The sequence below is a fragment of the Mirounga leonina genome, unplaced genomic scaffold (genome assembly GCF_011800145.1).
Source record: "Mirounga leonina isolate KUSES-001 unplaced genomic scaffold, KU_Mleo_1.0 Mir_165, whole genome shotgun sequence".
Classification (NCBI taxonomy): Eukaryota; Metazoa; Chordata; class Mammalia; order Carnivora; family Phocidae; genus Mirounga; species Mirounga leonina.
Window position 1 is genome coordinate 24,276,009 of NW_023270415.1, and position 144,179 is coordinate 24,420,187.

General features: G+C 39.0%; 3 protein-coding genes and 2 non-coding genes across 12 annotated transcripts; 2 read left to right on the plus strand and 3 right to left on the minus strand.

The window, feature by feature from the left end:
- Window positions 1-6,172: 6,172 nt before the first annotated feature.
- Window positions 6,173-32,528, minus strand: ELOC (elongin C). Of its 5 annotated transcripts, XM_035011360.1 has the most exons (5): window positions 31,634-31,849; window positions 30,909-30,956; window positions 19,910-19,963; window positions 15,174-15,317; window positions 6,173-8,046 (listed from the first exon to the last, which is right to left on the minus strand). In XM_035011360.1, the coding sequence occupies exons 3-5, from the start codon at window positions 19,911-19,913 to the stop codon at window positions 7,856-7,858; spliced, it is 339 nt and encodes a 112-aa protein (XP_034867251.1). In that variant the 5' UTR covers window positions 19,914-19,963; window positions 30,909-30,956; window positions 31,634-31,849; the 3' UTR covers window positions 6,173-7,855. The 5 variants fall into 5 exon arrangements, with proteins under 5 accessions (XP_034867251.1, XP_034867252.1, XP_034867250.1 ...); XM_035011361.1 differs by lacking the exons at window positions 30,909-30,956; window positions 31,634-31,849 and adding an exon at window positions 32,334-32,528; XM_035011359.1 differs by lacking the exons at window positions 30,909-30,956; window positions 31,634-31,849 and adding an exon at window positions 32,158-32,270.
- Window positions 8,188-8,290, minus strand: LOC118015527. The gene has a single exon (XR_004680671.1). It is a non-coding gene; the product is annotated as a U6 spliceosomal RNA (small nuclear RNA).
- A 3,479-nt stretch (window positions 32,529-36,007) lies between the features above and the next one.
- On the plus strand, window positions 36,008-43,256 carry TMEM70 (transmembrane protein 70). The gene is made up of 3 exons (XM_035011364.1): window positions 36,008-36,341; window positions 37,727-37,832; window positions 42,614-43,256. Exons 1-3 carry the CDS (start codon window positions 36,132-36,134, stop codon window positions 43,069-43,071), a joined length of 774 nt encoding a protein of 257 aa, XP_034867255.1. The 5' UTR covers window positions 36,008-36,131; the 3' UTR covers window positions 43,072-43,256.
- Window positions 43,257-48,995: 5,739 nt separating this feature from the next.
- On the plus strand, window positions 48,996-77,451 carry LY96 (lymphocyte antigen 96). Of its 4 annotated transcripts, none has more exons than XM_035011367.1 (5): window positions 48,996-49,490; window positions 60,650-60,739; window positions 68,394-68,450; window positions 76,302-76,354; window positions 77,325-77,451. In XM_035011367.1, exons 1-5 carry the CDS (start codon window positions 49,379-49,381, stop codon window positions 77,421-77,423), a joined length of 411 nt encoding a protein of 136 aa, XP_034867258.1. In that variant the 5' UTR covers window positions 48,996-49,378; the 3' UTR covers window positions 77,424-77,451. The 4 variants fall into 4 exon arrangements, with proteins under 4 accessions (XP_034867258.1, XP_034867259.1, XP_034867260.1 ...); XM_035011368.1 differs by having other exon boundaries at window positions 68,397-68,450; XM_035011366.1 differs by having other exon boundaries at window positions 49,003-49,490; window positions 68,322-68,450.
- LOC118015524 lies at window positions 57,368-57,474 on the minus strand. Its single transcript, XR_004680668.1, has one exon. It is a non-coding gene; the product is annotated as a U6 spliceosomal RNA (small nuclear RNA).
- Window positions 77,452-144,179: the final 66,728 nt, after the last annotated feature.

Below are 144,179 nucleotides of genomic sequence, written 5' to 3' on the forward strand. Positions count from 1 at the left end.
GCTTTTTTTCATTTCTATTTGCATGGTGAATGTATTTCCATCCCTTTACCTTTAGTCTGTGTGCATCTTTAGGTCTGAGGGGAGTCTCTTGTAGGCACCCTGTAGATGGGTCTTGTTTTTTAGCCGTCTTTTAGTCTGTCTTTTGATTGGAGCATTTAGGTCATTTACATTTAGGTATGTACTTCTTGCCATTTTAAAAATTTGTTTTCTCATTATTTTTATAGTTCTTTGTTCTCTTTTGTTCTCTTTGTGATTGATGAGTATTATCTGTGTTTTGTTTGGCTTTCTATTTTTTGTTTATCTATTATAGGTTTTGGGTTTGTGGTTACCATGAGGTTCATACACAATATCCTAAGTAAATAACAGTCCATATTAATTCAATGGTATTTAAGTTCAAACACATTTTAATAAAAAAAGGAAAAAAACTTTTCCCCTTTATCTTCCCCTTTTACCTCCTTCCCCACATTTTATGTATACTTTGTCGTATTTTACCTCTTTTAATTCATATTTTTCTCTTGTCTAATTATGGCCATTTCTTTTCTACTTAAATAAGTCCCTTTAACATTTCTTGTAAGGTTAGTTTGATGGTGATAAACTCCTTTATCTTGTTTGTCTGGGAAACTCTTTATCTCTCCTTCAAATCTGAATGACAACCTTATTGGGTATTCTTGGTTGTTGATTTTTTCCTTCTAGCACTTTGAATATATCAAGCCACTCCCTTATGGCTTGCAGTTTCTGCTGAAAAATCAACTGATAGTCTTTTTTTTTTATTAAGATTTTATTTATTTATTTGACAGAGAGAGACATAGCGAGAGCAGGAACACAAGCAGGGGGAGTGGGAGAAGGAGAAGCAGACTTCCCGCTGAGCAGGGAGCCCGATGTGGGGCTCGAACCCAGGACCCTGGGATCATGACCTGAGCCAAAGGCAGACGCTTAACAACTGAGCCACCCAGGCAGCCCTCAACTGATAGTCTTATAAGTTTTCCCTTATAGGTAATTTTTTTTCTTTCTTGCTGCTTTTAAGATTCTCTTTTTGTAAGATTCTCTGTATCTTGTTTGGAACTTTTCTGTGCTTCTTGGACTTGGATGTCTATTTCCTACCCTAGGTTAGGGAAGTTTACAGTTATTTGTTCAAATAAGTTTTCTACATCTTTCTCTTCTTCTTCTTTTGGCACCCCTATAATGGAAATGTTTGTTTGCTTGATGTTGTCCAAGAGATCTCTTAATATAGTCTCAATTTTTTTTTGCTGTTGTGTGCTATTATCCTATCTTTTAGATCCTGATATGTTCTTCTGCATCTTCTAATCTATTGTTGATTCCCTCTAGTGTTTTTTACTTCATTTATTGTATTCAACTATGATTGATCCTTTTTATATTTTATCTTTTTTTTTTTTTAAGATTTTATTTATTCATTTGAGAATGAGAGAGAGAGCATGACAGGGGGGAGGGTCAGAGGGAGAAGCAGACTCGCCGCTGAGCAGGGAGCCCGATGAGGGACTCGATCCTGGGACTCCAGGATCATGACCTGAGCCGAAGGCAGTTGCCTAACCAACTGAGCCACCCAGGCGCCCCTATTTTCTGTCTCTTTATTGAAGGTCTCACTGAGTTCTCCAATTCTTTTCTCCAACTAAGTATCTTTGTGATCATTAAATTCCTTATCAGGCATTTTGCTTGTCTGTTTCATTTTTTCTTAATTTTTGTTTTTGTTCTTTCTTTTGGAACATATTCCTATCTCCCCATTTTGCTTGATTTTGTTTGTTTCTATGAATTAGGTGAAATGGCTACTTCTCCTACTAAAGTTGAAGTGGTGGTTTTGTGTATGGTGTCCCCTATGCAGATTATGTGTGTTTAGTGACTTTTGCTGGCTAGCCAGATATACTAGTCTTTTGAACTGTGGCATCTCCATTTCTCTTGCTGTTCTTTCTTTGTTGTTGAGTAGCTGTTCAGTTGTCAGTTCTTCTTCGGAAACAATTTTCTGTTAATAGATGTAATTTGGTGTGTTCCCTGAAGGAGGTGTGTTCAGTCTTCTACATCACCATCTTGAACTGGAACCTCTCCGTTTAATTATTTGAAGTGCCAAACTGTTTTCTACAGCAGCTGCTCCATTTTACATTCACACCTGGAATTTATAAGTTGCAATTTTTACACATCTGGGCCAATATTCTTGTCCTTTAAAAAAATATTATAGCTATCATAGTGGATGTAAAGTATCTTACTGTGATTTAGTATTTCCCTAAAGACTTATGACTTGAGCAGGTTTGCACGTATTGCTGGTCATTTGTGTATCTTCTTTGGAGTAATTTATTCAGACTACTATTATTTTTCATGGGAGAACATCAAGCTGGATCATTAATGGTCTTGAACCGAGCTTTCCTGCCTTCCCATTCAGTACTCTTCCCTGCAAGTGGCAGACCAGATGACATGCAGTTATCTCCAGTTAGTCTCAGACTAATATTTTATTTCAACATTTACATATCTGTGGTTAAGATATAAAACTTAAGGTTGCAATGGAATATGATTGAGACACTGACCTTTACACACCAGTGAGTTTGCTTCAACTCAACATTTACTGAATGCTTGCAATGTAAAGGTGCTGTGCTGGGCACTAGGAAAGGTAACAGATCACCACCACCTAAAAAAATAAAATAGTTCTCCCCCTTCATTCCTGCTGTCTTACAATCTAGTTTTTGGAAGATGTACATAAGGCAAAAATTGCCACTAGGAAAAGAATAACAATTGCATTCAAAAACAAATCTCATAAATTGTAGTTTCATTAGTTTCACAAGCTTTTGGCCTTTTATAACTTCAGTATAGCCATTTCACTAGTCAGTGTAACTTCCTGGGCTCAGTTCTTTAGGAATAGGTTTTCATCAGAGTAACTTCAGTGTTTACCAGATAGAGCCTATTCTTGCCCAGAACAGGAAAAATGTCTTTCAATGTGATGTTGGAAAACAACAAAATGTTGGAAGCACAATGCTTAAACCCTGTCTACTTTAAGCAAAGTAACGGAGATGTGCTGCATTGTAAGAGAGCAATTTTATAAAATCCATTTGAATTACAACTTTGATGCTGCTACATTCTTATAGTTTTTGTGACATGCCATGATACCTGAACCAGATTATTGGCTAATGAGAAAGCTCCTCTAATTCTTCTAGTTACATACCTTCTTCCTGAACCAGCCTGGCCACTTACCTTTATTCAGTAGGTTTAGATAAAAAACGATTTATTTTTTTAATCATTTTTTTTTAAGATTTTATTTATTTATTTGAGAGAGAGAGAATGAGAGACAGAGAGCATGAGAGGGAGGAGGGTCAGAGGGAGAAGCAGACTCCCTGCCGAGCAGGGAGCCCAATGCGGGACTCGATCCTGGGACTCCAGGATCATGACCTGAGCCGAAGGCAGTCTCTTAACCAACTGAGCCACCCAGGCGCCCCGATAAAAAACATTTATTGGCTATTGCAAAACATTTAAAGAAAAGCATCTCCCATTAATGAGGCTATTCAAAAGAACATTTATTATAAACTCTGAAATCTGGAAACATTTTGAGGAACAATGGCCCTACTAAGTGAAGGATAATGTTCATTTAGATAGAAACGTTATATATTTCTTAAGCATTTACTATTTCATAGGCACACCTCATCCATTACCTCCCTATCTCAATTCTACCATTTCAATATTCTGTATATTGTTTATTTCAATACTAAACAAATATCACTTCCTTTTCTGGATGTAGGATTCATAGATCATCTTTAGAATCTAAGCACCATGTTTGTTCTAATTGGAACTATAATCTGAATCTAGAATCTCACCATAAATTAGCTTGTGATCTTTCCTGAACTATACATTTTGTCTTGGATCTTCATCAAAATAAAAACCAAATAGCAAAAGGCAACATACTTATTGATCCACATGATGGCTGTAAGAAACTAAAGACACAGGCATTTTCAAAAGTGGCTGAATGAAATTATGGAAAGACAAAAATTGTCTTTAATAGTCTGAAGAAAATGTGCTTTCCAATTCAAAATTATACTTGAGATGGGATTCACAGAAATGACACTACACTGACTCAAAAGTAAAATATATTTGATAAATTTGCATCAAAACTTAACATGCCTTACAGTTAATATCCTAGTGATGTGTTACAAAAAAATCCAACAGTGGAACTAGATCAGTTGATATGCAGAGACAGAATTAATCACAAGCCTTACTTCATGATGTAAAAGGCTGATTAAAAAATTTTAGACAATTCTGGTTGAATAAAAAGTCATGAAATTTGAATTTTTCTTATCCTAAGCTATCATCATATACATGCTTCTCTTAATAATGAAGCAATAGATCTTATCACAAATAAAGGCCTTAACATATAAACTTGTATCTAGGTAAACCTTACAAGATATTTTTATATTAAAAATGACTAAGCATCTAGTACTACAGAGGGGAAAAAAATCTAATTCTGATGCCCCTGGGTCCTATATAAGAGTAATAACAAACACAAAACTTACAGAACAATTTGACGATTAAGATGTAAGTTCTATCTCAAAGCAACTTTAAAATTTTCAACAAGGGTGCCAAGACCATTAAATGGGGGGGAAGAATAGTCTTTCTAACAAATGGTACTGGGATGCCCACATAAGAGAGAATGAGGTTGAATCATTACCTCACATCATATACAAAATTTAACTTAAAATCAAAGACCTAAATGTAAAAGCTAAAATCATGTAACTCTTATAAGTAACTTACACATGTATCTATTTCAGCATAAGTTACTAATTTAGGATATGAATGAAAAATGAGTTCTGGGTTGAACTTGCATTACATAATACTGGCATGAAAACAGCCAATGTTCCCTTTACATTAACAATTATTGGTAACCAAAACTAAAATTGAATTTTCTTTATGTAGCAGGCAATAGAAAACAACTACAAGGATTCTAAACTAATTCTAAACTAATTTTTAATATATGTAGTACTGATGTATGGTATTTAATGCTTAATCAAAAGCAGTGAAACAAATTTAGAGTATTATTTAAGAGATGCAGCAACAAAACCATTTTCTCTCATTTATAATCCTAATCTTATCATCTGTAATGTTTGCGATCTTGGATTTAAGCAACATCCACAAACACAATCTTGTTTGTTCATTAAAAAAGTTAAGTGGTAAACATTATCACCCTATTAATGTGCAATCTCCTAATTTTCTAAATGTAAAATTAAGGTCCAGTAACTTGTTCAAGATCACATGGATAGTTAACACAAGATTTCAGACTTTAACTCCCAGTTTTGTGCTCTAACATACCAAAAATACTTCTAGGTTAATAAATATTTGCTTAAACCAAGAGATCATCAGGTACAATACTTAAGAGTTTAACCTAATAGAAATGTAAAATCTTGGCACAAATATGACTGGCCTGGAATTAAAACATATTTATATATTGCAAATAAAACACCATACATATAAAAAAAATCAATGGCATTTACTGATTTCCAGATCTTAAATGTCTTATCAAACTTAGAGATAACCAATCAAAAGCTCAACTTAGCACTGCTAAGTCTGGATATATCCAAACTTTAAGTTGTATGAAATTTCTTTATAGAAAATTATATAAATAGGAATTACTAGGGTTAAACACTCCTTAATCTTTAATAGTTTTATATTATTTCTCAGAATATTTGAAATATTTTGAAAAGAATTGATAAATTTAGCAATACGGCTCACACTACGATGACCATTCCATGCATAGCAAGATGTCTCTAAATCTATTTCTCTTTTAACATGAGCTGAATTTACTGCTTACGGTAAATTTTATTTCTTAGTTATCAACAAGACTTCAAAAGTAAGGAGACTGTCATTTGTCAATAATTGCATGAAAGATAAGCAATCTAAAAAGCATAAGATAATCTTAGTACAGAAATGAAATATTAACTGAATAAAACAAGATTTTGTGCTAACAGTTTGTGTGCAGAAAAAAGAAAGTTGGGCAGATCTGCCCATAATCTGGAAAGTAAACTAATTACCAAGTGTCAGAAAACTGTTTTCAATGCTATATAAAATTATCTGATTTAACCAAATAAAAATTCTTGCTACTAAATCATATGGCAAGATGTTCTGAAGCAAGTAGTTTCATGAATTCTCAGGAGAAAGAGAAAAAGTTAAAAAGATCAAACACCAAGTGTTCATCAAACCTTTCAGTCAAGAGCCTTTATTAACATGCAAGTATCATTTGCCGCAAGATACACAGTTTTTCCTAATCTTTGTTCTATTTCAGTATTTTAAACTTAAGGTTACTTCTGGATCTAACACATAGAGTAACCTACTAAAACTGGTCAAAGTTGAACTTTATTCTAGTTCTCACTTTGACCTTTAAGATCATCATTTAGGTTTTTGATATTATTTGTCAGCAAGTAGCAGAATATAATTCTTGTACTTGATAATCTTCTATACTAAAATATGTACCAGTATGTCTTGAGAAGTTACTAAAATATATGCAATTAACATATTTAATTGCTTTCAGTAAGCTGGAAAGTACAATGTTAGGTCTTCTATGAGGAAAAATTATTTTTATAGATCTTGGTTGTTTATGTTCTTGGCAGGTTCCAGAAAAACTGGCCCATATTAAACCAGTCTTAAAGAACTAAGCTGAAGGCTTAACTATGTATCTCCTATAATGACAGCTTTATTTTATTACTAAGATAGAGATAATAATAAACCCTACTCCAGTGCTCCTTTTCCCATGCCTAAGCAGAGGTGCTCTGTCATAGTTTTTCAAATTTTTTGTCTGTTTAGTATAAAAGCTGAATGACCTCTTTATTAAGTCTGATTTCAGTAAAAGACCCACAGATTATGGGTATCATACTTATTGGGACATATTTTAATTAATAGAAGATAATTCATAAACTACATCAAAGTGCCTTGTAAGATTTGCACTGTATCACTCCACGTTTTTAAATTTTTTAACATTTCAGTTGGTTGGAGGAAGACTGGAATAGTTCAGAAAAGTCTAGCTTTTAAGAGCTGAATAAAGTCCATAATGAATCCTTTAAGACATATTTAAATAATCAGAAGTGCAGTCACAACAAGGGACTATTTAAGAAGAATGAATATTGTGAAGGAAGCTTTATAGTCAATGAAATACAGTACTTTGGATTGGCCAAAATGCAGAATGCACATGAAATCAGTCATGTAGTTTACTTGTTGACCATGTGGCTATAGTTCAAAAAGTGATTGCTCCAAAAGCTATTCCTAGTAATCTTCCAAAATTGCTTTTAAATAAAGTTCTTAAATTGTAGCAATAAACAAAAAGACAAGATACACTTAAACAATACTGCAGTTTATCAAAAGACACATAAGAAATGTCACCTCTTATGTCTTTGACAGTTATAAAAATCAATGTTTTGGCTAAGTTATAAACATGTTTATAATGCAATTATTTGCATAACTCTAGTAATGCTAACAACGGCTATAAGATCAGAATAGGTTTAAAAAAAACACTGAAAACACAAAAATACGTAGCCCCATTATTTACCTGTAGAATGTGTTCATTTATGCTTAAATTTCAGTATTTACTATATCACCACTGCTCTAATTTTAAAAATCCCATCCAAAGGATAAGGCAAAACCACCTACGAATTGGCATATTTGTTTATTTCTCAATTTGTGAAAATGTCCTTAATTTGTTGATGTAGCAAACAAATTTCAACTCTGATTGCTATGCAAAAGAACAGAAGATAATCTGCTTTGCAGTGAACTTTAAAGTTCAACTGCACACAGGCAACATGCTATATATGAAAAAATTACTAACTCAACTACAGGTATTAAATACTGAAAAAAGTTAACAGTTTATTATAATTTATTTTATTTAACAATCTAGGAAGTTCGCAGCCATCAGCAGTTCCAGTGCAATTTCAGGTGCAATTGGGAATTCAGGAATCTCTGTGGAGCTGTTAGTGTAGCGAACCTTGTAGGTAAAATACATGCATACTTTTGATAGCACATGTGAAGGAATCTCTCTAAAATTGACTTCATTAGTTTCGTTCTCTGCAAACTGACCTGTAAAAGAAAAGGAGTAGGTTTGTTATAGGCTGAATGAATTCCTATGTTGGGAAGTCCTAACTCTCAGTACTTCCAAAAGTGACCATATTTGGAGATAGGATCCCCCCCCCCTTTTTTTTCTGTTAAGGAAACATTTTAAAAACCATGGAATGCTTCTCAAATTTGTGTATCATCCTTGCACAGGGGCCATGCTAATCTTCTCTGTATCATTCCAGTTTTAGTATAGGTGCTGCTTAATGACCCATGGGATGGGGTCTTTGAAGAGGTAATTAAGACAAAACAGGATTATTAGAGTGGACCCTAATCTAATATGACTGGTATCCTTATAAGAACAGGAGGTTAAGGGCGCCTGGGTGGCTCAGTTGTTAAGTGTCTGCCTTCGGCTCGGGTCATAATCCCAGGGTCCTGGGATCAAGCCCTGCATCGGGCTCCCTGCTCCACGGGAAGCCTGCTTCTCCCTCTCCCACTCCCCCTGCTTGTGTTCCCTCTCTCGCTGTATCTCTCTCTGTCAAATAAATCAATAAAAAAAAAATCTTAAAAAAAAAAAAGAACAGGAGGTTAAGTTATAGCCACACAGAGGGAACACAAGGTGAAGAACACAGGGAGAAGACAGCCATCAAGGCAAGGAGAGAGGCCTCAGAAGAAACCCTAACAATACCTTGATCTCAAATTCCTACCCTTCAGAATTATGAGAAAGTCAATTTTTATTGTTTAAATCATTCAGTCCATGGTACTTTGTTACAGCAGCCCTAGCAAACTAATACAATGTGAAAAGAATGAACCCAACTAGCATCAAACGAAATAATGTAACTCCGATCTCGAGTATAAATATAAAAAAATCTTTATTAAGATCGCAACTGAGATTAATCAAGACTGTATTTTAAAATTCTAATTTTCTTCCAGGACTCTGGACACTTTAACTTTTCCTAAGAATCATGGTGGCATGATTAAGTAAGGGTGAATAGGATACAAAAAAAGACAAATCTTTTAGAAGATTCAGTTTATGGATCAATTCTTTGTGGATCATCAGGAGCCCTGTGCTATAATGAGTTGACATGTAAAAATAAGTAATAAATGTAATGCTATTTAAAAACATTTTCTCAAGAAAGCAAACCCATTGTTTCCCCCTTTAGTTTTCAAAATTGTGACTATGTTAAGGAGAGCTCCTCATAAGCTATTTCCCTTTGTTTTAGTAACACTTTTTTTTTTTTTAAGATTTTATTTATTTGACAGAGACAGACACAGCGAGAGAGGGAACACAAGCAGAGGGAGTGGGAGAGGGAGAAGCAGGCTTCCCGTGGAGCAGGGAGCCCGATGTGGGGCTCGATCCCAGGACCCTGGGATCATGACCTGAGCCGAAGGCAGACGCTTAACGACTGAGCCACCCAGGCGCCCCTGTTTTAGTAACACTTTATAAACTTTTTAATGATCTCTCAAAATTTCTTTAGCTATAGAGAGTTTACAGCATTTAGCATTTACTAGAGGGATAAAATAGTTTCTTAGCAGTCTAGCACTAGCACTGTGTACTGAATATAAAAGGTAGAAAAATGTGCTTTCTGAGAATGTAGTTTTTTAGAAGTTTTCTAATAACTGTCTATTGGTTGGGGGTGGGGTGAGAAGAAAGGAGAGCAGGATTGAATGAAGAATTCATAGCAATGAGGTAAATTTTGGATTGTCAATGACTAAAACTCTCTTTCTTGAACATATGCATGAAATATTACCAAGACACTTAGTAAGCTTTTTTTTAAAAAAAGGATTTTATTTATTTATTTATAAGAGAGTGAGAGAGATCTCAGAGGGAGAGGGAGAAGCAGACTTGCTGCTGAGCAGAGAACCTGATGTGGGGCTCGATACCAGAATCTTGAGATCATGACCTGAACCGAAGGCAGATGCTTAACCAGTAAGCCACCCAGGTGCCCAGTAAGCTTTTGATATTAGACAAACATTGGGGTTTTTTGAGGTGAAATTCATATAACATAAAATTAACCATTTCAGAGTATACGATTCAGTGTACATTTAATGTGTTGTGCAACCACCAATGCTATCTAGTTCCAAAACATTCTCATCATCCCAAAATAAAATCCCATACCCTTTAAACAGTTTTCCCACCCCCCAGCCTCTGCCAAACACCAATCTTTCTGTCTCTGTGGATTTATCTATTCTGGATATTTTATACAAATGGAATCCTACCACATGAGACCTTTTGTGTCTGGCTCCTTTCACTTAGCATCATATTTTGAAGGTTGCATGTATCAGTACTTCATTCCTTTTCATGCAAACATTAGTTTTGGGTTGCAGATAAACTAAAGGAGATCAACCTTACAAAAACCAAACATCTTTAATTTTATTATTAATTAAAATTTGTTGACACCCATGACCTTGTTTTTCTAAAGTACATCCTAGCTCTACCCAGTAGAAAAGTCCAAAAGTAATTCAACCCATGAGCAATGAGTACTGCTAACAACCAGACTGGGGTTCCTAAGTACCATTTTCCACTACAAGAAAACAGCCCTTTGGAAAAATGTGTTTTCAAAATTAGAGAATAATGTATCAAATAAGCCTGAGCAATCTTATTATAGAGGGGCGCCTGGGTGGCTCAGTTGTTAAGCGTCTGCCTTCGGCTCAGGTCGTGACCCCAGGGTCCTGGGTTCGAGCCCCGTATCAGGCTCCCTGCTCGGCGGGAAGCCTGCTTCTCCCTCTCCCACTCCCCTGCTTGTGTTCCCTCTCTCGCTGTGTCCTTCTCTGTCAAATAAATAAATAAATAAAATCTTTAAAAAAAAAAAAGAGAAAAGAAATCTTATTATAGAAAGTAGTATAGCTATCCAAGACTACCAGAGCCATGTCAAAAGGACACAGGAGTCAACCCGATGTGGCTCCTTCTGGCATAAAAATTGAGCAAATGGGGGCAATTTGAGCACCAGTGAGGAGGACTGCACCAGATTTAAAAAAAAAATTAAAATAATAAAAAGTCACAAGTTGAAAATGATACCCAAAAAAACCGAAACAAAAAACAAAATACTCTTTGCTACTGGAGGATGCTGAAGAATCATTTCATTACACTGAAAAATTATATGTAAAGGGAAAAAAAAAATCAAGCATTTATCTTTTCTTTGCTATAAAGAGTATATTTCAGGATAACCAAATAGTTCCTTATAGGAGAATTCTAACTAATAAATGCAGAAGATATTATAAGAGTTAGAAAATCACTGTTTTGTAATTCCAAATGAAGTAAATCTCAGCAATAATTACAATGAATGCTACAAGCATTATATGAAAATCTGACTGCAGAACTGTTCATAGATGAATGAATCAGCTTGCTAATCCTGGAACCCACTAATCAGTCTCAACATTGCTAAAAGATTGAGACAATAGGAATACAGTAGTACCACCTATAAAGTATTCTTATCTAGAAAAATGAACTGGATTCTAATCAAACCTCTAGAGTTCTAATTATAAGCTTACAAGATGAAACATTAAGTCTAATCTAGATGTGGACATTTTACAAATAACGGTGTTTCTCCGAAAAATTCATGACCTGAAAAAAAGGGAGCATGCAGGGGAACTATCATAGATTTTGCAAGTCAAATGACACTAGCAGGGACTTATTTCCTTGAAATACTCGTAAAAAAAACTGCTAATAGATGAAATAAGATTGGCAAAACGTTGATAAAACTGGAGCTGGTTGACGGGTACATGGAAGTGTATCATACTATTCTCTTTTTATGTGTGTTTTAAAATCTCCATAGTAAAAAATATAGAAAAGGAATTACAAGTGACCTCAAATAGAAACAATCAACAAAACTAAAAGGCAACCTATGGAATAGGAGAAGATATTTGTAAATGACATACCCGATAAAGGGCGAGTATCCAAAATATATAAAGAACTTATAAAACTCAACACCCGAAAAACTGAATAATCTAATTAAAAAATGGGCAGAAGACATGAATAGACATTTTTCCAAAGAAGACATACAGATGGCCAAAAGACACATGAAAAGATACTCAACATCCCTCATCATAAGGGAAATGCAAATCAAAACTACAATGAGGTATCATCTCACATCTGTCAGAATGGCTAAAGTCGGGGGTGCCTGGGTGGCTCAGTTAAGCATCTGCCTTCAGCTCAGGTCATGATCCCAGGTCCTGGGATCAAGCCCCATATCGGGCTCTCTGCTCAGCGGGGATCGTGCTTCTCCCTCTCCCTCTGCCTGCCGCTCTGCCTACTTGTGCTCTCTCTCTTTCTAATAAATAAATGAAATCTTAAAAAAAAAAGAAAGAATGGCTAAAGTCAACAACACAAGAAACAACAGGTGTTCGCAAGGATGTGGAGAAAGGGGAATCCTCTTGCACTGTTGGTGGGAATGCAAACTGGTGCAGCCACTCTGGAAAACAGTATGGAGTTTCCTCAAAAAGTTAAAAATAGAACTACCTTATGATCCAGCAATTGCACTACTATGTTTTTACCTAAAGAATACAAAAATACTAATTCAAAGGGATACATGCACCCTGATATTTATAGCAGCATTATCTACCATAGCCAAATTATGGAAATAGCTCAAGTATCCATCAACTGATGAATGGATAAAGATGTGGTATGTGGTGTGTAGACACACACACACACACGCGCGCGCGCGCACACACACACGCGCGTGCACACACACACACAGAGGACTATTACTCAGCCATAAAAAAGAATTAAATCCTGCCATTTGCAACAACATGGATGAAGCCAGATACTATGCTAAGCAAAATAAGTCAGTCAGAGAAAGACAAATACCATACAGTTTCAATCATGTGCGGAATTTAAGAAAGAAAACAAATGAGCAAAGGGGGAAAAAAGTAGAGAGGCAAAGCAAGAAACAGATTCTTACCTACACAGAACAAACTGATGGTTACTGGAAGGGAGGTAGGTGTGGGGATGGATTAAATAGGTGATGGGAACTAAGGACCGCACTTGTAACGAACACTGGGTGTTGCATGGAAGTGCTGAACCACTATATTGTACACCTGAAACTAATATGCTGTATATTAACTAACTGGAATTTAAATCAAAACTAAAAAAACCCCAAAACAAACAAGGGACCTCAAATAGCCAAAACAATCCTTGAAAAAGTAAAACAAAGTTAGAGGCTTCATAATTCCCCATTTCATAGCTTACTACAAAGCAATAGTAATTAAAATATTGTGGTATTATAAGAATAGATCAATGGAATGGGGCACCTGGTTGGCTCAGTGGGTAGAGCATACAACTCCTGATGTCAGGGTTTTGAGTTCAAGCCTCACATTGGGTGTAGAGATTACTTAAAAGAAAAAAAATTTAAAAAAAAAAGGACTCTCAATGGAAGAGAGTTGAGAACCCATAAATAAACCCACATAGCTATGGTTAACTTATTTTCAACAAGGTGTCAAGACCATTAAATGGGGGAAAGAACAGTCTCTTTAACAAATGGTACTAGAAAGCCCACATTAGAAAGAATGAGGCTGAATCATTACCTCACACCATATACAAAAATTCACTTAAAATCAAAGACCTAAATGTAAAAGCTAAAAGCTAAAACCATAAAACTGGGGATGCGTGGGTGGCTGAGTCAGTTAAGCGTCTGCCTTCAGCTCAGGTCATAGTCCCAAGGTCCTGGGATCGAGCCCCGCATTGGGTTCCCTGCTCAGCAGGGAGCCTGCTTCTCCCTCTCCCTCTTCTGTTCCCCCTGCTTGTGCTCGCTCTGTCAAATAGGTAAAGTCTTTTTTTTTTTTTTTAAAGATTTTATTTATTTATTCATGAGACAGAGAGAGAGAGAGAGGCAGAGGGAGAAGCAGGCTCCCAAGGAGCAGGGAGCCCGATGTGGGACTCGATCCCAGGACCCTGAGATCATGACCTGAGCCGAAGGCAGACGCTCAACCATCTGAGCCACCCAGGCGCCCCTAAATAGGTAAAGTCTTTAAAAATTAATAAATAAAATCATAGAACTGTTATAAGAAAATATTTGCAAATGGTATGTCTGATAAGGGGTTAGCGTCCAGAATTTATAAAGAACTCTTACAACTCAGTAACAAAAAGACACACAACTGAATTGAAAAATATGCAACAGATTTGAATAGACATTTCTCCAAAGATGATATATAAATGTATAGCAAACACCAGAAGTGATGTTTAGCATCAGTCCTTAGAGAAATGCTAATCCAAAATACAATGGAAAGTGCCTGAGTAGTTCAGTCAGTTAGGCGTCTGACTCTTGGTTTCCACTCAGATCCTGATCTCAGGGTCTTGAGACTGAGTCCTGCATTGGGCTCCGTGCTCAGCGGGGAGTCTGCTTGAGATTCTCTTCCTCTCCCTCTGTACCTTTCCCTGCTTGTTACTCTCTCTCTTAAATAAATAAATCTTGAAACAAAATACAATGAGAAACCACTTCACACCCATTAGGATGGCTAGAATCAAAAAAAACGGGAACAGAAATGTATGAAAATGTGGAGAAACTAGAATACTCATACAGTGGTGGTAGGATTGTAAGATTGTGCAGTTTGGTGTTTCCTCCAAAAGTTAAAATTGGTATTATTGTATGCTCTCGAAAATTCCAATCCTCAAAAAAAAATTTCCTTGAGGTAAAAAAACAAAAATTATCTCAAAGGAACAAAAAAGAGAAAGAAAGAGTTAAGAATAGATGTCTGGGAGGGGTGCCTGGGTGGCTCAGGTATTAAGCGTCTGCCTTCGGCTCGGGTCATGATCCCAGGGTCCTGCTTCTCCCTCTCCCATTTCCCCTGCTTGTGTTCCCTCTCTTGCTGTGTCTCTGTCAAATAAATAAAATCTTAAAAAAAAAAAAAAAATAGATGTTTGGGAAGTGGTAACTTCTAAAAATCAACTTTATATATAATTAGGAGCACAAATCACCATCAGAGTCCTTTTGTGGTGAAGAAATTAACCATGGTAACTAATGTAGGGAAAAGACTCTTCCTATTAGGGTAAATAACTGAAAACAGGAACTGGCAAAAATCAATTTTTCCAATGCAACATAACCATGCAATAATGTTAGAACAGTTACTGTCTCATTTAATGTTATGAGTCACTTAATTCAAGTAAAAACACATTAAAAGTGAAGATTTATTAACAGAAAATAAAGACATGTACCTACCTGGGCCACTCAACATGGCTTTTATTGTTCCAGATGTTAGTGCATGTTCTCTTTTTACAATAAATTCATGACCATCCGAAGATATCAATTTGACATACATGGCATCAGGGCCTTCACAGCCACCATAGGTTTTCTCTTCTCCATCTAAAGTACAGTAAGTAGTAAAATGATTTTTGAATCACAAAATTAAAAATAAGCCAATTTACCAAGGTTAATATTTGAGTAACTCAGAACAGAAATATTTCTGTATGGTAACATCTACAAGATTTTTTTTTTTTTAAAGATTTTATTTATTTATTTGAGAGAGAGAGAATGAGAGACAGAGAGCATGAGAGGGAGGAGGGCCAGAGGGAGAAGCAGACTCCCTGCCGAGCAGGGAGCCCGATGCGGGACTCGATCCCGGGACTCCAGGATCATGACCCGAGCTGAAGGCAGCCGCCCAACCAACTGAGCCACCCAGGCACCCACATCTACAAGATTTTAAGGTTTTTTAACTCCTTGTTTTATTATTCTCTGAACATTTTCCAATGTCAGAATAAACTACGTTCAAGGCTGTTACTTTAGATGTAAATTTACCAGTATTTTTCATGGAAGTATTAACAATTTTTTTTGTGAACACAGCAACACATTCAACTTTGAAAGCTCAAACAAAATGATCAAATAGTAAAACTTTAAATTAAATCATTGGAAATACTCAATGTTAACATAAGATGCACTGTGTGCATTTACGAAAGAATGTATGTCATATGATTTCACCTTCTCTGACAAGCTCCTACTTCTAAAAGTTAGGGCTCCTTTTTACTTAGTATCTTTACTCTTGATCCATAAAAATAATGATCAAAACATTTTATTTCTGAGTTTAAATTATTACATGACTGAAGTGATGAATACAGACAAACAGCAGCCTCTGAAATCCAAAGCAGAGGTAAGGAGACAGGGCAGCTGTGCCCCTACGGCCAGCCCCCTCACTGCCACCGCGCCGGCTTCAGCGACAGTAGCTAGCTCCATGTAACCTTCTTGGGAGTATACATTTTTTGTATAGCCCTTTAAGAGCTTTCTAACACCTATAACTTTCACAGTGTTGTACTGACAAAACTTTAATTTTTATGGTTACCAATATCTGAAAGAAAGTGTCTTAAGGCTTATTCTAAAAACTTAGGAAGCCCTACAAAAAGAAGTACAGAGGATAAAGCTGAAGTATTCAAGCTACAAATATCCATTGGTTTATTCATTTAATAATTTAAAAATCCCTCAAATAAGATTAATAAATATAAAAATCACTTATGTACTATTGCTGCCCAAAATGTCTAATCTGAATCTAATCAGGAGTAAACACTCAGATAAATCTAAATTTTAAAGTGTCATGAAAGACTTCACTCCTCATGCCCCCAAAAGAAGGGAACTATTTAAAGGAGACTAAAGAGACAGATTAATGCAGTAAGTGATCCTTGATTGGATCCTGGATATAAAACACAGGGATACCTTGGAGATACTGTGGGTTCAGTTCTAGACCACCACAATAAAGCAAATAATGCAAAAGTGAGTCAAATCCACTTTCTGGTTTCCCAGTGAATATAAAAGTTTTGTTTACAGCATATTATAGTTTATTTAGTGTGCAGTATCATTATGTCTAAAAGAAAAATGTTTATACCTTAATTAAAAATACTTTATTGCTAAAAAATGCTAACCACTGTCTGAGTTTTCAGTGAGTAGTAATCTTTTTGCTGGTGGAGGGTCTTGCCTTGATGCTGATGGGTCACTGACTGATCAGGGCTGTGGTTGCTGAAGGCTGAGGTGGCTGTGGCATTTTCTTAAAATAAGACAACAGTGAAGTTTGCTGCATTGACTGACTCTTCCTTTTAGGAATGATTTCTCTGTAGCACGTGATTCTGTTTGACAGCATCTGATCCGCAGCAGAACTTCCTTCAAAACTGGAGTCAATCTTCTCAATCCCTGCCACCGCTTTATCAACTAAATTTACATAATATTCTAATTCCTTTGTTGTCATTTCAACAATTATCACAGCATCTTTATCAGGAGTGGATTCCATCTCAAGAAACCACTTTCGTTGTTCATCCATAAGATTCAACTCATCTATTCAAGTTTTATCATGAAATTGTAGCAATTCGGTCACATCTTGAGGCTCCACTCCCAATTCTAATTGTTGCTATTTCTACCACATCTACATTTACTTCCTCCACTGAAGTCCTGAACCTCTTAAAGTCATCCATGAGGGCTGGAATCAACTTCTTCCACACTGCTATTAATGTTGATATTTTGACCTCCTCCCATGAACCACATGTATTCTTAATGGCGTCTAGAATGGTGAATTACAGGTTTTCAGTTTACTTTAACCAGATGCATCCGAAGAATCACTATCTGTGGCAGCTGTACCTTACGGGATGTACTTCTAAAGTAACAAGAGTAGGCTTAAAATATTCAGTAAACCATGTTGTAAATAGATGTGCTGTCATCCAGGCTTTGTTCCATTTATAAAGCACAAGCAGAGTAGTTTTAGCATAATTCTGAAAGGCTCTAGGATTTTTGCAATGTTCAGTGAGCACTGGCTTCTACTGAAAATAACCAGCTGCGTTAGTTCCTGACAAGAGTTAGCCTGTCCTTTGAAGCTTTGAAGCCAGGTGCCGATTTCTCCTCTCTAGCTATCAAAGATGGCATCTTTTTCCAATATGAGGTGTTCCATCTCCACTGAAGATCTGTTTAGTATAGCCACCCTCATTAATTACCTTAGCTGGGTCTGGGTAACTTGCTGTAGATTCTACATCAGCACTTGCTGCTTTACCTTTAACCTCATAAGCCAGCTTCTGCTAGCTTCAGACTTTTCTTTTACAGCTTCCTCACCTCTCTCAGCCTTCACAGAATTGAAGAGTCAGGGCATCGCTCTGGATTAGGCTTTGGTTTAAGGGACTGGTATGGCTGGTTTGATCTTCTATCCAGACCACTCAGACTTTCTCCATCAGCAGTAAGTCTGTTTCACTTTTTTATTATTCGTGTTCACCGGAGTAGCGCTTTTAATTTCCTTGAAGAACTTTTCTTTTGCATTCACATCTTGGCTAACTGTTTGGCACGAGAGGCATAGCTTTCGGCCTGTCTCAGCTTTTGACATGCTTTCCTCACTAAGCTTAATCATCTCTTGCTGTTGATTGAAAGTGAGAGAGGTACAATTCTTCCTTTCACTTGAATACTTGGAGGTCATTGTAGGGTTATTAATTAGCCTAATTTCAATTTTTGTGTCTCAGGGAATAGGGAGGTCTGAGGAGAGAGAGAGAGATGAGGGAAGAGCTGGTCGGTGCGGCAGTCAGAACACACACAACATGTATCGATTAAGTTCCCTGTCTTATGTGGGCATGGTTCATGGCATCTCACAACAATTACAATAGTAACATCAAAGATCACTGACACCATAACAAATATAATAATAATAATGGAAAAGTGAAATATTGTGAGAATTACCAAAATGTGAGAGACATGAAATGAGCAACTGCAGTTGGAAAAATGGCACCAATAGACTTGGTCCACACAGGGTGGCCACAAACCTTCAATTTGTTAAAAAAAAAAAAAAAAAAAACCAACAAAAAAAACCCACGCAATATCTGTGAAGTGCAATATGAAGCACAATAAAACAAGGTATGTCTATAACATACCTGCAATAAAGAACACTACTGAAACAACTGGGAAATTCTGAATATGGACCAAGTTAGGAGATGCCTACTCCAGTATTTAGATGTGAGGTGATACTATACAACTAAATAAATGTACAGAAAAATACCCATGTGTGTGTATATGGGTATATACACAATACCCATACACCAATAAACACAAGGAAAGCAAATGTGGCAAAACATTAACAATCACTGAAGGCTACATAGTGTATCATTCTTGCAATTTTTCATAATAAAAAGCTGGGGGACTTATAAGGATGTAAGTAACTTGTAAATTATAGACTACTCAAGCATATAAATATTTAGCAGGTTTTGCCAATCTCTTAGAAAATAAAAACAATTGTCAATTAAATTTATAATTCTTGCATTTTTTTTTGCGAATTAAAGCACTTTATATGTTTTTTGGGAAAGTTTCTAATTTCTTCAGTTGCTATTACTTACTAGCAATCACAAATTATACTTGGCACAAAAACATTACTTATCTACCTTTCAAAAATACATACAGGCATACCTTGTTTTATTGTGCTTTGCAGTTTTTACAAATTGAAGGTATGTGGCAACCCTGCACTGAGCAAGTCTGTTGGTGCCATTTTTCAACAGCATTTGCTCACTTTGTGTATCTGTGTCACATTTTTGTAATTCTCATAATATTTCAAACTTTTTCATTATTACTGTTTTTGTTATGGTGAGCTGTGATCAGTGATGACTCACCAAAAGCTCAGATTATTAGCATTTTTTTTTAAGCAATAAATGATTTTTAAGTTAAGGTATTATATATACTTAATAGACTACAGTACAGTATAAACACAACTTTTATAAGCATGAGGAAACCAAAAAATTCATTTGACTTGCTCTATTGCTGTGGTCTGGAACCAAACCCACAATATCTCTGAGGTGTGCCGTAGTAATAAACAGATGCTGTGGATTTAGACAACTAATTTTAGTCTACTCTGATCATTTTTTTTTATGTGCATTCACCAATGTCAAAGGCCTATCTTTGAGAAGAAAAACCAGCTTCTACTAGTTGAAATATAAAATTACTTTTATATAACTTACCCATTATGTTCTTATGAAATTCTACTTTACTTCCACAGGAACTTTAGTAGTTTCCTGAAAATATAACAATGCTATTTTAAGATTAATGCTGGAATAATATGTTTTCACCCATTACTATTTAATGTCCTTTGTATTACAAATTTAAGGACTCTCTGCTATGCAAGAGTTTCCCAGCCACCATAATATGGAACAGTATCAAGTTTCTGAACATCTGAGAAAAGATGATCACCTTCAGAATAGTAGTCTAAATACAGATTGGGTTTCTTCCCCTCTTTAAGGTAACTATTCTGAGAATAGTTTAAAAATACAGATGTTGTTCCTTACGAGTTGAATTAAACTTGAAGGAGATTGTTGGCCTTAATCATTTCTTTGTATACCTGTATCTACTAGATACTAGTGGATACTAAAGCACGTATTTGCTGAATGAATGACAATATGATAAATCCAAGGACATGAAGTAGCCTTCATAAAAGGGCTTGCCCTCGTCTTATGTAAGTGTGCCATTTATAATGCATTTTACTGTGCCATCCTTGCTGCAAAAGGCTACCAAAGTTCTGAAATTTAACAGTGACATCGTAGAAAATCTTCAATATTGTGAGAAATCTTAATTTTTTTTTTTAAGATTTTATTATTTGAGACAGAGAGAGAGCACAAGCAGGGAGGAGGATCAGAGGGAGAGGAAGTAGGAGACTCTCCACCAAGCAGAGAGCCTGATGTGGGGCTTGATACCAGGACCCTGAGATCATGACCTGAGCCGAAGGCAGATGCTTAACCTAATGAACCACCCAGATACCCCGAGAAATCTTAAATTTTACAAAATAAGATGAATGCTAAAGGAAAAGGGCTCATGTTGAGTAATTTTAATTTTCATATCATTTCTTCAAGGAGGATTTATACCAATATATTTATGTTATTAACAGGAAAACATCCGGGGCGCCTGGGTGGCTCAGTTGTTAAAGCGGCTGCCTTCAGCTCAGGTCATGATCCCAGGGTCCTGGGGTCAAGCCCCACATCGGGCTCCCTGCTCAGCAGGAAGCCTGCCTCCCCTCTCACACTCCCCTTGCTTGTGTTCCCTCTCTCGCTGTCTCTCTGTCAAATGAATAAATAAAATCTTAAAAAACAACAACAACAACAACAAAAAACCCCAGGAAAACATCCTGTTCTCTAAGAAATTCCTAGCCAGTATTTTATTCTAGCCTTAAGGGAAGGGCGAAGAAAATGAAACATAACATTTTAGAGCAGGGAAGAAACTTAATCCCTCGTCTTAAAAAAAGGTAGCATCACTGATATATAGAGGGGTTGAATTTGTTCCAGGTAATGCCAGAGTGAGAGCAGGAATCAAATCTATCTATTTGCCTAGAATACAAAGCATGGAGGGAAATATTTAAAGTACCATATCTAATATGAGGTAAGGGCAACAGGGGCAATGTCACATCATTACCAACAATTTGAGGGGCTAATAGGTGGTAAACATTGCACTACATGACTTACATACATTATTTTAAAACAACACTTTCACAAGGGAATTACTATTCCCATTTTAGAGGTGAAGAAATGCTAAGAGGTTGCTACTTGCTTAAAGCTTCTACAGCTTAAGTGGCAGCATGAGGATTTAAAGCTAGGTAGGTTTGCTTTAGAGCAAACACCCCTTTCCATTATTCCATACTACCATGGTAAACAATTCTGGCTCCCATGAAAACTTTTCTACTACTGCTAAGAGCTGCTGATATAAATCCTTAGATACTTATCTAAAATTTAAACAGTACTGTGTCACTTTATGATAATAATAGTAGATAAAAATTCATTGGTCATTACTATTTTATTCTGTTCACTGCTTTGTAATCATTCTTCTAAAAAAAACGAAAAAGGAAAAAAATGCTAGAAAAGCTAGAAAAAGAACTTCGATTGCCAACCTTCTATCTGGAAAATCTTCAGAGCAAAACATCTAGGATGTTTATTTATTTTTTAATTTTTTAAAAGATTTTATTTATTTATTTGACAGAGAGAGACACAGTGAGAGAGGGAACACAAACAGGGGGAGAGGGAGAGGGAGAAGCAGGCTTCCCACTGAGCAGAGAGCCTGATGTGGGGCTCGATCCCAGGACCCTGGGACCATGACCTGAGCTGAAGGCAGACGCTTAATGACTGAGACACCCAGGCGCCCCTAAGATGTTTATTTAACTAGCAGTAGCTAAGCAACCATGCAAAGTCACTTCTTAGAAGCCCTTTGGGTAGCAACAGCTTCTCTGTAGACTTCCTAATAAAGTAAATCAATCTCACCATTTATACAACAAAGGTGGGGGGGGGACTCCGCATCACTAACAAGAAAACAGTAAATTAACATTAACAGTTAAAAGTAATCCTAATTCTTATGTAGAAGTTCAAAGTATTTAAAATATGATTAAATTTGGATGTAACCCACAACTTACCTATAGAAGTCTAAGTTTGGGGTTAGAAAAATCTGAGTGTAAACATTTGAATATCTATTCCATAACTGAGCTGAGGTCTGAAATTATGAATTAGGTAGGTAAAAGCAGTGGTTGAGCAGTAGGTTGAAAATAGTTCTAGGCAAAAGATAAGGCATGGGGGGCGCCTGGGTGGCTCAGTTGGTTAAGCGACTGCCTTCGGCTCAGGTCATGATCCTGGAGTCCCAGGATCGAGTCCCGCATCGGGCTCCCTGCTCAGCAGGGAGTCTGCTTCTCCCTCTGACCCTTCTGTCTCTCATTCTCTCTGTCTCAAATAAATAAATAAAATCTTAAAAAAAAAAAAAAAAAAAAAGATAAGGCATGAACAAAAAGTCCTCGGATGTTATTATGCTTTTATGGTGTTATATATCAATGTTACTCTTTTATAGTTTTTTATTTTTTAGTAACAAATAGAAATTCTAGGTGAGCCTAGCACCTACACTGAAATCAGTTTTGAATCTAGTATCACTGAACACTAAAAAGATCTTTGAACAGCCCATTCTTTGGATTTGAAATGCTACCATTATCGTTTACTATATTATTATAGGAATTTCTAGACTATATTCTGTCTCACTAATCTGTTTATACCTGACCAATATATCCACTATTTTCATTATAATAGTGTGATAAACATGTTTGCTAAATAGTCAGGCAAGTCCCATTTTATCACTACACATTTCCTGTTAGGTGGACTTTTAGGTACTTTATAGTTTTTATTATGAATACCGTCTGTTTTCCTATTATACTTTCTGAAAGATTATTGCTGGTGTTTTAAAGAAAAGCTTTTAAATCCATTAAAAGTTGACTTTGATTCCCATCATCTCTGCAGAACTCTCTTAATAGTACTAATAGTTTTCAATTGATTTGCTTGGGTTATTAAGTAGATGATGGCAAGAGCTACAAATCTATTCTTTTATCTTTCTTTTTACGTTGGCTATTTACTTCAAAAAAGTAATAAGGTTAGATGTCTAGCTGACATCACTCACAAAAGTATGCTACGATTAAAGAACCAAATATAAAACATCCACTGAGCTCTGGAAAAAATAGAAAAAAAAAAAAAAAAAAAAAAGGCAAATAACTCATAGACCTGTACAAAAATGCTTGATCCCAACAGTAATCACAGAACATGCAAACTAAAAACATTAAAATGTGCTAAGAATCAAGTGTTGCAGTAGAGGGGAAAAGGGTAATACTAAATAAATAGCACGACAGTTTTTGGAAGGTAGCAGCAGAATCATCAGAAGGCTAGCAATTCTTGATATCTACTTTAGAGACACACTAGCCTTGTGTGCAAAGGCAAGTAGAAGGATATGGATTATAAGAGTATACAAATGAAAAACTGAAAATACCCTAAAAAAAGTTCATCGATTAGGGAATGAGCTAAATAGAAATAGTGTATCTACAATTATTAATATTTATTATGGACAGTGAAAAGGAAAAAGTTAAATCTTTGTGTGTAACAACTTGGGAATACCATCCAAGATTAGAATGATAGGTATAGTTTGGTGCCATTTATGTAAAATAGGTGGTTTCTTGCCTATTAATCATGTTTCCGGCAGAATAAATAAAATGCACCAAAATACAGGTTCAAAAGTGTAAATAACTAGAAAACTATTTTTTTAAGAAAACTGTGATTTAGATTTTTATTTATTTATTTTTTAAAGTTTTTTTTTTTTAATTGATTTATTTGAGAAAGAGAGAGACAGCGAGAGAGGGAACTCAAGCAGGGGGAGTGGGAGAGGGAGAAGCAGGCTTCCCGCTGAACAGGGAGCCCGATGAGGGGCTCGATCCCAGGACCCTGGGATCATGACCTGAGCTGAAGGCAGCCGCTTAACCGACAGAGCCACCCAGGCGCCCCATTTATTTATTTTTAAAGATTGTATTTGAGAGAGAGAGCAAGTGAGCAAGCACAAGTGAGGGGGAGGGGCAGAGAAAGAGGGAGAAGCAGACTCCCTGCTGAGCAGGGAGCCCCACAGCTGGGCTCAATCCCAGGACCCCAAGTTCATGACCTGAGCCAAAGGCAGATGCTTAACTGCCTGAGCTGCCCAGGTATCCCTAAATTTGATTTTTTAAAAAAGATTTTATTTGTCAGAGAGAGAGAGAGAGAGAGAGCGCGCGCGCACAGGCAGGGGAGTGGCAGGGAGAGGGAGAAGCAGGCTCCCACTGAGCAGGGAGCCCGATGTGGGAATCAGTCCAGGACCTGGGAATCAGTCCCAGGACCTGAGCCGAAGGCAGACACTTAAGGACCTAGCCACCAGGCACCCCCCTAAGTTTGATTTTTAAAAAGAAACAAATAGGGGCGCCTGGCTGGCTCAGCTGGAAAAGCACGTGACTCTTGATCTTTGGGTTTTGAGTTTGAGCCCCACGTTTGGTGTAGAGATTACTTATATAAATAAATATTAAAAGGGGCGGCACCTAGGTGGCTCAGTCAGTTGGGTATGATCTTGGTATCGAGCCCTGCATTGGGCTCTATGCTTGGGATTCTCTCCCCCATGCCCCCTACCCCCACTCGCACTTGTGAGCGACCCCTCTCTCTAAATAAATAAAATCTTTTTTTTTTTAAAAAGACCATTATGAATTCCTTTTTTCTCTTTAAAGATTGATTTATTTGACAAAGAGAGAGGGAGACACAGCATAAGCAGGCCTACCGGCAGGGAGACGGAGAGGGAGAAGCAGGCTCCCTGCTTTGCAGAGGGCCCAATGACGTTGGGCTTTATCCCAGGACCCTGGGATCATGGCCTAAGAAGAAGGCAGATGCTTAACCGAGCCACCCAGGCACTCCATAAATAAAATCTTAAAAAAACAAAACGGGGAGCCTGAGTGGCTCAGTCGGTTGGGTGTCTGCCTTCGGCTCGGGTCATGGTCCCGGGGTCCTGGGATTGAGTCCCACGCTGGACTCCCTGCTTGGCGGGGAGCCTGCTTCTCCTTCTCCCTCTGCCCCTGCTTGTGTTGCCGCTCTCACTATCTCTCTCTGTCAAGTAAATAAAATCTTAAAACAAAACGAAACGAAACAAAACAAGTAGAACCAAGCAGCTCATAAGGGAACGATGGTCAGCCTGATGATTAGTGCTTAACTATATGTAAAAAATATGATTAATTTGGAAAACAAAGTAATACAAATTGACAGAAGTGAGGTAATTCCAATTTATAATAAGACCTCAAACTATCCTGCCCAGAATTGTGCTTATAGTGTCACTGGATTTATGGCTCCCAAGAGGTGTTAAAATTCTCATTCTGGCCTATTCAACATAACAATGATCCTATATTTAATTATGGTGTAGGCAGTCTTAATACTTTTAGCAAATGGTACCCCTCCCCCATTTTTCCTCCACTGTGGAATTTACAGTTTTCTTCACTATTAGATGCAAATGCTTACAAGTCTTTTTAGATATATTTTGTCTTGCTTACTAGCTTTAAGTTTCCACAAGGCAAGGAGGTTCTCTCTCTGTGACCCAGGTATTCAATACAATGGTAACTACTGGTAATGTTAACAATGTGAAGCTTCATACAATAGTGTTATCTGCCACAGACACAGATAGTACTATTCTGAGCTTTCTAAGAGAATAAAGTTATTCAGTGATACCATGCTTTTGACCAAGACATGTTTTCCCATGATGTTGGCATCGAATAAACTTAGAGCTTTCAGACAACCACAATGAAAACTGTTCTTTCTAGGAAAGAACATTTAAGTTTATGGAAATATTCTGGGCTATACTGAAGGGAGGGAGTGACTAAAGAAGGAGATAGTATTCCATCTTTCACATTAACGTTTAGTCAATATGAATTCTAATCCTTAAAACAATTTTTATTTTAAAGACTTCGAGGACATAGCCACATTTTATGAAATTATGATAATTAAAACATCAGTCTCACAACTTTGCACCAACTACCATAAACTGCTAATTATAAATGCAAGTGTATGAAGCATGTATTCCTATACATGATTTCTGGAATTTTATGTTTCCTAGAACTAACTCAGTTATCTGAAAATGTTTGTTTGATAATGTCCTCAAATCTCCTAGGGTTGAAACTTGTTCCCAAACATCCCTGAGTTGAAGAACAAGTTTTGTTCTCAGTGGCAGTATACAGTAGGTCAAAGAGGACAGTTCTTTGCTTTTACTAAGGGAGTCTATTAGGTCACTTAAAGTAAAAGCATTGACCTCAATTTCTCATCTATTTCTGATGGTTAACAATTAGCCATGGCCTAATTGTCCTAAATGACCAAGTTTTTACTACTAGAATAATGACTCAACTAATAATACTCAGTAATCAACTATATTAGTATGTTTCATCAGCAGGGCTTGGTTTCTAGAAACAAGCCCTCTGCCTGTCATCAATTGTGAGGCTTTAGGAATCTTTTTTTTAAAAAAGATTTTATTTATTTATTTGAGAGAGAGAGAGAGAGAGAATGAGAGAGAGAGAGCACATGAGAGGGGGGAGGGTCAGAGGGAGAAGCAGACTCCCTGCTGAGCAGGGAGCCCGATGCGGGACTCGATCCTGGGACTCCAGGATCATGACCTGAGCCGAAGGCAGTCACTTAACCAACTGAGCCACCCAGGCACCCGGGGCTTTAGGAATCTTGATTAGAAGAGATCTCTCTGGTATTTTAAGAACTCTATTTTAGACTGGCCATAAATGATCAATCAGAAATATTACAGAGGGTGGTGCAGACCACAACAATCATTACAGTGATGTTAAGTGGTCTCCAGATCACGGTGAATGATGTTCTCGGTTATTTACGTTTTGGTAAGTTATAGCTGGTTTCATACCAATTTACAAGTGGCAAAACAATAAACAAGACTTTCCTAAATCCTTACACTGGATTCCTAAGTATTTATCCAAGAAATAATTTGCCCACAAAAAACCTTTTACAAAAATGTTCACGGGGCGTCTGGGTGGCTCAGTTGGTTAAGCGACTGCCTTCAGCTCAGGTCATGATCCTGGAGTTACAGGATCAAGTCCCGTGGCAGGCTTCCCTGCTCAACGGGGAGTCTGCTTCTCCCTTTGACCCTCCCCTCTCTCATGCTCTCTCTCTCAAATAAATAAAATCTTAAAAAAAAAAAGATTAAAAAAAAATGTTCACAGAAGTTCACTCAAAATAAATGCGAAGTTACCCTGATGACACACAAGCTGTGATATATGTGTACAGAGGAATACCATTTACAACAAAAAGGAATGATCTACTAATACACAAGACATAGGTGAATACCAAAAATATTATACTGAATGGGAAAACAAAAAAGTACATACTGTATTATTCAATTTATATGAAATTCTAGAACAGGCAAAATGAACTTATGGTGATAGATCAGCGGCTGCTTCTGGAGGAATGATTACGAAGAAGCATGAGGCAACTTTCTGGAAAATTAAATGGTACACTGAGCATTCCATGATATGTTAATTATATCTCAATTAAAAAATAAAGTTAGGGAAAGTTTTTTTAAAAAATTTACTATTTTTCTTAAATTTAAGTATCTTTCATTGTACAGACGTTACCAATCCAAAATGGTTTTCTGTCTCATTAACCTTTCAAAAGATACTTATGCTGATAATAAAACTAATCCAAATTCTCTAGGTTTGCAGATGCTAATAGATGGGGAGTAGGATTTTGGGAGTCCTAAAGAAGTAAATCTGGAACTATGAATCTGTTAAGTGAACAGCCACAAAAGGAAAGTAGCTTTTGATCTGGGTCTACGGATGGAGGTGTTTTTACCAAGCAGAACTGGAAGGAGAGGGAGATCCAGGCAAAAGAAACAGTATGAGCCAAATCAGGAGAGGGGTGGGGAAGGAGTGTACACAAGGTAACAGTGTCATTGCAAGCGACATCTGAATTTCTACTCTCCAAATTTCTATCTTGAGATCCTGATAGGTTAAAGACTCCTGTTTATCTCTCAAATACAATGGACTAAATTGTGTCTAAAAGTCCCTTCCAGGGCCACCATTTCATGATCGTACCCATCTGAAATTCTCCCTCCCTCTACAAATGCCTATAATTCCCAATTTCCCATCTTTATTAAACAGAGTTGATGCTCTCATACAACACAGGGCTCCAGAGTGCTACGTGCTTCCACGGAGTCTGTCTGCCTCACCCCTGTAAACTACCTAACCTCTCTTTTAGACAGTGATCTCCAAATGCCTTTGTTTTGGTTTAAAAAAGTTTGAACAAATACTCCCATTATATAGTATCTAATTATAGATTCTACATATTACAAAATAACTTAAAAGAATGCTTAGAATGATAGGCTACAAATAAACATAAAAAACAAATATAAAACAAGTTCTGACCTTCCTTCATTCCACTGTTAAGAGTTCATCAGGATTAGCACCATGCACATCTCACAGTCCTTATACCCTAACTCCTTGCTCTCTCCTCTGATTGATCTACCCACCCACATCCCAATCCTGGGCAAACCCAATTCTCTGGTGAGCTCAAGCCTCAACCAGAGAGATGAATGTGGCTGGAGAAAAGACATACCATTTTGACTGATCTCAACTTTAAATTTGTGACCACACACTTTAAATAGGCACTTGGCATTGTAGAAATCCTCCTAGTAAACTAGCTTTTCTACTCTGAAAAAAATCCTACCTTCTCCTAAGCCTCCAACACCTTCTCCTCCTCTTGCCCTGACAACTTTACTTATTTTATCAAGAAAATAGAAAGACATCACATCAATTGCCTTGTTTTCCATCTTCATCCTACCTGTATCTACATACCATATACTCTGTCCACCCTCCTGTTTCAAAAGTTGAATAAAAACCATCCTTCCTATCCAAGGCCAACCTTTCCACTTAAACTAAGCACACCTCTCCAAGGACTTTGTCCTGCTATTATTCCCATCAGCACATCAAAATGCTGTAACATCATCACTACCATTCACTTCTTCTTAACCCACTCTGATCAGACTTCTGGCCCACTAGTCCCTTCAAGGGGCTCACCATATTTCCATTACTTTACTTGCTTACATGGCGAATTTTTAATCCTCATCTAACTCTTAGCAGGGTCTTACAGTTGACTACTCCTGCCTTCCCAAAACAGTTTCTTCCCTTAGTATTACAGATGCCACACGCTCCTGGCTTTTCTGCTTCCATCACTGTTTGCTGCTCCTCTTTCGACCAGAGTGCTCCCGGTCATCTGTCCTCTTCTCCATTAATACTCTCCACTTGATGTCCTCCAGTCCACAGGTTTACATAATACCTATTAAAAATGACCCCCAGGGGCACCTGGGTGTCTCAGATGGTTAAGCATCTGCCTTGAGCTCAGGTCATGATCTCCATGTCTTGGGATTGAGTCCCATGTCGGGCTCCCTGCTCAGTGGGGAGTCTACTTCTCCCTCTCCCTCTGCCTCTCCCCCTGCTTGTGCTCTCTCTCTCTCTCAAATGAATAAATAAAATCTTAAAAAAATAAAATAATAATAAAAAAAATATATGACCCCTAGATAATCTTCCTAGCTTGACTCTGCCCCTGGCAATAGTTGTGGATATCCAACTTGCCTACTTGCACACATTCTGAGCTGTATAATAATTATCAAACTCCTGATTTCTCAGAAACCAGTGTACCCTCCTGTCTTCATTATTTCAGTAAGTGGTACTACTGTTCACCCAGATGCTCAAAACAGGCAAAACAGTTGATTCCTCAAATTTTTTTCTGTCCTAGGGGTGAAGGCAAGGCCTACCTGACTCCATCTTCAAATTATATTCCAAATCATACTATTCCTCACAAACTTCCACCCTACATCTCTAGTTCAAGCTACCATTTCTCAATTAGACTACTACAGCCTCCTTAGGAACTAGTTTCCTCACTTTCCTCCAACTGCTCTATTTGCCACCCAGCAACCAGTCATCAAAAACAGAAATCAGGTATCATTCCCCTGCACAAAATCCTTTAATGGCCTCTCATTACAAACAGAAAAAGTACTATAAAGTTGTATCTCATGTAGACTTTGCTAACTACTCTGATTTTATTTCCCATCATTCTTCCTTCACTGTGCCCCAGCTATACTGTACGTTGGCCATTTTAGTATCATAATAGGTTCAGTTCATTCCTCTCTTAAGGTCTTTACATTTGCATTACTGATACCTTAAAAGCTTTTCCCTATTATTTAGGTCTCCAGGCAAAACATCAACTCCTCAGAGACATAGGTCTTCCTTGCTCACTTCCCTATCAAAATTAAGACACCCCTACCCTAGTCACCTAATTGGACTCTTGACATAACTCTATAATCTTGACATAATTTCTTCACATTTATCACCACTTGAAACTATAATTGCTTATATACATATACGTATATACGTATATACTTATATATACTTATTGCATCTCCTCTCTTTCCCCAAGGTCCATGAGGGCAGGCCTGGTATAGTAGCTGGCATACAGCAGATGCTCAATAAATATTTCTTGAGTGAATGGTACTATTGTTTTCTTAGTCACGAAGGCTTGAAATTTCAGGCATCACTCGATGGGCTTTTCCTGATCTTATTTAATAATGGAACAGTAAACATTTATAACAAGTTAGCTAAAATGCATGTACACTTACCAGTATAAATGCAAAGAGTTTCCAGATTATTTTATAGTACTGAAAAATCTATATTAAAAAAAAAAAAAAACACACACCAAAAAAGCACTTTATAAGGTACACACAAATGTTACTTTAGAACTTGATATATAGGGCTGACCATAACTTCTGACTACTATTGCCTTACTACATTACAGAATTACTATAAAAGTAATGAAACTGGCATCTACAAGTTGAAATAAACATATATATATAAGGTATATATATATTTTTTGAAATGGTAGTTACTAGTTAAATCTCATACTTAGGGAAAAAATAACAGTCATTTAAAAATTAAACATAAACCCCAAATCACCACTGGCAATAAATAAATATCCAAGATGACAGGGACCATAGCTGTTTCCTTACCATAGTATCTCTAGAATGAACGAATCCATGTGTGTGAACTGTGATGTTTCAACATCATGAATTACAAATATAATGTAAGCGAGATCAGAGATTTATCATCTTAGTCTACTAAACGGAAAAGGAAACAACCATTTGGGGATCAAAAAGCAAGTTTAGCAGTTTGAAAAAAAGGATTTTAAAAACTCAAACGAAAGGATTTCGATTGTTTTCTACACAAACATGAAAAAGTAAAATGCTAAGTAGAAATGCCCGTACTAACGACATGAACTTTACAACTACATGTTACGAAAGAGATTTTAGTTCCATAAGATAAACTCAACGGCCACTGTACTAGATACCTTTCAGACAAAACTGGAAGGCAGATGCACGACAGTCCCAAACTATCAAGTCGGGCAGAGATCGTCCGACAAGTTGCCCAGAAGGTAAACTTCTCGGGGTCCTGCAGCTGGAAAAAGAGGAGGACTGTGACTGTGAGAGTCACTCCTCTGACTGGGGACCGACTCCAAGAAAAGGACGTATCTGAGTGCACACGGGGTAAGCAGAAAGGAAACGCGACAGGGCTGCCATGCTCCTAACTCCACCCTCCCCGCACTCAGCCCGGCGAAGGCCCAGACTCGCTAGCCGCCGCCCCTCCTTTCACCCTCTTCCGAGGCCACCAAGCGGCGCCTAGAAAGGTCCTGCCGCCCTCTTCTCCCCTCCCCCAAACCAGGAGCTCAGGAGGCCCGGCGAGGTTAAGAGCTTCCGTTCCTTCCCCGCCCAAATGGGAAGGGGTGGGAAGTGGGATTGCGTGCGCGCCCAGCACGAGCCTTCCTCGTCCTCCACGCGGATCCGCAGCTCCGTTCCCACCCAGCCCGAGACTCACTCGTCAGCCCTGCAGCCACAGCAGCCACCGCACCGGGTCCCCGCGCACCGCCACAGCCCCTACTCCAGGGCCGCCCCCCCACCCCCAGCTGCCTGCCGCGGTGGGTTCCGGGGCAGTTAGAGGAATCACTTCCGCCGGGTCACGGACGCTTTCTACAACGCGCGGGAGATTAGTACCTGGTGAGGCGGGGACGCAGTCAATCGTCCGCTTCCGTCTACAGGAAGTGCGCAGCGCCCCCCTCCCTTCTCCTACAGTACCACTGGCCAACCTCGGGGGGCCGCGGTCAGTTCCAAATCCCAACCAATCCAATTCTGGGTCTTCTGATTCCCAGCATGCAGCGCCGACCCTGATCCGATTTCCGCAGGGACGTCATTCTCAAAGAGGTGCTCGGGGTTCCGAGGCAGCACTGCATCCTGGGATTTGTAGTTTCTCTGGCGGCTACTGTTTCTCCACGGCAGCACTACACCCTGGGACTTGTAGTTTCTCACGTTGAATGTTAAGATTTTTGGTAATTTTGGAGATTGTCCAGGGGTACTCTTGGGGGTCGGAGATTATCTGCATAGGAAAGACTGAAAAGTGGGAGTGCGGTTTCTATGCTAACAAGATCGTGCTCTTTAAGAAACACCATCTGTCTTTTCGTGAAAAGTTGCAAGAGCATCATAACCGCTAGCGCAATCGGCTGGCCTCATTTCCTCCCTTCTCGACACCGATTACTGAAAACTAACCACGCCCCCCCCCCCCCCGCCCCAGGGTTGGGGCCTTTCTCCCGCCCTACCAACCCTTCCCAGCCCCGGGTTGCTCAGCTCTCCTTGATTCTGAGATCATTCACTGAACTTCCAGTCGTTTGCCGCGGATACTGAATTCTGAGACCATCTTTGACATTCCACGCCCTCTGCCCCAGCACTCTCTCTCGCTCTCTTTGCCCCTCTCTCGCTCGTCGATCGGCCTATCCTTTTTGCTTGCTTTGCTGTGGTTAAACTCAGGCACCCTTCCAGAAAAGCTGAAACAGCTAAATAAAGTTTGCACTCTGTTTACCGGACCGTGGCAAGAAGGGAATGTAGGGCCAAGACACCATTTCAAGTTGCTCAACTAGGCGCTGTTGTGTTAACAATGTCCAGCAAAGGGAAAATAGATACAGGCGAAACAAAATTTGTTGACCTAATTAATGACTTTTGCTTGAAAGACATGTTTTGTTGATTTGGCAGCTAAAAGTCATTGCTTTTAACGGACAGATTTTTCTGGGTTAACTTTTCAAAGCCTTTGCAAAAAAAAATTTTTTTTTAAGTTTTTGGTTTTAACGGTAGCTCAGAATAGAGTTTGGCAGGGAGAGAATGGGGTGAGGAGAGGAGGCGTGGGCCCATTTTCAATCATATTTTTCCCCCTATACTTCAAAAGTGTTGTTTTCTTCCCTTCTCTTCCTCTTTTCCTCATTCCATCATCAGCCTCTAAAGGATCGCTATATTAGTTGCCTAGAGAATGATAGAATTTTCCACGTGAGAATACTGAGGCTAGCTAATGCCAGATTTAGGGCTAGGATGTAGTCTAGGACTGTCTTTTTTCTTTTGTGCAAAATTTTACTGTATTTTAAAATTTTATTTAGGTAGTCAATATAATATATGCCTATTACAAAAAATACAGATTGCAGATGTTTGTTTTCTCCATGCACTTTTACATCATCATATTGTGTGCATATGGTTTTGTATACTATTAACTTTCCAATTTAACTTACCTGTAACCAAAATCTCAACAAGCATCATTTTTAATGTCTGTATAGAATTACATCATATAAATGTACTGTGATTCACTTAAGTATTTCCTTAAGGTTAGACATTTACCCATTTACCTTGCTTTCATTTTTTAATTTTTTTTAAAGAGAGATAGAGGGTGGGGGATGGGCGGAAAAAGAGAAAGACTCTTAAGCAGGCTCCACACCCAACACACAGAACTGGATGTGGGGCTCAATCTTATGACCCTGAGATCATGACCAGAGCCAAAATCAAGAATCGGATAGTTAGACTAAGCCATCCAGGTGCCCCAGTCAGTATCATTCTAAAATCCCACTCAAGTAGTTTATTTTCAACAAATGTCTGTATTACTAGAATTGGGAAATCTATTTAAGCATAAATAACAATTCTGTGTAATTCTATAGCACAAAATTTTCAGAATATGATCTCATTTTAGCTGTTTAGAAACACTGAGAAGTAAACCAAATATTATTTTCATTTGTTTACAGAATCTGTTGGAAAAAACTAAGCTTAACAGAAGTTAAAATTCACATTCTCTCAGTATATTATTGAAGAAATCAATCAAGGAAGCCATTAGACTGAGATGGCTCTAATACCTTGGTAGCCTATGGAAGCAAACCAAAACCTAAGCCAGAGTCAATTCCTGTAAATGTCTAAGAACAACCAATCACAAACGGCCAAGTAGATTTTCCCAAATAATGCAACTGCTTAAACTATAGCCAAATAATTTCCTTGCTTTGCTTCTTCATCGTCTCCGTAGAAACCTTGCCCTTGGCTCCTCTCAGTGGAGGACTCTTAATCACTTTCGGTTTGGTGCTGTCCAATTCCAATAATTTTTTGCTCAAATAAACCAAAAAATTTTAATGTCTCAATTTATCTTTGTAACAATATGAAAATACTGTATTAACAGAATATTTTAAACATATCAGTAAGATGGATAATTGATGTTTGTAGTATCACACTAAACAGAAGAGTTTTTAAAATGTAAGTGAAGGGGTGCCTGGATGGTCCCTGGTGTTTGCTCATTAAGCGTCTGCCTTCAGCTCAGGTCATGATCCCAGAGTCCTGGGATTGAGCCCCACATCAGGCTCTCTGCTCAGCAGAGAGCTTTCTTCTCCCTCTCCCTCTCCCTTGTGTTCCCTCTCTCGCTGTGTCTGTCTCTGTCAAATAAATAAATAAAATCTTTAAAAAAAATGTAAGTGGAAGATAAGTTTAAGAAAATGAAATCATTCATAAAGAAGCAGTATAATTTTATCCCTTTGGATACCCAGAAAAAAAGTAGACAGGATTTGGAGTTGTCAAGGTGATACTATTTTAGACTTTTAGTTTGATCCTCTCCTGTGCCAAAAGTGTCTGGAGTCAAAAACATTCTTCTGAAATAGTAAACAGAGGAGTGTCAACTAATTGGATGCTCATCCTTTAAGACTCAGGTAACCTGAAGCTTTTAGACGTTTTGAGGCCAACATAATCATGCCGTTTTCTGGGCTTCTGAAAAATTTTGTAAATTGGTATATTCTAATGATATTGCAGCATTATATTTTATTTTTAGGTGTTTCCTCCACTGTGTTAGTACAGTGGAGTCCCAATTTTATGCAGTATCTTTATATCCTCTGCTCCTTAGTCTTGGCAATAGGCACTCAGTACCTCTTTAACAAGTAATGAACAAACGTATATGGTTGAGAAGGATTCCAGAAGACAAATCTGTCAAGTATCAGCATCACATGAGCAAGCTCCATTTATTTTCTACCAATCCAATGGTTGGATTAAATTACCACTCATTTTTGTCCAAGTCGCATAAAATATTACTCTGTGCTAACAGGCTAGAATCATTTTCCGGAAAGAAAATATATTTGGGGGCCTAGAAAATGACGCCCACGAGAATCAAAGATTTAACCCTGGCTTCCAGGCTTTGTCTTTCGCGCATGGCTCTCTTCTCTGTCCTTCCACAGTCTCACAAAGAGCGCTCAAGTCTGGGAAAGGGAAGCCGCGCGCAGGCTGGGCGTCTGCGTGTCCCTGCAACTAGAGGCGGGCGTGCGGTGTTCAGAGCTCTGTCCGCAGGGAACGCGCGTGGCACGGAAAGTTGCAAGCAGGCTACGTATTCTGCGCACGCGCGTGCGGCTAGGGGCGGGGCATGAACGGCAGGTTCCAGCTGCGGCCGGGTGGGGAGCTGGGCCTCAGGCTTCCCCGCTGTCGCCGTAGCGCCGTCTGCCGCCGCTTCTCACGCGCGGGATGCTGCTGCTGGCGCTGGGCAGCTCGTGGGCGGCCGAACTTCGGCTCGGCGGGAAGAGGACGGTGCCGTGGGCGGCCGCCGCGCTTCGAGGCCTTAGGGCGGCCGCCTCGCGAGTGGCCTCCGGTAGCGGCTCCTCGGGGCTGGTTGGCTGCGGAAGCGTGGGGCTGCGGGGAGCCTCGCCGCTTCGCGGGCGTCGGGTGCGAACGCAGGTCGGCATTCTGAAGGCCTGCGGACCGAGTGAGGGTGGGCGGTGGAGGGAGCGTCGGGCCTGGGGACTCTGGTGCGGAAGGAGCCCCCTGCGGAGCGCGCAGAGGCAGCCTGCTTTGGCCTCGGGAGCAGGCCCGGCGTCCCGGGGTTTACAGCACCCACGAGTCTAGGAATTTCCGTTCGAAAGTGGTCATTTTCTGGGCGGTTCCAAGTACTTCACAGCTGGCTGCAAACCCAGCGGGTTTGTGACGACTCTCACTATTTTCTCTTCTACCTCTGAGTGGAAGCTCGGAAGGGTTGATTTGCAACGAAATTAGATACACCACCTGGTGACCGAACTGAAAGAACTCAACCTGACTTTAAGTTTGTTCTATTTTCTATTAGATGAGGCTATTTTAAGGAATTCTTTTGCTCCCTGGAAAAGGGGATGGAGACGTTAATCCTCTCCTTTTAATCTGAATAAATTGTCTCCTAATCCTGCTCTGTAAAACATCAGAATTAGCAAACATGGTTGTAAATTGGAAGAAATGCCTAACATGGGAATTGGAATCTAATTAAATTGCAGTATGAAGGGATTAGGCATACCTTTTGCATTTTGAAGGGTTTAGACGTTCGGGGACCCCTTGTTCCTGTGAAATTTGATGAAGATTTCAAGTGAAATACTTTCTTAAGAGGAACTAAGGGATGCAACGAGATGAATAGAGAAAGAGTTTCTCTCTCTCTCTCCCTTTTTTTTTTAAGATTTATTTATTTGACAGAGACACAACGAGAGAGGGAACACAAGCAGGGGGCGTGGGAGAGGGAGAAGCGGGCTCCCTGGAGCTCGATGCGGGGCTCGATCCCAGGACCCCGAGATCATGACCCTAGCCGAAGGCAGACGCTTAACGACTGAGCCCCCCCATGCGCCCCTCTCTCTTTTTAATACTAGCTATAGTATAAACATTTTAGAAATCTTAAAAACGGTCTGGACTTGAAACAGTTTACATTTGCAGTGTTTTACTTACATTATATTAACATCAATTTTTTGAAAAGCTAATGCATTTAAAATTTTGACAATGGAACAAGAGTGATGTTTTCATTAACCACAGAATGAATTATTCCACTAATTTTTTTTTATTTGTTCAAGGCCACACTTTATCCAAAAAGCTTTGAGCTGGGATGCAAACCTAGGTTTTCAAAAAAACACTTTGTGACTGGAGTTAAGGACAGCTATCTTGTTAGTTTGATTTCTTCAGCTCTGTGGATTATTTGGGAGAATTCCTTAAATCACCTCATGTGACAAGTTTTCTTTTACTCTATTATAATTTAAAAAAGTTAAAAAAATTAAAAGTTGGTCTAAAATGCACTTTATTATGTACTCACATTATAATGGTCTCTGTTTCAATAGATACCTCTTTGTTGGGAAAGATGCGTTCAATGCTTACATACACAGCTTGAAAAATCAGAAGATGGAAGGCTGATTTATACTGGGAATCTGGCGAGAACAGTATTCGGTGGGTAACCAGAAGTGAGGGTAATTTCCTTTTTAACCCCCCCTTTTAGTTGTAAAAAATGTACTCAGGATATGTTATCTCTTATTTTAACATCTCTTAATTGCAAGATATGAGGAGAAATTAGGTTATATATTTTTTTCTTGTGGCCTGTTGAATCAAGATTTAGAGGTTGAGGGGTGCGTGGGTGGCTCAGTCGTTAAGGGTCTGCCTTCAGCTCAGGTCATGATCCCAGGGTCCTGGGATCGAGCCCCGCATCGGGCTCCCTGCTCAGCGGGAAGCCTGCTTCTCCCTCTCCCACTCCCCCTGCTTGTGTTCCTGCTCTTGTTATCTCTCTTTCTGTCAAATAAATAAATAAAATCTTAAAAAAAAAAGATTTAGAGGTTGGGACCTTTGCATTTTTAGGAGATTTTCAAAAGATTTTTTTTTTTTTTTTTAAAGACTTTACTTATTTATTTGACAGAGAGATAGCGAGAGCAGGAACACAAGCAGGGGGAGTGGGAGAGGGAGAAGCAGGCTTCCTGCGGAACAGGGAGCCTGATGCGGGGCTTGATCCCAGGACCCTGGGATCATGACCTGGACTGAAGGCAGATACTTAACAACTGTGCCACCCAGGCACCCCCTCAAAAGATTTGTTAAGACTGTTAGGACTTTGTGATCTTATTGCTGGGTGCTAAAGCTTCCATCCTTTGGTCACTTCTCAAGATGTTTAACAGCAAAATAGAACAAGCAGTGTATATTTGTGTAATATTTGAATATGGAGAGAAAAAATATGGAAGTATACCTTTTAAGAGTAGTTTTTTTGGGAGGGTACACATTTACTTTGCATATTTTTAAATTTGGCAGTTAAAATAAGCATATAATACTTTTATGATTAAAAAATATATTTCTTTTACATTTTTTGAGGTCACCTTAGCATTTTCAAGAAACATCTTTATTTAGTGGCTTTTCAAGGTGGTGTAGAGTACTAGAGAAGACAAGGACTGTTTATTATTATTATTAAAGATTTCACTTATTTGCTTGAGAGAGAGAGAGTACAGAGGGAGGGAGAGAAGTAGACCCCCTGCTGAGCAGCGAACCCAATGATGCCGATACTGGGCCTGATCCCAGGGCCCCGGAATCATGAGCTGAGTGGAAGGCTTAACTGATTGAGCCACCCAGGCGCCCAAGACAGTATATTAAATAGCTACAAATCTGAAGCTCTTTCCTTAGTTCTTAATTTGGTATTTAGTATGGAATGATTTATTATGGAGGTCAGAAGAACTTCGATATGTGTTTTGTTCAAGTTCCTGAGATTGTATTTCATTTCAGTAATCTTAAAGTATAACCTCAAATATCTGAAGGATTACTTTATAGTCAAATCGGCCACAAGATTTCAGCACCTGCATTTGCATTCCTGTTTTTGGTTATGCTGGTGTCACTGATCATCTAAAATTTACTCTGGAAATCCGTATGTTCTCAAATGTGTGGCATCAAAATAGAATATAATTTTAGGTATTTAAAACTTTGGCAGTAAGGAGTTATTATAGTCACTATTGAGAGGAGTTCTGAAGTTACTGGAAAAGTCCATCTTGGGTGATTAGAAATTTCTTCAGAAGTCAGTACGTGAGTAGGCCATTGAGCTTATGTCCCATCTCTGGCCTCGGATACCTGGATTTATAGTACTGGGAGGTGTTAACAGTGACACCCATGATACCTTTCCTTCTGAACAGACACGGTTCCTTCAGATGCAGGGAAGGCTTATTACTTTATTTCTTATTTGCATTTGATTCCATTCTGTAAAGAAGAGAATATAAATAGGAATTAATTTTGGTGTGGGTAGGATGTTATGTTTGTAGAAGAGCATAGCTGTTCATGGTATTCAAAGTTCTAGAAATATAACTTGTATAGGAGTTTAATGTTTGAATTCTTTCAATACTCTGTATCTTATTCAGGGATTACTATTTTTTCTATGTAGAAACTGAGGGAGAAACATTTTTTCTATGTAAAACTGAGTGAGAGGCATTAGGATAGAGGTACCATTCTTGGAGATTCTTTAAACTACCGAATGGGGCTTCGTTTAAAGACATTTGAAGGGTCGTTTAGTTGATAGTTCTTGTTAATTCATCAATAAATAATTACTGATGTCATAGTAGTCTTATTGTAGGATGAGTAGAATTTGAACATGAAGAGGTGTGAAAGAAGGGCATCTCAGGCATGGAAGCAGTATGAGCAAAGACATGAAGATGGGAAAGCCCAGAATATGTTTAAAAAATAGTAATTATTTCAATCCAGGGAAAATAAAGTATATGTATGTATTAGTTTCCTCAGGCTTTTGTAATACATTTCCACAAAGTTGGTGACTTAAAGCAACAGAAATTTGTTCTCACAGTTCTGAAAGCTAGAATTCTGAAATCAGGATGTTGATAAAGGCCATGTTCTCTCTGAAGGCTCTAGGGAAGAATTCCTTGCCTCTTCGAGCTTCTGGAGGCTTTCAGCAATCCTTTGTGCTCCTTGGCTTATGGATGCATAACTGCATAACTCCAATTTTTGCTTCCTAATTCAGATGGCCCTCTCTGTGTCTCTGTCCTGTTATGTCCTTATAAGGATATTGTCATTGGATTTATGGCCCAACCTATTCCAGGATGATCTCATCTCAATTTTTTATTATCTGCAAGGACCCTACTTCCAAATGACATCATATTTGGAGGTTCTGGGTGGACATGAATTTTGGGGTACACTTTCCAACCCACCATAGTGTAACAGAGTCATGGGGAAAAAAGAGGTAGTTGGAAGGACTGAGGAGGCTTATATATAGGAGGCATCTTGGTCCCCATTGTATCTATGTTGTATTGTATGTGTACCAGTGTCATAGCAACTACCTGTGGGAGGAAGGAAGGAATTATTTTTAAATTACTGATGCAAGATAATTAAGCCTTCAACCAATTGCAATGCATGAGAGTGTGTTACAGTCTTACCAACAGAGTATGTTGTCAAACTTTTAGTTTTTGGCATCTCACTGTGCTTTTAATTTCATGTTCTTATGATTGAGGTTTATTAACATTTCATCTGTTTAAGGACCATGTGCATTTTTGGTTCAGTGAGCTGTCTGCTTATATTTCTTGCATGTGTGTGGATAGGGTTGTTGATCTTTTTCTTCTCACATACTAGAAACCTTTTATATGTTGGGGATATTAATGCTCTGTGATAGAGGTTGCAGATATTTTTCTCATTTGTCTCTACTTTGTTTATGTCCATGTACATTTATAATGTAATCAGATTTACCTGTCTTTCCCCTTGATTGCTTCTGTGTTTTCAGTCATAATTAGAAAAGTTTTCCCATTCTCAGATTATAAAGGACTTCATGCATGTTTTCTTATAGCTCTATGATTTTATTTTTTACATTTAAATCTCGGGATTTGGAATTTTCCTGGTAGATGATATGAGGGATGGATTGAATTTTATTTTTTTCTATATGGCTATTCAGTTGTCCCAACACCACTTTTGCCCACATATTTGAGATTTTTTTTTTTTTAAGATTTTATTTATTTAATAGTGAGAGTGTGTGCGGAGGAGCAGAAGGAGAGGGATAGGTGGACTCCGCGCTGAGCACGGAGCCCTGTGTGGGGTACAATTTCACAACCCTGAGATCGTGACCTGAGCCAAAATCGAGAGTCGGACACTGAACCCACTGAGCCACCCAGATGCCCTGAGATTATATCTTTATACTAAATTTTCATATGCAGTTAAGTTTATTTCTAGATTTCCCATTTTGTTCCATTGATCTGTTTATTTGTGCACCAGCACCACACCATTTTAATTATAGTCTTATGTTTTAGTATCTAATTCCTCTCCCCACCTTTTTTTTCTTCTTTTGTTTTTCCAAATTAACTTTGTAATCAACTTGTCTAGGATCTCAACTTGTCTGTTTTCTGAACAGATGGTGTTTTTGTTGGGATCATGTTAAAATTATACAATCAAACTAAGGAAATTTACATTTTAAGTCATTTATTGTGGTAAAATATGCATAACATAAAATTTACCATTTGAACCATTTTTAAATATGCATTTGAGAAGTCATTGATTTTTAATCTTTTTAATATGACAGGTAAAAAAAACTCACTGTTTTAACTTGAATGTCTTTTCTTGGTAAAAGAAGTTGAATATATTTCCCACATATTTCTTAACCACTGGTGTGTTTTTTGGTAACTTGCTGTTTTAATCCTGGGCACTTAGTCTGTTAATGTTAGTCTCATATTTAAACATTTAATGTTAAGCCTGTGGAAGTGCTTGTTAATAGAGTTTTATTTAATAATCTGCTAACTGAATTAACATTTATAATATGCATAAGGATCTTTGAGTAATGTTAAGTCTTTTATTGGGGAACTGAGGTGGAGGCCAGTTAACCCTAAAGCAGATTTCCTACATGGAGAGGCAGAGCAGTGTATTGGCCAGTGGCTGGGACAGTGGAGTCAAATTGCCTGGCTTTGAACCGCAGTACTGCCTGCCTGTAGGTAGCTTTGTGACATTGAGCAAGTGCTTTGTTTTTCTCATGTCTTACATGGGAATGAGGATGATAGTCATGCATCTGTTGCATAGTGCTTTTTTGAAGATGTCATGAATAAAATATATAAGTATGTAAAGTACTTAAAACAGATCTTGGAAAATAATCACTATATATGTGTTTTGATTTTATTGTTTTGATGATGGTAGAAGAAGAAAGGTGGAAGAATTAATTGGATAGATTGATGCTTTTATAAAATCTATAAATATTAATACTGTCCCTTTTTTTTTTTCTTGTTTAGGTGTGAAATGTTTCTCTTATTCTACAAGTGTCATCAGCCTTGCATTACTACCATACATTTTTGCACAAAACAGTATTATATTTGGAAGTGTGCCTTTGCAAATATTATTTTATGGCATCATAGGAAGCTTTACAGTGATCACTCCAGCACTGCTTCACTTTGTTACAAAAGGCTACGTCGTTCGGTTGTACCATGAAGCTACAACAGACACTTACAAAGCCATTACTTACAATGTTGTGCTTCTAGAAACGAGTACAGTGTTTCACCAGAATGACGTGAAGATTCCAGACAGCGCACATGTGTTTACCACATTTTATGCTAAAACGAAATCACTGTTAGTTAATCCAGGGCTCTTTCCAAACCCTGACGATTATAACCATCTAATGGGTTATGACAAACCATTCACTTTTGATATGGGAGAAGACAGTGAGAAGAAACAGGTTAAAGATGAGAAATGAGTCTATTGTTTTTTAGGTTTGTGCTTAAATGTGATTTATGTTCCAATGTATAATAATGAAATTGCCTTTATTTTTGTTTTCTGTTAGTGACTGATTAAAAATAATTTGAAACTGTATCAACTTTTAATTTTCAGAGAATTATGTTCCTATATAATAAATATGCTATGTTTGGAAAGCAAATCATGTAATATTCTACCATTTGTGTTTTTAAAAAAAGTGTGAAAATACATGTTCATGCTGGCATAAGCATGGATAATTTTATATAATAATGTGGTTGTCTCTAGGCTGGGTATCAGGTGTCAGAAGCAGATGGGAGAGTTGTTTTTCCTTTACGTTTGGATTTTTCTAGGTGTATAGATATTAACTTTGCCCACATTAAAAACTATTTTTAAAAATTCTAAAATAATGGGAAACAGTGTTAATCTTCCTTTGGTTCACAGGTTTTTGCTTATCTTTTCAGGCATAGTTGCGCATAATAAGGATCTCCATGTCCAGTTGAGTGTGGTAGCTACAGGAGAAATGGTGACCTAAATAGTGATGTCTTTGGTGGCAGTCTTCTCCCTTGTGTATCCTATCAGAGTTGGAAAATCATAGTTACTAAATAGATGGACAGGAGTTTTTATAAAATCGCAATCTCTTTGTTAATTTTATGAAGTATTGGAATTTTAAGATTTTTAACCTCTAATTGTAAAATGAAAATTGGTTCTTGTGAAGGATATTCAGCAAGGAGCAGAAGGCCTCAAGTCATGCTATTTAGATCAGTAGATAACTTTTTAAGTGCCCAGTGTGTGCCTGATACTGTGCTAGTAGTCAGAGTCATAGTTAAGAACAGAATACCCAGGGGTGCCTGGGTGGCTCAGTCATTAAGCGTCTGCCTTCCGCTCAGGTCATGATCCCAGGATCCTGGGATCCAGCCCCGCATCAGGCTCCCTGCTCAGAGGGGAGCCTGCTTCTACCCCTCCCTCTGTCCTACCCCCTGCTTGTGCTCTCTTTCTCGTTCTCACTCTATCTCAAATAAATAAAATCTTAAAAAAAAAAGAACAAAGCACCTAGTCTCTATGGAGCTGTCTGATGTCTCCTATTGTCTGCCATGATGGTAAATCTTACCTTTATGGCTTACCTGTGTATGAGGAAGGTTGATGGAAAAGCACCAGAAACATCATGAGTTCATAGACAAAGATCAGGTCTGAAGCTGCTGGAGGCTTATAGGAGAGTCCATGAGGTAGAAAAGTGCTCCCCTTTCTGAGACCTAGAGCCTGCCCTCTGCTAGGATCAGCCAACTTGTGATCCTAGCAAAAGGTGGGCTCTACGTCTCAGAAAGATGAACAAGCTGGTGTCATCCTCATCTTCAGTTTGGGCCTCTGCCTGCCTGTTCCTCTGTCCTACGTCATCTAGATATATACCTGTTGCTATCTTTCTATAAAAAAATTCTTCCATGGTCAAATGTTGATCAGATATTAGTAGAAGCAAGAAAAAAAATCACTCTTAGTTCCATTCCTAGAAGAAAAACAGCTTTGTTAATATTTTAACATTTTCTTCCAAGGATCAGTTTCTTCATAACTTGTTCTGACTGTATCATATCTCTTTCTTTAAATGTCCTGTATCCATATAACCATTATGTCACCTGTGTAGTGGAATGAAAAACCTGTTTTTATTAGTATCAGAATAATTCAGAAGACAACTTGGTTGTTTAGGGAAAAGAAAAAAAGCTTAAAATACTAAGTGAGAAAGATGACTTCAAGTGCATGGTCTGGAGCAACACCAAGAAGTAGAAAAGGAACAGTATGTGTAGAATATGATTCATCACTGAAATAAGTCAGCAGAAAATTCAGGCCAAGGTGAGGAGGAAAAATTTACACACATCTCTCTATGCCACTTTACTACCTTCACCACAGGTGGAGTAAAATCTTGGAAAGGTTAGGGAGGTGAGGAGTCTCCCACTATCTATAGGAAGGGCGTTGAGTCAATTTTGAGTCGAAAAGGCAGGGTGATCCTGGCTAACATCCTGGTTATATCAGATAATATACCCATTGATAATAAAATGTTTTATAATCCCTTTCTAAACCTCGATTTCATTATCCTGAAAGATTTCAGCTTTTAGAAGCAAAAGTAACAAAGTGGACATTAGGTCTAAATGATAGCCTTAGCTTGCACACAATTTTAAAAAATTGTATTCTGATTTTTTCAGGTACTTTTGTTGTTGGCTTCCTTTTTGTAGAGAATTTCAATCATTCAAAAGTAGAAGAGTACGATGAATCAACATGACTGTCATTCGGATTCAACAATTACCAATTTGTTGTCAATATTGTTTGATTTAGACCTCAACCACTTGCCCTCTACTTTTATTTGGAAGCAAATCCCAGACATCATAACATCTCTTTCTTAAATGTTTTGTAACTCTACCAGATAATGACTTCAAAAAAAAAAAAAAAGCTATAATAACATTATAATACCCAAACCACTCCCCTCTCCCCAAAGTTATCAAGGATCCAGTCTGTTCAAATTCCAATTCCTCCCCACATGTTGTTTGGATTAAGATCTAAGTAAAGTTCATGCCTTATTCACACCAATTTATGAAATTTCTTTTAAGACTCTTCTATGGGCCCCTCCATTTCTTTCACTTCGTTTTTTTCTCCCTTGTAAATTATCTGTTGAAGAAATGGAGTTCTTTGTCCTTTACATCTTTTCGTGGTCTAGACTTTCTGATTGTATCCCTGAGGTGTAGATTAACATGTTTCTCTGTCTTCTGTATCTCCTATAAATTGGTAGTAGGACTTGAGGCTTCATCAGATTGATATTTGATTACTTTGGATAAGACTAATTCATAGATGATGTTGCTTATATTAACTATTGTTGCATTAACAAATTGCCCCCAAAAGTTAGAGGGTTTTTTTTTTTTTTTTTTTTTAAGACTTATTATTTGAGAGAGAGAGTGTATGTGAGCGAGCAGAGGGAGGGGCAGAGGGAGAGGCAGAGAAGCAGACTTCCCACTGAGCGGGGAGCCTGACAAGGGGCTGGATCCTAGACCCTGAGATCATCACCTGAGTTGAAATCTAGAGTCGGATGCTTAACTGTCTGAGCCACCCAGGTGTCTCAAAAATTAGAGGTTTAAAACCAGTTTAATACTGCAAGGTGCCTGTTGGTCCAGTATCCAGGAATGGCTTAGGGAATGCTTCTGGCTCAGGTTCTCTCATGAGATTGCAGTCAAGCTATCACCTGGTGCTGCTGTCATCTGAAGGTTGAACTGGGCCAGGAGGGACTGTTTCCAAGGTGGCTCACTCACATGACTGACAAACTGGTGCTGGCTTTTTGATGAGAGGCCTCAGTTTCTCACTACATGGTTCTCTCTTTAGGGCTGCTTGCTTCCCCTAGAGCAACTGATCCAGAAGAGCAGAGTGGAAGCCACAAGGATGTATTTTATCTACCTTGGAAGTTGCACACTGTCATTATGCAATATTTTATTAGTTACAGAATCAGCCTTATTCATTGGTGGAGGAGATTACACAAGGATTTGAATACTAGGAAGTAAGGATCATTGGGAGCCATCTTGGAGGCTGGCTACCACAGGGTTCATCCATCAAGAAGTTCACAAAGTCTTTCTCTCTGTGAAGTTAGCAACCACTGATGGCTTGGTGCTTAAGCTCAGTAATTCATTAGGTGTTGCAAAATGGTTATGTTCTATTTTTCCTTTTTTCATATATTAGCTGAATACTTCTAAAAATAGATAAAAGAGTATAAGGAGGCAAGGGAAAATTGTCCCATCTACTATCTGGTTACCAGTAGTTCAGTTTCTATAGAAAAGTCAGGATAAATGCTTCATTCTTTCCCTTTATTAGTTTTCAAAAGAGTTGACTTCCTAGCATCATCTTAATTAGACTTTTAAAATATTATGAGCTCAGGGCGCCTGGGTGGCTCAGTTGGTTGAGTATCTGACTTGGTTTTCAGCTCAAGTTCTGATTTCAGCGTTGTGAGATTGAGCCCCGCGTTGGGCTCTGCACTCAGTGCAGAGTCTGCTGGAGATTCTCTCTCTTCTCTTCCTCTGTCCCCCCTTCCCCCCCACACTTGTGCTTGCTCTCTCCCTCTCTCTCAAATAAATAAAATCTTTTTTTAAGATTTTATTTATTTATTTGAAGAGAAAGACACAGCGAGAGAGGGAACACAAGCAGGGGGAGTGGCAGAGGGAGAAGCAGGCCTCCCGCCGAGCGGGGAGCCCGATGTGGGGCTTAATCCCAGGACCCTGGGATCATGACCTGAGCCGAAGGCAGACGCTTAACGACTGAGCCACCCAGGCGCCCACAAATAAATAAAATCTTTAAAAAAATGATGAGCTCATAGTTTTAAAGATATTTGGTGTATTTCAGTTCATTGTAGTCACTATCTTAATGTTTGTATAGTCTACAAGTAGGTTGAATAATGGTCCCTCAAGAAATTCATGTCTGGAAACTGTGAATGTTAAATTATATGGCAAAAGGGATTTTATAGATAGATCTTGGGGAGATTATCCTGGATTATCCAAATGGTTCTAGTGTAATCACAGGGTTCTTATAAGAAGGAGGCAGGAGGTCAGAAGAGGTGATGTGATGATGGAAGCAGAGATGGGAGTGCTGAACTTTGAAGGTGTAGGAATACATGGGTTGCAGCTCTCTAAGATGAAAAAGTAAGGAAACAGGTTCTTCCCCCAGAGTCTCCAGAAGGAACCAGCTCTGCTGACACCTTGACTTTGGCCCAGCGAAACTGATTTCAGACTTCTGACCCCCAGAACTATAAGAGAACACATTTGTATTGTTTTAAGCCACTAAGTTAGTGGTTAGTCATGACAGCAGCAATAAGAAACCCACCTTTGGTCACTGGGAACTGTCTTCATATTGGTTATTTAATATGCTAAGTTGTTCCAGGCTCCATCTTAGACATTTTCTGCCCCAGACCTGGAATCAGCAATTTCTCCAGAGTCTTTGTTCCTTTTAGTGGGAAATGGTATTTTTGAGACCACTAGGGGCATTCATAGGTTTTTCTTCTTCTTTTTGTTTTTTTCATTTTTTAAATGTGGTAAAAAATATATAATATAAAATTTACCATCTTAACCAATTTTAAGCACAAGTTCAGTAGTGTTGGCTATATTTACATTGCTGTGCAACAGATCTCTAGAACTTCTCATCTTCCAATCCTGAAACTCAGTACCCATTAACAACTTCCATTTCCACATCCTCCCACAGATTTTTGCCTTTCTAAAAATGGGAAAGTAGCATAGTTCTTTAGTGGAATCTTTTACCAACATATGATTATTTCCCTCTAAACTTGTAGATTTTTAGGCCCTGACTCCATGCTATTTTTATTTCTGGCTCCTAATCCCAAACTATGTCCTACAAAGGATTTTAAGTAGCAAAGTATCTAAAAGATGAGCTATTTTTCTAGAACAGAGTGAGAAGTTTGAAATACATGCCACATGCAAAATAATGACCATTTCATTATCAGGGCTCAAAATATTCCCTGGAGCTGTACTTTGCTTAAGTAAGTGCATTCTCAAGCTTGGTGTGGTCCCTGCCAACAATGCAAAAGTATAGCTAATATCCCATGTCTGCAGTCTCATCTAGTCTGGCTCTGCCTTGTGGCTGCACCTGTTGCAGAGCAGAAATAATTTGCATCAGACTATTCAGTTCAGACCTATAGGTCCAGCTCCCTGGGCCATGAGAAATTGTTTATACAACAATAAAAAATTGTATAGGGGCACCTGGGTGGCTCAGTCGTTGGGCGTCGGCCTTCAGCTCAGGTCATGGTCCCAGGGTCCTGGGATCGAGCCCCATGTTGGGCTCCCTGCTCAGCGGGAAGCCTGCTTCTCCCTCTCCCACTCCCCCTGCTTGTGTTCCCTCTCTCGCTCGCTTGCTCTGTCAAATAAATAAAAAAATATTTAAAAAAAATTCTTTAAAAAAAATTGTATAAAAAAAATTGTAAAAAAAAAAAAGAATAGCAATGCAGATGGAAAAGGAGTGGCAGTCTGTTGGGATTCTAAAGGCGACCTACAGACTGGTTTTGTTACTATTGACCAGGAAGTACCTTGTTTTGTTTTTAAAGTTCTGTGTTCTTATTTGCATTACGTGTTCTAGAAGAGTATATTCTAAATCATTTTGCTGTCTCCCCTTGCCGGAAGTGCTTGAATACTAAACACATACACTCAAAAGAGGAAATTCAGGAACTCAGAAATCATGTGACCAATGACTAAGTTAAATCTTTTCTGCTTACTGAAAGGGAAGAGTCTGATGATTAGTTGCCGAATCTCCTTGTGTTTTTAAAGTTTTGGTGATACTGAATCATGTTCCCATTTATGCTTTTTTCCACTCTGTTTTCTTCCATATTCACTGAACCTGGGGAGCAACATTGGATCTGCAATTCCTCTGATTCCAGTGTTTGGTATACCTATTGTGGTAAGTAAAACAGCAACAAGTGGTTCAGGGTAAGTTTTCATAAGAACTTCGCGCTGCTGTGGACGGGACACAGGAAATGACAGTGTGTTCCCACTGCGGCTAGTAATGGCTGGTTGCTGTCCTGTGTGGATTTTCTGGATCCTTCACAGACCTCACAAGTCACAAGTACAACACACTTGTGTTGTACTTGACCTCCAAGGGCTTTTGTTGTTCCCTGTGGTCAACTCTGTCCTCCCTGAGCCCAGTTTCAGATTCTTTCCAGTTTTGGCAGATCTCTTTTCTTCTGAGCTTTTGCCTTAGCCCCAAGACTTACTGGTTCTTCTTGAGAAGGTAGAATAGTCCTAGCTGCCTTTTGGAATTGATTATTGCTCTGGTATGTGATTTTTTTTTTCCTTCAGCACAGCAGTGGGCATATAACAGGTGCTTTATAAGTGTTTGAGGCAGTGAGTTTTGGGGAGTCTGGGAATCACCTCCCTAATTGGATGTTAGCCTGGTTCTGTCAGTTACTAGCTGTGTGACCTCGAGCAAAAAGTACTAGCCTCTCTGTCCCAGCTTTTTTGTCTGTAAAATGAAAGTGATTTTATAAGCTTTATCTATGTATTTAAAGAAAGAGTGGGAGTGGGGGGGAGGGGCAGGGGGAGAGAGTGAGAGAGAATCTCAAGTAGGCTCCACGTCCAGTGTGGAGCTGAGGCAGGCCTTGATCTCATGACCCTCAAGAGTCAGACGCTTAAACTGACTGAGCCACCCAGGTGCCCCTGAAAGTGATTTTAAAGCTATTTTATAAGGATTGTTCTAGGTTAAGTTTTTAGCATGTAGCCACACAGAAACAACACTATTGATGACTTAAAAAATCAGCCATACCCTTATGCTATTAACCAGCTATATCACTGTTTTTTGTTTTTCCTCCCTATTTCTCTACAGACGTCTGCAGTCTGAAAGCACAGCATCAGGGCTAGACTGCAGTTTTGGTTTGGTATTTGCCACTGGTTTGCTCATCATGGGTTGACTGGTCTTTTCTACCCACTAGTGGTATCAGGAAGGGTTTGATGCTTCCGAAAATGCTAGCTCCTTAAAATTCTATTGGGAAAAAGGACTGATGGTCTAATCCTTGGGGGAGATTTACAAATGTACTTTGAGTTCTCAGAAGTTCTGTAAGAAAGAAACCTATTTAATCCCCAGATTTTCAATTTTATTTTATTTTATTTTTTGAGTGTGTGTTGACTTTTTGAAAAACACACTCTGGCAAATGCTAATATAAAGTTACTTCCAGGGAATTAACGTAATTGCCAGGTATGAGAACAAGATTTAGCCATGTGACCAATCTTATACTCGTGGCTTTTTTCCTTTATGTGGATTGTAACTGAATTCCCTTGCAACTTATCTCTGAAATTTTTCCATCCTATAAGGTCAGTATACCTCTCCCCCTCCAGGAAGATTCCCTAGCCCACTCTGCCGCCGAGTGTCTCCTTTCTTTTGGCTTATATGTACCACACATTGATTACGTCACCTTCTATTTAAAAAAAAAAAGATTTTATTTTTAAGTAATCTTTACATCCAACATGGGGCTTGAATTTACAATCTCAAGATCAAGAGTCACATGCGGGGCACCTGGGTGGCTCAGTCGGTTGAGTGTCTGACTCTGGATTTCAGCTCAGGTCATGATCTCATGGGTGGTGGGGTCGAGCCCCACATCTGGGTTCTGTGCTCAGCAGGGAGTCTGCTTGAAGATTCTCTCCCCTGCCTTTCCCACACACACCTTCTCTCTTTCTCTCAAATAAATAAAGCTTTTTTTAAAAAAAGAGAGAGTCACATGCTCTACTGACTGAGCCAGCCAGGTGCCGCAATATGTCACCTTCTCTGCGCCATGTTTCACATGGCCTTTATTTTTGAGGGAGGATCTTACGCCTTTCTGTCTAATGCTGAGAAATCCTGTGGTCCTTTCCTGCTGCCCCACTGCTGTAGGGACTGAGGGGAGCAAGCAGAGTACACAGCTCCAGCACAACCCTGCTTGGGCCCCTGGCCACTGCCATGTCCTTATCTTCCCTGCCTTAGAGAATCTATCCTGGCTGAGCTCAAAGTGCGTGGGTCGGAAGCACTGATTCCTGTAGGTATTCCTGTGAAGCTGGTGGTACAACAACAACACCTGATTTAGTTTTTCTGTGAGGATGAATTGCATTTGGTGAACCTATGGGGTATCTACAGTATATCGGTTTGCTAGGACTGCCATAACAAAACACCAAAGACGGGGTGACTTGACAGAAATTTATTTCTCACAGTTCTGGGAGCTGGAAGTCCAAGATCAAGGGTCAGCAGATTCGTTTCCTTCTTGCTCGCAGATGGCCACCTTCTTGCCATGTCTTTATATGGTCTTTTCTCTGTGTGCACTCATGCCTGGCACTCCCTGTGTGTCTAAATCTCCTTGTCTTGTAGGGACACCAATCATTTTGGAGTAGGACCTCACCCTAACAGGTTCTTTTTAACTTAATCTCTTGTTTAAAGACCAAATCTCCAAATATAGTCACATTGTAAGGTACTGGGAGGTTAGAATTTCAACATATGAATTTGGTGGGGGTGGGAGGGGACACACAATTCAGCTTATAATCTACAGAAATGGCATGAAGTAGCTGTGTGTTCCTCAACTTTGGAAAAGGCAGAAAATGTGGGTGTGCGTGTCAGTCCGTAAGACCCTGGACACATGCCCTCTTGTAAATTAGAATCATCAGACTCAGATTCGGTTCTAGCCTTTTTTTTTTTTCTTCTTTGCTATAGGTAGTCCAGAAACCCAAGAATTAATGGGTCATTTAATTAAACCAATATTTACTGAGCATCTAGCATGTCTATTCTAAGCACTGAGGATATTATATAGCAGCGAACAACAAAGAAAAAAGTCCCTGCCCTTGTGAAGTTTCTTTTTTTTTTTTAAAGACTTATTTATTTATTTGAGAGAGAGAGAAAGAGAATGGGTGGGGGCGGAGTAGAGGGAGAGGAACAAGCAGATTCTGCCCTGAACGTGGAGCAGGACAGGGGGCTTGATCCTGTGACCACCAAAGATCACCACCGGGGCCTAATCAAGAGTCTGACACTTAACTGAGCCACCTAGGTGCCTCCTCGTGGAGTTTTTATCAGTAAAATATTCAGCATGTCAGATGGTGATAATTTCTTTTTTTTTTTTTTAAGATTTTATTTATTTGACAGAGAGAGACACAGTGAGAGAGGGAACACAAGCAGGGGGAGTAGGAGAGGGAGAAGCAGGCTTCCCGCTGAGCAGGGAGCCCGATGGGGGGCTCGATCCCAGGACCCTGGGATCCTGACCTGAGCCGAAGGCAGACACTTAACGACTGAGCCACCCAGGTGCCCTTTTGGTGGTAATTTCTGTGAGAAAGAAGTAGAGCAGGGGAGTGGACAGAGAGCAGAGATGGGGAAGGGGGTTGCATTATAAAGTCGGATGACCAAGGAAAACATCCCTGGGAAGGTGACATTTAGTAAAGACCTGGAATAGTTGAGGGAGTGAGCCATGCAAGATATCTAAGGGAAGAGGTAGAGCAAAGAGCGAACACAAAGGCCCTGATGTGGGACATGTCTGGTGTGTTGGAAGGATAGTAAGGAGTCCAGTGTGGCTGCAATGGAGTGAGGGAGGGGAAAGCAGTAGAAGATGAGGTCATAGAAGGAAATGGGGGAAGGGGGGCCTTGTAGGTCAGGGGATGGCTTATCTTCCACTGCGAGCAAAGCTTGGTCTGGCTCTTGTGTTGACGATAATCCATAACGGGGCACAGGTGGGAGCAGGAGATGTGTTGTGAGGCTGAGGCTGTTGCACAATACTCCAGGTGAGAGAGATAATGGTGGCTTGGACCAAAGGAGCTATGGTGGAGGTAATGAGAAGCGGTCAAATTCTGGAAGGAATCTGAAGATGGAGCTGACAGGACTAGTTGACAGATCGGGTGTGAGCTTGCAGCATGGCTCTCCTAGCTAAGCAGGTATATCCCCGTGTCTTGGTGTTCCCCCCTCTGAGCGGGCCAGCCTCTTCACTGTTGTACTTCTTCTGTTCACTAACTTAAAATATCCTGTTTCATGCCAACCTTTTGTGGTCCATCAAAGTCCTACAGAACATGTCAAGTCAAGTCAGCTGAATTTTATTCAGTTTAACAAGCTTTATTTAATAGGCATTGAGTTTAGTTATTATGCTAAGGAACACTTAGAATGCAAAGGGTATGTGAGATATAGCCGGAACCTCAAGGAACTTCTGGCTTTTGTCTCACTGGGAAGCCCAGTAGCCATTTGGAGCTAGAATTCTTGACCTATGCCAAGCTGAGCCCACTTCTTCCTGTCTTTCCCATTGCATCATATGATCTTTTGATTCTTACATCTAATTATTTTTTGTATGTTGGTCTTGTCTTCCCAGAAAAATCATAGACTTCCTCATGTGAAGACTAAGCCTCATATCTCTGTTCTCCACTCTCTAACACCCCTGCCCCCTGCCCAACCAGGGGCATCCTTTAATTATTTCTTTTCCTTATCCCCCACATTCAGTGTGTTGGTGATTCCCATTTTAACTATCTCCAGAATATGTTTTTTTTTTTTTAAATGTTTTATTTATTTATTCATGAGGGTCAGAGAGAGAGAGGCAGAGGCAGAGGGAGAAGCAGGCTCCCTGCCAAGCAGGGAGCCCGATGCGGGGCTCGATCCCGGAACCCTGGGATCATGACCTGAGCCGAAGGCAGACGCTTAACGACTGAGCCACCCAGGCGCCCTCTCCAGAATATGTTCTTAAGCCAACTACTTCTCACTGTCCTCTGCTCACCACTTATACCCCCCATCTCTCCTCTGGCTTCTGCAGGAGCCTCTCAGATTGTCCTCTCTCCACTTCGATTCTTGTCCCCATACAACCTGTTCTTGGCCCAGAGACCAGGGAGGTCTTTTGAAAATGCAAATAAGTCAGACAATGTCACGCTCCTTGCTTAAAGCTTTCCAGTGGCTTTTTATTACAATTAGAGTGAAGTCCCAATTTTATACTAAGACGTCCAAGACCCCTCCAGATGGCCCCTGCCTACTTGTCGGATCCTAGTGATTCCCACCCACCCTCTCTCATTATTTGCCATCCACACTGGCCTTCATTATTATCATTGTTTATATTACCAACATAACACACATCAAAGTTTCCCTTTTAACCATCTTTAAGTGTATAGTTTAACAGCATTGAGGACATTCACAGTGTTGTGTGATCATTACCACTATCCCTTTCCAGAATTTTCATAATCCCGAACAGAAACTCTGTACCCATTAAACACTAATTCCCCATTTCTCCCTCCCTCTGGTTCCTGGTAACTTCCACTCTACTTTCTGTCTCTGTGAATTTGCTTATTCTAGTTACCTCATATAATGGTCTTTGTGTGTGCATGTTTGTGTGTGTCTGTATGTGCATGTTTTTGTTGTTGTTGCTTGAACATATCAAAGTCATCTCACCTCTGAGTCTGCACTTACTAGGAATCCTTCTGATTAAAACTCTCTATGTCCAGTTTCCACAGGCCTGGTTCCTTCCTGTCACTCCCTGAGTAATGTAGTTGAAGTATCCCCCCCACCCCGGCCCCCCACCCCTCCATCTCCACCACACACTCACTCTGTGTCCCATGACCCTGTTTGATTTTCTTAGTAGCATGTACATTTCTCACGAGCAGGGCCCATGACTTCTTCATTGTTCTTCTTAGTGCCTAGAGAGATGTTCGTTACATAATAGATGCCAAGCAAAAGTGAATAAGCACACATTTGTTATCTGCCATGTGTCTAGCACTGTGCTATGTGCCAGAGATATGAAAAACAGAGATATTCTTTCTGCCCTGAAGGTTTGTGCTATCTTTATGAAGAAGATGGATATGTAGGGGCGCCTGGGTGGCTCAGTCGTTAGGTGCCTGCCTTTGGCTCGGGTCATGATCCCCAGGTCCTGGGATTGAGCCCCGCATTGGGCTCCCCGCTTGGCAGGAAGTGCTTCTCCCTCTCCCACTCCCCCTGCTTGTGTTCCCTCTCTCGCTATGTCTCTCTCTGTCAAATAAATAAATAAAATCTTAAAAAAAAAGAAGACAGATATGTAAATGAATAAGTGCAATAAAGATTTACAAATGAGCACTGAAGGATGGTCCAGTGCTATGAATGATGGTGTGTCTGTGACTGTGGGAGTGGGGAGGTGTGGAGGAGTCAAGGAAGGCTTAACAATGTTGATGATATTTGAATACATTTTGAGGGAGAAGAAGGAATTTCTAGACTGATGATGACAAGGGCATTCCTGTCCAAAGGGACCGCATATTTAGTTATCAGAAATTCCATTAAGGAGGTAAAATGATAGGGCACCTGGGTGGCTCAGTCGGTTAAGCGACTGCCTTCGGCTCAGGTCATGATCCTGGAGTCCCGGGATTGAGTCCTGCGACGGGCTCCCTGCTCAGCGGGGGGTCTGCTTCTCCCTCTGACCCTCCTCCCTCTTGTGCTCTGTCTCTCATTCTCTCTCGCAAATAAATAAATAAAATCTTTAAAAAAAAAAGAGAGATAAAATGATGTGTTATGAAGGTTCAACTCCAGGTAACATTTCCTCCCTAGACCTCCGAGAATTCTTAATGCCAACACTCAGAGGGGCACTGGTTTCATTTCCAGTGCCAACTGCAGTTGCCTGGAATGTTGGGCTAAGAAAGATTCTGAGGCTGAGCTCAGTGGGAAAAAGTGCTATGATGGATTAGCAATGCTGACTTTTATGGTTGCAGTGGAAATTGGAGCCTCTTGTGCTGGGCATTTGTTAAAACTGGTCACCACTTTCTGTAACAAACCAAATAGAAGATTTTATCATATACATGGTGACTTTAAAGTAATGAAGCTATCCTCCAGTAGTTCCTTGTAAATAATAAAATCACATTCCATACAGTGCTATATGATCTTTTGATTCTTACATCTAATTATTTTTTGTATATTGGTCTTGTCCTCCCCGAAAAATCATAGACTTCTGATGTGAAGACTAAGCCTCATATCTCTGTTCTCCACTCTCTAACACCCCTGGCCCCTGCCCACCCTGCTGTGATGCCTGGCCCAACACTGAGTACCCACAGGGGCTCTCTATAAACATTTGTCTGATTGAATTGAGTTGTTGACATTGTCCTCATAATCAGACAATTTCAGACATGTGGGAACCTTAATTGGAAATAGAGAATTGCCCTTAGTAACACGACTCTGGTGATTCACTGCTTTTAACTTGTTCTCAGCTTCTGCTCCAGGGTCTTTGGTCTGCTTGCTCTGAGGATTTTCTACAAGGCTATGGCTGGGAAAGAAGATACACATTACACTATGCTTGGTAATGCATATGAAAGTGCCCACATTTCAATACCCTAACAACCTTTTTCTTCCTAAGAAAGGTAATAATGGGTATTAATTATGCAAATCTTTGAAAATATAGGTGAAAATGAAGACATAAGGTAACCTAAGCCTATCACAATTCAGTTGACCACTGTCAATAGTCTAATTTTGGTGAATATTCTTTTAGATATATAAAGGTATATATTAAAAACCACAAAACACCAGAATCATACTATATGTACTATTGGGTAAACATGTTTTTAAAACTTGATACTATATGATAAACATCTATGTCATTAAATATTCTAAAAATCCATTTTAATGACTGCATATTAATTTAATATATAGGTATACAAATTTACTTATTCAACCACTTCTGTACATTTTTAATTGAGATATAATTGACATATAAGATTATATTAGATATATGTATATATTGCAAAATGATCACAATAAGTGTGGTTAACATCCATCACCACACAGTTATAAATTTTCTTTTATGATGAGAACTTTGAAGATATATTCTATTAGCAACTTTCTTTTTTTTTTTTTTAAATATGGAACGCTTCACGAATTTGCATGTTATCTTTGCGCAGGGGCCATGCTAATCTTCTCTGTATTGTTCCAATTTTAGTATATGTGCTGCTGAAACAAGCACTCTATTAGCAACTTTCAAATGTACAATACAGTTTTATTAACTATAGTCACCATGCTGTATACATCCCAGGACTTATTTATTTTATAACTGGAAGTTTATACCTTTGGACCACCTTCACCCATTTTTGTCCAAACCCATCGTCCACCTCTGGCAACCACCAATCTATTCTTTGTATCTATAAATTTAGTGTTTTGTTTTGCTTTGTAGATTCAGCATATCAGAGAGATCATATGATATTTGGTTTTCTCTGACTTAGTATAATGCCCTCAGAGGCCATCCATGTTGCAAATTGTGCATTTTTTCTTTGGTCATAAACCATTTAGGGATGAACATCTTTTGGTCAAATATTTGTGAGCATCCATGAGTAGGTGAAATGACTGTTAATATAATTAATTCTATGAGAATTTTGTTGCAGGTAAACTCAATTGAGTGAGAGATGTTAACATTAATTTTTTAAAAGATTATTTATTTATTTATTTATTTGAGTGTGAGCAGGGGTAGAGGCAGAGGGAGAGGGAGAGAGAAACTCTCAAGCAGATTCTGCGCTGAGCACAGAGCCCCTTGTGGGCTGGATCCTATGGCCCTGAGATCATGACCTGAACCAAAACCATTAGAGTCTGACACTTAACCGACTGAGCCACCCAGGCACCACTAACATTAATTTTAAGGGTTGCATTCAGGGGCAAATCCACACAAACCTGGTATCTTCCCTCCCCCCTCCTCCTCAGTGCTTTTATGAACTCTTCTTCTACACCTTTCTTGAAACTCCCTCTTCAGGAAGACTGTTCATTAATTTATTCATTCATTTATTTATTCACTCACTTAACATTTACCAGATCTTTAAGTACTTGACGTATATTTTCTATTTTGAACCAATGGAACATACGCAATGTGAAGACAGTGGATAAAAGGAGAGCAATGTTGATGGGAAAAGGTTAAAAAGTTCCAAGTTAGGGGCGCCTGGGTGGCTCAGTTGGTTAAGCGACTGCCTTCGGCTCAGGTCATGATCCTGGAGTCCCAGGATTGAGTCCCACATCAGGCTCCCTGCTCAGCGGGGAGCCTGCTTCTCCCTCTGACCCTCCCCCCTCTCATGCTCTCTCTCTCTCATTCTCTCTCTCAAATAAATAAATAAAATCTTTTAAAAAATAAAGTTCCAAGTTAGAACAAGTAATTTTATGAAAATATTTTTTGGGGAGTTTTTTTCCTCCGCACAGTTTAAAGTAATTCAGTACCTTCAACTTCCACCTTAACAGTATTAGGGCATTGAAACACTATTTATGTTATGGGGAGGTTTCTTTTCTGTATTTATACAATATTTTAAAATTCATTTTACTGTGGTAGGAACATTTTACATGAGATCTACCCTCTTCAGTATTTAAGTGTACAACACAATATTGTTGACTATAGGCACAGTGTCATACAGCAGAGCTCTAGAACTTATTCATCTTGCTTGGTTGAAACTTTATGCCTGGGATGCCTGGGTGGCTCAGTCAATTAAGGGTCTGCCTTTGGCTCAGGTTATGATCCTAGGGTCATGGGATCAAGTCCCACATCTGGCTCCTTGCTCAGCAAGGAGCCTGCTTCTCCCTCTGCCTGGCTCTTTCTCTCTCTGACAAATTAATAAAATCTTAAAAAAAAAAAAGAAACTTTATGCCTGTTGGTTAGGATTTCCCCATCTCCTCCTCCCCCTCAGCCCCTAGCAACCACTCTATGAATTTGACTATTTTAGATACCTCATGTAAGTGGAATCATGCAGTATTTGTCCTTATATAACCAGCTTATTTCCTTTAGCATCCATCAATGTTGTAGCATATTGCAAAATTTCCTTCTTTTTCTAAAGCCTGAATAGTATTCCACTGCATGTATAGGCCACTTTATTTATTTATTTATTTGTTTGTTTAAAGATTTTATTTGACAGAGCGCATGTGCACAAGCAGGGGGAGCGGCAGGCAGAGGGAGAGGGATAAGCAGCCTCCCCGCGGAGCCAGGGACCCCAGCTCGGGGCTCGATCCCAGGACCCTGGTGGCTTAACCCACTGAACCACCCAGGTGCCCCAAAAATAAAATCTTTAAAAAAAAAGAAATCATGTCTGCATGCGAGGAAAATTTTATTTTCCAATTTGGATGCTTTTTATTCATTTTTCTTGCCTAATTGATCTGACTAGGTCTTCTGGTGCTATGTAAGGAGTGGGTATCCTTGCTTTCTTTCTAATCTTAGAGGAAAAACTTTCAGTTTTTTACCATTGAGTGTAATGTTAGCTATGGACTTTTCATATATGGTTTTTATTATGTTGAGGCCATTTCCTCTAATTCTAGTTTGTTGAGAGTTTTTATCACAAAAAGGGTGTTAAATTTTGTCAAATGCATTTTCTGTATCTATTGAGATAACCATGTGCTTTTTATCCTTCATTCTACAGAATTTTGCATCTACATTCATTGGAGATATTGGCCTGTAGTTTTCTTTTCTTGTGGCGTCTTTGTCTGGTTTTAGTATCAGGGTAATGCTGGGCTCATAAAATAAGTTTGGAAATGGTCCCTTTCAAATTTTTGAAAGAGTTTGAGGATTGGTATTAATTCTTATTTAAATGTTTGGTGGTAGAATTTACCTGTGAGGCCATTTGGTCCTAGGCTTTTCTTTGTTGGGAATTTTTTTTATTACTTATTCAATCTCTTTATTAGTTATAGGTCGGTTCAGACTTTCTAATTTATCATTCCTTTGGGTATTCCCCTTGGAAAACTTGGGGCTCTGGATACATGAACTAACCTCTTGCTTCTTGAATGAAGCTGGGGGCTAGGGGATCTTTTCCTGATTGTGCTGTGCCAGATGCAGGGTTTCTAGTAAAAGGACGTCCTCTACTGACTTTGGTGAGTCTGATTTCACATTCTCCTGGGATACAGGAAACTTTCAATTAGTTTCTGATTTCTCGCAAAGGGAATTTGTCCATGAGTTGTTGCAGAATTGGTATGTTTGTGAGGGGAAGGGGTGGGTCTTGGACTTCTTACTCTGCCATTTTATTGACGTCACTCCTCCAGGGAGGGAGATGTTTTTAACCACCCCCAAGTTTTCTCATTACATGATTTTAATGGCATCTTTTGGGGAATGATATTTAGAATACTCTACTTACTAGAAATGATTAATAATAATTTATTGACATTATCTTTATTCTTCCATTTAGATGACATGAAAGTTCCTATTTCAATAGATCTTAATCCCTGTATAACATTGAAGGGAAGCAAGGGATATTTGCATATTTCCTACATTCCAAGTAAGTTCAATGTTTTGTTTTTGTAATTCAATGAAAAGGGTTCAAGAATTATTAATGATAAATGATTGTGTTCCAAATGTACATGTATTGGTTTTCTATTTCTATGTAACAAAGTACCACAATTTTAGTGGCTTAAAACAGTACACATCTATTATCTTGCAGTCTTTGTGTGTCAGTAGTCTAGGCATGGCTTAGTTTGTCTGCTTCAGGATCTCCCACAAGGTTTCAGTTAAGGTGTCAGCCAGGACTGGAGTCTCTTCTAATGTTCAATTAGGGAAGAATCCACTTCTAAGCTCATGTGGTTGTTGACAGTATTCCGTTCCTGTCTGGCTGTTGGACAGTAATCAGTTAGTTCCTTGCCATATGGGCCTTTTCAACATAGCTTCTTGCTTCATCAAAACCAGCAGGAGGGATAAGCTAACAAGACAGAAGTCACAATCTTATGTAGGCTCATCATGGAAGTGTCACTCTATTACCTTTGCTGTATGCTATTTGTTAGAAGTAAGCCACCAGGCTAGCTCACACTCATGGGGGAGGGGATTCCATATGATATAGGGGTAAAAATGGAAATAACTCGAGACTTCCAATAATCTAATAGGTATATCCTTTGTCAGCCATTAACTATTCAGCTCATAAGTAAAGCTGGGTTTCCACTAATCAGAGATCTGTATATGAGCAAACCACAACTTTTTTTTAAAAAAAAGATGACCTTTCTAGAGAAAACTATGATGATGATGGGATGAAGGAAGGCAATTTTTTGGTTTTGTTTTATGCTGTGTCTTGTTTTTCCTCCTTATCATTTTACTTGTAATCATCAGTTTAGTAAAAATGAAGTTGGGTAATGGTGGAGGCATCAGGATGGATGAGTGTCTGTGAAAACATACAAAATGTTCTTCCTCTCCTCCTAGTCAGCTCTGTTGCCTGTGAGTCCTAGGAAAATTCAGTTCTAATCATCATCATTATCATTATTGTTTTCATCATCACCAGCATCACTTACATCCTAACTTATATTTGGAGCTTATACTTTACAAAGTGCTTTCACATAAATAAACTTAAACATTTCCCCCTGATTTTAGTTCTCCAGTTTACAAGACAAAAGACAGCTGAGAACCCAGAAATACAGACAATAAACTTGTGTTTTAATTTTCCTGAATCTAATTGTTTAAACTTATTTTGAAACTTTCTGTATTCATTAAAAAATACTTAGAAATGCATAGTGTATTTCAAGTATAATGATAGGGCTTGTGAATTCATTGATAAATAAGATGTTCTCTTGACCTTCAAAAATCAGTGCAATAGGAGAGAGAGAGAGAAATCTGTAGATAATATGGTATGATAAGTGAAATGATAGCATTTAGGCTTAGTGGTAGCCCAGAGGAAAGAATAATCAACTCTGTTCACTCCACTTTCTTGGCCAAAGGTGAAAGAAATAATCTAAGTTTTTGCCTGGCTAAAGTTCTACAATTTTTTCCTCTTTTCTCAGGTTTTGTTTTCTGCTTTATGTGGTGTGCTTTACCTGCCCTCCCCCACCCCCCATGTTTGGCAGGAGTGATTATTTACATAACAAATGACCTCATTTTCAAGTGAACCTCTTGCCCTTACACACAAGAAGCAGAATGTATCCTTCTAGGCTAAGTAGTATTGTATTATTACTTTATTAAGTAATAATACAGTACAGTGTACTTGGGGTTCTCTGAAAAGCAGATACTAAAAAAGGAATTAGACATACAAGAGATTTATTGGGGGAAGTTCTGGGAAAAATAAAAGTGAAGAGAAAGCTGGAGTAGGCAAGGAGGGAATTCAGATTAATGTGCAGGTCTGATACCTTTGAAATGAGAGAGGAAAGGAAAGAGTATTTGGTAAGATGGTCATCAGACCAAAACGAATCCCTGAGATACTCTGAGCCCGGTCAGTGGGGAGCCTTAGAGCAAAGATTGCCTGTCTCATGACAGGCAGGGATAGTTTGGCTATGGTGTCCTTGTGGAGTTTGGTTATTATAGGAGCAGCCTTCGTCATAATAGGAGCATTATAGGAGTTTGGCTTCTGGGTGATTCTGGAGATAGATCTAAAGGTGCAGCAGCTAAAGGCTGTCTGCCAACTACCCTTCCTTCTCCCAGCAGTTCTTTAAAAGGGAGGTTTGAGTACCTCACCACTGTGGCCACCACAAATACCTTAATCATTCACTAAATACGACGTTTATATAACATTTTATTAATTCAGTAACAAAATAATTATTTAGTCATATTTTAAAAATCGGATTATTTGTGTTTTTTTGGTGTTGTTGTATAAGTTCTTTATATATTTTGGATATTAATCCCTTACTGAATCCATCATTTGTAAATATCTTCTCCTATTCAGCAGGTTGTCTTTTTGTTTTATTGATGGGTTCCTTTGCTGTGCAAAAGCTTTTTATTTTGGTATAGTCCCAATAGTTTAATTTTGCTTTTGTTTCCCTTGTCAAAGTAAACAAATCTAGAAAAATGTTTCTATGGCTGGTGTCAAAGAAATTACTGCCTGTTTTCTTCCAGGAATCGTACGGTTTCAGGTCTTACATTTAGGTATTTTAATCCACTTTGAGTTTATTTTTGTGTGTGGTATAAGAAAGTGTTACAGTTTCATTCTTTTGCATGTGGCTATCCAGTTTTCTCAATATTATTTGTTAAAGAGACTGTCTTTTTCCCATTGTATATTCTTGCCTCCTTTGTCATAGATTAATGGACCATACAACTGTGGCTTTATTTCTGGGCTCTCTGTTTTGTTCCATTGATCTGTGTCTATTTTTGTGCCAGTACTATGCTCTTTTAATTACTACCACTTTGTGGTGTATCTTGAAATCTGCAATTATGATATGTCCAGCTTTGTTCTTTTTCAAGATTGCTTTGGCTATTTGGGGTCTTTTGTGGTTCCATACAAATTTTAGGATTATTTGTTCTATTTCTGTGAAAATGGTTTTAGTATTTTGATAGGGATTGCATTAAATCTGTAGACTGCTTTGGATAGTATAGATATTTTAGCAATATTTGTTCTCCCGATCCATGAGCATGGAATATTTTTCCATTTGTTTGTGTCACCTTCAATTTCTTTCATCACTGTTTTATAGTTTTCAGAGTATACGTCTTTCACCTCCTTAATAAAGTTTATTCCTAGGTATTTTATTCGTTTTTGTACAGTTGTGAATGGGATTATTTTCTTAATTTTTCTTTTTGCTACTTTATTATTAGCGTATAGAAATGCAATAGATTTCTGTAGATTAATTTTTTATCCTGTGACTCTACTGAACTCATTTATCAATTCCAGTAGTTTTTTGGTGGAGTTTTTAGGGTTTTCTTTATATAGTATCATATCATCTGCAAATAGTGAAAGTTTTACTTCTTCCTTACCAATTTGGATGCTTTTTATTTCTTTTTGCTGTCTGATTGCTGTGGCTAGGACTTCTAGTACTATGTTGAATAAAACTGGTCAGAGTAAACATCCTTGTCTTGTTCCTGATCTTAGAGGAAAAGCTGTCAGTTTTTCCCCCTGGAGTATGATGTTAGCTGTGGGTTTTTCACATATGGCCTTTATTATGTTGAGGTATGTTCCCTCTAAACTTACTTTGTTGAGAGTTTTTACCATGAATGGATGTTGTACTTTGTCAAATGCTTTTTCTGCATCTATTGAAATGATCATATAGTTTTTATTCTTTCTCTTGTTAATGTGATGTATCATGTTGATTGATTTGTGAGTATTGAACCATCCTTGTATCCCTGGAATAAGTCCTACTTGATCATGGTGAATGATTTTTTAATGTGTTGCTGGATTTGGTTTGTTAATATTTTGTTAAGGATGTTTACATCTTCATTCATCAGAGATACTGACCCATAGATCTCTTTTTCTGTAGTGTCTTTATCTGGTTTTGGTGGCAGAGTAGTGCTTGGCCTCATAGAATGAATCTGGAAGCTTTTCTTCCTCTTCTGTTTTTTGGAATAGTTTTTTTTTTTTTAATTAAGATATAATGTATTATTTGTTTCAGGGATACAGGTCTGTGATTCATCAGTCTTATATAATACCCAGTGCTCATTACATCACATGCCTTCCTTAATGTCCATCACCCAGTTACCCCTTCCCTCCAACCCCCTCCCTTCCAGCAACCCTCAGTTTTTTTCCCATGATTAAGAGTCTCTTGGGGCGCCTGGGTGGCTCAGTTGGTTAAGCGACTGCCTTCGGCTCAGGTCATGATCCTGGAGTCCCGGGATCAAGTCCCGCATCGGGCTCCCTGCTCGGCAGGGAGTCTGCTTCTCCCTCTGACCCTCCTCCCTCTCATGCTCTCTGTCTCTCATTCTCTCTCTCTCAAATAAATAAATAAAATCTTTAAAAAAAAAAAAAAAAAGAGTCTCTTATGGTTTGTCTCCCTCTCTGGTTTCCTCTTGTTTTATTTTTTCTTCTCTTCTCCTGTGATCCTCTGTTTTGTTTCTTAAATTCCACATATCAGTGAGATCATATGATAATTGTCTTTCTCTGATTGACTTATTTCGCTTAGCATAATACCCTCTAGTTCCGTCCACGTCATTGCAAATGGCAAGATTTCATTTTTTTTTAATGGCTGCTATTTTTTGGAGTAGTTTGAGAAGAATAGGTAATAAGTTTTTAAAAAATGTTTGCTAGTATTCACCTGTGAAACCATCTGTCCCCGGACTTTTGTTCATTGGGAGTTTTTTGAATATTGATTTACTTTCATTGCTGGTAATTCATCTGTTCAAAATTTCTATTTCTCTCTGATTCAGTTTTGGAAGGTTATATGTTTCTAGAAATTTATCCATCCCTCTAGGTTGTCCAATTTGTTGGCATATAATTTTTCATAATGCTCTCTTATAATCATTTGTATTTCTGTCGTGTTGGTTGTTATTTCTCCTCTTTCATTTCTGAGTTTATTTATTTGAGTCCCTTCTCTCTTTTTTTTTTTGATGAGTCTGACTAAAGGTTTATCAATTTTGTTGAACTTTTCAAAGATCAGCTCCTGGTTTCATCAATTACTTAGTCATATTTTTGTAATGCTTTACAGTTATGACCTGAGTTTCCTAGAATGTATTAGAATGTCTGTATAAGTGTGGGGCCATATTCATAGAAATCAACCTTATTTTTATGGGCCTATAGCTACTTAAATTCAATAAGAGCTATAAGAGCTTTGACCAAAAGTAGGTTGGGATGGAAATTATTTATTTTGAGACTTTGTAGCTTTGCTAGTAAATTATTTGTATACTATTAACTGATTAATAAAAAAATAAATAAACCTGCACTTTAAGCCAAAGTTATATCTGAAAGTTCTTGGAGTTGTCTTAGCTGAGCTCAAAAACAGTCTTCTTTGTTACTGCATGAAGCTACCATATTTCTTGTCTCTCACTCTGACACCCACATTGGTATCTCTGGCCTACTGAGCCATGCAAGTGGTATCTCACTTTGTCCATTGTTCCTGTGCCTAAAATGACCACAGTGATGTCCAAGGGCAAGAAGCTTCTCAAGGTGTAAACTGTTGAGATGTCAAAGCAGCACTTCCTTTCTTGGAGTCATTGAAGACTGGAATCATGCCGTGTTCCATGCAGAAGTGTTAGAAGTTTCATTGTCCTGGGCGCCTGGGTGGCTCAGTTGGTTAAGCGACTGCCTTCGGCTCAGGTCATGATCCTGGAGTCCCGGGATCGAGTCCCGCATCAGGCTCCCTGCTCAGCAGGGAGTCTGCTTCTCCCTCTGACCCTCCTCCCTCTCATGCTCTCTCTCTCTCATTGTCTCTCTCAAATAAATAAATAAAATCTTAAAAAAAAGTTTCATTGTCCTGAATTGTCATTGGTACCACAGCAGTTCTGCCATCTGCCCATGTCTCAAGGAATTCCCTGTGAAAACAGCTCTTCAATTTCTACACATAACCCTGCTTTGGGAGTGGTGCAGGCCGAAGTTCATGGAGTGACCATGGAACCACTGTTTAAAACAGACCCTATGATGTTCTTTTCCACTTTACCCTGAAAGTAGAAAAGTGGAGACAAATTAAGAAGTTTGGTGGTATGTTAGGCTCAGAGTAATGAGGGCCTGCATTAAGAGAGTGGTGATGGGGATGAAAAGGAGGCTAGTAAGATTTCCTGGGATTGTGAATTCTAATGCCTGTATGGTGATGAAGATGAGGAAGTCAATTTTGGATCTGTTGGCTGAGACAGTGAGCAGCATTTGGGTAGAGATATTGAATGCGTATGTGGGACAGGTGCCCAGGAGAAAGGTTGAGACTAAAGATAATGATTTGGGAATTATCACCCTATGTGGTACTTAAAGCCAGGGAGTATGTGCAAAGTGGAAATTGAGAACTGAGGCTAAAACCGTAAGAGAAGCCAATGAGGAGAAGGAGTCAGAGAGGTTGGAGAAAAACCGGAAGAGAACAGTAGCATTAATGCCAAAGGAAGGAGTTTTGAGGAAGGAGCTGGCATTCCTGTTAAGCATACCAAGTTCAGGTTAAAGATGGAAATTTTGGGGACGTCTGCGTGGCTCAGTCGTTAAGCGTCTGCCTTCAGCTCAGATCATGGTCCCAGGATCCTGGGATCGAGCCCCCCATCGGGCTCCCTGCTCAGCGGGAAGCCTGCTTCTCCCTCTGCCACTCCCCCTGCTTGTGTTCCCTCTCTCACTGTGTCTCTCTGTCAAATAAATAAATAAATAAAATCTTTAAAAAAAAAAAGATGGAAATTTTTTCTTTTGATTATGGCTACAATGAGTCATGGTGACTTTATTAGGAAAATATTTTTAGTGAGGTAGTGGTTATAATAATTTTTTTGAAGTAATCTTTACACCCAATATGGGGCTCGAACTCCTGACCCTGCCTTCAAGAGTCACATGCTCTACCCACTGAGCCAGCCACGAGCCCCACAATAATTGTTTTTATCATAAAAAATATTGCACATATTTTCCAGTTGGACCAACCAAATGAATTAGAAGGGTTGAGCAAAATGCAGTGTTTACTGGAATTTTCCATGTTAAATGGTTCTAGGGAGACCATGAGGAAATAATAACTCATGTAAATTTTTTTCTTTTTTTTAAAGATTTTATTTATGGGGCGCCTGGGTGGCTCAGTCGTTGAGCGTCTGCCTTCGGCTCAGGTCATGATCCCGGGGTCCTGGGATCGAGCCCCACATCGGGCTCTCTATTCTCCAAGAACTCTTTCATCAAATCTCCTAAAAAAGTGTGCATGAGTTGATTATCCTCATTTTCTTTCCTTTCCATTTCTTTTTTCTTGAACTTCCTAGCAGAACTGTAATTAGAACTGGAAATTTTACATTTCCGTTTGATAGTTTTCTCAAAAACATAGGCTCCTCTCTTTTTAGCATACATAATTCTTACTGTGGAATATCCTGTTTGGTTGCATTCTACTAATTATCCTCTTAGAACTTCAGTTTTCTCATCTGTTACAGAGGGATAGCAATGCCCACATGGTAAGTTGTGATAATTAAATGAAATAATATAGGAAAGGTGCTGGGCATGTTTTAAGTATACGGTACAGTACATGTTAATTATTATTTATAAAGGAATCTATTATTTGAAGGACTAATGGGATTTTTTTTTTCTTTTTAAGGAAGAGATATTAAAAAATTATATTTCAATCTCTATTTATCTTTTCACTCCATGCATTTTCCAATGCGCAAAGAAGTTATTTGCCGAGGATCTGATGATCTTTATTCTTTCTGCAGAGCTCTGAAGGGAGGTAAGCATTCAGTTCATATTATTTTCAGAATAGAACAGAATAGTTTATGAGAATGTTCTGAATATTAAATGCACTGAAAATGTGCAGTTCCTTTTCTAATAATTTTTTTTATCCAAAGTTTTTACTTTTAGCAGGTTGAACAACATTTTACAATTATGTCACTTATTTAAGTGTATTTGAAGGTATATTAAAATTTTTACCTTGTTCAGATTAATATTGTACATTTACCATTGGTTATAGATCCCTTTTTCTAAGCATTACACTTATTATTTTTTATAGAAACTCACTGAACCACAGTTAAGGGAACAGGATTGGTGGAATCAGAGGGGAAAGAAAAAAAAGGAATTAAAAAAATTTATTAAAAAAAAAAACTCACTAGATTTTTCTAGTGTTTTCTTCAATGTCTTCCTCCACTTTTTTCCACCCTGATGTTATTCACAGAATCACAAAATTTCAGAGCTTAGGATCTTAAAGGCTACCTATTGCAAACTCATGAATTTTTCCTTAATAATTTTTAAACTAGTATTTTAAATAGTTTAAATGTTTATAAATATTATACTGTCACATTACCAAAAATTGGAAAGTATAAACAATAAAAATATCACAGAATCATATTTCTAAAAACATTTTGGAGTATTTCCTTCTGATTTTTCCATGTATGTGCATTGCTTATGTACTTATAAGTATACTACACTATAATAGTTTTCTTTTTTTTTTAAGATTTTATTTTTAAGTAATCTCTACACCCAACATGGGGCTTGAACTTACAACCCTAAGATCAAGAGTCACATGCTCTACCAACTGAGCCAGCCAGGTGCCCCAGTAATTTTCTTTTTCTTTTTATTTATTTATTTATTTATTTATTTTTATTTTTTAAAGATTTTATTTATTTGACAGAGACACAGCGAGAGAGGGAACACAAGCAGGGGGAGTGGGAGAGGGAGAAGCAGGCTTCCTGCTGAGAAGGGAGCCCGATGCGGGGCTCGATCCCAGGACCCTGGGATCATGACCTGAGCTGAAGGCAGACGCTTAATGACTGAGCCACCCAGGCGCCCCAGTAATTTTCTTTTTAAAAATTATTGTATTCAATTTTTTGACTAGATGATCTATGTGGTGCAAAAACCAAAGTATAAACATTACATAATGAAACATCTCCCTTAATGGGTATGCTCTGGTTTATTTAACCATTCTCCTGTTGGACATTAGTTTCCTTATGATATTTTTACTATTTTAAATAATATTGTGTTAAATATATTTCTGTATATAATTTTTCTCATATTTTATATTTGAATTTGTTTGCAAGGAGTTACATATAACTCCCCGGGAAATAGCTGAGCTTAAGTGGGTTGACTGTATTTGTGGTTTTGTTTACATAGGCCAAATCGCTTTTCTAAAGGAATGTATCAATTTATACATTATATCACCAGCAATGTTATGTACAGTAGTTTAATCTCTGTCTTGTTAACAGTGGACATTATCATCTAAAAAATAAAGAAGTTTAAAAAAAAACTATTGGGGGGGTGCCTGGGTGGCTCAGTCGGTTAAGTGTCTGCCTTTGGCTCAGGTCATGATCCCAGGGTCCTGGGATTGAGCCCTGCAGGAAGCCTGCTTCTCCCTCTCCCTTTGCCTGCCTGTCTGCCTCCTTGTGATCTCTCTCTCTCTCTGTCAAATAAATAAATAAAATCTTAAACAACAACAACAACAACAACAAAACTATTAGGTTAAAAAAAACCCAGTTGTTTTATTAACATTTAAAAATTACTATTGCAGTTGAATATTTTTCTATACAATTAGTTATCATTAACCTGTGGCCTCTCTTGTTTAAAAAAAGGTTTTAGAATTTTAGAAATTTTAGAATTTAGATGTGAAGCGTAAAAGTAAATTGCTCTCTGTATGTGATAATGCTCTCTTATTTTAATTGTATTCTTTTTTGAAAGTAGAGTATAAATTAGAGAAATATGTAGCTATGATATAAATCATTACATTTGCTTGGGATTCTTTCTCTCTCTCTCTCCCACTCTGTGCCACACCCTCCCCAGCTCTCTCTCTCTTAAAAAAAAAAAAGATTTTAGGTAGTTAACATGCATACATTAAATTTAGCAACATAGCATAAATTAGATGTAGATGGGACAAAAAATGGAAAATAAGGGCTGGGAATTAATGGAATGAGAGTAGTATAAAAATTCATATCAGGCTTATACTGCTTTGACATTTATATCAATTTGATTATACATTTTCTAGCAGTCATTAAGAAAACTGTTTCTAAGTACATAAGTTTTTTTGCTATGCAGGTGAAGCTTCGAGATATGTCTCCTAGCCAACCATCTCTCCATGGCTCTGACTTGCTTGCCACCCCCAAACCATATGCAAATAATGGAGCTGACATTGCTTCTAAGTCTGGGCTCAGAGTTGGAAAGACCTGAGTCTCTGTTCCAGCTTTTCCACCTACCAACAATGTGGCCTTGGGTGGGTTATTTAACCTCTATTGGCCTCATTTTCCTCATCTGTAAAATGGGGACAGTGAAACCTATTGAACATGATTTTAAGGATATAATTAGAAAATGCATATTAAAAAAGGTTAGTACAGTGCTCAGAATAAGAATTCAAGAAGTATGGTTCTTGAATAATAAATACTCATGTGGGTAATAGGGGTCCTTTGGTTCCTTATCTTACAATCCTGTCATTTTTACAAGTGAGGAGACTGATGCCTGGAGTGACCCAGTAATGTGTCCTTGGCGAACTAGTAACAGAGTAGTCTCATGACTCTTAAAGCCCACTCTTCCACTGTACCATGATTTTTCTTTGGAAAAAAAAAAATACAAAATCGTCTTGGAAGATTACTGTTTTTTGTTTTTTTTTTTAAACAACTGTTTCACAATCCCACCTAATCTCTGTGAGATTATGTTGACATTTTATCTGAATTTTTAAAGTTTCACCTTCTTGAGATCTAAGATGTGTCAGACTCAACCCAGTCTGCTGGCTTTTCCCTCCCTCCCTCATTTCCTTCCACAAACATCTGTTGAACCTAATTTGAGTGAGTCATGATTTAGGCTCTGGTGATCCAAAGTTGAATGATAGGGTCTCCCTCCTCAGAAGGTCCCTCTGTTCTGGCAAAGACAGTTGGGAACCAAAATTATAATGAAATGTCATAAACGCCAATAGAATTATATGCTCCTAATTTTAACTGTATAGTTATTATGTCAATTTGCTGTGACAGAACTCAGATAAGGTTTCAGAGATTATGTTATTAAAGTCTTGAATCTCAGAACATCAGAGAGGAGGAGGAAGGGCATTCCTTGGAGAGGAAACAGCATAGGCAAACACATGTAGTCATGAAAGAATATGGTTTATTTGGAGAGTAGTTTTTTTGTAGCTGGAGCAGAATGTGCTGTGGGGAATTGCTGGAGATGAGCCTAGGAAAGGGGGCAGGGCGAGCACATAAGTCATGCACAAAATATTGACCTGCATCTTGTCATCAGTGGGTAGGGATGACCCACTGAGATTTTCAGTTTTGCAGATAACTGGTGTCCATATGGAAGGAGGTGGGGGTTGGCTGAGGCAGGAAACTGGGATGGAAGGAAGACCAGCCAGGAGGCTGTGTGAGAGACCATGAGGGCTGAACAAAGATGGCAGCCTGGGAGCAGAGGGGAGGAGAAGAGAGAGGGCATATTTGGAGACAGAATTGGCAGGACATGCTGATTTATTTGATGTGGCAGGCAAAGATTAGGTAAAATCAAGGGCTGGTAGAGGGCCAGTGACTGGGATTTGCAGAAATGCCATTATCTGAAATGATGGGTGCAGAAGAAGGGGCAGATTTTTAAAGAGAAAGCAATGAGTTCTGGTTTGGGCATATTGAACTCAAGGTAATTTTGGAACATTCAAATGAACGTGTCCATCTGGTAGCTGAGTATATGGGCTCAGAGCTCAGGGCATTCTGATTCATGAAGCACTGATGCTATCAAGAGACCTTTGAAAATTTGGGAATCAAAGTAGTAAGTACCACACATATCTACTTTTAAAATAATTTTCTTTTTTTATTTGTTACAAAAGTCATATATTTTTAGGATATCATATTTAGAAAATGTAGGCAAGCAAAAATAAAATAAAGATTACCCATAATATTACCACTTCTTACACACACACACACACATACACACACACATCTTTGTTTCTTTTAAAAACACATTTGAGGGGGTGCCTGGGTGGCTCAGATGGTTAAGCGTCTGCCTTCGGCTCAGGTCGTGATCCTGGAGTCCCGGGATCGACTCCCGCATCGGGCTCCTTGCTCAGTGGGGAGCCTGCATCTCCCTCTAACCCTCTCCCCTCTCATGTACTCTCTCTCTCTCTCTCATTCTCGCTCTCCCAAATAAATAAATAAATAAATCTTAACCCCCCCCCCCCACACACACATTTGAGGGGCACCTGGGTGGCTCAGTTGGGTAAGTGTCTGCCTTTGGCTCAGGTCATGATCTCAGGATCCTGGGATCAAGCCCTGTGTCAGGCTCCATGCTCAGCAGGGAGTCTCCTTGACCCTCTCCCTCTGCCCCTCCCCCCTGCTCTCTCTCTCAAATAAATAAAATCTTTAAAAAAACCCGCATTTGAAAATAAATGGATATTTCAAAGGCATATATTTTTTTAAAGATTTTATTTATTCGTCGGAGACAGAGAGAGGGAGAGCACAAGCAGGGGGAGCAGCGGGGCCCAGGGTGCCAGCAGAGGAGTGGGCAGCAGGGAGCCAAGACCCATCTAGGGGAGTTGCGTGCATGCCCCATTGTCCCATCCTGCTTGGTACCCCTCTCCCGGTTACAGCCAGTGACCCCTGCTACCTGGTGGGAGCCTGGATGCAGGGAGGGTCAGGATTAGGCAAAGGTGCCCTGCAGTGTCTGAAGTGGGGTGCGGCCATGATCAACCACCTGGGCTGGCGGCACTGTTTAGTGGGTGACTAGGTGGGGGCAGGACTGCCTCCCCACTAACAGGTATCTCATGGAGGTATTACATGGAGGTTGCAAAACCCTTGAGGGTCACTCATGGGACAGCAGGCCTATGGGAAGGAAAGAAGCCTGATTTGTCTTCTCTGCCCCGACGTGAGGCATGAGGCATCTGGCAGCATGGGAGAGGGGGACCTCAGGCAGCTGTCAGGCTCATGCTTTGTGCAGGTGCCCCAGTCATGGAGCAACTCCCTGGGTGCCCTTGAGCTTCTATACTCACCTTTCACTCTGTGCCAAGAGAACATCCCCTTGGATCATTCCATGTCTGGGGGTACCTTCTCTTCCTTCTTTCAAATTTCCTGAGTCAAGCTTGTGTTAGTTTTCTCAGCTTGAGGTACCTTCTGGGGATGAGCCACCAAATACAAGTTGTGTCATTTCAGTGATTCTGCCTTAGAGTTAAAAGCTCTGATATTTGTGTTTAAATCTGTCATTGCATAATATAAAGATGAATGGCAATTTAAAATTTTGTTTGACTTCAAATGATATTACATAGCAAATAAAAAATATCATGGCAAGCCTAGAGAGAGACTGTGGAAGAAAGCTTTATATTTCTGTACCTTTAATAGGATGGCTCTCCTGCTTTTTGTTCAAGGGGTCCCCATTTCCATTTTGCACTGGGCCTTGTACATTATGTAGCTGAGCCAGGGACTCGGGCACCAGGTACTAGGAGGTGGAGATTCAAAAGTGACCAAAGCAAAGCCCCTGTCCTCATGGAACTTATAGACTAGTAAACGAGATCATAAAATAACATTCAAATGAAATAAGATTCAGTTTATGAGAAGTACTTTCAAGGAAAGCAGCAAGCTAATAAGATAGACCGTATCTGTCTATGCGGGAGGGCACCTGAGTTGGTGGGCACGGAGGGCATTTACCTCCTCTTCTCTTCACCGCTGTCACTGCTTTCTGGCCTCTAACTGGTCTCCCTGACTCTTAGTGCCCCCTTAAATCCATCTGCAATATGGTCATGTGACCCATCTTTCTAAACACAATCTGACCATTTCACACCCTTGGATGGGATGTTCTTTCATTGCCTCCATTCTTTCAAATGTGGAATCTGAGCACATTTATGTTTACTTCTTCAGATTTCCTTTTTAGCACTCCTGCTTCTCCTTTGCTTTAATAATGCTGAGCCCCTTGCAGGTGTATGCATTAGTCATACTGATTTTCACTTTCTCGCCTTTGCTCCTCTTTTTCCTGCCACCTGGAGTGTCCTTCATTTCCTTCCTTCCCATCCTCTATGACAGTTCAACTCACTTCCTTCTCTTTTCTAGATTCCCTTCCCATGGCATCTTGTGAATAAAGTAACTGTAATATCAATGATAATATTAAGACATCATTATTATTCACAAGACGCCATGGGAAGAAGGTCTAGAAAGGAGAAGGAATAATATTTAATGTTCTAATAAATAACATTTTAATGTTAGTAACATTTAAAAAATATTTTATTTATTTATTTGAGAGAGAGAGCACAAGCCCCGGGGTAGGGGCAGAGGGAGAAGCAGACTCCCCGCTGAGCAGGGACGATCCCAGGACCCAGAGATCATGATCTGAGCTGAAGGCAGCCACCTAACTGACTGAGCCACCCAGGTGCCCCCAAATATTAATAACATTTAATGAGTGCTAAATTCTAGGCATTGTTCTGAGCACATACATATCTTAGCTCTTATAGCCTTCATGTTACTCCTATGAGAGTGGTGTTATTATCCATTGCCATTTTACCGAAGCACAGAGAAGCTAAGTGACTTGCCCAAGGCCACACTCCAAGTAAGTAGAGGAGCTGAGATTCAGACTCAGAACCATCACTCTTACCAAAAATGCTATATGCTGCTTTTATCCTTGCTACATCTTTTTATGGCGTTGTATTTGGAATGGTTTCTTTGCATGCCTATATCCCCATAGATGTTAACTCTTTGAGGGAAGGAACAGTGTGTACTAGTCCTTGTCTCCTCAGTCCCTGGTAAGAGAAGCTTTCAATAAATACTTGTTGAACTATTAAATTTGAATTGGATTGGCCTTGAATGAAAAATCATAACATCATGAAGACATGATCACTTTACTAAGCTCAAGAATTAAGATCTCAGTGTATTAACACCCCTAATAAGGAGATACCCAGAAGCAAATAGGTGCTTTTTTATGAAAACAGAAGTGTGTGTGTATATATATATATATATATATATATACACATAATCCATTCATTTGCTATTAAGGATTGTCTTTAGCTAGTTAGGAGAACAATAACCATTGCTTTGAAAGAGATTTTTGGCCATGATTGCTTTTGTTAGAGATTCAAAACGTTTCTACTTTTCTATCCTTATCCTGTAAGTTCACTCCTTTGGTGTTTCTGATTAGGTCAGTGGAGTGGGGTTTTTCTGCACTTCTGTCTTCCACAGCTTCTGCAGGCCCAGGCCCATGGCCATGCATTTCAAATGTGACTACTTAGGCTTCTCACTGGTGGGATTGGAAGGAGATTTGGTATCCTGGCTGCCCCCCCAACTCTCTCCTCCACTTTTAGGAAGATCTATTATACTCTGCTGAAGGAGCAGCAGTATTAAATATGCACATTTCTAATTTGGGATGAAGCCTATGAGCACTAGCTTGTTCATTCGTTCACTATTGAGACTAGTAGGCCTTCAAATTTTGCATCCCCTGAGGGATGAAATAGGGGCCGATAGTGGGAGATGCTTGGGGTTGGCAGAGGATGCCATTGGAGAGTCATAGCCAGGATACAAAACTCATTACTTCTCTGATTTTCTTGGGACCACCTCTACTAGCAGCAGTGTAAAAGGTGCGCTCACATAAAAAAAAACCAAAAATCACCTGATGATGACCAATATAACTTTTTGTATTTTGTATTTTGTTTTAGAGACTGTGAATACAACAGTATCTTTCTCCTTCAGGGGAATACGATTTTCAAAGGTATTGTTCAAGTCATTTGTACTTTCTTAAGAATCTTTTGCAAAGTAGTAAATATGTTAAGAATTTGAAACAAGCCATTCACAACCTCAAAAATAGCTATTCAATATTAAGGTGTTTTAAGACTGTGTTTTTCCCTTTTATTTAGTTTTGGGTATTTTGTATCTCTTCTTTCTGTAGAATATGGAAATATGGAAAGCTAACACAAAAGAAAGCTCTTTTTCACTTCATGTTCTTCCTCTAATATACATGGCTAAAAGTAATATGAATGCTCATTATTAATATGGTGAATGATCTTTGGGTGAAAGTACTGTATGACCGCTGTGTATGACTCTGTAACTGCCTCCATGAATAGTAATAATGTCATTTTAGATATTTGCATTAGATACCTGGCAATAAAATTTTGTACATGTTTCACTTTGGGTCACTATTTTATTTATTTATTTATTTTATTTTAATTTTTTTTAAAGATTTTATTTATTTTTTTGACAGAGAGAGACATAGCGAGAGCGGGAACACAAGCAGGGGGAGTGGGAGAGGGAGAAGCAGGCTTCCTGCCAAGCAGGGAGCCCGATGTGGGACTCAATCCCAGGACCCTGGGATCATGACCTGAGCCGAAGGCAGACGCCTAACGACTGAGCCACCCAGGCGCCCTGGGTCACTATTTTAAAATAAACTTCAAGAATGCATATTCTTTACCTATTTTGTTCTAAAGGATATTGAATGTTTGAAAATCTCACAGGCTTGTTTCAAAAAATCATTAAAAAACATCCTCTTATAATTGGGAAATAAATAGGTTTATGCTCACTGAATTCAAAGGCATACAAAATTTCATCGCATTAGAAAACCAAGATAATGATAACCACTTTAATTTAAATGGCTTCCTTCTACTACGACAAGGTTCTTATAAAAGTCTTACAAAATAGAAGCATCTAACATTTTATTTGCTTGTATTTCTTATTCCTCCTTTTAGGGACAGTACAGATGTGTTGCAGAAGCCATCTCTGGAGATCCTGAAGAAATGCTCTTTTGTTTGAATTTTACCATCATACACCACCCTGATTTCAGTTAGAATAAATAAAGTATATTTTTATTTTTCAGAGGTCTTACTGTTCACTTAAATTTTATTTTTCATAGTGTATTAATGTCTGCCATAACAAGTAGCACAGCCTGGGTGGCCTGAACAATTAGAAATTTGTTTTCTCACAGTTCTGGATGCTAGAAATGCAAGATAAAATTGTGGGTAGGTTTGGTTCCTCTTAGGGCCTCTCCCTTTGGCTTGGAGATGGCCACCTTCAAAGTGTCTTCACATGGTTTTCCCTCTGTGTGTGTGTCCTAATCTCTTGTTATAAGGACACCAGTCACATTGGTTTAAAGCCCACCCTAATGACCTCGTTTTACCTTAATTACCTCTTTAACGGCACTACCTACAAATCCAGTCACCTTCTGAGGCGCTGGGGGTGAGGACTTAAGCACATGAATTTTAGAGGAACAAAATTCAGCCCATAACACACCGGTAGTGAAATCTCTTGAACTGGTTGACTTCTCCCCATTTCCTGCCTCTCTACTCTGGGGCAAGTTACCAGCATTGCTCTCCTGGACTACTTTGCTGCCTCCTGACTGATCTTCCTGCACCTGGTCAGGTGCCTCTGGTAAAGTGTTCTCCACAAAGGCAGTTTCCGTAATACTTTCAAAATACGTGTCCAGTTATGTCACCACAATGCAAATGGAACAAAATGAAGTGAAACCAAACCAGGTCCTTCCTGTGGCTACTGATTCTTTTTAGGATAAAGTTGGAATCTTCTGGAGAGCCTGCCAGAGCCTGGCCACCCTTTCCCTCTCCAGCCCCTTCTCCCGCCACTTCTCCCCTTGCTTTCTGTGTTCCAGAATGTGCCACAGTCCTTCCCCTCTAGAATCTTCAGCCACAGTTTCCTCTGGCTCTATTCCATTCCTCCACTCTGCCCTGCCCTTTCACCCCTTCACCTCTGTAATGGGTGTGGATCTTTCCTGGCTCAGGGGCTACTTCCTCAGGGAATCATCAGTGGGTAGTATGGAGTGCAACTCTTAACACTTTTGATGCTAAACAGAGGCAGTCCTGAGCAAAATCATAGAGAAATCATATAATATGGAGCCCAGTTACCAGTCTCCTGTGGTTTTCTCCCTCCCCAGGTCCTTTTGCTCCACTCCCCTTTATGTAGTCCAGGTAGAGCTAGCTTTCTTTGTGATATGCTTTTGTAGACTTGTGTCCCTTCCTTCCAGTACTTAACACTCATTTTGTCATTATTTTGATCATCCATCACTAGACTAAGCTTCGTGAGCCCAGGTAGTGTAGTCAGCCCAGTTATGCTCACCACTCTTGACTCAGCACCTAAAATAGTGCCTGGGCTTGGGTTTGCTCTAAATCCATATTTGTTGAATGGATAAATGAACATTTTATTCTTGTAAAATATTCACAATACATAACTATAGAAAGCAAAATATTCATACAATCATTTGACTGATAATTATTGAGCACCTGTCATATGTCAGGCCCTGTTCTAGATGCTGGGGATACAGCATTTAACCACCCAGATTAAAAAAAAAAAATCCCTGCCCTCATGGCGGTTATATTTTTGTGGGATGAGACTGACAAATAAGTAAATGATAGAGTACTGTAGAAGCAAACAGGCTATGTGTGTGCTATGAAGAACAATAAAACAGGGAAGGGGGGCAGGGCCTGGGGAAGGTGGTGAGGGTTACAGTTTTAAATGGGGTGGTCAGGAACAGCTTCACTGAGATGATATTTGAAAGGGTTGAGGAAACAAGCCATGTGTCTTGCTGGAATTAAAGGCCTTGGAGGTTGAGAGAACAGCTGGTGTCAAGGCCCTGGGGTCAGAGTGCGTCTGGCGTGTTTGAGGAACAGGCTGCTGTTCAAATGAAGTAAGTGAGGGGAGGTGTGGTCAGGGAAGTATGTGTTTGCATTGGGGGTTAAGCAGGCATGCGCTGAAGAATATGATAGGCCATTATTAGGACTTTGGCTTTTGCTCTGAATGAGATGGAGGGTTCTATGTAGGAGAATGACACCAGCTCACATTTAAAAAAGGCTTATTCTGGTAGCCAACTGTTCATGCATGGGAAAAACAAGGGAATTTCCTGTGGTAATTGAGGTAGAAAAGAAAGGAGAAAGTTGGGAGGCATTTGAAGTAATCCAAGAATCAGGACTCTATTACTTGCAAATAAAAGCATTGTAGTTGATTCACAGTTACATTGTCTACCACATCTCAGATGTCAGGCTAATTTCTGATTCTGGCCCTCCCTCTATTCCCTTCTGACTTCTCCCATTGCTTTTAACTCTTTCTGTTGCTGATGCTTGTGGGGCCGACTTATCTATTAGGCATAGTGGGCACAATGCTTATATTTATAAATATTTATATTTATGCAGGATGGGGCCCATGAAAGTCAAAATGTGGCCCTGGGTGCTTGGTTCCTACATTCTCTGATTTTTGCTAATATTACAAGTTTCCTAGGTGAATTGATTTCTTTAATATCTATTTAATGCCTACTGTTTTCCAAGCACTGTGCTAGGCCTGGAGGATACAGGGGTGAACAAAACAAACAACAATAGTTCTTTCCTTCACAGAGTTTTTGATCTAGTAGGAAAATCAAACAAAACAAGTGATTATTGGAAAATTTGATGGGAGTAACTATTGGAGGGTAAGTATGGAGTGGTGAGGCAATAGAAGAGAATTGAATCTCATCTATGGGATCAGAAAAGGCCCCCTAGAGGCAGTGACAGTAAGGTTGGGAGTTGAGGATGAGTTTGGAATTAATTAAACAAAGTCTATTCCAGGTGTAGGGAAGAGCAGGTGCCAAATTTAGAGGTGAGAGAGATACAACATATTTAAACAACATATTTAAGATGTTGAAAATGTCTAGTAATGGTATTATTAGGTATCAGTTATTGATGCTTATCATGTCAGGTGGTGGACACTTTTCTAGGTACTTTGCATGTCATGAATCTAAGTGAGAGACTATTATTAATCCCATTTTATAGATGAAGAAGATAGAGAAGATGAAACACAGAAAATTAAATTAACTTACTCAGTTCATAGATGCAGCAAGTGGCAGAGCTAGGGTTGGATCTTGACAGTCAGGCTCCAGTATTAGATTTCTCATCTTCTTTCCAGGTACAGTTGGAAGGCAGAGGTGAGAGAGTTGTTGAAGGCGAGGCAGGGAACTGCACTGCATTGCTGGGTAGTCCTACTCCTGAAGTCCAGCCTTTGAGTGTGAGCCCTGCTTCTTGACCTCCATATTCATCTCACCACATCCACCATACCCTCTCTTCCTGGACCACTGCAGTTGCTCTCTTAGTGACGTCTACTCTTCTACTTTTATTTCTCATTCCCCAAACCCTCCATTGGCCTAGGTAATCATCCTTAGAATGAAATCCCTCAGTCTGGCCCATAAAACCTGACACCATCTAGTCCCAAAAGACAACCTTTCAGTTGCATGATCTATTTCTCTTGGCATCTTTCATTTGGTTCCAAACACATGATCTCCTTTCTCTTCCATCAATATGTTTAGTACATTATTGTTATTTTTTTTAGATTTTATTTATTTATTTGAGAGACAGAGAGAGAGAGTGAGCATGAGTTGGGGGCAGAGGCAGAGGGAGAAGGAGAAGCAGGCTCCTCACTGAGCAGGGAGCCCTATGCAGGGCTCGATCCCAGGACCCTGGGATCATGACCTGAGCCGAAGGCAGACACTTAACGACTGAGCCACCCAGGTGCCCCTGGTCTTTCATTTAGTAGATAAACACACACACACACACAACAAACCAAAACAAATAAACCAAAAAAAACCCCATTTTTTTTTTCATTTCAATCAGACTTCATCAATTGTCAGGATACAAATTTGGCTCCTGGGACAAAGACTCTGTATAGCAGTGACTTAAATAAAATAGAAGGTAATTTCTCTCTCATCTGGGACTAATGTGGTACCTTGAGGACCCAGGAATCTTTTATCTGGCCTTTGTCTGAATGGTCCAAATTGGATCTTCACTGTATCTGTGACCCAGATGGCACCTTTCCATTAATAACACCACTTAATAGACAATTTTATAAAATTGTCAGACACCACTCTTTTCATTCTTGTTTATTACTGGTCTTTCATTGTTCATAAAGAGTTAATGACTTACAAAAATATTGCTTAGATGTTGATCTTGTATTCTTTATTTTGGAGTCATTTTAGGATTTTTCAGCATCATTTCACATTGAATTTCTTCACAGTATTTTATAATATCCTAACTGGCTTAGTTTATCCTAGATATCAGTTCATCCTATAATGTCCCATTATTAAGGAAAAAAAAGTTTATGGAGCTGGACTTTTCCTTGTGCCTGAGCTATTTTATGATGTCGTATCTCTCCCATCAATCTCTTTCCCTGCCCCACCCCTCAAATAATTGGTTTCACTGTTCAATGAATTTCCTCAACTGAGCTTTATGAGAATTTTTCCTACGGATTTCCGCATTGCCCATGAAGAGTAAATTTCATTTGTGGAGGTATAAAGTAATTTGTGGCTATCACATTATGCTAGCTTTCTGAAGCTATTTTAAAATTACATCCTTTGTTCTTCTTGGTTCTCATCTCTTTTCTAAATATGTTTGTAGAAATTATTATAGTAAATATGTTTTTAGAAAGTTCTTGATCTACAAATATAATTCAAGGCTATACTGAAAATAGCAAATCTTACATTTTGATTAATTTATGGCACCATCATAAGCATATAATGGAAAACTCAACTTTTTGTGGAAATAGCCTTTTCCCTCATTGTTGATTTCCTTTAGGAATTAAGAAAAGACCATGGTTGTAATGGTTTACTTGTATGGCCCTGGGTAGCTGAGGCTAAAAGATTTATATGGATTGCTATTCTGTGTAAAGAAAGCTGGTGTGGCCAATTTTCAAATGAGCTAGGAGGCCTAGATTAATAAAAATCAGGGGGGACCTAGAAGATGTTTATTTTATCCCAGAGTGATCCTTTGAGGCCAGAAGATTCAGATTGATCTCGCAAGTCCTCCTGCAGAACTGCACTGATGTAAACCTTTCCTGATATGATTTCAAGATGAACATAGTTGGAAGGTTTTAGGTGACCTATTTGCTTTTGCTATTTTTAATTTGAAATTGTTCTTTACAAGCTGTTAAGTTTGAAAAAAACAACCGGTGGAAGGTTCTATAAAGTATTTCTGTAATTTAAAGTTATTTTTCCTTTTAAAATTAGAATTTCTCTTTAGATTAAAAAAATCTTTGTTAGCCTCTTAATTACAAAATAATGCATTTCATTTTAATGATTTCACACAATGATTTGTGCAAAAAGCCAAATGAAATTCTTTTTCTTTTTTTTAAGATTTTATTTATTTATTTGAGAGAGAGAGAGACACAATGAGAGAGGGAACACAAGCAGGGGGAGTGGGAGAGGAAGAAGCAGGCTTCCCGCTGAGCGCTGAGTGCAGGGCTCGATCCCAGGACCCCAGGATCATGACCTGAGCTGAAGGCAGATGCTTAAAGACTGAGCCACCCAGGCGCCCCAGCAAATGAAATTCTTTTCATTTCTTTTTCTACCCTGCCTCCTCAAAACCATTTTAACAGTTTGGCATGTGACTATTCAGACTTTTGTTTCATATGCATGTTATACTATACATGCTGTTTTTATGCACATGTATATGCAGATCACATGTGCATTTTAAAATATGAAATTACTTGTATTACTTTTTAATTTAAATCTGAGAAATATTTCCAAGTGAGTACATATAGATCTACCTCATTTTTTTTTAAAGATTTTATTTATTTATTTGACAGAGAGACACAGTGAGAGAGGGAATACAAAGAGGGGGAGTGGGAGAGGGAGAAGCAGGCTTCCTGCAGAGCAGGGAGCCCCATGCAGGGCTGGATCCCAGGACCCTGGGATCATGACCTGAGCCGAAGGCAGATGCTTAATGACTGAGCCACCCAGGCGCCCCTAGATCTACCTCATTATTTTTAATGGCTATATAAATTTTTATTGTTTGGCTATACTTTAATTTAGTGACCCATTTTCCTATAGAATCTGTAGCATAGATACAGAATATAGTGCTACACACTTTCCTAAGTATTTGTTTTAAAGATTTTATTTATTTATTTGAGAGAGAGTGAGAGAGAGCAGGAAGCTTGATGAGGGGCTTGATCCCAGGACTCTGGGGTCATGACCTGAGCTGAAGGCAGACACGTAACCGACTGAGCCACCCAGATGCCCCCGCACTATCCTAGGTATTATCTCATTTAATTCTCACACAACCTCCAAGAGGTAGATATTATTGTCTTCATTTTATATGTGAGAAAACTAAGGTTAGTGAAATTAAGTAACTTGCCTAGGGTCGCACAGTTAGTGGAGGACCTAGGATTTAATTTCTGTACTATAAATCCCCCCAATCTATATGTGTTGCCTATCATTTTGGTAGAAGTGTTTTAGATTTAGTCCTTGTATTTTTCTGCATTGACTTATATGTATTGATTTTTATATTTGGCTAAAATGACATTAAAAAGACTGCTTTCATTATTAATCACTTAAGGCCATTGGCTTACTTAAAATTAATGGAACATTTAAGCAATTTCAATCAAGATCAGTGAAAATTGGGAACAACATAAGTGATAATCATTTTGGATAATGTTCAAGGGAAATTGTAGTACTATTAATACATATTACACAGCAGTTTTAAAAAATGAGGTAAATATAGATGTATTTATATTAATATGGATAAATTAAGCAATATTGCTGAGTTGAAAAGTTAAGCTGCAAAATTCATCCTAAAATTAATATGACATCTCAAGGGACCTTGAATTGCCAAAACAATTTTGAGAAAGAACAAAGTTGGAAGACTCACAGTTCCTGATTTCAAAACATATTACTAACCTACAGTAATCAAAGCAGTGTGGTATTGGCATAAAGACAAACAAATAAACTAATAAACCAATGGAATAAAATAGAAAACCTAGGAATAAGTCTTTGTGTATAATGTCAAATGATCTGCAACAAGGATGCTGAGACCAATCAAAGGGGAAAAGACAGTATTTTCAACAAATGGTGCTGGGAAAATTGGATGTCCACATGCAAAAGAATTAAATGAGACACTTACACCATTCAACATATATTAATTCAAAATATATTAAAGACTTAAATGTAAGATCTAAAACTATAAAGCTCCTAGAAGAAAACATATAGTAAAACTTCATGATATTGGACTTGGCAATGATTTATTTGGAATGATGCCAAAAAATGCAGGCAACAAAAGCAAAAACAGACAAATGAAACTATATCAAACTTAAAAACTTTTTTCCATCAAAGGATACAATGCACAGAGTGAAAAAGCAACCTAAGGAATGGCAGAAACTATTTGTAAATCACTTAATCAGATAAAAGGTTAATATCCAGACTATATAAAGATCTCCTACATCTCAATAACAAAAACAACCAATAATCCAATTAAAAAATGGGCAAAGGAGGGGTTCCTGGGTGGCTCAGTCAGTTGAGTGTCTGCCTTAGGCTCTGGCCCTGATCCCAGGGTCCTGGGATTGAGCCCTGCATCGTGCTCCCTGCTCAGTGGGGAGCCTGCTTCTCCCTCTCCCTCTGCTGCTCCCCCTGCTTGTATTCTCTCGCACTCTCTCTCTGTCAAATAAATACATAAAATCTTAAAAAAATGGGCAAAGTATTTGAATAGAGATTTCTCCAATGATGATATATAAATGCTCAATAAGCATATGAAAAAATTCTCAACATCACTAAATATTAAGGAAATGCAAATCAAAAACATCATGAGATATCATCTCATACCCATTATGATGGCTACTATCAAAAATATAGTAAGTGTTATTTGTGGATGAGGAGAAATTGGAACCCTTGTGCACTATTGGTGGGATTGTAAAATGGTGCAACTGCTATGGAAAACAAGAGTTTCCTTAAAAATTTTTTTAAATAAAACTACCATATAATCCAGTAATCCTACTTCTGGATATCTCTCCAAAAGAATTAAAAGCAAGGTTTCAAAGGGACATTTGCATCCATATTTATAGCAGCATTATTCAGAACAGTCAAGAGGTGGAAGCAACCCAAATGTCCATCAACAGACGAATGGATAAACAAATGTGATATATACATACAGTGACATATTTTTCAGCCTTAAAAATGAAAGAAATTCTGCCAAATACTACATTGGTGAAACTTGAGGACATGCTATGTGAAATAAGCTGGCCACAAAAAGACAAATACTGTATGATTCAACTATATGGGGTATCTAAAGTCAAGAAACAGAAAGTAAGATCGTGGTTACCAGGAGCTTGGTCAGGGAAAAAGGGTAATTGCTTAATGCATAAAGTTGCAGATTTGTAAAATGAAAGTTCTGGAGATCTGTTTCACAGCAATGTGAATATACTTAACTATACTCTTAGGTTAAAATGATAAATTTTATGTGAGTTTTGCCACAATAAAAAAACTTTAATCAAAACATTAAAAACTCTGTTGATTATAAGTGTATAGGGAAATGGAGAAATATTAAAACTAATATTTATTTAGTACACTAATTTAAAACACTGAGGCATTAAAGTGTTTTACTTCTTTGTAAAAAAAGGCAAAAAACAAACGTTAAGCCATAGATAGACATGTATAGTATGATACATTGAAAAAAAAAAGTCAAAAGTCAAAACACACCAAAGTAGACAGTGTACTTTCTACAGGGACATATATTCATACCTAAAGACATTAGAGAAGAACTGGAAGGATATACACCAAATTGATCACAGTAGTTATCCTTGGCTATGGGCAAAGGGGACCAAATGGAGAGCGATGGTTAAAAGGGACTTAACCATAGTGCTTCAAGTTTTTATGAAGAGAATCAATTCATAAATTATTTATATAAAATAGCCTCTAAACATATAAAAAGATGTTCAATCTCACTCATAAGAAAAATTCAAGTTAAAACTACAATGAAATTCCATTTCTCTTTTTTCAGACTGGCAGAGATTTGAAGGCTTGATGATATATTCTGTTGGTGAGGCCATGAGGAAACATTGCTGCTGGGAAGGCAAATGATTCCACGCCTACAAAGGGGAATTTGGCAATATCTAACAAGCCCAGCACTCTACTTCTAGAAATTCACCAGGAACGTACGCCTCTAACAATACAAAAATAAACGCCCAAGGTGATTAATTGCAGCATTACTTATAATTGCAAAATATTGGAAAGTACCTTAATGGCCAAACAAAGAAGACCAACTTTTGTCACATACATACAATCAGTTTCTAGGTCGGATGATGTCTATGAACTGGTAGGAAGTGATTTCCAGAGTATAGTAAGTGATAAAGGGGGGTTGCAAAAATATATGTGTAGTATGCTACCTCTGTGTAAGAGAGAAGGAGAAATAAAAAAGAATGCATATACATGCTTATTTTCACAAACCAAAATTTAATGAACTTAGTGACCTATACGGAGTGTGTGTAGAGGAGGCATGGAAACTGTAGAGGCCGGAGTAACACTTCTCTGACCATACCTTTTTATATAAGGTTGATGTCAATTTATGTTAATGTTCTAGATATTTTGAAATAAAATAAATCAACATGGATCAAAAAATTCCTAAAATAGAATGTAAATAGAAACACATAAACCCAACTATATTTTTAAATGAATGTCATGTCCACTTTGAAGGCAGGAAAAAAGCTAATCCAAGTAACTTTCGACTATACAATAATTTGACTATATATACTGCCTAAGGGAAAAAAGAAGGGCAAACACATCTTGAATTCTTCTTAGTATAGTTTTTTTTTTCCTCGTAGTAGTGGGGGAATAACAATTCTAAAGCTACTTTATGTGTATTGCAGGATTGACCAAAGGAAAAAAATATATTTATTTGTTGGGAGTTAGGGTGCTCATTATATGAGAGGGGATACAAATATGGACAATGGGAGGGAGAAGAACTCTATGAAATTTACTGGAATTGGTATTAGTTAAATTTATGATTTCTAATATTTTTACTAACTCTTTTTATTTAAGGGGCCTAGGAACAATGACACCTCAGCAGAAATTTAGTGCACGCAACACAATTCCCCACTAATAGGAATTGGTACTCTTTTTTTTTTTACTCCCTTCACCCATTTCCCCCATCCCCCCCAACCCCTTGCCTCTGGCAACCACCAATCTGTTCTCTGTATCAATGAACTAGTATTGTTTTGTTTTTTGTTTTTTAGATTCTGCAAATAAGAGAGATCATATGGTATTTGTCTTTCTCTGACTTATTTCACTTTGCATAATACCCTCTTGGTCAAACCATCTTGTCACAGATGGCAAGGTTTTATTCTTTTTTATGGCTGAATAATATTCCATTGTATGTGTATGGCACAATTTCTTTATCATTCATCCATTAGTGGACACTTAGGTTGTTTCCATGTCTTGGCCATTGTGTATAATGTTGCAATGAACATGGAGGTGCAAATATCTTCTTGAGTTAGTGTTTTTGTTTCCTTGGGATAAATACCCAAAAGTGGAATTGCAGGATCATATGGGTTCTTTTTTAAATTTTTGAGGAAACTTCATACTGTTTTCCATAGTGGTTACATCAATTTACATTCCCAATAGTGCACGAGGGTTCCCTTTTCTCCACATCCTCGCCAACACTTGTTATTTCTTGTCTTTTTGAGAACAGCCATTCCAACAGGTGTGACCTGATATCTCATTGTGGTGTTTTTTTTTTTTTTTTAAAGATTTTATTTGTCCATTTGACAGAGAGATAGAGAGAGCGCACAAGTAGACAGAGTGGTAGGCAGAGGGAGAGGGAGAAGCAGGCTCTCCGCTGAGCAGGGAGCCCGATGCGGGGCTCGATCCCAGGACCCCAGGATCATGACCTGAGCCGAAGGCAGCCGCCCAACTGACTGAGCCACCCAGGTGCCCTCATTGTGGTTCTGTTTTGCATTTCCTTGATTATTAATGATGTTGAGCATCTTTTCATCTGCCTGTTGGTCATCTGTACATCTTCTTTGGAAAAATGTCTATTCAGATCCTCTGCCCATTAAAAAATTTATATTTCACAAAAATAGAATAAACAGACCTAAAATATGCATGGAACCACAAGAAATCTTGAATAGCCAAAGCAATCTTGAGAAAAAAGAACAAAGCTGAAGACATCACACCCCGATTTCAAACTATATTACAAAGCTATAGTAATTAAAATAGTATTGGATTGGCATAAAAACAGACACGTAGATCAATGAAACAGAAGAGAGAGCCCCAAAATAAACCCATACATATATATGGCCAATTAATTTATAACCAAGGAGCCCAATGGGAAAAGTCAGACTATTCAATAAATGGTGTTGGTAAAACTGGACAGCTAAATGCAAAAGAATGAAACTGGACTACTATCTTACACCATAAACAAAAATTAATTTAAAATGGATTAAAGACTGGAATGTAAAACCTGAAACCATAGAACTCCTAGAAGAAAACTCCTTGACATAAGCTTGGCGATAAGCCTTTGAATATTACACTAAAGGCAAAGGTAAAAATAAAGAGTGGGACTACATCCATCTAAAAAGCTTTTGTACCACAAAGGAAACCATCCACAAAATGAAAAGGCAACCTAGTGAATGGAAGCAAATATTTGCAAATCATATGTCTGATCAGGGACTAAAATCCAAAATATGTAAAGAGTTCATACAACTCAACAACAAAGAAACAAACCATTCCCCTCCACTCCAGCAACCCTTAGTTTGTTTCCTGAGATTAAGAGAGTGGAGGAGGGTGGGAGGGATGGGGTGGCTGGGTGATGGACATTGGGGAGGGTACGTGCTATGGTGAGCACTGTGAGTTGTGTAAGACTGATGAATCACAGACCTGTACTCCTGAAACAAATAATACATTATATGTTAATAAAAAAAAAAGCCATCTGTCCACCAAACACAATGATTGACCAGTGACCTGACCCAATGGCTTCTGTGGGAGCTCTGCAGACACCGAGCTCTGATCTCCAGCCTGCGGAACAGCAAGGGGCTGCACTCCAGGGGCAGCAAAACTCTCCTGTCCCCACCCCACCCCTGTGCAGACTGCAAAAGGCTGCACCACTCCCCCATCCCCCAAAAGGGAACAAACCATTCAATTAAAAAACGGAATTGGTACTCTTTATATAATGGCTGATTTCAGGATTGAGGCAGGGAAAGTCTGATGAGCCTAAAACATTGTATGTTCCCAAAAGTGAGGAAGCATTTTCCCCCAACCCCCATTGATGGCAGCATGCTAAAAACACTCAGAAGCCAGCTTCAAATCTTGCTCACTGGCCAAAATCTGGTCAATTCGTGCATCAAAATATATGTGAACAGTAATATATTATTACCCATTTTAAAAAAAGAAGATCCAAGAGTATTCGCTGATAATACACAGAAAAGTAAGTAAATGAATAAGTTAATAGAGAAGGGAGAGATATTCTTTTTTTTTTTTTTAATGGGATTGATTCCTTGATTTCTCTTTCTGCTGCTTCATTATTGGTGTATAGAAATGCAACGATTTCTATTCAATGATTTTATATCCCACGACTTTGCTGAATCAGTTCTGGCAAATTTTGGGTGGAGTTTTTCAGAGGGTTCTTTCTTTTTTTTTTTTTTTTAAAGATTTTATTTATTTATTTGAGAGAGAGAGAGAGAGAGCACATGAGGGGGGGGAGGGTCAGAGGGAGAAGCAGACTCCCTGCCGAGCAGGGAGCCCGATGCGGGACTCGATCCCGGGACTCCAGGATCATGACCTGAGCCGAAGGCAGTCGCTTAACCAACTGGGCCACCCAGGCGCCCAGAGGGTTCTTTCTTATATGCCAACTAATAATGGGGTTAGAAGAATAATGGAGTTACAAAATCACCTTTTTTTTAACCATCATAGTCAATTTTATTTAAACAAGAATCATAACTAGGTACTAAATCTAAGAAAGGAAAGTTTGAAAAGAAATGAGTAATTACAACAGGAAAAACAGTAACTATGCAGTAGAGAAACTGGGCAACACCTTAACCAAGTGATCACAATGTCACCAATGAAATGTAAAGGGACATCATCGTGTGCCTCCAGATGGACTCCTTGAAAAGGATGCAATACTATACAGTAGCACTCCAGCCAAAATGCACCTAACTTATCAGGAGGATGCATTAAAGAAACAGAAATGAAGATCATTATACAAAACAACTGGCCTGTGTTCTTCAAAAATATCTGTGTAATGAAAAACAAAGAAAGGCTGAGACATGGCAGTTAAATGAAATAAGTGATCCTGGCCCAAACAAAAATTGCTTATAAAAAATTATTAGGGCCGTTAATGAGACTGAAAAGTGGACTACAGATTAAATTCAAATTCCTTATTAAATTTCCTAAATTTAATAACTGTACTGTAGTTATGTAAGAGCATATCCTTATTTATAAGGGTTAAAGGGGCATGGTGTATGCAATCTACTCTTGGTTTAGAAGAAAAAAAAGTCCATATTATATATATATATTTTTATATACATATATACATATATGTATATGTATATATACACACATGTACATACACACACATATATGCAGTGTCGATGTTGGATTCTGGCTGTCAGACTTCAGGAGGGTTTTATGCAGGGCTCTGGAGAAGTAAGATGCAAACTTAGACCCAAAACAATGAAATGAAATACTCAATGAGGGTGGCTAGGAAGAGGGTATGTGGCAGGAGTGGGGCACTGCCATTGTCAGTGACCTTTTTCCAGTTGAAGTCGATTGGAATTTGCTCATGTTGTTTGTCACCGGGTGACACACACATATTTTGTCATTTCTAATTGGCCCAATGTAATTCATCTTGCTTCTCTGCTTCTTATTGTTGGGCAGATGGATTACTTATAATGCTTGCAATTATAAACAACACTATGAAGATTTTGAGATGTTATTTTTTGTTTTGTTTTGTTTTTAGTGTGGTTTATTTTCTTGGTGTGTATTCTTCCAAAAATGGACAAAGGACATCCATAGTTTAATAGTTTTTTTTTTTTTTAAATACAACCAGATTGCTTTCAAGAAAGACGAACTAATTCAGATTGTTTCTTGTAACATATAAATATACCTGCTTTCTTGCAGCCCTGCCAACTCTGGGATACTTGTAAACACTTTTACGCATTTCACATCCTAAACTGTCATGAGCAAAATTTAATTGAGATGATAAAAATGGATGAATTCCTAATTATGATTCTAATTAGAAGAGGATGATTAGGAAGGTAAGATTAAATACTAAAGTTTTGGCATTCTAAAGGTTAAAACATTGACCAAGTGCCAGGCATAGTTTAGTAGAAACCAAATAATAAGAATATAATATATATGAATAAAGATGTTCTGAAGATTCAACTTGTCAGGATTTTAGGAGATGAAACTCATTATAGGTACTTGTCTGGAGACATTGAGTGGCATTAAACGGATCTTAGTCAAATTCTTGTTCTGCCATTAACTAACCTTATGACATCAAACATGTTCCTTAATATAAAAAAGGTGAATAGTTTATAGTTATTTAAAATTACTTATTTATTTATTTGTTAAAGAGAGAGAGAGCGAGTGCGAGCAGGGGGAAGGGCAGAGGGAGAGAGAGAATCTCAAGAAGATTCCCTGCCAAGCATGGAGCCTGATGTGGGGATTGACATCACGACCCTGAGATCATGACCAGAGCTGAAATCAAGAGTTGGATGCTCAACTGACTGAGCCATTCAGGCACCCTATTATTATTTTTTTATTTTTACAATTAAAAAAATTTTTTATTGTTATGTTAATCACCATACATTACATCATTAGTTTTAGATGAAGTGTTCCATGATTCATTGTTTGTGCATAACAGTGCTCCATGCAGAACATGCCCTCTTTAATACCCATCACCAGGCTAACCCATCCTCCCACCCCCCTCCCCTCTAGAACCCTCAGTTTGTTTTTCAGAGTCCATCGTCTCTCATGGTTTGTCTCCCCCTCCGATTCCCCCCCCTTCATTCTTCCCCTCCTGCTATCTTCTTCTTCTTCTTCTTTTTTTTCTTAACGTATATTGCATTATTTGTTTCGGAGGTGCAGATCTGAGATTCAACAGTCTTGCACAATTCACAGCGCTTACCAGAGCACATACCCTCCCCAGTGTCTATCACCCAGTCACCCCATCCCTCCCACCCCACCCCCCACTCCAGCAACCCTCAGTTTGTTTCCTGAGATTAAGAATTCCTCATATCATTGAGGTCATATGATACATGTCTTTCTCTGTTTGACTTATTTCGCTCATCGTAATACTCTCCAGGTCCATCCACGTCATTGCAAATGGCAAGATCTCATTCCTTTTGATGGCTGCATAATATTCCATTGTATATATATATACCACATCTTCTTTATCCATTCATCTGTCGATAGACATCTTGGCTCTTTCCACAGTTTGGCTATTGTGGACATTGCTGCTATAAACATCGGGGTGCACGTACCCCTTCGGGTCCCTACATTTGTATCTTTGGGGTAAATACCCAGTAGTGCAATTGCTGGATCTTATGGTAGCTCTATGTTCAACTTTTTGAGGAACCTCCACACTGTTTTCCAGAGTGGCTTCACCAGCTTGCATTCCCACCAACAGTGTAGGAGGGTTCCCCTTTCTCCGCATCCCTGCCAACATCTGTCATTTCCTGACTTGTTAATTTTAGCCATTCTGACTGGTGTGAGGTGGTAGCTCATTGAGGGTTTGATTTGGATTTCCCTGATGCCAAGCGATGTTGAGCACTTTTTGATGTGTCTGTTGGTCATTTGGATGTCTTCTTTGGAAAAATGTCCATTCATGTCTCCTGCCCATTTCTTGATTGGATTCTTTGTTCTTTGAGTGTTGAGTTTAATAAGTTCTTTACAGATTTTGGATACTAGCCCTTTATCTGATATGTCATTTGCAAATATCATCTCCCATTCTGTCGGTTGTCTTTTGGCTTTGTTGAAGGTTTCCTTTGCTTTGCAAAAGCTTTTTATCTAGATGAAGTCCCAATAGTTCATTTTGCCCTTGCTTCCCTTGCCTTTGGCAATGTTTCTAGGAAGAAGTTGCTGTGGCTGAGGTCGAAGAGGTTGCTGCCTGTGTTCTGCTTTAGGATTTTGATGGACTCCTGTCTCACATTTAGGTCTTTCAACCATTTTGAGTCTATTTTTGTGTGTGGTGTAAGGAAATGGTCCAGTTTCATTCTTCTGCATGTGGCTGTCCAATTTTCCCAACACCATTTGTTGAAGAGACTGTCTTTTTTCCATTAGACATTCTTTCCTGCTTTGTTGAAGATTAGTTGACCATAGAGTTGAGGGTCCATTTCTGTCTGGGCTCTCTATTCTGTTCCACTGATCTATTTTTTCCACTGTCTGTTTTTGTGCCAGTACCATACTGTCTTGATGATGACAGCTTTGTAATAGGGCTGGAAGTCCGGAATTGTGATGCCGCCGGCTTTGCTTTTCTTTTTCAACATTCCTCTGGCTATTTGGGGTCTTTTCTGGTTCCATACAAATTTTAGGATTATTTGTTCCATTTCTTTGAAAAAAGTGGATGGTATTTTGATGGGGATTGCATAGAATGTGTAGATTGCTCTAGGTAGCATTGACATCTTCACAATATTTGTTCCTCCAATCCATGAGCATGGAACGTTTTTCCATTTCTTTGTCTTCCTCAATTTCTTTCATGAGTATTTTATGGTTTTCTGAGTACAGATCCTTTGCCTCTTTGGTATCTTATGGTTTTGGGTGCAATTGTAAATGGGATCGACTCCTTAATTTCTCTTTCTTCTGTCTTGTTGTTGGTGTATAGGAGTGCCACTGATTTCTGCGCATTGATTTTATATCCTGCCACTTTACTGAATTCCTGTATGAGTTCTAGCAGTTTTGGGGTGGAGTCTTTTGGGTTTTCCACATAAAGTATATCATCTGCAAAGAGTGAGAGCTTGACTTCTTCTTTGCCGATTTGGATGCCTTTTATTTCTTTTTGTTGTCTGATTGCTGTGGCTAGGACTTCTAATACTATGTTGAATAACAGTGGTGATAGTGGACATCCCTGCCACGTTCCTGACCTTAGGGGGAAAGCTCTCAGTTTTTCCCCCACTGAGAATGATATTCACTGTAGGTTTTTCATAGATGGCTTTTATGATATTGAGGTATGTACCCTTTATCCCTATACTCTGAAGAGTTTTGATCAAGAAAGGATGCTGTACTTTGTCAAATGCTTTTTCTGCATCTGCTGAGAGGATCATATGATTCTTGTTCTTTCTTTTGTTAATGTATTGTATCACGTTGATTGATTTGTGGATGTTGAACCAACCTTGCAGCCCAGGGATAAATCCCACTTGGTCGTGGTGAATAATCCTTTTAATGTACTGTTGGATCCTATTGGCTAGTAGTTTGGTGAAAATTTTTGCATCCATGTTCATCAGGGATATTGGTCTGTAATTCTCCTTTTTGATGGGGTCTTTGTCTGGTTTTGGGATCAAGGTAATGGTGGCCTCATAAAATGAGTTTGGAAGTTTTCCTTCCATTTCTATTTTTTGGAACAGTTTCAGAAGAATGGGTATTAATTCTTCTTTAAATGTTTGGTAGAATTCCCCTGGGAAGCCATCTGGCCTTGGGCTTTTGTTTGTTGGGAGATTTTTGATGACTGCTTCAATTTCCTTAATGGTTATAGGTCTGTTCAGGTTTTCTATTTCTTCCTGGTTCAGTTTTGGTAGTTTATACATCTCTAGGAATGCATCCATTTCTTCCAGGTTATCGAATTTGCTGGCATAGAGTTGCTCATAATATGTTCTTATAATTGTTTGTATTTCTTTGGTGTTGGTTGTGATCTCTCCTCTTTCATTCATGATTTTGTTGATTTGGGTCATTTCTCTTTTCTTTTTGATAAGTCTGGCCAGGGGTTTATCAATCTTGTTAATTCTTTCAAAGAACCAGCTTTTGTTTGTTGATCTGTTTTGTTGATCTGTTCTACTGTTCTTTTAGTTTCTATTTCATTGATTTCTGCTCTGATCTTTATTATTTCTCTTCTCCTGCTGGGTTTAGACTTTATTTGTTGTTCTTTCTCCAGCTCCTTTAGGTGTAGGGTTAGGTTGTGTACTTGAGACCTTTCTTGTTTCTTGAGAAAGGCTTGTATTGCTATATGGTTTCCTCTTAGTACTGCCTTTGCTGCATCCCAAAGATTCAGGGACCCTATTATTTTAAATAATTTAATGTAATACTTGCACAGAGTAAAAAAAAAAAATCCATAGCATAGAGAGTAAATTTGGGGTAGAACTATTTACCTCACAAAAGTGGTGCAAGGGTAAGATGAAGGAACTTGGAATGTGGTAGGTTTGTCATAAATGATATTTATCTCCCCTGACCTTGCTTTTCCATGTTTTCCTTTCATACTAAACTGTTCAAATATGGAAATTTCCAGTGTTTTTGAATAAATATCAGGGCCTGGCCCTCCAGGCCTCTTCTTTATCTTGGTGGCCTTTGGCTGTCACCAATCACAGTTGCTTCTTTTGTGGCAGCTTTACCTGTCATTCTCCAGAGTCTGTCCAGTCCCTGTCAGCCAGTGGGTAGGCTTTAGAAGATGACTAGATAGTGCCCAAGTGGGCCGAATTCTATATCACTGGACTAGTCCAGATGCCCAGAGCCCTCCCTTTGTAATTGTTTTTCCAGTGGGAAGCCAGGGAACATTGGTCCCAGACCTGGGTCTACCACCGATCTGACCTCAGACTTTACAGTCCTCATCTGCCAAGAGAAAGGTTTGGACTGGATCATCTCTAATGGCCATGGCTTGATGAAACAAGAAAACCTACACATAATTTACTCTGTCAAAGAATTCTATTATTTTCTAATTTTGCCTTGAGTGTTATATGCCCTTACAGCTTAGTTAGAGCTAGGTTATATAATGTGAGTCAAAAATTAGGGATGAACCCAAACCCTCACTTTCCATTTTGAAGTAAATTTTTGTTCATAGAGAATAGTGGATTATTAGGAATGTAAAAAGAAATCTTTCAACTTGACAACCCTCTGAGTACAAGATAGCTGAAATGTATGAGACAGAAACCATTACTTCTTTTTTTTGTTAGAAGTAAGTTACTGTGGTTAATTTATGAATGTTTAAATGGGATAACTGGCTCAGAGAAAAAGAATTGGTCATCTCTGAATTTTTGAAGAAGAGATTTATAAGACAATATAAGTCTGTGAGCTACCTCAGCTTCTGATTGTCTGACCCTAACTAAGTTCTCCATATGCTTTGCCCTCACTGCAGACACAACCCTCTGACTTGATTACCAGGTGTTGTTTACTTTTCTCATGTTTGCTCTCTCAGGAGACAGCTGTCTGATGATTTCTGTTCCCTAATAACTGAGATCCAGAATAGACATTATTCTCCATTCATTCAAAATGTCTGTCCTGAGTTCCATTACATGCCAGGCTCTGTTACTGATGCAGATGATACAAATAGAAAAATACTTCCCTGTTTTTGAGGCCTTCACAGGCTTCTGAATCCAGAGGTTAGAGGATAAAAAGCAAATCCAGCAAAGATCAAATGGGAGGGAGCAGTTTCATGTCTTGACATTATATAAGTATAAAGAACTTCTCAGGGAACAACAGATAGAAATAAAAACACAAAGGCTATAAATGCCTGTGACAAGAACAAAGAGATGGTTCAGTTCTACTTACAGCAGAGTGACTAAGAATCAAACACGGACACTTGCATTTCTAGGTCTGTTGTTTAAAAAAACTTGAAAAAAAACTTGGAAAAAGTTCTATCCAAGTACAAATGAATTAATGATAAACTGTAAAAGCCTTTAGCTGTAAGGTATTATTATTGTGTCAGCAAGGTCTCAGCAGAAAACAGATGACACATTTAAAGTAGGATAATTTAAGGAGAGTTTAATAAAGAACTGTTTACAGAGGACAAAATGTAGGGAAACCATGCAGAATAGTGCAGAACCCAGGGCTAGTAACAATGGGCTCCATTATTGCTCTAGATCAAGGGTAAGGGACCATGTACAGGAACTGGAGATGGAGAAGATCTGTCTGAGAGACACTGAGACCCCCTACCTCTTTTGGGCAACTAGACCAGCTGGAAGTAACTGCATGGGAGGTAGGGGGAGAATCGCACTCTGCACCTCCCTCAGATCTCCTGCTGGGCTCCTTGCTGGCTGAATCCAATGAACTAGAAGGTGAGGGAGCTAGTTGTCCTAGTCTTTACTGTTCAACCTCCCAGGGCACAGAGCAGGGTAGAGAAGACAGGGAATGGAAGATGTCCAGAAAAACTACATAACCAAGAACCTGAATGTCAGTGTTCACAGTGATGTTGGTATCATCTTCCCAGCCAATGTTTGACAAACATCCTACAACTGGTCACTTAGTAGTTAACTATGGATGACAAACCTTGATAGCATATCCACAAACATGTTTGCAATTTGTGAGGGACACATTTTCCAAGTTGGTAAGACAGTGTAATTTGAAGAAAAAGGAGCTTCTGCATATGGGAAAAACAGTTCCTTACTAAAAATAAATAGAAAGCTGGCCTGACATGTAGTTTTTGGTAGTATATGGTCAATAATAAAGACAAAGAAAGCTTTACCAAGAAAGTCAGGTTATTCTTAAAGTAGGCTCTGCCAAACTATGAAGGGTAAATTATGAATTTGTCTTCATAATCCTTCACCTTTTCTTCCAGCAATCCCCTTTCACCTTCTTACATACCTGTTTTTGTTTGTCATTTATTAGAACTTACCTCTTAAGACCTTTTTGGGGGATATGAGCATGTTTCCTGATCCACTCATCCTATATGGATTTTCTACAGGAAAGATTTGGTTCTCATTTCATGGAAGGACCAGTTCCTCACTCCATTCCCTGCCTAATGAGCCTCCTGGAACAATAGCACAGAGTCAGAGAGTTCAACACCATTTGGCTTCTTTATGTAAGCAAGGAGATATGGTGGGCCTACCACTCACACTGTGCCTTTGGCCCCATGACTTATGGGCAGGCACAGAGGCTGACTGTTCAGGAGCATTTCTCCACTAGAAATAGGTAGAGAGAAGGGTAGAGTGATGAAGAATAGACGATCTCAGAGGATCAAGTTGTATGCTTCACTTTGAAAGTTGGGTAAAGCATGGTGCCCAGTAACACAACATTTGTGCACATGACACAAGCTACTCTGCTATTTGAGTCCAATGATAGGGGCCTGGTAAATAGATGGTGGGAGAGCTGGTCAGACCTTGCTTTGTATCCTGGCTCAGCCACTAACAGTGTGACTTAAGCCTCAGTTTTCATCTGTCAAATACTCTGGACAATAATGTTAACACTTCGGATGGTTTTGAAGAGTAACAACACAACATGTGCAAAATGCCAATGCTGAAATGGAGAAATCTCTCCCTAAATGATGGTGTGAAGGTAGTAATGATAATCAAAATTATGTCAATGTAGCCATAATCCCATCAACCAATATATCTAGTCAGATCCAAGACCATGTTATTTTTAAATTCCAACCGTCTTCCCCATTTGCTCCCTTTCTTCTACACTTATGCTGCTACCTAGGTCAGGCTTACATACCTCTTGACTAGTCTTCATGCTGGCAGGCTTGTCCTCAATTACCCGTCCTTATTTGGCAGCCTCAGGTCTTTTGCCCTCACACTCTCTCTTAGCACATCTGAATCAGCCAGTCCCTCACAATCCTCAGTATGACATGCAGAAATTGTACAAAACCTGCACACACACAGTTTAGGATATAATCATAAACTACACCCTAGGTTAAGAAATTAAACCCTGCTATACTCTAGAAACCTCCCCACTCCTGTGTGCCCTTTCTTAATTACACAACAGTCCTCTCTCCAAGAAGTAACCACTCTCCTGATTTCTGTGATAGTGTTTTGCTTTTAAATTTTGCCTGCTATGTATGAATCTCTAAATCATATGCCTCATTTTACCAAATCTAAGAAGTATTATTTTTCATATTTTAGCATATCTGAAGTTGAGATATGCTCATGATGATGGCTTGTCATGGTTTAATTTGCAGCATTTTTTCTTTATTAGAAAAAATATAAAATATAAATACAGAAATATAAAATAATGGTGTGTTTTATAGTCAATGGCACCTTAGATTTGATGCCGCTAGTTTTTTTTTTTTTTAAGACTTTATTTATTTATTTGAGAGAGAGAGAATGAGAGAGAGCACATGAGAGGGGGGAGGGTCAGAGGGAGAAGCAGACTCCCTGCCGAGCAGGGAGCCCGATGCGGGACTCGATCCAGGGACTCCAGGATCATGACCTGAGCCGAAGGCAGTCGCTTAACCAACTGAGCCACCCAGGCGCCCGATGCCACTAGTTTTGATTGTTTCTGAACCATATGAATAGAATTACACTGTATGTGCTCTGTTACCTCTGTCTTCTTTCTGGTCAACACAATGTTTGTGAGACTCATACATTTTGCAGTCGCATGCAATTGTTCATGTTGTCTACTACAAACAGTGTTGCCATGAACAATACTGTATGTGTACCCTGTGCTCACAAGGCCTACAACAGTAGACTAAGGCACCATAATCTCGCTGGACTTCTACAATATTATCCAAATACCAACCCTCACCCTAATCCCAACTAGAGCAATGTATTTGAAACACAGATCTGGTCATCTCATTTTCCTGGGTCAAACATTTGAATGGTTTCCTACTGTTCTTAGAATGAAGATCCACATCGATGCAAACGATGGGTATTCGTCCTTTCTTTGGCTGAGTAATATTCCATTGTATATATGGACCACATCTTCTTTATCCATTCATCTGTTGAAGGGCATCTCGGCTCCTTCCACAGTTTGGCTATTTTGGACATTGCTGCTATGAACATTGGGGTGCATGTGCCCCTTCTTCTCACTACATCTGTATCTTTGGGGTAAATACCTAGTAGTGCAATTGCTGGACTCCAGGAAACAAACTGAGGGTTTCAGAGGAGAGAGGGTGGGGGGATGGTGTAGCTAGGTGATGGGTATTAAGGAGGCATGTGTTGTGATGAGCACTGGGTGTTATATGCAACTAATGAATTGTTGAACACTACATCAAAAACTAATGATGTACTATATGTTGGCTAACTGAACATGAAAAAAAAAAAGAACTGACCACACCATTATATTAACTGACTGGCCTGATTAATCAGTCACCAACAAAAGCATTCTTGGGGCTTCTGAGTGATTATTTTACAGTTCAGGGAAAATTTCTAGAGAGGAATGTAAAGGAATAGGAATATATGGATTCAGGATTTAGAATATCTGATGAGGGGCGCCTGGGTGGCTCAGTCGTTAAGCGTCTGCCTTCGGCTTAGGTCATGATCTCAGGGTCCAGAGATCGAGCCCCACATCGGGCTCCCTGCTCTGAGGGAAGCCTGCTTCTCCCTCTCCCCTCCCCCTGCTTGTCTCTCTCTCTGTCAAATAAATAAATTAAAAAAATCTAAAAAAAAAAAAAAAAGAATATCTGATGACCCTAATCATTGCAGTGTCTTGGGTCTTGCTACCTTTTGGGTGATAAATATGGTGGCCACGGTGAAGAAGCATTTGTTACATTGACTAGTGATGCTTACATATATGGCTTTCTGACATGAGGATGATGTCATTTAGTCTCCCCACAATTAAATATCTCTACTTACATCCAAAAAAAAAAAAGAATGATGATCCTCATCTCTGATATAGACTTTGAGTCCTTCAAACCCAGCCATCAGCTCCCACCATTTTTCTTACACATTCTTTCTCTAGGCTGAATAGCCACAGTGGCCTTCTTTTCAGTTCTTTAAATAAACTTCCCTCCAGTACTCCTATCCACCCACCTCAACCTCTAGCTGGTTAAATCTACCCATTCATCAATCCAGGCTCTAACCTCAGCTCCTCAGATAAGCCCACCTTCTCACAGGCATAGGTCATGACCCTTTGTTGTGTCTTCTCAAAGAATGCTCTTCTTTTTAGAACATAGATCTGCTGCTGAAACAGAGACCCAGGTGACTTTAATAAGATAGAAGTTTATCTTTTGCTTATAATACAGTGTTGGCCTAAGCAGCCCAGGACTTGTCTGGAGTCCCTCTTGATGTTGGGAGACCCAAATCCTTCTACCTTGTTATATGGACATCTCTAAGTTGTTGCCCTCATCAGCATGCCCTAAGACAATTCACCACCATATTCCCATTCCAGTCAGTGGAAGGGAGAAAAAGGAAAGGGAGGGCATAACCACTCCTTCTAATGGCATGACTCAGGAATTGCACTTATTATTTTTACTCACCCTTCACTGATCAGAACTTGGTCACATGGCCACATCTTACTGCAAAGGAGGCTGGGAAGCGTAGTTTTTATTTTGGCTGCCATGTGTCTAGCTTTGAACCTGATCTGTTACTATAGATGGAGTGAATGGATATGGGGACACCTAGTGGTCTCTGTAGCAGTAAATCCAACCCAGATTTCAATGATACATTAATTAGTATGATTATTTGATTGATATTTATCTACCCCACTAGACTGTAATCTCTACAAGAGCAGGTATCACATCTGTTTTCACTCACCATTATGTCTTTATCTTCTATTCCAGTGCCTGGTACCTAGTGTGAATGCATGAATATTTGTTGAATGCATGAATGAATAGATTGGGTCTCTGACTACCTCCTGTTATCCCGTCTCATACTTAATACTCCACCTAGACCAAATCACTTGTGGTTACCTAGTAATGTATTTATTATCCATTAAAGAAAATCTTTGCTAATATGATAAGCAAAAATAGTTATCTCACTGTTTAAATTTCTTTGATGACTTTTGAGATTACACAAATTTTCACATATTTCCATTATATTTCTTGTTTTGAGATTTAGTATGACCAATTCTATCATCATCTCTTGAGGTACACTAAGAACCTAACACAGTAGATTTCAGTCAAAGTCCAAATTAAGCAGGACACTCAGGGATTTGCTTGATGGAGGAGAAGAATATAAAATAGTGCTGGAACTAGGGCATTCATGCAATTTTATGTCAATGCTATTTCTCAGACTTGAACTTTCCATAAGGCTTGGGATACAAAGAGTTAAAGGTTATATGCTCTCTTTAGAATCTACAGGGATGGTGTGATATTCTGATTTATAATAAGAAATATATATTTGGTCTCTCCCTATTTCTGGTGCAGAACTCCTAAAACCCTTGGAATTTCCTAAGTGATGAGAACAGCAAAGTTTCTTAATTTCCTAATTAAGCACCTTTCAACCACACCCGAGAAAATGATAATAAGATGACTTGGAGAAGCACTTAAGGATGGGAGGGGAAAGGGTCTTGAGGTCAAATCAACTGCCAATGGCTAATAATTTAACCAATCACACCTGTGTAATGAAGCCTCCCTAAAACCCTTTAAGGACAGGGTTCCAGGGGCTTCTAGGATGGTAAACCAGAACACATCTACATATCAGGTCTCAAACTCCACAGGGACAGAAGCTCCTGCATTTGGGACCTCTTGCTATTTATCTCTTCATCTGGCTGTTCATTTGTATCCTTTGTAATAAGCCAGTAATCTGGTAAGTAAAGGGTTTTCCTGAGTTCTGTGAGCTATTTTAGCAAATTAATTGAACTTGAAGAGGGGGTTGTAGAACTTCTGATTTATAGCCAGTGGGTCAGAAGCATAGGAGATAGCTTGGGCTTTTGATTGGCATTGGAAGGGGGGTGCAGTCTTGTGGAACTGAGGTATTAACCATTGGGAATTGATACAATCTCCACGTAGATAGTGCTGAATCGAGTCATCTGAGATGTTTTGTTAAATTGCTATTTAACGAAATATCCATGAGTTTTAGTAGCCAGTAAAGATTAATGTTGTATTGATAAATGAGTGAGTATAGTTGAGACTTGGTGAGAATGATGGCCAGCTTACCCACAATCACCCAACATACTACCACCACCTTGCTTACTGTATACTGAATGATAGGAATATAAAAAGCATAAAATAATATATTTCATATGGACACACTGAATGAAGCTTTATGAAAAAATGGAAATATGTGAGGGTGGTGGCATTTAGATTTTATTACTATTTTAACATTTTTCTTTAATACTGTTGCTAAGGAAGCTAATTCACAGCACCTGTACCATCACCAAAACATCACCACCAATAATTGTTAGAGATGCCCTTTTAAAAATACTTAAGACCCATAAGATAGAATTTGTAATAGAGAAAAGTAGTGGGGGCTGTTCTAAATATAAGCAAGCATGTGGCCAGTGTGCTGAAGACACATTTTCCTGTATAAGATTCAATTTACAATTCTGAAAGCCAAGAGAGGAAGCAATAATTCAAGGCAAATGAAGTGAAGAGCTTCTATTTCCTTAGTGTTCATGAGCAGGCCTGATATGGACATTACTGCTAATGAGAACAACATGCTTTCAGACAAAGAGCACATGTCAGGTTTCCATGGGCAGATAACCCAGGATCAGCAGAACACTATCAAAGGGGAACTCAGCTGTTTTCCTCTTGGTATAAGTTGGGCATGGCTGCAAGTAGCCTACGTATCCTCTTGACTATAGATCCTCCAATGTACATAACTTCCTATGAATCATCTAGGTTAGGAGCTTCTCTTTTCTAATGTCAGAATCCTCAGCAGGGTTCAATTTTACTCACTTCTCAATTCAAATTACTGAGCTTTCAAGTTCAACTATTGTCTAAGCCTACTCATATAGATGTTTAGAGATGCTGAGTGTGCAGAAAAGGAAAAAGAAAGGAAAAAGAAAAACTACTTGGTAATATGGTTGGAGAGAGAAGAGGTTATTTTGGAGAAAGGAAGGAGATTTTGGTGGATGGGTAATTTTGGCCACAGGAGCATGTGAGCATGTTCATGTGAGTGCATATGGGGGTGCAGATAACAGGGGCTAAGAAATAGTAGAAGTGTAACATAACTGTCTCCATTGCAATTTCAGAGTGGCAGCCCTGGGTAATCATGTGAACCTGGAAGGCTGTAACCTTTAGCTTCCTCCAATTTAGCCCAGTGTGTCCTGACCAGGTTGATCCATTTCTGACCATTCCTTTTATGTTCTGACAGAGGTCTACTCCTCTGGTATTGGAAGGAAGAAGAGCTAAAAAGACAAAGAAGGGGAAAATGCCAGATGGGAGCTTTAGAGCTTATGGGCCATGGCACCTGGGAACCAGACACTCTTTTTGGGACAGAGCTATAGTAGCAAACCCAACTATAGATGAAGGTGATAGAATGTGGTAACCAGAGAGTTTGTTGCTAGATGGGCTTCAGGTGCTACTAGAAATGCACCTAGAATGTGGGGTACATGGGAGTGACGGGAACTTGATTCAGGGGGTGATACTCACTCCCATGACATCAATTTCATCAGTATGAGGGGTTACAAATTTAGATCCCTATGGGGGTCAGAGAGAACAGGCTGGGTGTAAGACAATGGCGGGGGGAGTGTGCTATTATGGTGAATGGAAGGGCACACACATAATTTAAATTTACTGTGTGGGAATACCAGCCCAATGTGGTCAGATCTTCTGATTTTCCAAGAGAAGGCATAAATTTGGATTTTTATGTAAAAAATGTAATCACAAAATGTTGGCAATTGATTTTAGAGCCTAAAAACCCCATGCAGCACATTATTGAACCTGTCAAACAACACTTGCCTATCTCACAGCCCCTGAAACTCTATCAAAAAATGGAACTCATTAGTTTGTTTTCCCCATTTCAGTGAATGATGCCACTGACTCCCAGGAAACTCAAGCTAGAAAGGTGGGCATAAGCACAGATTCCTTCCTTTCCTTTACTCTTCACATCCATTAGGTTACCTAACTATGTGGGTTCAACCTTCTGAAATCTTATACTAGTTGCCCCAATCTATGTCCTCATTCTTTGTTCAGGTTTTCACAATTTCTTTCCTAGCTAACCCATTTTGAATCCACTGGTGACCTGTCTAAAATAAAAACTGAAGCAATTGCCTTGTCCCCTCAAATTTCATTTTGACCCACTACCTGTAGGATAAACTCGACGTGTTTTGGCATGGCACACATTTAGTCTCCTATTCTGACTCCTGTCTACATCTTTAGCCTCATTCCGTCTATGCCTTCCTCCTATTCTATGCTCAGATACTGAAATGCCTGTAGTTCCCCTAAGGGTCATGCTGTTCTATTCCTCTCTACCTTTGCTCTTCCTGCCCCTCTTACCTACAGTGAATGCCCTTGCCTTTTTGTACCAGGGTGTATTCAGTTCTAAGAAACACAAAACCCAACTCAAACTGGCTTAAATAATAAGGAAGATTTATTGACTTATGTAAGTAGTAGGGCAGACTTCAGAGTTGGTCTGATTCAGTGGCTCAGTGATGTCACAAAGAACCCATATTTCTCCTTTTCCATGTTCTATTGTGTCATCTTCATTCCAAGGCTGACATTACAAATAGCTGTTGACAACCCCTGGGTTACCTGCTTCCTTGTCCACATCTGAGATGGAGGTGGTTGTATGGTGGGGAGAGGAACACATGGTTTCCAGAAAGTCTCTCAAAAGAGCAAGAAAACCTCTTTTCTAGAATCCTTCAGTTAGTGTTTCCCTCAATCTCATTAGCTGATACTGGGTTAAAGTAGCTATGGCCAGAAGATGGATTATATGGTTCTGATTAGGTAGCCTGACCTCACCTTGAGAGGGGTGCCTCACCTTGAGAGGGGTGGAACTGGGTTCTTCAGTTGTACATGGGCTTCATTGGGTACATGTGGATACTCAGTCTGAAATTGAGATGGTTTCCGAAACAGGGGATTGGATGTGATGAAGGAAATTTTAATATTCTCAGTCACTTTTTTTTAAGGCTTGAATTTTTAGAGTTATTTTTTTATTGAGGTATAATTGAATTACATTATTTTAGGTGTATGATATAATGATTCATATTTGCATATATTGCAAAATGATCACAGTAAGTCTGGTTAACATCTATCATCATAGTTATAATTTTTTTCTTGTGATGAGAACTTTAAAGACTTACTCTTAGCAACTTCCAAATATGTAATGTAGTAGTATTATTTTTCCCCCCAAATAATAAAAGCTGACCTTTATTGAACATGTGCTATATTCCAGGCATTATACTAGGTACTTTATTTTATTTTATATTTATTTTATTAAATTTAAATTCAAGTTAATTAACATATAGTGTAGTATTGGTTGCAGGAGTATAATTTAGTGCTTCATCACTTACATATAATACCCAGTGCTCATCCCAACAAGTGCCCTCCTTAATGCCATTGAGCCCATCCCCCCACCTCCCTTCCAGCAACCCTCAGTTTATTCTCTATAGTTAAGAGTCTCTTACATTTGCCTCCTTCTCTGTTTTTAACTTATTTTATTTTTCCTTCCCTTTCCCTATGTTCATCTGTTTTGTTTCTTAAATTCCATATATGAGTGAAATCATATATTTGTCTTTCTCTGACTTATCTCACTTAGCATAATACACTCTAGTTCCATCCACATCATTGTAAATGGCAAGATTTCATTCTTTTTGATGGCTGACTAATATTCCATTATATATATATATACACACACACCACATCTTCTTTATCCATTCATCAGTTGATGGTATAATATAGTATTATTGACTATAGTCACGACTCTGTACATTACATCCCCAGGACTTATTTTATAACTGGAAGTTTATACCTTTTGACTCCTTTCACCTATTTTGCCCACCCCCACCCCCCACCTCTGACAACTATCAATTTGTTCTCTGTATCTATGAGCTTGACTTTTTCTTTTTCTAGATTCCACATTTAAGTGAGATAATATGCTATTTGTCTTTCTCTGTCTGGCATTTCACTTAGCATAATACCCTGAAGTTCCACCTATTTTATTACAAATGGCAGGATTTTCTTCTTTTTATGGCTGAAAAAAAAAATATAAACCATATATACATACCACATCTTACCTATTGATGCTGCATTGAATATGGGGTGTTCATATCTTTTCAAATTTGTGTTTTCATTTTTTTTTTTAAGATTTTATTTATTTGAGAGAGAGTAAGCATGAGAGAGAGAGTGCGTGTGAGCATGTGCGAGCATGAGCGGGCTGGGGGGAAGGGCAGAGGGAGAAGCAGGCTCCCCACTGAGCAGGGAGCCTGATGGGGGGCTTGATCCCAGGACCGTGGGATCATGACCTGAGCTGAAGGCAGATGCTTAATCAACTGAGCCACCCAGATGCCTCTGTGCTTTCCTTTTCTTCAGATAAATACCCAGAAGTGGAATTGCTGGATCATGTCCTAGTTCTATTTTTAATTTTTGGAGGAAACTCCATACTGTTTTCCATAGCAGCTGTGCCAATTGATATTCCCACTGGCAATGCACAAATTTCCCTTTTCTCCACATCTTCGTGAACACTTGTTATTCCTAGTCTTTTTGATGGCAACCATTCTAAGAGGTGTGAGGTGGTATCTTGTTATGGTTTTGATTTGCATTTTCCTGATGATGAGTGATGCTGAGTATCTGTTCATGTAATTGGTGTTTTTTTAAATCTTCCTTTATTTTACAAGTGTTTATTGAGCACCTACTATGTGTCAGGCACTATTTCTAGGCACTTGAGATTCAAGATTGAACACAACAAAGAACTTGCTTTCACTGAGAACAAGTAGAAATTAAACAAGTAAATTAATTTATAAGCAAGATAACTTGAGTTTGAAGGAAGGAGTTTATAGACTAGTAGATTTAGGACCTGTTATGAGTGAGATGTATTGAGGTTTCCTAGGCAGCAAGTTTATGCCTCAGTAGGTGTGAGCAGAGTGTTCATTTTGCTGAGTGAGGTTTGATTAGCTATTACCTTGTAGAGCAGGAATGAAGGGTTTTATAGTGAAAGTGTGGGGGTGAAGTTGAGATTTTATATCTAGTTTTATCTTTATGTGAAGACAGAAGAGAAGAAAATAATGAAGTAACTGTCATGAGAAGAAAAAAAGATATTTAGGAAGGATTCTTTTGGGGGGAGGTTTACTTTATGTTACATAGTAGAGTCTACACCTTTATTTCTTTATTTTTAGAGATTTTATTTATTTTAGAGAGAGAGAGAGTGTGAACAGGGGGAGGGGCAGATGGAGAGAGAGAATCACAGGCAAACTCTGTGCCAGCATGAGCATGGGGTTTGATCTCACAACCCTGAGCTCATGACCTGAGCCGAAGCCAAGAGTCAGACACTTCACCAACTGAGACACTCAGTGCCCTACCTTTATTTCTTTAAAAAACCTTGAGTAAAGTCTACATTCCATGAACAGGCACTTCACAAAAGAGCATAACTTAATGGCAACATGAAACACAAAAAAGTGCTCTACATCATTAGGAAAATGGAAATTAAAACCTGAATGAGGCACTACAGTACCTCTACCAGAATGGTTAAAACGAAAAGACTGACAATAACAAGTGTTGGGGGAAGATGTGGAGCAGTTGGAATTCTCCTGTATTGCTGGTGGGAGTGTAAATTGGTAGAACACATTTAAAGCTTACCATGTATCATTATAACCCAGCAATTCTACTCCTGGGTATATACCCAATAAGAAAAAACATTTAGTGTACACCAAAGGACATGTGAAAGAATGTTCACTGCAAACTTATAATAGTCCCAAACTGGAAATAATCCAAAGACTCATCAACAGCTGAATGGAAAAATTAATTATAACATATTAATATTATAAATACATATCATACATTGGAGTACCTCACAGCAATAAAAAACTACTTGTAACAATGTAGGTGAATCTCACAGACATAAACATGAGTGAAAGAAGACACACAAGTTACATGAACTTCAAGAATAAACAAGATATTTAATCTGTGGTGATATAAGTCAGAATAGGGTTTCTTTTTTGAGGGGGGAAAGAATTAACTAGGGTGTATGGAGATGCCTTTTGAGGTGTTGAAATTGTTCTGTATTTTGATATGGGTAGTGTTTATAAGGGAGCAAATGTATAAAATCTTTTGAGCCATACAGTTAAGTATGTGCCCTTTATAATATCTAAGTCATAACAATAAAGTCATTTTTAAAAATTCTACATTACATATCAATACCTTCTTAATTAAATTTGTGTCTGTGCTTTTGATTTGATACTTCTGAGACTAAGCAGATGTAGCCTAATAAGGCAGAGTCACATGTGTGTTTTATACATATTATAATAACATTACCTTTCCAGGTTTATCTCTAGCACTTCCCGACATATACTACATTCCAGCCAAATTGGATTACTCATTCTTCCTTGAACACCCTATCCTTTCCACTTTGTCTTTGCTCATGTTCTCTGTATATTAATTTTTCCTAAGTTAAGTCACATTTTAAATGAGCCAAAAGAGCTTTCTTTTGAATCAAATCTTGTTAGACCTTTTGCAAAATGAAGAATCTCAAAATCTTATTGTACCATTTATTTTTTGAAAAAACTCAGATTTTCATATATTGAGCTTATATAAAATGCAAATCACATGATCCAGAAATATTCACTAATAAAACTAGTAAAAGTTATTAGCAATAATGAAAACAGCTAAAAACATTAATTCTGTGAGGCAGTATAAGGTAGAGGAATGAACATAGTCTTTGATGTCAGATGGATAAGATTTTGATTTGTTTTTGCTACTTGTTAGATGTGAACTCACTTAGGTCAGTTAGGTTCTTTTTGATAAATAGCAGTAGCTTCTAAAAATTAATGGTAGTGATGGTTCTATGTCTCCTTTCAACTTTTCTGTCAGTTTGCAATGATAGCAAGGTTTCGACCAATTTCAGTCACACACACAGAAGCCAGTTACTATGTTGTAAGGACTCCCAAGCAGCTCTGTGGAGAGGGCTAATATGGTGAGGAACAGAGGCATCCTACAATAGCCTCGTGAATGAGCCATCTTGGAAAATGCTCCTTCCACTCTGGTCAAGCCTTCAGATAACTGGAGCCCAGGCTGTCCTCTTGACACCAACCTCATGAGAAACTGAGCCAGAACCACCCAGCTAAGCCTCTCCTGGATTCATGACCCATAGAAAAAATAAATATATATAATGTATTTTAAAGCTGCTAAGTTTTGGGGTCAGTTGTTAGTAATAGATAATTAAAACAGCTAGACTAATGTTCCACTGAAAAGACATCTAGTAATCTCTTTGGGCCATAAATAAGTCTTGACATTAGAAACAGATTCCTCAACTTTTGAGGAGTCCTATTATATATAATATATATAATTTTTTTAAAGCCAAATTTTTTATAATCTCTTTACAATCAACACATTGAAATATGTTTCTTAGGAAATTGCTTTTTATTTGAGTAAATGATTGACTTTAATTTTAATAAATGCCTTCCTGAGCAAGTTATTTGCAAATGTAAGGTCGATGTAGGTTTAATTAAAAAACTTTTAGGAAGAATTTTAGGGAAAATGTAGTTTTGTTGAATATAAGAAGAAAAAACAGTCAAGCATTTATATTGGCTGAGCTTGGGATAATTTTAGCAATCTGAACCATCCACGTGGCCTTCTGACATCTTGTGACAACACATAGTCTTGGCTGCAGAAACAGTCCTATAGAGGGAGTGTGGTGTGCCAGTAAAGAACACAGATGTGGGAGCCAGAGCCCCTGGGTCTGAAGCTCACCAGTGCCACTTACAAATTGTGTAACTTTGGGAAGCTTATTTCACCTTCTTTGCTCTAGTCCCCACCTGTAAAAAAAGTATGATATTCAAGGTACCAAATCATCAGATTTTTGAGAAAATTAAATCAGTTGATGTATGTAAAGCACCCAGGACACTATGTTGCGTGAGTATAAAACACACATATATGGTAGGCAGATGACCCCCCAAAGATGTTCACACCCTAATCATGGGAGCCCATGAATAAGTTATATTATGTGGCAAAAGGGGCTGTGCAGGTATAATCAAGGTGGCAGACTGTAAAATAGAGGAAATTACCCCGGATTGTCCATGTGGGTTCAAACTAATTACACGAGCCCTTAAAAGCAAACAAACTGAGAGTTCTAGACGGGAGGGGGTGGGGGAATGGGTTAGCCAGGTGATGGGTATTAAAGAGGGCATGTATTGAATGGAGCACTGGGTGTTATACGCAAACAATGAATCATGGAACACTGTAGCAAAAACTAATGATGTAATGTATGGTGATTAACATAACATAAAAAAAAAACCTGAGCAAAAAAAAAAAAAAAGGCAAAGGACTTTCTCTGGCTGGAGGCAGAAGAGATGCAGAAGAATGAGAGGTCAGAGCATTCTCAAGCATGAGAAGGACTAGTGCTACTGCATTGTTGATCCTGAGAGGTAAGGGCCTCTCAGGATCAACATGTGACCATGTACAAGAACTGGAGAGAGGCCCCTAGAAGCTAAAAGGCAGCACTGGCTGACAGCCAGAAAGGAAACAGGGACCTGAATAAGCTTGGAAGCAGATTTGCCCCCAGAATTTACAGATGAGAGCACAGGCTGGTTGACAACTTGATTTTAACCTTGTGAGACCAGAGGGAGGGAACAGTTGAGCTCACCAGACTTTTGACTTCCATAACTGAGAGGGGATAAATTTGTGCTACGTGAGCAATGGACTTCTTTATATTAAGCAACTGAAATTTGGGGATTGTTTGTAACCACATCCTAGCTTACCATAACTAATATAGCAGTTCTATAAATATAAATAGTTACAAATTGGGAGAAAAATAATACATGCCCCAAAATGCCATCTACTTTTTTCTTCCTATGTAAACATACCCATGAAAACAAAAACAAATGAAAATTAAAGTGTGTGGGAAGGGTTCTTGGCAGAAATACATGGAAATCAGTATGTGTCCATCATTTCAATTCTTTAAATATATATTGAATATCTGAAAAAAATGTGTTGGGCAGCCCTGGATAGAGAAATACATTATGTAGTCCCTACTCCTTTTTTTTTTTAAGATCTATCTTTTTTTTAAGATCTATTTATTTTTTAAGATCTATTTATCTATTTATTTTTTTAAGATCTATTTGAGGGAGAGTGCATGGAGGGGGAGGGGCAGAGAGGGAGCGAGAGTATCTGAAGTAGACTCCTGGCTGAGCGTGGAGCCTGAGATCATGACCTGAGCCAAAATCAAGAGATGGATACTTAACTGACTGAGCCACCCAGACGCCCTTGTAGTCCCTACTTTTGATGAGCTTGTGGCCGGTGGGGAGGCATAAAGGCAAGGGTAAATTGACATCTGGGCTATGTTTAAAGATGAGAGTGGCATAAAACCTATAACAGAGTGCTGGATTTTGTGATACCAATCAGTATTTAGAGAAGAGAAACCATGCAGGGCTGGTGGTGTTGCAAAGATTCATGGAGAAAGTACAGAGGTATATACATGAGGAATGAGCTCTTGGCTCCTCCTTGCTGTTTCTATTACTCTCTCTTCCCTGTTTTTATTTCTGGGTTTAATATTCATATCATCAAAGAATTATGGATTCATAAAGGAACTTAGAGATTATCTAGTTACAGATAAGGTAACAAGTCAAGTGTATAATTATAGCTAACTTCAGTAGGCACATAGTGAAAAATATCGATCATTTGGTGGCCAATAATGTGGTAATATAGGGGCACGTGGGTGGCTCAGTCAGTTAAGCATTCGACTCTTGATCTCAGCTCAGGTCTTGATCTCGGGGTTGTGTGTTCAAGCCCTGCATTGGACTCTACGTTGGGCATGGAGCCTAATTAAAAAAAAAGTTATAATATAATTATATACTAATAATAATGTATTTATTAATAATTATAAAAAATTAAATTTATTGTTGATTGGTGGTTTCAGTCCAATAAATCATCAGTTTCTTAAATATTTTCTATCCCAAAAGATGTGAGGGAGGATGAAGGCATGTATGTCATGCATTCATGGGCTTGCCTATAAACCCTTATAACATTCTTCATTTGACCATGTCAAAACTTTCTATTCTCCTCCAGCCTGACCCAAATTCCTTACTGTGACTCAAAATCACTGGAGGTGCCAGCAGGAAACAAATGGCATTCTGAAACTGACTAATTTGAGGAGAGTTTAATAAGAGGATTATTTACAAAGATATGTGCAAGATTTAAGGAAGCCAGTGGAAGAGAGTGTATCCCAGAGGTAGTGACAACAGGGGGGCTATTACCACCTTCATCCTGAAGACACAACAGGGAGGGATGCTTACCAGAACATCGGTGGGGGGCAGGGTAGTTACATGGAGACCTGACCTGGCAGCATCTGTGGGTCTCTGGTACAAGTACGGAGCCAACCTGTGGTATCAGATAGGGAAGGAGCTGTGAAAAAAACACCCAACCTCAATCTTCCTCATACCCTGATCTGTCAAGGTCTCCTACTGGTGAATCCCAACCTGATTTGGAAGCAAGGGTCTTATTAACTTAGTTCATCACCTCAGCCTCCCAAGCTCAGAGAAGGATAAACACGGGAGGTCAAACCAGATGTCCAGTATACCTTCTCTTGATACAAAAATACTTACTATTCTGAAAAGATTAAGACTTCCTAAGTTTGGATGTTTCAGATTCTTTCTTCAACTCTTTGGATATTGTCCATCCTTTTCTCTTTCATTCTTATCTTGCAGGAAGTGTCCTTTTTTTTCAAAGCTGAAATAATTCCCTTTATCTCACCTTTACTCCCTCTAACATAGTACGGGAGATGGGAAGGTAAATAGTTGCTGCAGAAATTTTCAGTGTTCTTCCAGTAAATCCTAACACTCAAAAAAAAAAAAAAAAGCCAGAGTGTAAAACAGATATCATTACTGGGACAAATTTGGATATATTCTAATTTATCTGAATAGCAAATCATCAGCACACTTTAGTATTCTCACTCTTAACAAATTATATGTGGTGCTCATCACAAGTGATTGTGACACAAGACTGAGATTGGTGGCCTCCAGCAGTGATTTAGAGGACAGTGATAGTGTGAGGAGACCTGCATTTTAGAACAGTTGCTGGCCATGTTAGGATAGATTAAAGATCAGTAAGTTGGAGGGGCACCTGAGTGGCTCAGTCAGTTAAACGTCCAACTCTTGGTTTTGGCTCAGGTCATGATCTCAGGGTCATGGGACTCAACCCTGCGTCTGCTTGTCCCTCTCCCTCTTCTCTTATCTCTCTCTCTCATAAATAAATAAAATCTTAAAAAAAAAAAAGATCAGTAAGTTGGAGGTAGGGCAATCTGAAGCTACTTTTGTCATCCAGGTGAAGGTGATGACGGGGAGGGGTGAAGTGAGGGGCAGAATATGAAGATTTCAAAGAGGTACAAGGGTAGACCTAAGGGAGTGAAGAATGGGAGTGAGTGCTAGATGACTCCTGGGTTTGTAGATTGGGTGGCTGAGTGGGCGGTGTGTTAATTTAGTTATCAGATAGTTGGATGCTTTGAGCTACAAGAACAAAAAGCTCAACTAACTGGCTTAAGCCAGCATTTCCCAGCCAGTATGCCTAGGGACAACAGTGTGCAGCAGGTTGGTTGCAGGTGCTCTGAAATATTGATCTCCTCAGACACTGGGGCAATAAGGTAAGAGCCTGGGGTGGCCTGGACCCCTGGGAGCTACCCATGAACATCCCTAACTGCTTACCCCAGTGTGTCATATAAATATCACTTTTTTATATATGCTATAAAATGAAAAATTCATTTGGCTTAAACAATAAATCATGTAAATTCCAGCTGAAGTTTTAGATCTAAGATTGATTAATTCAGTAGCAAAACACAGTTGTCAGGAACCCAGATGATCTCCATCTTAAAACTCTGCCTTCCTTGCCATGTCAGCTTTCATCTTCATGCTTGTTGCAGATGGTTCCTGAGTATAGGTCAGTTGTTTCCTGTCCTGCAGTTTGGGCTTTTCTGATGTTCTTCATGATTGGATTCAGGTAATGAATTTTGGTAGGAATGTATCTCCCCCCCCCAGTGAAAGGAAATTTTCCTCAGAAGCTCCCCATGAGACTGCCTTATGTCTCCTTGGCCAGAGCTTAGTCACCATCAAATGCCAGACCAGTCCTGGCAAAAGGGAATGAGATCACCATGACTGCTTGCCAAACCAAATGTGTGGCTATGTCTTCTTCATCTTGTGCTTAGAAGCCAGGGTCCTCTCTACATTATAAGTCAGATTCTCATTCTCCCACCTTAAAGCCCTTCAATGCTTTTCTATTTGCCAAGCCAAAAGTTTTGGTCTGACATCTGTGTTACTGAAATCTTTTCTGTCACTATTCTTCACACTCAGTATTCTAGTCATGGTGAGCTTATTCTTCTTCTTCTTCTTTCAAATTTTGATGTAACTTTTATTTTTTGGTATTGGTGTATTTTCTTTATTTTTCTCTTATTTTTAATTGAAGTATAGTTGACATATTAGTTTCAGGTGTACAACATAGTGATTCAGCAATTACATACATTACAAAATGCTCACCACAATAAGTTTGCCATCTGTCATCACCAAAGTTATTATAATATTATTGACTATATTCCCTATGCTGTACTTTTCATCCTTGTGACTTATTTATTTTGTAACTGGAAATTTTAAAAAGTTTTTATTTAAATTCCAGTTAGTTAACATACAGTGTAATATTAGTTTCAGGTGTACAATTTAGTGACTCAACACTTCCATACAACACTATATCCTTGTCAACATGCGTTATTTCTTGTTTCTTTAATCCTAGATATTCTAACTGGTGTGAGGTGACATCTCATTGTGGTTTTGATTTGCAGTCTCCCCAGCTGAGCAGGGAGCCCGACCCGGGGCTCAATCCCAGGACCCTGGGATCATGACCTGAGCAAAAGACAGATGCTTTACCGACTGAGCCACTTAGGCATCCCGAGCATTCTCTCTTTCTTGATGAGTCTGGCTAAAGGTTTATCAATTTCGTTTATCTTTTCAAAGAACTGGATCTTAGTCTCATTGATCTTTTCTATTGTTTTTTAGTCTCCATTTCATTTATTTCCTCTAATCTTTATTATTTCCACACTTCTCCTAACTTTGGGCTTTTTTTTGTTCTTATTTTTCTAGTTCCTTTAGGTGTAAGGTTAGATGGTTTGAGATTTTTCTAGTTTCTTGAGGTAGGCCTGTATTGCTATAAACTTCCCTCACAGAACTGCTTTTGCTGGGACGCCTGGGTGGCTCAGTTGTTAAGTGTCTGCCTTCAGCTCAGGTCATGATCTCAGGGTCCTGGGATCAAGCCCCACATCGGGCTCCCTGCTCAGCGGGGAGCCTGCTTCTCCCTCTCCCATTCCCCCTGCTTGTGTTCCCTCTCTCACTGTGTCTCTCTCTGTCAAATAAAATCTTTACAAAAAAAAAGAAAAAAGAACTGCTTTTGCTGTGTCCTAAAGATTTTGAACTGCAGTGTTTCCATCTTCATTTGTCTTCAGGTATTTTTTGATTTCCTCTTTGATTTCTTCATTGACCCATTGGTGGTTTAGTAACATGTTATTTAGTATCCACGTGCTGTGTTTCTTCTAGTTTTTTTTTTCTTATAATTGATTTCCAGTTTTATACTGTTGTGGTTAGAAAAGGTACTTGATTTCAATATTCTCAAATTTATTGAGACTCGTTTTGTGGCCTAACATGTAATTTATCTTGGAGAAGGTTCCATGTACACTTGAAAAGAATGTATATTCTGCTGTTTTAAAGGGTGGAATGTTCTCTATATATCTGTTAAGTCCACTGGTCTAATGTGCCATTTAAAGCCACCCTTTCTTTATTGATTTTCTGTCTGGATGATCTATCCATTGATGTAAGTGGGGTCTTAAAGTCTGTTACTATTACTGTGTTACTGGCAATTTCTCCCTTTATGTATGTTAATACTTGCTTTATATATTTAGGTGCATCTTTGTTGGGTACATGGATATTATATCCTCTTGTTGGATTGATCCCTTTATCATTATGTGATGACCTTTCTTATCTCTTGTTACAGTATTTATTTTAAATTCTGTTTAATCTAATATGAGTATTACTAACCCAGCATTTTTTTTCTTTTACACTTTTATTTGCATGGAATATCTTTTCCCATCCCTTCACATTCAGTCTGTAAATGTCTTTAGGTCTGGAGTGATTCTCTTGCAGGCAGCTTATAAATGGGTCTTGTTTTTTTTTCATTTATTGTACTTTATTTTCATATGTCCAGCCATTCTGCATGAATGGACGAACTTCTCTAATATCAACTTTTGATGGTGGACAAATTTTCTTTTTCCTTTTTTTAAAGATTTATTGAGGTATAATTGATATTTTAAAATTGTGTGTATTTATTATGTACATCTGGAAGAGTTTGCACATAACACATATCCATGATACCATAACTATGGCCAAAGCAATAAACCTATCAATCACCTAAAAGAATTTCCTTGTGTTCTTTTGTTTTTGTTTGTATTTTCTTTGTAAGAACACTTAACATGATATTTATCCTCTGACATATTTTAAAGTCCACAATATCACATTGTTAACTATAGGTGCTTTGTTGTACAATAAGATCTCTAGAAATAAATGGGTCTTGTTTTCTGTTTTTTTTAAAGATTTTTTTTTTATTAATTCATTTGAGATACAGAGAGAGAGCATGAGCAGGGGGAGAGGCAGAGGGAGAGGGAGAAGCAGGCTCTCCACTGAGCCAGGAGCCTGACATGGGGCTTGATCCCAGGACCCTGGGATCATGACCTGAGCCGAAGGCAGATGCTTAACCATCTGAGCCACCCAGGTGCCCCGATGGGTCTTGTTTTTTTATCCAGTCTTTCACTCTGTCTTTTGATTAGAGAATTTAGTCCATTTGCATTTAAAGTAATTATTAATAAGTATATACTTATTGCCATATTTTTATTTATTTTCTGGTTGTCTTTGAAGTTCTTTTCTTCCTTTCTTTTTCTTTTCTTCTTCTCTTGCTCTCTTCCCTTGTTATTTAATGGCTTTCTTTAGTGTTATGCTTGGATTTCTTTCTCTTTATTTTTTGTGTATTGACATAGTTTTTGGTTTGTGGTTACTATGGGGTTATATATAACATCCTATGAGTATAGTAGTTTATATTGAGTTGATTGTTGTTTGAACACATTATAAAAGCTTTAAAGTTTTACTTCCTCATCCAGTTTTTTGCATATGATGTCATATTTTAACCCTGCTGAGCAGGGAACCTGATGTGGGGCTTGATCCCAGGATACTGGGATCATGATCTGAGCTGAAGGCAGACACTTAATTACTGAGCCAACCAGGTGCCCCCATCCTCATTTTTTATTATTCTTTTTTTCTTTTTGCTGTTTTGCTTGGTAGTTTTCCATTACCCTGTCTTCCAGATTGCTGATCTGTTCTTCTGTATACTCTAATATGCTGTTGATTTCCTCTGCTATATTTTTCATATCAGTTATTGTATTCATCAGTCTGATTGGTTATTTTTTGTATTTTCTCTTTCTTTGTTGAAGTTCTGAGTTCACCCACTCTTCTCTCAAGTTTGGTGAATATTTTGATCATTACCTTGCTTATAAGAATATTGCTTATATAAGAATATTGCTTATCTCTGTTTTGTTTAGCTTTTTTTCTGTGATTTTGTCTTGTACTTTCATTTAGGACATACTCATTTGTCTCCTCATTTCATCTTACATTTTGTGTTTGTTTCTATGTATTAGGCAGGTCAGCTACGTCTCATGGTCTTGAAAGTAGTGGCATCGTGTAGAAGTCCTGTAGTGCCCCTGGTAATGCAAACCCCTTGGTCATTAGAACTAGATGCTCCAATAGTGTCCCCTGTGTGTGTGTTGCATATATGTTCTCATTGTGGGTGAGCTGTGATTACTGTGGATACACTGGTGTGCAAGACTTGCTTCCTGTGTGGCTGGCTGTGAGGCCCAGTTGCAGCTACTGTGGGCATGCTGGTGGGCAGGGTTTGCTTTTCATGCTGCTGACTTAGGGGCCTGCCTATACCTGCCTTGGGATCATTAGTGGGTGGGGCCAGCTCTCAGCTAGTCTGTTTGCAATTAGCCTCTGTGATTGCTATGGTTGTACTGGTGGGCAGGGTTTGCTCCCTTCCTTCCCCAGGGCAGGAGTCACTTTGTTTTTTGTTTGTTTGTTTTTAAGATTTTATTCATTTATTTGACAGAGAGAGAGGGAGAGTACAAGCAGGGGGAGAAGCAGGCAGAGGGAGAGGGAGAAGCAGGCTCCCCAAGGAGCAGGGAGCCAGATGTGGGGCTCGATCCCAGGACCCTGGGATATAATACCCAAGCCGAAGGCAGTTGCTTAACCAACTGAGCCACCCAGGTGCCCCTCAGGAGTCACTTTGGACGGGATCTTGTCCTGGCTGCTGCTGCCCACTGGATATGGTGGTGTGGGATCTGCTTTGGAGGGGCATGGGTGTGGTGGTGGGTGGATTGGATGGGATGCATCTGTAGGGGAATGTCAAGGTGGGGCTGGAGTCCTAGTAAGGTAGATGAAGAATGTTAGAACTGGCTCCCCAAAGCCTCCACCCATCTAAGCTGGGAGAGGGGGGAAAAAAAAAAGTGCTGGCCAGCTCTTTTGTTCCCAGAGAAATGTGCAGATTCCTGCTTCTCTGGCACACATGCAAAATTAATAAATAATCACCTTTTCCAACCGTTTTGTGCTGTGTCTCTGGCCAATTTATTTAGGGTGCTGGTTCTTAAGGACAGAGACTTAGTTTCCTGAGCCCTAGTGGACTTTTCTTTTTCTTTCTTTCTTTCTATCTTCCTTTCTTTCTCTTTCTTTCTTTCTTTCTTTCTTTCTTTCTTTCTTTCTTTCTTTCTTTCTTTCTTTCTTTCTTTCTTTCTTTCTTTTTTAGATTTTATTTATTTATATGAAAGGGAGAGAGAGAACAAGCAGGGGGAGAAGCAGGCTCTCTGCTGAGCAGGGAGCCCAGTGAGGGGCTCTATCCCAGGACCCTGGGATCATGACCTGAGCCAAAGGAAGACACTTAACCGACTAAGCCACCCAGGCACCCCCTCTAGTGGACTTTTCAAAGCTAGGCATTATGTGGACTTCCTTCCCAGTGTGGGTTCTTAGGGCCAGGGGGCCTGGCGTCGGGGTCTGATCTCCTCTCGCCTCTGTGCTTGTGATGTCCTTCCCATTTGTGGTTAGTCATGCTGGGGGTTTGGCTCCTGATCTCATCTCTGCCCTTCTTACCCTTTTTGATGTGGGCTTCTCTCAAAGACTAGCTGTGGAAGATCTTCTCCTACAGTCTCAGATCATTTTCAGAGTAGGTTACAATACATATAGTTGTTTCCTCAATGTGTCATGGGAGGAAGTGAGCTCAGGACCCTCCTACTCTGCCATCTTCCTCTGAGATCTCTCCCGTGGTAAGCTTTTGAATGTTCTTTTGAAGAACTATGCTCTCTTTAATCCCTAGTTCATACGATATTCCTATTGTCCAAAACACTCTCTACTCCCCTTTGCCTCTCTTTGTCCTTTCTCAGTTTTCACGTCTTGGCTTTAACTTCACTACCTGTGGGAACCCTGAAGCTCAGTTTGGGTTGTTACATCACAATTCCCTCTTAAACAATCTTTCCTTGTTGAACAACTAGACAATAAGCTCTTTGAGAAAGAGGAGACACATCTAGGGTGTTTCTTGCAATGAGGTGCTCAATAAATTGTTGTTGCAAGACTGACCAACTAAATGAATATGTCCAAATCCCTCCTTGACCCTTGATCTTAGACTTCACAGCCTCCGGAACTGTGGAAATAAATTTCAGTTGTTTATAAGCTTCCAAGTCAATGGTATTCTGTTATAGCAGCATGAACGAACTAAGAGTGTCTAAAAGATGATATCATCTAAACACTACCAATATCTAAGTTCCTGACAATGAGATGTGTGTGTAAGTTAAGACAGAGCAATATTTTTATGTATCTTCTCAACATTTTCTAACAAATGAGGAAACTGAGGCTTATGGAGTTTTAGAACCCCCTGCCCCGCCAAAAATCTGCATCTTCTGATTTCCAGTGCCACCCTTACAACGTTTGTCTTAACTCTTGTGGTTGGCAAGTTTTACCTAAACACATTTCTTCACTACTTTTTTAGAAATTATAATAAGACTCTGGTTGGGTCATCGGATTCTTGAAATAAAATTAATTACCCATTCCAAATGGATCCTATTTAAATTAAGTGCTCTTTCAAATGGTACCAAAGCCACAAGATTTTGGCTGACATATGGACCAGTTATCAGCCAGCAGTGCCCAAGATCTTTCTATAGTTTTTATAAATGACTTTTCCCATTGATTCTTCCCTTAGGTTGTGGCTCTCATTAGATTGCGTGTGGTCACTGCTGCTGACATAAGGCAACTATTCAGTTGGGAGAGGAGACTTTGAAGACTAGAAGATTCCCAACTATTCCGCTCTATTTAAAATTTTCTTTCAAATGATTTTAGATAGTTTATATGATTTCCCTGTGCTTTACAAGGGAGATCTTATTTTTATCCATCAAAAGTACTGGATGGATCAGTGACCTAAATATAAGAGTTAAAATGATAAAACTCTTAGGAAAAATATAGGGGTAAGTCTTTATGACCCTGGACTTGACAGTGGAATCTTAAACACCAAAGCATAAACAACAAAATAAAAAAAAATAGATTAATTTGACCCTCATTGAAATTAATAAAAACTTGTATGCATCGAAAGACACTGTCAAGAAAGAGAAATGACAACTTACGGAGTGTGAAAATATTCACAAATCATATATATATGATAAAGGTTTAATATCAAAAGTATATAAAGACCTTCTAAAAGTAAACAACAAAAAGACAATCCAATTAAAAAGTGGGCAAAAGACTTGAATAGGCAGACATTTCTCCAAAGAAGATATACAAATTGCCAATAAGTACTAGAGAAGATGTTCAGCATCACTAATTATTAGAGAAATGCAAATCAAAAACCACAATAAGATGCCACTTAACACCTACTAGAATGGCTATTTTAAGAAAAGGAAAATAACAAGAGTTGACAAGGATGTACATTAGAACCCTGGTACATTGTTGATGGGAAAAAATGGTGTGGACAGTTTGGCCATTCCTCACAAAGCTAAATATAAATTACTATATGACCCAGCAATTTTACTCTGAGGTATATACCCCAAAGAATTGAAAATAAGGACTCAAACTGATACTTAAATACTAAGTATTGCGGCATTATTCATGATAGCCCAAAGATGGAAGCAACTCAAGTGTTCAACAGATGAGTGGAGAAACAAAATGTGGTATATACATACAATGAAATATTTTTCAACCATAAACAGGAATGAAATTCTTTTTTTTTTTAAGATTTTATTTATTTATTTAATTATCAGAAACAGAGAGACAGCAAGAGAGGGAACACAAACAGGGGGAGTGGGAGAGGGAGAAGCAGGCTTCCTGCCAAGCAGGGAGCCCAATGCGGGGCTCGATCCCAGGACCCTGGGTTCATGACTTGAGATGAAGGCAGTTGCTTAACCAACTGAGCCACCCAGGTGCCCCAGGAATGAAATTCTAATACATGCTACAACACGGATGAACCTTGACAATATTATGCTGAGTGAAATAAGCCAGACACAAAAGGACAAATATTATATGATTGCACTTATTTGAGGTACCTGGAGTGGTCAAATTCATAGAGACAGAAGGTAGAACACAGGTTACCTTCCAGAGGCTAGGGCAGGTGGGCAGGGAGAGTTATTGTTTAATGGCTATTGTTTAAGAGTTAAGAGTTGCTGTTTGGGGTGATGAAAATGTTTGGGAATAGATAGTGGTGATGGTTGCCCAACATTGTGAATGTAATTAATGCCACTGAGCTGTACACTTAAAAATGGCTAAAATGGCAAATTTTATGTTATATACATAGTACCGTAATAAAAAAAGTACAAAAGAAAGTACTAGATTAATTGGAAGGCAATCCCCTCTGCCACTCTCTTTGCCAACCCCTAATATAATTCATTCTTAATTCCTTTTTAGGTTTTGAGTCCTGCTTTTTTTTTAAAAGTCCTAATTACTGTTTGATCTAGGAATTCTTCTCTTCAGAGGCATATACAGAGTGCTCGGCATGCCAAGCATGTTTTACATGCTGTCTCTGAGTCTGTAAGCAGAATGATCATTTCTCTCTGTTATGTAGACTTTCTAAGAGTATGAATGTGTCAAGGGTCGTCAAGGGTCACAGAATTTTAGGGCAGTCATTGAATGCTTTCCCTCTCCCACCTCAACATCTTAACAGAAATGGAAGTTTAAAGAAGATACAGAAAAATGGGTAGTGCAAGTTTATGTATTATTGTTCAGGTAAAATATTACTTGTGCATTTTCAACTTTGCTAATATTTCCAAACTGTTCTCCAAAATAGCTGTATCATTTTATACTCCCACTGGCAAGATATGAGCTTTTCTGTTCCACATCTTTGCCAATATTTGATTTTGACAGAGCATCTTCTGGGGTAACAGTAGAGTGACGGAGAGGATTGGATTTTTGTGTGTATTGTGTTGTTTATTTTTTTGAAATTACTTTCAAATTGAAGTATAACCTACACACAAAAAGTACTCATATCACACATATACATTGTGGTAAATAATCACACAGTGAGTATGCCCACATTACCATCACTCAAACGAACTACACTTTTTGCCAATTTTATGGAGAACAAATAGTATCTCATTGTGGTTTTGTTTCCCTAATTCCTTTTTTATTTTTTTTATTTTTATTGTTTTTTGTTTTTTGTTTTTTCCTACTATGTTGTTTAGGATTTTTATTTATTTATTTATTTATTTATTTATTTGTTTATTTATTTATTTATTTATTTAAAGATTTTATTTATTTGACAGAGAGAGATAGCGAGAGCAGGAACACAAGCAGGGGGAGTGGAGAGGGAGAAGCAGGCTTCCTGCCGAGCAGGGAGCCTGATGTGGGACTCGATCCTGGGACTCCGGGATCATGACCTGAGCCGAAGGCAGACGCTTAACGACTGAGCCACCCAGGCGCCCGAATTCCTTTTTTTTTTTTTAAAGATTTTATTTATTTTGGTGTGTGAGAGAGAGAGCACTTGTGCATGGGTAAGGAGGATGGGCAGAGGGAGAAGCAGGCTTCCCGCTGAGTAGGGAGCCTGTCGTGGGACTCAATCCCAGGACCCTGGGATCATGACCTGAGCCAAAGGCAGATGCTTAACTGACTGAGCCACCCAGGTGCCCTGTTTCCCTAATTTCTAATGAGGTTGAACATCTAAGCATCTAATTTTCCATTCACATTTGGTTTTTTGTGAATTAATAACAGTGGCTAACAATTCTTGAACGTTTCTTGTGGACCAGATATTCTCCTTGGTGCTTTACTTGTATCAGCTAGCACTTACTCCTCATAGCGGTCCTATATGGTATGTTATCTCCACTTCACGGATGAGTAAACAGAGGTAGTCCCATGGTTAGTCACTTCCAATAGTCACATGATAGTCAGCAGTGAAGCCAGGATTTGCATCTGGACAGTTTGGCTCAGCATTTATGCTCCAGTCACTATGGTGTTAAGGCACAACTGCCTGTATTTATTATCTTATCAGTTATCTATTATAACACATAAATCCTATACTAGCAGCTTGAAAGAGCAAAAATTTATTATCTCATAATTTCTGAGTGTTAGAAAATCTGGGAGTGGCTTAGCTGTATTATTCTGTATGAGGATCTTTCAAAACATCTCAAGATGTCAGCTGGGACTGTGGTCATCTGAAGACTTGACTGGGGCTGGAGCACCTGCTCCCAGTATAGGTCACTCATATGGTTATTCACTGGAGTCTTCAATTCCTTGCCACGAGACCTCAGTTCCTTGCCATTTGGACCATTCCATAGGGCTGCTTGAGTGTCCTTATGACATGGCAGTTAGTGTTTTCCAGAGCAATTAATCCAAGATTGAGCAAAGATGAAGTCATGATGCCTTCTATGACTTGGTCTTAAAAGTCACCTACATACTATCATTTCCACCTTACTCTGTTTTTTGGACATGAGTTACCCAACCCAGCTCACTCTCAAGGAGAGGGGAATTAACTCTACCTTTTGAAGGGAGTGTGGACAGAGTTTGTGACATATTTTAAACCGCCACATTTATACTGCCTATATTCCTGTTATTTTGTTTGTTTTTACTTTGTCTTTTGTTTTTTTAAATTTAAGTTTTTAAGTCCAATTAGTTAACATACAGTGTTATATTAATTGCAGGTAGAGAGTATAGTAATTCAACAGTTCCATACATTACCCTGTGCTCATTTCAACAAGTGTACTTCATAATCCCCATCACCTATTTAACCCATCCTGCTCCTCCTCCCCTCTGGTAGCTATCAGATTGTTCTCTCTAATTAAGAGTCTGTTTCTTGCTGTCTCTCTCTCTCTCTCTTATTTTTCCCCCTTTGTTTTGTTTCTTAAATCCACATATGAGTGAAATCATATGGTATTTGTGTTTCTCTGACTTATTTCGCTTAGCTTGTATGATTTTTTTTTTATATTCAAGATATGCATTCTTTTTTGGATATATGCATTACAAATATTTTCTCCCAGTCTGTGGTGATCTTGTAGGGATTATGATTGGAATTGCAATGAATTTACAGATTACTTTGAAGGAAACTGACATTCTTATGATATTGAGTCTTTCTATTCATGAAAACAGTATATCTGTTAGGTCTTATAATTTTTAATAATTTTCTTCATAAAGGCCCTATACATCTTTTGTAAAATTTATTCATAATTATTCTTAAATTTTATATTTTCTATTTTGTTGTTATAGCATAAGAATGTAACAGATTTTTGAACATTAAGTATATAGCCACTTTTGTTGAGCTCTCATAAAAATTTTGGCTTATTAAATTTTGGATTTTTTAGATAGTCAATAAAACTGGTTAAGTACTAGAAGTTTAGTTTCTTTCTAATTCTTGTGACTTTACTTTTTCTTGTCTTACTCTGTTGTGTAGGACCTCCAATATAATAATGTACATATGCTTAAGAGAAATCCCTCTCTTAATGTACTTACTAAAGAGAAATTCTTGTATGTGTGCCTGAGGATCCATGTACAAAAATTTTACAGTAGCCTTTATTTCTAGCCAATAACAAAACCAAACCAACCAAGCAAAAAACTAAAATAAAATGAAAGTCAAAGAAGAAAAAATCCAGAAATGGCAACAATTTCCATTAACAAGAGAATGAATGGATAAACTGTGATATAGTCATTCAATGAAGAATTAGACAGCAGTGAAAATGAATGACTAGGATGACATGTACCAACATTAAGTCCAGAATATACAACAGAGAAAAATGCAGGCTGCTGACAAATACATACAGTATGGTAATAGTGTGTTAAATATATAAAATATTATACATTGTATAGTACATATACAGGAATTAGAAGGATGGGGAAGTGGGTGGGGGGACAGGGTAGTTGGGTTTGGGCATTAAGGAGGGCACGTGATGTGATGAGTACTAGGTGTTATACACAACTAATTAATTATTGAACTCTACATCTGGAACTAATGAGGTACTATATGTTTGGCTAATTGTTGAATTTAAATAAAAATACATGAAATAATATTATACATTGTATACTACATATACAGGAATTAGAAGGGTAAGCACCAATTAAAAATGGTGTGTACTGGGGAAGGGAATGTTACTGGGGGCTTTGGCTTTATTTGTGTTGTATTTCTTGGGGATGGTGGTACATGAGTCTTGGTCGTATTATTCTTATCCTTTTTCTAAGACATCACATGAGGAAAAGGAAAAAAGAGCTTCATAAATTACAAAGTATTATGCAGACATAAGTTGTGATCAGAGTGCAAAGATGAATCATATGGGCTCTGCAGTGAGCCTATTTGGGTTTAAATTCTGGTGCTTCCCCACCTATTATATAACTTTCGCCAAGTTCTGTATCTTCTCCATGCCTTGGTTTCATCTATAAAATGAAAATTCATAATATTACCTATCTTATAGGACAATTGAGATGATAAACAGGCAAAATGCATATGAATCCCTTAGCCTAGTTTTAGCACTGAATAATAGTAGCTATTAAAACAACATCCAGCTGAGACAGACATGCATTTCTGTGACATTTAAAGCAAGAGGCCACATTCTGCCATGCTCTGGTGAGGAGGAATGTTTGCAGAGTTGAATGCCAACCCCTGAATTTTATTGGTGAGTGAAAGGTGAAAATGTTCACATGGTATATGGGATATACTTCAGACTGTATAGGAGAATTCAAGTCTATCTGGGCAGCCTATGTTTTTATTTGCTAAATCTGGCAACCCTGGATGTGAGGGAAGGACACTCCAAATAGAGGACTCACGTGTGCAAAGGCAAGGAAGCATGAAAGAGAAAGGTGTTTTCGAGAAGTATCAGTTCAGTACGGCTGAGCATAATGTGAGTGTGGGAGAAACAGGTGTGCATATGTATTTGTGTGGGGGTGCCGTGTGGGGAAAAGTATGAAATAAAGCTGAAAAAATAGGAGTCCAGGTTTTTAAAGCCTTACATCTTATCCCAAGAAATTAATACTTTAACCTGTTGGCATTGGAGAAACATTGAGAGATTCAAGGAGGCAGGGAAGTAACATAAGCAGATTGTGTTTTAAAATATCACCCTGGAGGCAGAATGGGCTGAAGGGAAGCCTGGAGGCAGGTGGACCCGCAGCTGTAGTCTAGATAAGAGAGGATGAAGGCTTAACCAAAACAGCTGGAGATGAGGAGTGCCCAGATGTAGTTGATGCTCAGGAGCAGATTTGGCCAAACTGGAGACCCTTTGGATATGGTGGTGGTAAATGGGATGGAGGCACTGATTCTGAGGTTAGTGCCTTGCATTCAGGTGAGCAGTGATGTTATTAATGGTGAAGCATAGGTGAAGGAAGAGGTTTGGTAAGAGAGAGACAGTATGTTCAGTTTTGAGCATTCTGAGGTGGCATTTTCCAGGAGCAGAGACAGGAGCCTGGAGTGCAGGAGAAAGGTGGGGTTCAGGTGTGGGAACCATCATTGTCCAATGGAGGCCGAAGCCATGGGGAACTTGAGAATCCTTCTGGGAGAGAGAAGATTGGGGTGAAATTCGAGGAGGTGGAGGGAGAACTGGGAAAGACAAGTAGCACGGAAGCTAAGTGAGGAGTGGGGTTTACAAAAGAGTGCCTGCTGAAAAGAGACCACTGGCCAATTAGGGTGCCGGTGACCTTACAGAGTGCTGGAGGGAAGAAGCCAGAAGGAAAGGTAAATGCAAAATGATTGGAGCCCAGCAATTATGCTCTTCCAAATAGGGAAAGGAACCCAAAAGACAGACACTGGAGCAGATTAACAATGTGGTTATTCACAACATACCAAAGCTTGCAATTTTCTTCAATTTGTTTTAAGTTTTGTTCTGGTATGAGATGCTTACCTGTATTTAGCCAGTTCCCCCACCATCCCCCTTTTTGTTGCAAAATCAATCAATCTTTCTTTTCCCCTTGCCACAGTTCTCTTGAAAAAAAAAAACAAAACAATTTTGAGTCTTTATTAATAATTTATTTTATAACCTAAACCAGAAATATGACGTTTCTTAGTTTTGCTGTGAAAATTCCCAGTCCTTAATAAGCTGTTGAATTTTTCATGAGACCGTGCATTGGGAAACCTATTCAATAATACAATTCTTGAATGATAAACACAAAGTGTAGAGAATAAAACATAACTGAGGAGACAATTTTACCTCTCCTGTATGACAAAATAAATCCCTAGAACATGACATGATTTCATTAAAAAAAAAAAAAGTCTCCCAACTCTGGTTCATTGTTGTATCTCACATCCAGTCAGAGAGACTTGAACTCAGTAAGTATTTGTCAATGAATTAAGGACATCACCCATCTGGTTTTAATCACGTTAGTTTGCATTTAAAATGAATACGCTTAGGGGAAATCGGAGGGGTAGATGAACCATAAAAGATGATGGACTCTGAGAAACAGACTGAGGGTTCTAGAGGGGAGGGGGGTGGGAGGATGGGTTAGCCTGGTGGTGGGTATTGAGGAGGGCACATTCTGCATGGAGCACTGGGTGTTATGCACAAACAATGAATCATGGAACACTTCATCTAAAACTAATGATGTAATGTATGGGGATTAACATAAGAATAATAATAATAAAAAAACCCAAAATGAATACGCTTAAATCTCACTTTGTTTCTTAAATGACTTAAAACTCCAGCAATAGATTTTTTGTATCCTCAAGGTCAGGATTTATGAATTGTATCTCTTTACAGCTCAGATCTGGAGTTTAGAAGATTCAGCAATGCTTCTTGAATTGTAGAGGAAATCACATTAGCCATTAAACAGTAGCACTTGTATGTGTATTTATAGTTAATACTAACGAAAAACTTCCTGCAGGTTTTTTGTGAATCTACTTTATTAGAATAAGGATGCTCCTTTTTGGTCGTAGATTGCCAGAGTAATGAATCCTTGGTAAATTTTATCTTATGATCTTTCTTTAGATGATTATATATTTTTCTCCTTTAATTTGTTAATGCGGTAAATGCCATTAATTGTTCTTCTAATACTGGGGCACCTGGGTGGCTCAGTCGGTTAAGTGTCTGCCTTTGGCTCAGGTCATGATCCCAGGGTCCTGGGATCAATCCCCATGTTGGGCTTTCTGCTCAGCAGGGAGCCTGCTTCTTCCTCTCCCCCTGCTTGTACTCTTTCTCTGTCAAATAAATAAAAAATCTTTAAAAAAAAATGTTCATCTAATACTAAACTAATCTATACTCACAGAATAAAACGAACTTGGTCATGAGAGGTTTTGGGGTTTTTTTTTTTTTTTTGGTGGAGGGTGAGTTTGTTTCATTTTTTCGTAGGGCTGGATTCAGTTTGCTAATATTTTTTAAATTTATACCAACTTTGTGAAGAATAGTTTACATAAAATACAGTCGTTTTAAGTATATAGTTTGAGGACTTTTGACTGATACATACATCTGTGTAATCAACACCACAATTAAGATATAAAACATTTCCATTACCTCCCAAAAAGTTTCCTTGTTTTCCTTCTAGTGTTCTCCATCCCTGGGTCTGAGAATCCAGTGGTCTGTTTTCTGTCATTATAAATGATATTTTCTTTTTCTAGATTCATATACATGAAGTCAAGTAGAATCTACTCTTTTGAGATCCAGCCATGTTGGATATATCAGGAGTTTGTTTCTTTTTACTGATGAAGTATGCCATTGTAAAGATTCACTACAATTTGTTTATACATTGAAGGGGATCAAAATATGCCACCTCAAAATATGCCACTTTGGCACGAGAGTTATTTCAATACAGTTGAGAAACAGCAACTGGGAAATAGTAGGTGCAGAAAGAACTTTTGCCTTCCCCCACCTATCTGCCTAAAAGCAGGGCATAGATTTCCCTTTGTGAAGATGTTCCCTCTGCCCTCTCCTGTACCAAGAGGGGAAGAACAACCCTTATCACTGAAGACAGAAAACACCAACATGGGTCTGCATAACACATCTTACTAAAATAATCTTTATCTTCCATTCTTTTCCCCCACATGTTTACCTTCCCACAGTTTATCACCCCTAGAAGTACAACCTCCTTTTCCCTTGTCTTGCTACTTCTCTGCAATTTATTACCTTTGTTTATAGATGGTATATAAGCCTCAAATTCTAACCATCGCTTTGACTTACATATCATTGAGTTTTCCTGTGTTTATATACATTACACATGTAAATAAACTATTTTTCCCCCTCCTATTAATCACTCTTTTTTCGGTTTAATTTGCAGGCCCCAGTCACTGAATCTAAGAAGATAGAGCAAAAGTGTATTCCCTCCCCTACACCATTTATCTTACGACAGACACTGGTTTGTCTTAGCTTTTAGCTATTAAAAATAAAGCTGCTATGAATATTTATGTACATATCTCTATGTGAACAAATCATTTATCTTGGGTAAATACCTAGGAATAGAGTTATAGGATCATAGGGTGAGTATATGTCTAACTTTCTAAAAAACTGCCAAAATGTTTTCCAAGTTAGTCATGTCTTATATCCTTACCTGCAGTGTTTGAGAGGTCTAGTCGCTCCACATCCTCTCTAACACTTCATATTGCCAGTCTTCAGTTTAGCCATTAGTGGGTATGCAGTGGTATCTTATTGTGGGTTTTTTTTTTTTAAGATTTTTATTTATTTGTCAGAGAGAGAGAGAGAGCACAAGCAAGGGGAGCGGCAGGCAGAGGGAGAGGGAGAAGCAGACTCCCCGCTAAGCAGGGAGGCTGATGTGGGACTCGATCCCAGAACCCTGGGATCATGACCTGAGCCAAAGTCAGAGGCTTAACCGACTGTGCCACCCAGGCGCCCCATCATTGTGATTTTAATTTGCAGTGATATTGAGCATTTTTTTCATTGGTGCTTAGTGATCATTTGTGTATCTTCTTTTATGAAGGCTCTCTTCAAATCTTTTGCCCATTTAAAAAATTGGGTTATTTTGGGGCCCTGGGTGGCTCAGTCATTAAGAGTCTGCCTTTGGCTCAGGTCATGATCCCAGTGTCCTGGGATCGAGCCCCACATCAGGCTCTCTGCTCCGCGAGAAGCCTGCTTCTCCCTCACCCACTCCCCCTGCTTGTGTTCCCTCTCTCGCTGTGTCTCTGTCAAATAAATAAATAAAATCTTTAAAAAAAATTTAAAAATTTGGTTATTTTCTTGTTACTGAGTTTTAAGAATTCTTTAGATATTCTGGATACAAGTCCTTTGTCATATAAGTGTATTGTGAATATTTTCTCCATGTGCTTTCTTTTCTTTCTTTTAATGATGTCCTCTGAAGAGCATAAGTTTTAGATTTTCATGAAGTCCAATTTATTATTTTTTTAAAGTAGTTTGTGGCTTTTGTCTTCTCCCCAAAGCGTTCTCCAATGTTTTCTCGAAGTTTTATCATTTTAGGTTTAGGTCTGGAATTTATTCCAAATTAAAGGTGTGAGGTGGACATTTTGTTTTGTGGCTTGCATGTGTGAAGTGTTGTGTACTTTGTATACATATCATCAGGAGACACTGGGGGATGGCATCCTGATCTCCTGGATGAACAGTGACATTCCTCACTTGTGACCAAGAAGAATCCATGTGCTCCTTCAATACCATATGAATGTCCAGTTCCCATCAACCATTCACCTACTGCTTTTAGCCTTCGTCCGTCAACAATCCATTCATTCACTTGTTAAAAAACAGATCAATAATTTCATTAAGAGCTGAGAAATGAAGAGTTCTAATTAATTCTATTATTTCTTCTGTATTTGTTAGCTAGTATTCTTCTGTATAGTAGAGCCATTTGGTTCTCTTGAAATACATTTTAAACTAGAAAGACAAGATAAATGCTTAATTCTTTCCCTTTACCAATTTTCAGAATAAGAATTTGGTTCAATAGCTTCTTTTGGATGGTGACAAATGAGTTCCCCTCTCCTCCAACTACGTATTTTTTCCAGTATAATGGAATTTTGCATTTTTATATATTCATTGTATGTCATTCAACTATAATCATTATTCTTTCTGATGCTTATATTATCACTATTAGGCCACTGAGATCTCCTCCAGCTGAGTCCTGGGTCCTTTTGTTATGAATCCAATAATCTTTTAAAGTTTTCTTGTTTTTAAGCACTATCAAATGTTCCAGGCTCCCCTTTGTATTCTTCCTGTCCTACCTCTGGAATTAGCTCTTTCTCCAGGGAGCCCTGGTTTCTTTTTGTGGGGAATGGTACGAGAGACCAAGATCAGGACATAAGTAGTTTTTATTTTCTTGCCAGTTTAGGATGCATTTTTAAGAAATTTAAAATATTTTATATGACATATTTTTGGGATTTTTTTTTTTTTTTTTGCAGAAGTGTTGTTGTGAGTACCTAGCATACCATATTGCCAGAAATGAAAATTTTGTTACTGAATATCCGGTGTCAAGCATTTTACTCCACAATGAAATAATTTAATTTTCACATTAGTGAAATATGGTAGGGCTCTTATTATCATCCTCATTGTAAAGATTACAAAAGTGAGACTGAGAGACTAAGTAACTTGCCTTAGGTCACACAGCCAGCAATTCATATGGCAGCTTTGGAGTCAGGCACTTGAACTCTAGAACATGAGCTCATTACCACTATACTATGATGCTATTTAGCTGTTCAGAAGCATTACTCAGAGACTTGGCAGGAAGTAACTTACATGGCATCAACTGCCTTGTAAGGACTTTTTTTTGAGAAGCAGAGCTTATGAAGTATGCAGAAACAGGGTTAGAAGAAACAGATAGAAATCTGTTTTTGTAGAAACAAAAAGTAGTCCAGTATTTTATATAGCCAACAGAGTTAACCCTTCAGCGGGTGACACTCCAACCAGTCCTCCTCTGGCCACCCTCAAAATTGACTTCACTTGACTTTTGTAATTAAAACGTCTTTTATAATTAAAAAAGATACATACAAAAGATTACATGTAATATTGCTATTAATTATCAAGCATAATAATATAATGAATACTATGTGTCTACTACTCAATCCAAGAACTAGGATATTACCAAAAACTGTATCTACCTTTTCCTATCACAGTCTCCTACCTCCCACCCCCAGGCCCACCTTTTCAAGTGAAAATATGGTTTTAGCTCTAATTATGTCTGCTTAAGTACTGTATTACTTATCTTTACTTTTTTTTTGAGTACTGTACAAATGATATGCAGTGTCTGTCACTTGCCTTTCCCTCAACATTGTTTCTTTTTTTTTTTTTTAGGATTTTATTTATTTCTTAGAGAGCACAAGCAGAGGGGAGAGGAAGAAGCAGACTCCCCACTGAGCAGGGAGCCCGATGTGGGACTTGATCCCAGGACCCTGGGATCATGACCTGAGCCAAAGGCAGACGCTTAACCAACTGAGCCACCCAGGCGCCCCCCCAACATTGTTTCTAATATTTATTCATGTTATGTGTAGCAGAAGCTAATTTTCTCTGCAATCATATGTTGCATTGTGTGGATATACCACAGTTCACTCAACTATTTACCTGTTGGTGGCCACTTGAGTTGTCAGCTTTTTGCTATTGCAGACGTTGCCAGTGGTCTTACATGTATCTCCCATACACAAGTGTCAAATGCAGACATTCCTTTGGGATATGCAGTCAGGAATAGGATTACTGAGTTGGGAGGTATGTGAATGTTCAACTTTGCCAGAAAATGCTAAACAATTTCCCAAAGCGGTTGTACCAGTTTATACTCTACCAGCCACTGATTCACATTGTCAAACTTCTAAATTTTGCCAAACCAATGCATATAAAATTGTATCTTGTAATCCTGGTTTGCATTTCTTTAAATCTTAACGAAGTTAGCATTTTTCATATTTTTATGGGCTGTATATGTTTCTTCTGTAAATGCCTGTTCCTTGCAATTTATTTGTTCCTCTACCTCTTTTTTTTTTTTTTTAAAGATTTTACTTATTTATTTGACAGAGAGAGACACAGCGAGAGGGGGAACACAAGCAGGGGGAGTGGGAGAGGGAGAAGCAGGCTTCCCGTGGAGCAGGGAGCCCGATGCCGGGCTCGATCCCAGGACCCCGGGATCATGACCTGCGCCGAAGGCAGACGCCTAACGACTGAGCCACCCAGGCGCCCCTTACCTCTTCCTTTTAAAAAAGATTTATTTATTTGAGAGAGAGAGAGAGCGAGCACAGGTGTGTGCGTGTGCACATGTGTGTGCCAGAGAGTGAGTGTGAGCAAATGTGAGCAGGGGGAGGGGCAAAAGGGGAGGAAGAGAGAGAGAATCTGAAGCAGACTCTACTGAACACAGAGTCCTACATAGGGCTCAATCCTACACCAGGAAGATCATGACCTGAGCCAAAACCAAGAATCAGGTGCTTAACTGAGACACCCAGGCATCCTTGTTTGTTCCTTTACCTCTTCGAATGGATGCATAATCATCTCCATATGGCTAAAATATAATTTAATCAATCCTCTGATTAATATTTTTCCAATATTTTGTCATTATAAATTCAACTGACCTGATAATCCTTTGTGTATATCCAGGATCATTTCTTCCAAATCTTGAAAGTAGAGTAGGCTGAGAGGGCAGATAAGCTCACTTTAGAAAAGTTTTAGTACACACTGACAAATTACCTCCTGAAATGACACCAATCTAAATGGAGGGTTTCTTTTTTTTCAAACCTGTGGAAGAATCTAAGCAGTTTTATGGCCTTTGACAAAGTTGCTGTCAAAGAGAGAAAGCTCAAAGATCTAGGAAGGTCCTGAGAGTTGCTGGAAGGAGATGAGGCCATGCCCTGGAAAGCTCTTCTGAGGAAGGTGGGAAGCATGTGTGAGTTTGGAACGATTGTGTGGGTGTGTCAATCAAGGTCAGAGAAGCAGAACCACTAGCAGGTGTATATAGAGGGATTTGGCCTAATGCTGTCCTGGGACCTGGTTAAGTGATCGTCACTACAGGGCTGCGATCCCAGTGTCCATCTGATGCTGGAGCTTGAAGTGCATGGGGCAGTCAGGAATGAAAGATAGATGGAAAGTTGCAGAGAGCAAGGGCAGGCTGGACCCCATAAACATGAGCTAGAGCCCACGGGACACTGTTGAAACCTGGTTGGTTCTTGTTGTCTCTGACCTTGATGGTGTAGACATTTTTTTTTTCCGCCCAATTTTTTTTTATTAACACATAATGTATTATTTGTTTCAGAGGTACAGGTCTGTGATTCATCAGTCTTACACAATTCACAGCACTCACCGTAGCACATACCGTCCCCAGTGATGTGGGCATTTTATGGGAGCCCAGGGTTTTTGTCAAGGACCTAAACACACACACCTGGCTCAGGAGTCCGAGGCACTGGAGGGAAGGGGAAGGTGGAGCTGTTGCATGTGCAGCCGCGGCTTCCCACCACCAACCTGAGTCAGCAACTTAGCACCCCGTATGTGAGAGCAGGAGTGGATTTGCAGCTGTGGGCACGTCGCAGCATCAAAATCACCTTCATGTTATCTTAGGCCTCACAACAGCCCTGTGAAGTTGGAAGTGTAATCTTTTCTCATTTATCGGTGAGTAAAATGAGATTCTGGAGGGAAAGTGGCTTGCTCCAATAATTTATCCAGGGGGCTGGAGTTGAGACTGCTTTGGGCCAGCCAATCTTTCACTTCTCTGACCAAGTACTCCAGGACAGGGTTTGAGTACTAACTCATGTAGTTTCTCCACAATGTGGTTACTTAGGTTGGCCCTTGCTATGTTAGGAAAGAAAGAGATTGATGAATTTATTATAACTTAAAGATGACAATAGTCTTTGAATAGGAATTTAGACTTCTTTCATGGCTGATTTTGGTGATGTCAGCAATTTAATATTAATGTATATGAAACAGTTTAGCTTTTTTAGAAAATAAAGTGGGGATGTTAAGGTATGTTGTATTTCTTTGCTTTCTTTTGATTTTAGTTGTTCAGAAATTTCTTTTACTGGAAATGAGAATGTTTGGCTTATGATTTCTGCTTTTGAGAAGTGAATGTGGAGATGCTGAAATGAGTATTTTATTTTATTTTTTTTAAAGAATTTATTTTTTTGACAGAGAAACAGCGAGAGAGGGAACACAAGCAGGGGGAGTGGGAGAGGGAGAAGCAGGCTTCCTGCTGAGCAGGGAGCCCAATGCGGGGCTCAATCCCAGGGACCTGGGATCATGACCTGAGCTGAAGGCAGATGCTTAACGACTGAGCCACTCAGGCACCCCTGAAATGAGTATTTTAAAATATAAGGTCAGTCCTAGTGTTTTCCAACTAGTAAAAGGTATGAGAAATGGAAGAGAACTGTTGTAAATTACATCATCTGGAAGCAGATGAGGAGACACAATTTGGTGCAAACTAATTGACTAAGGATCAGATCAGCACCTGTGAAAGGAAGGAGCCGGGAAGCAGAGGGAAAGGACCCACTGAGCTGCAGGACTGGCAAAGCCTTGGCCAATGCAGTGGGACTCTGGAGCAAACCTTGTCCATCAGAGTTGTCTGTTCTGTGTCAGACCACAAAGCTGGGTCTATATACCCCTGCCTTGCTTAGCCACTGAAGGTGGGCTGCTTGGACAATGGTGTGATCCAAGGGACATGGCTCTGGGCAGCTGACTCTGGTCTCCAAGGAGCTGGAGTTGGAGGCTATTGACCTCCTCCTCTGCAGCTGGGCTACTATTTCTCCCTGAAGGGGCTCTGGGTGGTGTGACTTTCTGGCTACCACAGGAAGTGTTCTAGACTAACACACTTAAGGAATATCAGCCAAATGTGGAGGATTCCTGATTCCAGCAAACAATAACAATAAGACATTTTGAGACAACTGGAATTGGTATTGTGATTGTGTTGGAAAATGTCTTATCTGTTGGTGATAGATCTTGAAGTATTTGTGGTGGCATGATAAGATGTCTAGCAAAACAGACAAAAGCAGAAGGGTGACAAAACAAACAAGAATGCTAAATTGTTGATAACCATTACAGCTAGAGATGGGCTCACACAGGTTCTTTATAGCATTCTATGTATGTATTTGCAATTTTAAACATGATGAAAGTTTTAAAAAATCCCACCAACAATCATTTAAGAATAATTACTTTTCTCTTGGTGAAAGAGTGGGCATATATTACTGGGTGTCTCTTAAATCCTGGGCTCAGTATGTGAATCCAGAAAAAACTCATATTTGAATATCATGACTATCTGCCCTGTTTGGGAAACAAAACATCCTGTAATTCAGCTCATAGCTCTCAGAGGAGCTCGAGGATTTTCCTGTTGAGTAGGGCCAAATGAATAACTGGGAAAGGAGGGACTAGTAGAATAGGATGGGAGCAAGGCAGGGAAGGAAGAAAGCTACTGATTTTTGAGAGCATTCTGCCACGGAACTGGATGCTTTATATCATCTCATTTAATCCTCACAACCACCCATTCTATTCTAGATTTTCTAGAATAGGATTCCCATTTTGCAGATTGGGATAGTAACACTCAGAAATGTGGCACACATCCAAGTGTTGGAGTTGGGATTCTGTCAGGTGGTGTCTGATTCCTAGGCCCTTGCACTGGGCCAATGGAGTTCAGGGCTGGTCACTTCTCAGGTTCCTGGGCCCTCTGGCAGCAATTTGGGGCAATCTGGGGCAGCAGGTTCTCCCTCCTGGAAAAGGCAGGAAGGGCAGGTCCTCTTTTGGCTACCATGTATATGCCCAGACCTTCCAAGTCCTGGCATCACCCTCTCTAATCATGAGACTCCTGTCTTATTTCCTGAAACTAAAAAAAAAAATTAGAAGGCGAAGATACTGTTCTGCATCTTAATTAGAAGTTGTGAGGTTTCCCTCTTCCTTGGGGGCTTTTTCTGTTTTTCATTCATCTGCCCATCTTCAGGTAATGCCCTTTGTAATTTGTTGTCTTCCTGAAACCAAGATACTTTGGTCTTCAATAAAGACTAACAACTTTGGGAGAGGGTCATGGGAGACTTTTGTCATGAGATAGCAGTGAATTCTTAAAGACAGAGCCTAAAAATTATGTGTGTTGTGGGGAAAGAGGAGGAGCTGATCCTTATGCCTCTGCCAGGCTGCGGGATATGCAATGAAGGCAAAAGGAAAGAGAAAAATCAGGGAGGGTGAGTCTCTTCCTCAAGTTCCCATCGAACACTATTGTGATCAGAAGGGACGAAGGCTGTGCACCTGCATGGCAGGGAAAGTACATCTCTGCAGATGGTGTTTAGCAGTGTTGTTCAAGATCTTTGGAAGGCCAGCAAGACCTTCCCTGAGTAGTAGAGCCAGCTGCCTGTCAGCCTGGGGCGTTAAGCAGGGCTTAGAAGCAAGCTGCAGGAAAATCTAGGCTTAAACATCTCTGTGTTTAGCCCAATCAGCTTTGATTTCTTCCCAAGATCTTGGTGTTTCATCAAAGGCTCTTTTTGCTGCTCATGGGCTTGGTTGGAGAAAACCATCAAGGAATCCAGGGAGGAGAATGACAGTGAGATACACTGACTCTTAAAAAGCTTTCAGGTGGGCGCCTGGGTGGCTCAGTCGTTAAGCATCTGCCTTCGGCTCAGGTCATGGTCCCAGGGTCCTGGGGTCGAGTCCCGCATGGGGCTCCCTGCTCAGCAGGAAGCCTGCTTCTCCCACTCCCTCTGCTTGTGTTCCCTCTCTCGTGGTGTCTCCCTCTGTCAAATAAATAAATAAAATCTTACAAAAAAAAGCTTTCAGGTGATTTTACTTTACTGAGTTGTGGAGGCGCTGGGAACCAGGCTTTGAAATGTACTACGTGGCTGTGTGCATACACTAAGGGGGGGAAATTTGCAGAACGATCTGGAAATGAGGCTTGGATAAGTGCAGGTTGTTTAAGTGCCGAAATGTATCAGGATGTTTATATGAAAAACTTTCCACACTCTATACCTTTTCCTCTGTCACTTTGTCCCAGTAATTTTTATTCCTCCCACACTGCTGACCAATTTCCTGCTTCCCAACCTTCCTCCAAAAAGCTCCTTATACATTTCTTGCTAAATGTATAAGAGAGCTAAACACTGATACAAAGTGTGGAAGTTCTCAGCAGGAAGTGTGGAGGCCCCACCTTGCGGATGTGGTTTCAGCTTCTCTTAGGACCAGCTCTCTGCTGGCCCCTGTGGGTGAAGGTGAGGTTTCCTTCAAGGCGCTTTAGTTTCCAGACTCACTGAGCGGAGGAGAGACTACCGCAGTTTAAAGTCACGAACCACATCCCTGGTTATTGACTGTCTCTTTTAGTTTTCTTGTGTTATCATTTTGGCTTCAGGTGGATTGAGTGGAGTCTTTGTACCTTTCACTGCTTCCAGCCAAGTGCAAGCACAGTGACCTCCACTTTCTTCTCCCTGCTCTAGATATCAGAATCCCTCCCTCCCCACTCCCTCCTCATCTGGGCTGCTGCTGGGTAACAGACTTCATGCTAAAACCAGGAATAAGAAGGTGAATACAACCTGGCTCCCTGTCTTCAGTAGCTCACTGTGAACTGGGGGGAGACAGTAATCCCAGGAACTCAGGGTGAGTGACTCCTCTCTCTGGCTTTTTCGGTGTGATTGCACTAGCTTTCTGGCTGAGCATATTTCTGGGCTGGCTTTAGTCCAACATATAGGTTAAATGTTACTCATCATTATTGTTATTATCATGCCTCATGTCAAAGTCTTTTAATGCCTCCAACTCATGGAGCCCTTGGTAAACAGTGAAGTGTGTGTGGAAGCACTAATCTTAAGGAAAACTATAAAGTTATTTTAAGATATTTCTGATTTTTTAGTTCTTATGTCTTATTATTAAAAACACCCCCATCTCCCTATCAGATTAATTTGAAACAAATCCCAGGTATTATATATTTTTTACATGTAAATATATATAAATCTCTATAAACAGATATATGTAAATATGTATTTCAGTATATTTCTAAAGGATAAGGACTCTTTAAAAAGTAACCACAATACATCATCACATGTAAACATTTAGTAGTAATTCCTTAATATTATCAAATATCCAGTCAAGTTTTACTGTTTATCATAAGCTTTTAATTTTATAATTGAGTTAGGCTCTTTTGATAGGTCCATATTTTGTGATTGGTTGGGGTACCTCTTAAATATTTTTAATCTACAGGTTTCCCCTCACACTCTTATTTTTCCTTGCAATGTATTTGTTGAAGAAACCGAGTGATTTATCCAAGAGATTTCCTAATGGTCTGGATTTTGCTGATTGTTTCCTCTTGATATTGAGCATGTTCCTCTGTTCTCGGTAGTTCCATCTAAAGATTTAGGCTTGGACTACTGGGTATTTACCCCAAAGATACAAAAGTAGGGACCCGAAGGGGTACGTGCACCCCGATGTTTATAGCAGCAATGTCCACAATAGCCAAACTGTGGAAAGAGCCAAGATGTCCATCGACAGATGAATGGATAAAGAAGATGTGGTATATATATATACAATGGAGTATTATGCAGCCATCAAAAGGAATGAGATCTTTCCATTTGCAACGACGTGGATGGAACTGGAGGGTATTATGTTGAGTGAAATAAGTCAAACAGAGAAAGACATGTATCATATGATCTCACTGATATGAGGAATTCTTAATCGCAGGAAACAAACTGAGTGTTGTTGGAGTGGGGGGTGGGGTGGGAGGGATGGGGTGACTGGGTGATAGACATTGGGGAGGGTATGTGCTCTGGTAAGCACTGTGAATTGTGCAAGACTGTTGAATCTCAGATCTGTACCTCTGAAACAAATAATGCAATATATGTTAAGAAAAAAAAAAAGAAGAAGAAGAAGAAGGTAGCAGGAGGGGAAGAATGAAGCGGGGGAAATCGGAGGGGTAGACGAACCATGAGAGACGATGGACTCTGAAAAACAAACAGGGTTCTAGAGGGGAGGGGGGTGGGAGGATGGGTTAGCCTGGTGGTGGGTATTGAGGAGGGCACGTTCTTCATGGAGCACTGGGTGTTATGCACAAACAATGAATCATGGAACACTTCATCTAAAACTAATGATGTAATGTATGGGGATTAACATAAGAATAAAAAAAAAGATATATACACATATATATGCTTCTGAATTCTATGAATACACAATTGATATAAGAAATCACCTTAAAAGTATGTTGAGAATTTCAGTGTTATTTAAAGCTTGACAAGAAGAGGGTTATGAAATTAAATCTCAAAGACAGCTCATTGTCATGATGTGAGTTAAATTTCCTAGTGAACAATATTCTTTAAGATTGTTATCATGGTGAGCACTGAGTAATGTATGGAATTGTTGAATCATTACATTGTACACCTGAAACTAATATAACACTGTATGTTAACTATACTGGAATTAAAATTTAAAAACTTAATTAAAAAAAGAATTTAGAGTTCAGAAACAAAATAAAATAAAATAAAATAGTTCTTCTCAATCAAAGATTTAGGCTTGAGTTTCAGGCTGAAATGCTTCACAGGTGGTGGTGTTACACTTCTATCAGGAGATGCAAAATGCTTGGTTTTCTCGCTTTGTGGTGTAAGCAACCCTTGACAATCGTGACCTCCATCTATTAGCTCATTATGTTGCCGAATGGTAATATTTTATCATTGCTTTTTTATTTTTAAAAGATTTTATTTTGAAAGAGCGCGCAAAAGAGCGAGAGCACAAGCGGGGGTGGGGGGTGGGGGAAGGAGCAGAGGGAGAGGGAGAAGCCGACTCTCTGCTGAACAGGGAGCCCAACATGGGGCTTGATCACAGAACGCCAGGATCATGACCTGAACCAAATGCAGAAGGTTAAGTGACTGAGTCACCCAGGTGCCCCTCTATCATTGCTTCTTAAAAGCTTAGCTAGAATGCTTTTTAAAATTTTATTTTACTTTTTAGAGTGGGGGAGAGGGAGGGGGAGAGATTTTTTTTTTAAAGATTTTTAAAAATTTATTTGACACAGAGAGAGACAGCGAGAGAGGGAACACAAGCGGGGGGAGTAGGAGAGGGAGAAGCAGGCTTCCCGCCAAGCAGGGAGCCCGATGCGGGGCTCGATGCGGGGCTCGATGCGGGGCTCGATGCGGGGCTCGATCCTAGGACCCTGAGGTCATGACCTGAGCCAAAGGCAGATGCTTAACGACTGAGCCACCCAGGTGCCCCAAGAGAGAGAGATCTTAAGCAGGCTCCATACTGAGTATATAGGGGCTCGATCTCACAATCCTGAGATCATGACCTGAGCTGAAATCAAGAGTTGGATGCTTACCTGACTGAGCTACCCAGGTGCCCCTAGAATGCTTTTTATAAAGAGAAACTTCTCTCATCAATGTTTGGTTACCCTGAAATGCAGTGTGTACAGGAAAAGCAGAATAAAGGCTTGATTCTTTCCCTGTATTAATAGTTTCTAGAGAATTGAAACACTGTGAAGATTTCAGAGGCTATAGCACTCCTCCCCCATCTAGTCTCTGCTTTTCCTTTGGTTCCTCTGAAATCTAGAAGTTCTCTCCTGCCAACCCCCCCACAAAAAAAAACCTCTCCACCTCTCCACTCAAATCCAACTTTCTGGGGCTTTGGAGAAAGAATTGCAGACTCATTCACACTAAAGTGCAAATGACTAATACTAACTTACAGTGTGACTACTCCAGGGAGATTTTCTGTTCGATTTGTATCAATGTCTTAAATTAGAGAAACTGAAATGAAGCTTCTTGGATAGGAATAACACTATTATGTGTCAGCAGCTGTACTCAGTGATTTACATACATTATCTCACAGAATGCCCACAACCTAATGAGTAAGGTATTTGTTATCCCCACTTTACAGATGTGGAAAACGAGGCTCAGGTTGTTTAAATAACTTGCCAGCTAAAAAGTGGCAAAGGTGAAACTAAAACCCGGATTGTCCGCCTTCAAGGCCAGAGCATTGATTCTGCCTTTTTGAGCTAATTTCAGGCGTCCTGAGCAAGGAGAGGAGGGTGTCAGGGAGGGCATGGCTTCCCAAGCTTGAAATCCTCTCCTGACAGACAGAAGTTACTCGTTGTATCAGCGTGTAAGCCTGAGCCTGCAATCACCCGCAAAACCAGTCATCTGTCACTGGGAGTGTTAATGGCAGGACTGTTCTCTACCACCAGAGCAACGGTGGTGCTGTGCCTCGTCGGGATCCTGTTGGCCTTTCCAGTTCCTCCTCCCTCTTGTTCACTTGTTCCAGCCACACTGGCATCTTTCCTTGTCCCTCAAACCTGCCAAGCTGCTTTCAGTCTCAGCGATTTGCATCTACTGTTCTTCCCCTGGATCTTTACATGCTTGGCTCCTTCTTGACATTCAGGTCTTAGCTTAAATATCAGTCTCCCCAGAAGCCTTTCACCTGGCCAGCTGTCCGAAATAGCCACTTCCTTCCTCCAGATCTCTCTTTCCCCAATTCCCAGTGTCTATTATCCTTCCGTCTTTCCCTTCAAAATGGAGGGAGAGCATGGCCAGTTTTGTTCAGTGCTGGGAGCCCAGCCTGCGGCAAATGCTCAGGAAGGCTTTGTTGAATTGGTTGGTGGAGGCATCCTTTGCTCATTGCCTTACGTGGGGGGCCTGCCTGAGCGG

Excerpts from the sequence above, each read along its gene's own strand:
- ELOC (XM_035011361.1), bottom strand. Across the intron at positions 8,047-15,173 it reads AGCCATGTTGAGTGGCCCAG|GTCAGTTTGCAGAGAACGAA; the intron begins GTAGGTACATGT and ends TTTCTTTTACAG.
- TMEM70 (XM_035011364.1), top strand. The coding sequence starts at position 36,132 with ATGCTGCTGCTGGCGCTGGGCAGCTCGTGGGCGGCCGAACTTCGGCTC. Across the intron at positions 36,342-37,726 it reads GGCGTCGGGTGCGAACGCAG|ATACCTCTTTGTTGGGAAAG; the intron begins GTCGGCATTCTG and ends CTGTTTCAATAG. Across the intron at positions 37,833-42,613 it reads TCTGGCGAGAACAGTATTCG|GTGTGAAATGTTTCTCTTAT; the intron begins GTGGGTAACCAG and ends TTTCTTGTTTAG.
- LY96 (XM_035011366.1), top strand. The coding sequence starts at position 49,379 with ATGTTCCCATTTATGCTTTTTTCCACTCTGTTTTCTTCCATATTCACT. Across the intron at positions 60,740-68,321 it reads GCATATTTCCTACATTCCAA|GAAGAGATATTAAAAAATTA; the intron begins GTAAGTTCAATG and ends TTTCTTTTTAAG. Across the intron at positions 76,355-77,324 it reads GGGGAATACGATTTTCAAAG|GGACAGTACAGATGTGTTGC; the intron begins GTATTGTTCAAG and ends TCCTCCTTTTAG.